The following is a 116,188-nucleotide window of genomic DNA, read 5'->3' on the forward strand; positions in this document are numbered from 1 at the left end:
CTCTTACTTGAGCTATTACTTCCTTAGGTCCTATATTAATATTCCTAACTGCCTCATTATAACCGCTAGTCTAGGCTCCAGCTAGCTGTTCTTTATATTTATTATAAATAACTATTTAGCCCTAAGCTATACTATACTATTAATAATCCGCCCTAGCTTAACTAGCGTCTTATACCTCTCCTAATCCCCTATAAATAGTAAATTAAGTAGCTTCTATGCTTTAACGACCTAGTTCTAGAGCGCCTGCGTGAACTCCTAAACTATAATACGCTTACTATTATGGAATAGCAACTTGCTGTCCTCGGCCTAACGTACTAATAGCTGCCCACTTATCCATATTTGCTACCCTTTCCCTAGCGCTATCTATTTAATAATAGTGCTAACGACTGTATGCGCGCCTATGCATATCTAAACGGCATATTGATCCTAGAACGTAATTACTGCTTTAATCCTAACCTCATCCTAATCCCGGGGCTAGTCCTTAAACGCAGCCTCTAAGAAGAAGAGCTAGGACTACTATAAAATGGCGGCTAGTATTCCTATATATAAGTGCGGCTTGGTATACCTAAGTGGATAGGACTAGATCCCTAACGCTATATAGAAGTAGAGCAGTAAGTTTAAATAGATATACCTACCTACCTATATCTTAATTAAAGCTACTATAAATAAGAAGATAGCCTAGTTAAGCGTGTTGTTGTCCTTCTGGGAATATATACCCTTATCCCCTACGTTATTATTAGCCCTATCCTTACTATTCTAGTCCTTATAGCTATAGTTATAGCTACTTATAATGCTGCTCCTCTCCAGCTTATCTACTATATTATATAGCAAGCTCTACTATTTATCTATAAAGTAGATAGCCTATTGCTCTAATGCCTTATCCCTTCTAATATAGTGCGCTTACTAGTAGAAGCCTAAATATTAATATCTAATAGTCTAGTATTTAGCTATTAATGCCTCCTTACCCTTTAGACTAAATAGCATCCCACTAGGAGTAGTACTAATAATACTAATAAGCTATTAGAGCGTCTTAGTTAGCATGCTGTCTAATTGCTAGCTGCACGGATCCACCTTACGATTAAAGCTCTCCCTAAGACGCAGCAATATCAGCCCTTCTTGCGCGCCATCTTCGTCTTGCTCCCAGCCTCATCCCGCCGTAGTGCTCTTCTTCACCTATATCTACTTAGCTACTTTAAATATATCTAGTAGATCTTAAGACCTAAAGTAATTAACCTAGTACACCCTCTTTACCTATAATAAGTCCCAGTCTATATCTTCTTTTAGATCCCCTCTTCAAAGTCGCTTAGCATCCTCAGCATCCAGCTTAGCTATATACTGGGCTACTATTAGCTCTATGGCATCCTTCTCTGAGTTGTTTGCTGAGTCTGGCCACGCCTCAGCCTTATTGCTGCGGACGATCTAGTATTAAGCGTATTTCCTGCGTATCTACGTCTATAATTGCACCTTTATTAATTTAAGTGGTCTAGCTATATACTAAGCCTCCCTCTAATAGTATATAATATTATCTCTTACCATTATGAGATATTAATATATAGAGTAACTATAACCCTATAAAATATTAAGCTATTTAATAGCTAAGCTGCTATCTATAGGGAGAGCATTAACCTTTAGATTAACTAAGTCTATCCTACTATAGTAGTTCTTAATATCTCTAAGAACCTCTCCTTTTAACTAATACTTATAGCGGAAGTGTGACTTAATGCTGCTGCTGGGCTAAATAGCTGCTTTATATTTATAATAAATAAGCATTTAATGCTCCTTATTAATCTTAATAAAGCTATTTATAGTTAGTTAATACTACTTATAATCTTATAATAATAAATAAGCTATAGATTATCTTTCTTCTTATCTTTTACTACTAAATTACCCCTTTTCTATAGATTAGCCTAATATAACCCTAAGCTTAAGTCTCCACTTAGGGTTAAATACTACCTAATTATAGCTCTATCCTAAGTCTAACTAATTCTGCTCTAACGCCTAGACTACCTTTTGCTATTTATATGGCCGATTTTACTAGAATCGCCTGTAAATAATACCTAGGCTATCCAAAAAGACCTAAATCTTAGCGTCTAAGCTGCTATAAAGATCTATTTAGTCCCCTATTCAATACTTAGTGCGTAAATAAAGGGAACCCTACTATAATGCGATATAATGCCTAACTTATGGAATTTGACTGCACTAGAAGAAGAGAAGCTAGTTAAATATATTCTCAACCTAGATTCCTAATTATTTCCTCCCTACATTAGTAGTATAGAAGATATAGCTAATTAACTACTTACTAACTATAACGTACCCCCTATTGGGAAGCGTTAGGCCTTAAAGTTTATTAAGTAATAACTATAGCTCTAGACGCGCTTTTTTTATAAGTATAACTATAAGAGGGCCCAATATAAAGACCTAGACGTAATAAATATATAGTTTTAGCTTATAGTAAATATAATTATAAAATATAGCATTATAGACTTAGATATCTATAACTTTAATAAGACTAGGTTTATAATAGGCTAGATTGCATCCAGAATAGTTATAATAAGCGCTAAGAGGCGTTTAAATATAAAAATAATATAGCCTAGCAATTATAAATAGGTTATAGTTATTTAGGCTATTAGTTTATTAGGCTATAGCGTTCCACTATATATCATTATTTTAGGGCAATATTACCTCTCCACCTAGTATATAGAAATAGGTCTCCCATATAACTAGGTTATTATAACGTCTAAAAACGGATAGATAATAAATAAAAGAGGCCTAAATTAGCTCTAGCACTTTAATTAGTATATAAAACTATATATAAGTAGTAGATATTGCCTCCTTATTATTAATAGGTATAAAAGTCACTATACTACTAACTTTAAGATATATTATAAGGAAAATAATATTATTATACTTTATATACTAGCTTATTCCTCTTACTTACTTTAGCCCTTAGACGTTAGGTATTTTAGACTACTAAAGAAGGTATATAGTTAATAAATTAAGGATAAGATATATTAGGGTAATACCTATATTATAAAGGAAGACTTCTTCCCTATATTTTATAAGGCTTTTATATAAGCCCTTATAGTTAAAAACATCTAGGGAGGTTTTAGAGGGGCTAGGCTTATCCCTCTTAGTATAGAAAGTATGCTATTAAAGCTTAATATTAAGTTATACACTCTAACACCTCTAGGGTCCCTCCTAATAATACCCCCCACGTGGACTTCTTAGATGCTAAATAACCTAATAGAAGCATCTTCTTAGTCTGAACTTATTAAGAGGAGAATCTCCCGCTATTAAAATAGCTTACTAACTTCAATTATTAAAGCTATAGAGCATCTATTAAAGGGGGCATATAGATTTATATACTAGATTGCTTTATTAAGGTCTAAGGTCTAAATCCTTTAAGAGGAGAATAACCTACTTAGTAGACGTTAGAGGGCTAAGAAAATACACCTTAGATAAGGAGGAAGTCTTACTATAGCTAAGGTAGAGGATCTTTAATTGTAGAGAGAGGCTATAGCTCAGATTGAGGAGGAAACGCGCTAGAGTAGTAGTTGCTAACTGAGGATGGAGATGGGCTAATAGTAATATAGCGTCTATAGGAACACTAGTTATAATGTATAAATATATTAATTCGCTAAAGAAATATCTAAAGAAGAGGACCTCAATTAGTTTTAATTTAATTAACTTTATAGGTATTATATATCTATTATAAATATGCTGTAGTTGTAGTTAGGTGGCTAGCTTGCTTATCCGGCCAGCTCGCTTATCAACCACGTTATATATATTCTATATAGATTACTTCTTTTCTATCTCCTATAACTAATAGAGCTATTAATAGTTATATTTTTATAAGTAAGAGATTATAGAGGCTATATTAGTTATCTAATTATTTATAAGTCCTAGGATAAGCTCTCTAATAACTATAATCTAAAAGCCCCCTAGGGCTTCTTTATAAATTACTTTATAATAAGTCCTAAAATAGGCTTAATAACTATAATCTAAAAGCCCCCTAGGGCTTCTTTATAAATTACTTTATAATAAGTCCTAGGATAGGCTTAATAACTATAATCTAAAAGCCCCCTAGGGCTTCTTTATAAGTCACTTTATAATAAGTCCTAGGATAGGCTTAATAACTATAATCTAAAAGCCCCCTAGGGCTTACTTAATATTTAATAATATAATAGACTTAAGGATTAATAAGCCCCTAGGGGCTTTTCTATTCTAAATAAAGCTTTTTAATCTACCTACCTATCTACCTACTTATCTACTCCTATATTCTTTTCTACTATAGATACCTAAAGTAAATAAAATAATATCTATAACTATAACTTTATAACCTAGCTTATTCCTAATACTAAACCTCCTTTTCCTTCCTAGCCGCCTAAACCTCCTTTTCCTTCCTAGCCGCCTAAACCTCCTTTTCCTAGCCTAAACCTCTTTTTCCTAGCCCTAACCTAAATAGACTTATAATAATATCTCTATAGTTTAAAATATATTAACTATAATTTATAACTAGTAATTGACTTCTTATTTAACGCTATTTAAGAGTTATATACTTAAATAGCGTCTATTTAGTACTACTCCTATAAGGCTAATAGAGCTTCTATAAGCTACTATTACCTATACGCGCTCTTTGTAAGCGTATAGGCTATAGTTAAATTCTCACTTAATGCTACTAACGTGCCCTTATACCTAACTTAATACTATCTTAGTAGGTACTCTGGAGACTTAAGGTCAACCCAGCCTAGATTTGGCTCAGACTGTTTCCAGCCCAATCGATCACGCACAAGCTGTGAATACGTCTTGACGTCTTGTACTGGGTAACTGAGAAAGGGAATCTCCTGCAAACACATAGTCAGTTTGATCCTAATAGCTGGAGGCTGATAGTATCTTACTTCCTGACGGTGAACGCCACTGCACATAAACATAATGTGTACTGTGCGGCATCCCGTTGGCAATGAGTATTGACCAGCTCCGTGGTAAAGACTCCCCAACATCACAAAGGCCTCACCAACCTTCAGCTCAGCATTCTCAACACCACGACTTCCGTCCAAACCAAAGTCAGGCTTCTCGTCACCCCATAGATGTGAGCCAGGGACGATACGAGTCGCACCATTTGCCTCAAACGTGTCGCATCCGGGAACAAACAGACCTAGTAGCATGTCGCGTCCCTTAGCGTAACAGTCTGATTTTCTGTGACGGGCATGATGGTTTTTATCGTCTCGATGCAACTTTTGGGCATTTGATCCAGGCTGAGAGGACATTGTGATGGAGATCGAGAGAAGAGGATTGGACTTCTGCAATGTCGGCTCGTCGCCATACCAAATGGTAGTTTCAAGGCCAATGAAATGATCGGCCAGTTCCTTCACCGAGGTCCCACGTCAGCGTTTTCTTCTTATAGGAACAAGATGGGAGATATCTCACCTGATAAAGAGAGTCAGAGAAAAACGTTTCGCGAACAGTTTTGCTTCGCCCGACTAGTCTCGTGCATATCGCGGTCCCTCCGTTCAGGGCTCCCACGGTGCTGCCGGATTCTGCAAAGGACGCATCAAGATATGGCTGAACCTCCTTGTTTGCCTTGTCGACTGATGTAGGATCGGTAAAATCGTGTATGATGACGCAACCGTCAAGTTCAATGGCTTCAATAAAGGCATTTAGCCCAGCCTCCCGACTGATGCGTTGGACCATTCCGAATGCTCTATCAGATGTCTCTGAACCCTTGCCCAGTATGTTTTTCTTTTCCTTAGAATTTTCGATCCTCTCCGGATTGCCGTTGCTTCATTTACAGCATCAGTTCGTGTCTTCGGGAAGATACCGGCCACGCAAAAGCTTTATGGCCCGGAATAGATCGCCGATCTTTCAGCAAGCAAGTCAAGCAAGATTATCATTCACGGAAAAGTGCCTTCAAATGGGGCAAGATAAGCCGGAAAGGATTGCCGCCATCTTGGCCGATAGTAGAGAGCGGGTACAAGGATCTTAAAGAGGGGTACCTTCATCGGCTATGATGCTCGGTTGTAGGCACCGAAGCAAGATGATAAGATAACAATGGACGTCATAGGTACGTGCGAAGATGAATTTTTGCTTAGATAACGTACATGTTTACGCAAATAACTCATGGTGCACATTCTTTTCAGACTGGGATTTTGCGATGGAAAGGCATATGGAGGCTCCGTCTTTCCCGGATCGGGGCTTGACATGAGGCACAGCCGGGGTGACCAGCCGAGCCAGATGTGCATTAGCTCTCAGCTGATGGGACCACTTGTGACACATAAAAGAAGCCAGTGTTCTCTCATCCATTTGTCCGACCCTATGCCAAAACATTCGTCACTGGGAGCGTTCCAAATGGATTGGTGAATCTGAACAGCACACCCAAAACTTTTTGATCAAATATGGGGGATACACCAGATATCAACTACTTGTCACATGGGCTTGCGAGAGTTTCCATTACAACAGTCAACAAACAGAATCTCTTCTCAGAAGCTATTCAAAAACTCGGCGCCGGCTATCAAGAGGCTGATCTCATACTTCTGAACCTTCGATCTTGGGCGCCAGACGTCGCAGCCCGTTTCTCTCGGCGCACGCCAGACGTCATCGTAGAGACGCCATTTCGACTCATTTACACTGCACCCTTCAGTTTCTCTCCTCAGGACAGTTCCTTCGTTAAGAATTATTTGGCCGTCAGCTATAGCTGGCATAATTCGGAATGGCCTGGGACTCCCTCATGTGTTCCCGAACCCAATGGAGTCTGGCCCATCGGCCAACGCTTTGCTGAGGGAATTCTAGCCGAGCGCAACGATGAAAAAGAGGGCATCTGGATGGACCAAATATGCATCAACCAACACAATGATGCAGAGAAGCAGCGTGCTATTGCCTGTATGGATGTTATCTATAAGAGTTGTCGAAAACTAGTCGTTCTTTTGGAAGATGTTGAGTTGACGGATGAAGAGGCTGCCGTATGCAAGAAGTATGACAGCTACGATTCGCCGTACATTCTCAGCCAGAGACACCCCGACAAAATGGAGATTCCACCGCTCAAATCATTGTCCGACAAAGTTTCAGCCGCTCGGTGGTGGCAGCGAGCATGGTGCTTTCATGAGTTCGTTGTTGGGGAGCCATGGAGCGAAAGAAGACACCAGCGGGCACATAATACTGTATTCATTGTCGGTTTGGATCAAGGAAGGACTGTCACTGTTGGGTGGATGGCGTTACACACGATTCTTGTCATGGTCACCACTCAACTTGGTCACAAGACTCCCCAAAGCAAGCACATCAATCCGATCCTCTCTGGGTTTTCAAATCGCACATCACCCCTCCTCGATGATTGCGATCCACCAGTTCAAAAAAGCAAATCAAGCTTCATGGCACGATTTAATACCGTTTCCCAAACCGGCTGTTCAATGCCCGGTGACAGGCTCTCGGTGTTCATCAACCTCACTGGTGTTGGGCTTGCATACTTTCGAGAACAAGAGCCAACCGTGGATGAGGTGTACTATCTTGCCACACTGCTGTCTTTGGCCGCTGGGGAAAAGATCTCATTGTCGTTCGCCAACGCGGAACCTCTTATGGTTAACGACAAACAGTCGTGGCTGATGCGACCCATCACAGAAGCGGACACAACATTGGGCAAGTTTCGACTTGGCGGTGTAAAAGGCATACGACGTGTTTCGGTTGAAAAGGTGGACGTCGACATGGTTATTCTCAACCTCCCTTTCACAGGTTGTACTGAGGAGGAAATCCAAGCAACCCACGACATTTTCCCAGAGCTCATTCGGAGCACACAGCCTCCGTTGAAACACAACTTGATTAAATTGCCAGCATTCAGAGCCGACGCAGATATGGAGAGACCTCGACGGCAATTCTTGGCCGCAGTCGTGGCCGGTGGTTCTCGATTAGCTCATCGCCTCTGGTTACAGCTGGATACCCAGGTCGTCAAGTGGGCGTACAATACTGGCATATTCTCGGATTTTACACCAAACAAGAACCTTGAGCCAACGGCAGCTAGATTTCTGAACGCATTGGATAGAAGAAATGAAGCCGGATATGTCGAAAACGTGGCACTCAGCGACAAGGACGCATTGTTATTTATCACATGGATCACCGACCCGCGGTCAATCTACTGGATCTCCTCGCTGGTTGCCCGCATCCAATGCACTGAGGACGGTCAATGCGCCCTTTTGACCGGTTTCTCGTTGACAAATCATTTTGCAGCACGGGGTAGCGACATCGGTATGAAAGTTGCAATACCAGTGGATCTTCTAGAAGAGAATTGTGCTTGGACAAGAGCATGGATTCTGGCGCCATTTGACAGCAAAAAAAAAGATGCAGGCTGGATCATCGTAGCGAAGGCTTTACTGCTGGGTGAACCTGGTCTACGTGAAGAGATCAGCAAAAGCAGAGACAGCGAGCACCTTGATTCTACAGTAGCATTACTCAAGGGTCAGACGATTGTAGGCTCGATATGATTACTTCCCTCTTACATGTAGGCAGGGACATTTATGGTGCCCCAAATGTAGCCTAGTATCTACAATCTTCTGTTCTTTCCAGTTCTGATTGAATCTATTCAAGTCTGTCTGATACTTCCTGGTCTTAGAAATCTGCCGACTACCTAGTCACACCTTCGGTTTTGTCTGGGGAAATCTCCAAAGATACCGTTGGTCTCCGGAAACATCTTCCATATGGGAAGTTATTATAGCTCATCAACGTCTCTAGGCTTTTCCAGCAGAGCGAAACCAATGCATGTATTTCTCGGCTGCATCTTGCATGCTCTTTGTACCAGCTTCAATGGTTGTGGTAATAGGACGACCGCGGGTCTTTTCCTGCGAACTGGCGTAGTGATTGTTGATACCCTTGTTGATGTTGATCTTCGTCACTCCGGCATTGATACAACGTGTGAAAATCTCCTCTGTGAAAGGGTCACAGCCATGAAGGATCAGACGGACTCGGTCTCCTACAGTTGCGTTGACCGTCTCCAGTCGATCATACTCGAGCTTGATCCCCCTCGGTCCATACTCCCCATGCACGTTTCCAAACGCGGGGGCCAACATTTTGATGCCAGTAGCAACAAATTCTTCGGCTTGCTCAGGGGTTGTCAGGACACCCTCAAGGTCGATCGTCTCAGCAACTCCATCCTCTCCGCCTTCGATTCTGCCTGGCTCTGCTTCCGTTGCAATGCCTCGCTCATGGCAATAATTCACAAGCTCTCTTGTAAGAGCAAGGTTCTCCTCTTTTTCGTAATGGCTCATGTCGACCATGATGCTGTCGAAACCATCTGGAATATCCGCTGCACGACGCACAAGCTCTGGTGACTGGGCGTGGTCGAGATGCAGTGACGCAGGTACAGATGCGGAATGGCAAAGATCAGCCGCAGCGCGGACAAGTGCGTCTCCTGCGTATTGAATTGCCCACGGAAACAGCTGCACAACTACGGGCGAGGATGTTGCTTCGGCAGCACGGATGGAGGCTACAACCGCCTCGAGGTTGTAGCAACAGAATCCAGCGACGGCATATCCTCTTTGCTGCGCAGCATCGAGGATCTGCAGAGTGCGGTTCTGTGATAGAGGAGGTCTCGGCATTTTTTTTTCGAAATCTAAGCTAGATCTGGACTGGTGGATGAGGGAGGCTGCAATGCGCAAAGAGTGAAGAGTGTGTGAGATTGGTGAGGTTGTTTAGGGAATCAATGCTGGATGGGTAATATGCCGGAGGCGATTTGAGTCGGGGCCATCACCGATGGTGGCTTCTGGCAGCGCGGGGAGATATCCGCGATGCGGGCCTGAAAACCTCGGAATGGAGGAATCCGCACCGAGCCGACCCCAATACAACACGAAAGAACAAGATCCGGTTGGAACATCGAGCGGATGTGGATCCATCCGCTTTTCCGCTTTTGCTTCTCCGGCATCGGGGGTCGTGAGATCGTTCCCCGAGATGCCGCGCCCACAAGGTCACCCGAAGAGAGGGGGTCGGCTAAGTCTATGGATAAATCGTGAATATGACGAACAGCTGCCGCTTCCCCGACAGTCTTCGCGTATCTGCAAAGCATCGCCCACCAGAATTTCGTTCATCAAGTATTCTGTCTAAATTACTGATGAGCTATCATTGACAGTATCAACCTTGATCTCGACTTACCGCTCCTCAATTCAACAACCATGGGATCAACACTACCGCCCGTCGCTTTCATCGGCCTCGGTGCTATGGGCTTTGGCATGGCCACGAATCTGATTCGTCTCGGATACCCGGTTACGGGTTTTGACGTCTACAAGCCGACTCTCGACCGGTTCAAGGAGGCCGGGGGCCAAGTCGCAACAAGTCCCGCAGAGGCAGTTGCGGGAAAACAAAGCTGTGTATGCATGGTTGCAACTGCCGAGCAAGCTCAAGGGGTACTGTTTGATGGCGACAATGCCGCTGTGCCGGCTCTACCTCAGGGTGCCGCTCTGCTGTTATGCTCGACGGTGCCATGTGGCTACGTTCAAAGCCTCGAACAGATGCTTATCAGCAAGGGCAGAGGCGACATCGCGCTGATCGACTGTCCTGTCTCTGGTGGCGCTGGGCGAGCAGCCGACGGTACTCTTTCAATAATGGCAGGTGGTGCTGACGCCTCTATTCAGAAGAGCCTTTCCCTTTTGCAAGCCATGTCGGATCCTGCCAAGTTGTACGTGGTTAAGGGGGGCATTGGGGCAGGAAGCAACATGAAGATGTGCCATCAAGTTCTTGCTGCCAATCAGATTCTCTCTGCCAGCGAGGCGTTGGGATTTGCAAGTCACCTGGGTCTTGATCTGGCAAAGACTAGCCAGGCAATTCTTAAATCAGAAGGGTGGAGTTGGATGTTTGAAAACCGTCTGCCCCGGCTCCTCCACCCTGAATTCCAGCCTGTTGCCAGCGCTGTTACGATCATCCTCAAGGACACCAGCATCATCACTTCAGAGGCCAGAAGAGCACGTTTTCCAGCCTCGATGACGACAGCAGCTGAACAAGTCTATTTCAGCAGTCTCTCCAGAGGGTTTGGGACCGACGACGATAGTAGTTTGCTTCGACTGTACATCCAAGGAAAGAACAGTATTGGGCCCGTGAAGCCACTGGTTGAAACGGACGAAGCAAAGATCAACCTGGTAGTAAACCTCCTTAGGGGAATCCACGTTTGCGCTGCCGCCGAGGCGATCGCGTTTGCGCATCACGTTGGGTTGGACTTGGACCAGGTGCTCGAGTTGTGCTTGAATGCCGCTGGCGGAAGCAGTATGCTTTCAAGCTTTGGCAGGATCTTTGTGGACGCTTCTAGGGATGGACGGGCATCATCCGGGTGGACCGCACACGACAACGAAACTACTCTTCAGACTCTTGCCCAGGAACTACGAAGTTCCATAAACGAGGGACAAAGGCTTAAACTGCCCCTGTTCCTGGGCACTCAAGCATACAACCTTGTGGAAGGGGTGCTTCATGCTGCAAAGGAAGACACGCATCGCTTGGCAATTGGATCTATTATTTCTAGCTGGGCAGCATAAGAAAGAAACATCGAAAACATAGGATACTTAATTCCAGCACCAGCTGAAACCTTATCCGCATCGGCACTAATGTTCGACATGTTTACCGGTGATTTAAACTAACCTTGGAACCTGGAAGCCACTTCAGGGCAAGTCTTTGTCGACATCCTCTCTCAAAATCGATCGGATCATTTAAACAAAGGAACCTCGTTTCTACCCTCCACGGGTCACTAATCTAGGCCGGCATAACTACCACCAGCGCGGATAAGCAGCCCGTTTGGCACTAGCCGCCGAGTAATAGCTTGCTGGCGAGTCAAACGCTCGCCAAATGGTCAAATGTTTTCTTCGCTAGGTTAGGGTGTAGTACATGAGGTCGTAAGTTTCTCAAGGTCCGAAATACAAGCTACCACATTATTCCATCAAGACCAACATTTGCCGACCTAGACCGATTCTCCTATAACTACTTGGAATTCCCCCTTACTCTCATGATCCTCGTCACAGTTCCTTTCCTCCGCCGACAGCCACCTATCTAGCTGAACTCCCTTACACGAGCATATTGTTATTATATTGCCAGCCTTTCTCAAAATGCGCACTCTGCCAGTCTTTGCTGCTTTTCTAGCAACCGGCACGGCTCAGCTGTTCAACACCTTTGATCTGCAACAAATCCCGGCCTCTACCATTCAAACTGTTCCTGTGGGCGTTGGAAATCAAACCATTGCACCGTCTAAGCGAGACGTAAGGAGCAATCTCGTTGTGCGCGATTGCTCCCCTCTTCCACCTGGGAGCGGCCCCGTCCCTTCTATCGATACAGACCAAGCCTTCCTAGCTGATCCTGACTTCTCCAACGCGGCCAATGCTGCTCTTACTCCCTCTGGGTGGTATCAGACGTTCAAGAATCTCCAAGCTGCAACCTCGGCTTCAGCGTATCAGGGATATAACACCTATGCGACATACGACCCAGCGCGATGTGCATCCGAATGCATGAAGATGAGCGGATGCTCCGCTTTCAACATCTTCTTTGAAAGAGACCCAAGTCTCGATCCTGCATCCCGCTGCCCAAACCCTCCCAGTACCACTGTCATCAAGTGCAGCTTCTGGGGCGTTGGAATTGGGCCATCTACTGCTACAAACAACGGCCAAACTCGAAACGACTTCCATGTTGTCATTGCTGGATCCAATGGCTACCAACTCACGGCTCCCGAATATCCTGTTGCTGGCTACACCTCAACCTTCACTGACGCGGCTACCATCAACGCCCCCTCGACCTGCAACAGCTACATCACGTACAAGGCTCACACAGACGGAGCTTATGACCCCTCTCTATGTGCAGCCGATTGTGCTAGTCAGAAGCAGGAGACCAACCCATTTAATGGCTTGACTTGCCATTTCTTCACCAGCTACTTATTGTTGAAGAATGGTGTCACCCAAGCTCAAATCTGCGCACTCTACTCGCGCACGTGGGACAAGACATATGCTACTAACACAGGATACACCTCTGGATCTGATATCTACTCAATTCAATACGCCTATGCGTACTCTTACACCAACGATCCTGGAACTCCTACTTGCCCTCAGGGCAGCTCCGGGCCGTCTTCAAGCACGACTGCCTCGTACAGCGGTGGCATATTATCAACCACCGTAGCCGCATCCGGCGTGGGCACTGCGAACACTGCCACTTCGAAGGCCACCACCCTCTCCACCTCTGTCAAGCCCGTTTCAACCAGCACAAGCTCAATGGGGGGTTCCTCCGCTGCCTCCTTTTTGACGAGCTGCCCGAATCCACTCAGCTATATCGTTGGATACAGTGGCGGTCTCTATGCTGTCTGCGTTGATACCGACTTTCAGATTTCAAGTCCTCAAATCTTCTATGGATACCAGTCCAACCGCGACTGTGTCACCCAGTGTGAGAAGACATCTGGCTGTACGAAGGCTGTTTTCAGACCATCTACCCAGACCTGTTATCTCAAGGGCAGTCCTGGTATCCCCGCTTCAAACTGGGCTGTTAACTCCGGTTTCCAGACGCTTGTAAAAGTGGCCGATGGTACTTCTCTTACTCAGTGTCTGGCACCGACTTATACCATTCCTTTCGGTCGCACTACTTACACGGTGTGCCCCGGTAGTGACTTTACAAACAACCCAGCCACAGACATCTGGTACGGCGTTTGGAGTGAGGCGGCCTGTGTAGTTTTCTGTCGACTGCGACCTGGGTGCGCCAAAGTCGTGTACAACTCTGCAACCCAAACCTGCTATAACAAGGGAAATCCTTCATTGGCCAGCGCTGGGTGGCACGTAAACACCCAGTTCCGTGCCATTTACATTTCTTGAGGTTGTTGAATGGGTGGATATGAAGGACCGGTGTTTCCGGATGTATGTATGCCAACCTGACGATGCACGGCACACAGCTGAGCTCGGTCTTGAAATTTCGTTAGAAGCGGGAATTTACTTTTTTATTTACTGATGGACAGCTTTCTACTTAAACCAAATTCACACTGCCCCATCCGCGACGTGCAAGATGAGAATATCGATTAGATGTCCGTCGAGAAAGCAATGCTCAAAAGGTTAGTCCCTCGCTCCGTTTGATCACTGCTGCCAGTGTTTCTCCGTTGCTCGAGACTACAGGCTATTGAGGTTCATCGCCGAGGGTCTTTCTCTCACGTCGGACGTCCAAGACGTCGGAGCGAGGATGGCCCTCGTTTGGCAGCATGATAGCCCGGTCAAGCGTGTACGGAAGGCCCCGGTGGCGACCACGAATCATCATTGCACAGATCACCAGCTTGCTGAATGTCGTGAACTCCCCGCTGAGTGATGTCATTACCGTAGGGTGTCCCAAGGACAACCCAACGTTGCCACTACAGGTTAAGTGAGCGATACAGAACAGATCATAAGGGAATGTGTTACTTGCTATGCGCTGACGACCTCGAAAAAGACGGGAAACACGGAGAATGCCTGGAATCGTTAGATCGAGCCTCATCGAGAGATGCTGGGACGAGCACACTTACGGGTTCATTCAGATCCATGATTCTCTGGGATTCAGCTATACAGATACAGAAGGTTCCGAGAAAAATGTACCATAGATCAAAGCTGAGCTGGTTTCGTACGTGGGTCATGACATATGACGCGCCATCAGTCTCATCGAGGTGGCTTTCGGAACCGTAGACGCCAAGAGTTCTCTCTTCATAAGTGTTGGAGGCGCGAATGCTGATGGCTATCGGGAAGATGGCGATGTACATCATGCAGAGCAAGCTGAACTGCACGGCAGGGTTGACCAGAGACAGGTTCAAAGTCGAGGTGCCGGTGTGCCTCGCAGACGCAGCTTGGAAGAGAGCTGAGAGGATCCGAGGACCCATCGCGAGATCATTGACTGCTGGATTGTCAAGATCCAGAACAATAATCAGTAGAACGTCAATAAAGTTTAGCACGAAGACGATGCCAAACAAGATCCATGTTGGCCGGCTGGGGAAAAGAAGAGTGTAGCATCTTCTAGGGTGGTCAAGAAGAAACTGGAGGTGTTCTTTGGTGGTCGACTTCTGTTCACCACCTTCGAGATGGTCCAAATGATGAAGCGGAGGAGCACGGGATAACATGTGTTGCCGGCAAAAGCAAGAAACGTCATGACTAGCATGGGCCAAGTAGCATCCTTAAAGGTCGCCATCGAGTCCGGGGTGAGAGTGAAGCCAAGGTTGTCGACCATGGTCTGGGCAGAGTAGAAAGCCCACCAAGTCCGGCCTTGGCCATTCTCCGCTAGCCATGTAGTATACTTGGATGGGGCGTGTAAGATCCAGGGCAACAGGCATACGACCCCGAAAAGATGAAGCCCAAAAAAGTAAACTGCCGTTAAATCAGCCAAATCTGTGTGAAAATCGGTGGGGGTTATGCAGGCGTGTACTAGAAACAATCTTGAGAAGAAGTTTCAAACTTCTGTACTCTATACCACCGAGGATCTCCCGATCACGCTCAGTTAGATGAAAGAACTGGGAGTTGCGTCCAATGGTGACCTGGCGCGATAATTGAGGGAGATCTGAGGTTCGCGGCCGAGTTGATAGGTCAGAACGACGCGACTCGCGTTCGGAAGATTTGGTACGTCCGAGGACGAGGACGGATGAGGCAACTTTCTCCATTGAACGTGCAGCACGCATTGCCGGGCCTTCGAGGTGAGTGTTGTGCGGCCTGCGTCGAGATAAGCCTGTGGCTGACGACATAACGGGGCGAATGATGTCTGTTTGGGGTTTAGCAGTGGCAATCTCATGGTCCGATATCCTGTGCATGGCACCGGCTCACCATCATCGTTGTCCGTATTGTTGCCGATTTCAATCATAGACTGGCCTGCGAAAGCTGGCTTCAGCTACAGTGCAAGTAGTGCAATCAAGATTCTTACGTACCATCATCACGGTCTCGGGGACCAGGAACGTGCAGAACTGTCCCATCAGATTGGCTGTGTCGAGGTTGAGGTAGATTATCGTGAAAAGTGATCGTGGTCGATCTAGCTGGAAGATGGTTGGTTGCTGGCTCGGACGCCTCGTGCTTGGCTTCTGACTCGGTGATGCCAGTTTGCTCGTCCCCGGGAGCATCACTGCGTCGTGGAGCAGCACCATCGTCGTCTTCGGGTGGGCTGCTGGCCTCCAAGTCGTCGGGGTTTCTTGGCTCAGCGGTGGCTATGACCTGGTGTGAGTTGAAAGAATGAGGCGACCCTGATTCGTAAACGCAACTTACCAATATCCTTCAAGCGCTGTTGAAACCAGTAGAGGCGGACGACGACAACCATCATGTTCACAAACATGAGATTGGTGATCATCGGGATCACGTAAATGTAAACCTGCTGGTAGGTTTTCATGTTCTTGACGTCCACGCTTTGGAGTGCCCCAAATCATCACGTCAGCGCCCAACTCGTTTACTGCAAACTGGAGCCACAACATTGCCACTGGGGAAACTTACGTATTGAGTCCAGACTCAGTTGAGCCGCTACAGCCAAAGAACAAGGTATCAATTGCGGACAGGTTACCGTAAGGATACAGAACGACAAAAGCGAGCAGGCTGCAAAAGAGAATCCATATGTCTATGGGGACGGACCTGTCAGGTGGAGGTCCCCGTGGAGTTCAATTGGGGGTTGAGAGCTCTTACAGTGGAGGGTTATGAAGTTCAGCTTTGGTTTCCACATTGCTGCGAACATCCCCGAGGGTCGAGAAAACTTGGATCGTTGATTACGTAAACAAGGTCCAAAGTGACAGGTGGTGCTGAAAAAGTGACGAAGTCCTTATTTGAGGGCAGATGTCAAACGGTTGTTGAGAGGAGGAAGATTTTGACCCTTGAAATCTCGAGGGGACGCCGGGTTAAGAATAGGAGGCGAAGTCGAAGTGCTTTAGGCCGAAATGGGTTTGCGCTGAGGGATTAATCAGACAGACATACGTAGGCATTGAGCCGGGCCAGCCAACAATGGCTAACTGCAGGCATGCGTGCCAAGGTCGATTCCGTCGAGTAAAAATCAAGAGTCGTACTCCGCCATCACGAGACGCGTTGAATGCTTGGCAAATGGGACGTATCCGTACTGTTTATGCATAGAAGTGCGAGTAATGCAGCAGACGAATGAGCGCGTGAGGTGGGGTGGGATAGACGTTTAGGTACCTATCCAAGGTACCCAAGGTGTACCTTATAGATATTACATTCTACCTAGGTACCTAGGTGCCTACGTTAGGTAGGTAGGTAAGGTATCTTAGGTGCCTCCTTTTTCTTGTCTTTCGGAATGCGCGACTATGCAATTAATTACCGGCTTGAAGATGTTACTCTAAGCACCACCAAGAAGACGCTATGAATGGCGCCTATTCATCGGCTGCCGTCAGGTAACCAAAGTACATCCAATTCCCTGCATAAATGATAGAAGCCTGCGCTTGCCAGGGTTGCGGCTCCGGTTGAGCGCACCAACACCAGCCAGGCAGGCAGGCAGGCAACCTTTCTTTCTTTCGACAACACGTCAGCTCAGGCAAGTCAGTGGCATCGAATATTGCTCTGCCTTGTTTGAAAACGCATGCACTTGATAATCAAGCAAACTGTTCGCCCATAGTCTTGCAAGTCGACCGACTAAGTGTAAAAGGCCTCTGGTGTCCGTCGCCATGCTCCTGTTCGTTCTGCACATCACTATTGCTTTTGCCATTTTCGCCTCTTTTTTTACCTCTGCCATGGCGTCTCTTTGGCCCTACGACTGCCCAACACACGTCGATGCCTTCGTCCCGGGCTATTGGTCGCCCGACGACGAGAAGCCTGACCCACGACAGCCCCCGCTTCATTCAATGCAGCAAATCCACAATGTTATGATCAACTGCGCAGACGTCAAGAGTCTTAAGCTGCGCGTCACTATCCTTGGCTGCTCGGGCGAGCCAGATCGATTCAACTTTCCCTTCAAGTTTCCTGGGGGATCACACTATCCATCAAAGCTCGAGGTTCTTCACCTCGATGGCTACGAATTCGACGAGCGGGTCTGGACGCGGGTGCAGCCACCCAATGAGCTTTTCCCCTATTATCCTGACAGTTGGCTTCCGGATGGTATCGAGGACTATGTGCGTTGGTACTTTTCTGACCGGGCAACTAAATACTACGAATGGCGCTATCTCCCGGATGAGCAAAAGAACAAAACGAACCTCGACCTTTGGATTGACGCCATGGACTTCTCCAGTATCCGGGAACTGGGTCTCCGAGACATTCGAGGCGGTGAGGTAGCCGTGATACGGTTACCACCGTTGCTGGAGTCTCTGAAAACACTCAGTATCCGAGATCATTTGGCGCGCGACTTCATTCTTGCTCTTCCTCCGAACTCGTTGGAGCATCTAACATGGGTCTCTGGCTGCCACTGCACAGCCGGCGAATCAACATTAGACGCTGTCCTCTATCATGGAAAGTCGCTACTCAGTCTCGAGCGACGGGAGCCTGAGAGCTCCTATAATCGACGTGCAGTTATGAGCGCTGGACAGCTTGCATCTCTTGGGGACAAGGCGCCGAACTTGCAAAATCTGACAATCGACCTCAATCGAAATGGTGCCTGGCCCATGGAGGAACTCGAGGCCATTGCCACGCACTTTCCAAATCTGACCAAGTTGACCGTCTACTTGGAGCTGGCTAGCGAACAACGGCGGCAACTGGAATCGGCCAAGTTATTACCAGACTACTCGACGGCAAACGATGAGATAATGTCGAACGATTTGGACAACATGGCACGGCCTTTACTGAACAAGACGGCAGGGGCCGAACTATTCCAATTTCTTCGCCAGAAGAAGGTTGGGAAGGAACTGACTGAGGTAAGATTCTTCGCAGGAGACTGGGAGAGATTTGATGACGGCCCATTGTCCGAGCCTAGCTGGCTTGAGAATAGGAATGAATGGGTAACATGCAAAGTTCTTGACGGTTGGATAGAAGGGAGTTCCGAGAGGCAGTTCGTATGCGATGGCACAGATACGACAGTCATTTTTAGCGAACGAGCCTGGATTGATTCAGAATTCCTGTATTCTCAGCCTGAAGTTGTCAAGGTCAGTCGAGCCCGGTATGCGTCTGACATTGATGAGGAGGAAGAGGAACAGCTACGACAACTGCAGAGAGAAATAGAAATGTAACCGGCCTGGGTGTACTGGTGCCTAGTTTGAACTGTTAAGATTGACGTTGATTTTACATCAATAATCAGATGAACACACCACAGAACATTTGACAATACCACCTCACGCGAAGACGTCGGACTGGTTCCACCGCGGCTTCAAGGAACCCCGCTGAAGACGCGATGCCGATGAACCGGGCCGCTTTCCCCACACCGCCAAGGCCGCCCAATTATCAATGCCACGGGCGACACGTGGTGAAGGTCACCTCGCAAATCCGTAAGATTCTTGTCGACTCTAATTCGTTCCTGTGGTGTAATCTCCGTGCCTGGCAAACATTCGCTTGTCCCAACCATCGGGAATCTCAAAATGAGGGGTCGTCCACTGTGACTATTGCAATGAACCCCTGGAGACTGTCGTCATTGAACACAAGTTGGCTCACTTTCCGCATTCCCAGTGTCCAATCATCGATCAAATGATTACCCACGAGCTTGAGCTTGCTCATCTGCAAAACCCACGTTGCCGGCGTGCATACCAAGTCGGACAGACTGGAAGGCCCGGAAGTACATCCCGGCTGAAATTGTGGAAATTCCCGTGGTGTCGGGATACTCATAAAGTGAAAGCATCCAACGCAAAGCATCAATCGCTGGCACTCGGCTTGAGAGACCACAGCTGCCTCCTTTGCATTGTCTTTGGCGTCACCCTCTCCAGCTCGTCAACATGCTTCAGTCCACGGTCAGCCTTCTGGCCCTCGCCTCTGCGGCGTCGGCTGCCTTCACGGGCAACATGAACTACCTGTCTCCTTCCAAGCATCATGCGTCGCTGGGTATTTCTATCCGCAAAGTGGCCAAGCGCACCTACGCCAACTCTCACTGGGATCCGGCAAAGCTTAACTTCACGCATGGTGTGGCTTCCGGGGACCCTCTCGACGATAGCGTCATTCTCTGGACTCGCGCCGCCCCGAATATGGATAATGATAAGAGCAATGTCACCGTATCCGGTTACGTCCCTCTCTACGACCACAGCACCGAGGGCTATGTGCAGAAGAGCGACTCACCGGTCTGTGTCGACTGGAAGATTGCCACCACCGACACGTTTGGTTCTGTCGTGGACTCAGGCACTGCTTACACGAGCTCAGACGTGGACTTCACTATCAAGGTCGAAGCAAAGAAACTGGCCCCGTATACTGTTTATTGTGAGTTTTCTCACTGTCCTGCCCCTGCCAGGTACGTGCTGATTCCGCAAAGACTACCAATTCGCCATCTGCAACTCAAACAATACATCTCCTATCGGGCGCACAAAGACCATCCCATCGAAGGATGCCAAAGTCGACACCCCCGTGAGGATTGCAGTCTACTCGTGTAGCAACTTTCGTAAGTTGTCCTCGTTGAAGTCTCAGTCAGTGTGTCTAAATGAGTTGCAGCTTTTGGTTTCTTCAACGCCTATGGCAATCCCGTGAGAAAAGAGTCTGTCGACTACGTGGTTCATTTGGGTGATTACATTTATGAATATGCAGAAGGCGAGTACGGCTATGGCTATTCACTTGATCGCATCCCGCTTCCCGACCGCCAGATCTATACGTGAGTATTTGGGTCTCATAGAGCGTCAGGCGTGTGCTAACCCGGGTCAGCCTGTACGACTACCGCAAGCGTCTCGCCACTTACAGGACCGACTTGGACTTGCTGGCTAGTCATCAGCAATTTCCCTGGATCCCAGTGTGGGACGACCACGGTCAGTGTGATTGTTCAGTCATTCCATTGTCATGACGTTTTACTCACTCTATACAGAGGTCTCGGATAACACGTGGCGCGACGGTGCTTCAGAACTCAACAACACCGAAGACTCCTTCATCATGGACGGAGGTGTCTCAGTTGACCAGCGAAAAATGAACGCTGTTCGTGCTTACTTTGAGTGGAGTATGCCTCTCTTGATTCGCCGTCTCCTAGACGCAGTTACTAACAGTATGAAGTGCCCATCCGCCAGGTTGACATGGACGACAACCTCCGGATCTGGAGAGACTTCAGTTTTGGCAGTCTCTTCGACCTGATCATGCTTGACACCCGTCAGTACGACCGCGCCGTAAGTTCAATTCTGGAGTGTTTGTGCTTTCAAATTGGAGATCTTGACAGTGACTCCAGATCACGGATGTTTACTGGAATACCAACTACGTGAATTCCATCAAGAACGAAGCCAGCCGGTCCTTGATGGGACCTCGCCAGGAGGCCTGGTTCTACAAGACCCTCCAGGACAGCTCTACCCGAGGTGCTCAGTGGCGTGTCATTGGCAATCAGATCATCTTCAGCCGGATGAACGAGAGCCTCTCTTTCGGTGCCGAGAACCCATTCAATACCGATCAGTGGGACGGATACCAGGCGAACCGCAATCGCACGTTTCAGGTCTTGTACGAGAAGAATGTCAGCAACAACATCTTTCTTGCCGGCGACTCGCACGCATCTTGGGTATCAGATCTTGTCTGGCTTGGCGAGCATGATTACGACCAGAACACCGGATCTGGCTCGGTCGGTGTTGAGTTCGCAGGCTCTGCAGTCAGTTCTCCCTGCCCAGCTGGCCAAAACATTTCGCTCGCAAACGCAAATGTCGGATCCGCCTGGTTGACGGCAGCCAATCGCGAGCTTCAATGGCAAGATCTCTACTACCGAGGATACTACGAGCTTAGCATTGACTACAATGCCGTGAACGCTTCTTTCTTCGGTATTCCCACAACCAGAATCAAGCAAGGACACGAGATCTCGCTCGCCAACTTCACCGTCGTGGCGGGTGAGAACAAACTTCATCGACAGAACGGTACCGCCGCGGTCGGTGGTATCACGGAGAGTGGTAGCTTGAAGAACGGCAGGGTGGTGCAAACTAATCTTACGCACGACACAACTACCGGGGAATATCTGAAGTACAACGCGCCCTAAACCATAACAATCATGGATAGATCGTCCATTTGAATGCGGTAATAATAATATAATTGATTATCACAACATGTTGTGCGTCTGAAATTGACGCCCGTCCTACAATAACCCAGCATGGCGAACTACATGAACAGTAATGAAACCTTGCGTTTACCTCTCAACCTCTGGATGTCCGATTCCCGATATCTTCGGGATGTTCTTTCCCGGCTGGTGAAGATAACAACTGCCGAGCCCGGCCCTGGTCACCTTCCTGCAGTGGCATGGTCAATGGTAAGGTAAATTCTGATTGGCCCGGGCGAACCCTCCTGGATGATCGACCGACTTATCTATGGATGTTTTCTGCAGTATTTACATGGGTTGAACGCAACAGAGATAGAGAACGTCATTGATGATTTGTTATCAACGCGGGGTCGCTTTATAAAGTCTTGAACTATGTGCATCTGCATTGAAGTTTGACTGTCCTTGAGAACCTCTACACTTCCTTCATGACAACTTGGGTATGCGAAGACATGGAAACTCATGAAAAGAACGACATCGAAACACGGTCCTCCCCTCGGGATAGCCAACCGGAGACCATAGTCGGTGAAGTCAAAGATGTCTCGAACGCCGATGCCGCTCTTGACTTCCTACGGCGTTGCGGTGAGGTAAAGCTTATGACGGCGGCGGATGAACGGAGCTTAAAGCGAAAGATCGACTGGAGAATCGTACCTCTCATGTTCGGATGCTACATTTTACAATACCTTGACAAGACTTTGATCAACTACGCGAATGTCATGGGCTTGCAAGAGGACACAAGCATCACCGGAGACCAGTACTCCCAGCTTGCCATGATCTTCTACGTCAGTTATTTGGCTTTTGAGTTCCCCCATGCCTGGGGAATGCAGAGATTTCCCACAGCAAAATACATCGGCGTCATGGTTTGCCTCTGGGGAACCGTACTTGCCGTCACATCAGCTTGCCACAACTGGGCCGGCCTCGTCGTGACCAGGGTTCTGCTGGGGGTATTCGAAAGCGCCGTTGCACCTTCGTTGATTGTCATTACGACCATGGTAAGAGACCATTATTGCCCAGTTACTTTTCATGTACTTACTTCTGTAGTGGTACAAACGTCAGGAACAACCGCCCCGGATGGGGATTTGGTATCTCGGAACAGGCGGCGGCGTTATCGTTGGCTCTCTCATCTCCTTTGGCTTCCAACATTATGGCGGTTCCGGGTTCACATCTTGGCAGATCATGTTTCTCATCTGTGGTCTGGTGACTGTCGCCGTCGGCATCACGGTGATCGTTGTTCTTCCGGACAACCCCATGAGCGCCAAGTTTCTGTCTGCCGAAGAAAAGGTTTGGGCTATCGAGAGGCTGCGTGCCAACCAAACAGGAGTCGAGAACAAGCACTTCAAATGGCCACAATTCATTGAGTGTTTCACCGACCCACAAACGTACCTGCTGGCACTCATCACAATCAGCTCCAACGTTCCAAACGGCGCGGTCTCTTCGTTTCAAGCAACCATCATCAAGGGATTCGGATACACATCGAAAGAGACAGCGTTGTTGTCGATTCCCTCGGGCGCTGTAAGCATTGTCTCAATCTTAGCAGCAACGAATGTAGCCGGGAGGTTCAATCAGCGTGCCATTAACATTATATGCCTTCTGATTCCCGGGGTCATTGGTGCCGCGCTTATGGCTTTCTTACCGGACGACAATAAGGCAGGCAAACTTATCGGCAACTACATGACGAACTGCATCGGCGCATCTTTACCGCTGCTGTACTCTCTAGTCGGAGCAAACTACGCAGGACATACCAAAAAGGTCAGCTACATACTAAAACATACTTTTTGCAATCACTGACCGATTATCACAGGTGACTATGAACGCCACTCTTCTGATCTGCTTCTGTTTGGGAAATATCATCGGGCCATTGACTTTCACGGCAGAGTCTGCGCCTGACTATATTCCTGCAAAAACTGCGATCATTGTCACTTGTGGCCTTGCAATGATCTTCACTCTTATCCTGCGGTTTTACTACATTTGGGAAAATAAGCGTCGCGACAGGCTTGTCCAAACTGGAGAACTCGGACATCTGCAGGATGTTGAGTTTAGCGACATGACAGACCGAGTGAACAAAGAGTTTAGATACACGCTGTAGCTTGCCGGATAAATGGGCACACACAAAATGAGAACCATGTAGTTCATTTTATATTGTGGTGGATTTGAAGACCTAGGTACTTAGCCGACTTTAGCCCTTAATTAGATGAAATGGAGCATGTGGATTAGGAATCTCATGTTCAAAATCCCAGAGTATGCTCAACAGGTGATGAGAATGGTTTCTAGCTCTCATGCCTTGAGCATATCGGTTGCGAAAAATGCGAAGTACCATCCGCGGCCTCCGCCACCCCTGCATACCGTGCTGTGAAACATTTCCGATGTGCTCAGTATTGACCCCGGAGCCCCGGAACTTGGCCCTGGGCATTTCGAAGCTGCGTGGACTTTTGGGGTGGACCGGTGCAGCCCTATGGTAACTATTTTTAGGGTGATCTCAATCTTGCCTCCCGTGCCGATATCCGTGATGGCTTAAACTTAGCGGGTCATGGAACTCCGATCGTCTTTTGAGTTGCGTGGCACTGGCAGTTCCGCTAGTACGTACGGGCCGGGCGCCTGGTCATGATTAAAAGTATTTGATTTCATCTCCTCCCGCGGACGCTGTCCCCTTCACACAGAAGTTCGTGATCACTTGTCGTCTGGCATTCGAGATGTAAGGCTTCCTGTCGTCCTCGCCAACCACTTACTTTCAGCACACAAGTGCAGTGTTCCAAGTGCCGTCTTTCGTTTTTTGTGACAGCTTTCACTTTTTTTTTTCACTCTTTCCTGGCCAAATACCGGGCGTCCCCACGCCGAAGCTCTGTCTCCTGCTGCCTCCTCGACTCGAAGACCAATTCTTATGCGATGGATACCGACATAATGACTGCCCACGATGCAGAAGTCGACACCTCAAACACTCAGGATACTGCGGACAGTACAATAAGGACCCTCGAAAAGCCATCCGAGGTTGCAAGCAATAACACACTTCTTCCCCCGAGCTCCCCCATCTACTCTACCGAGCAGGTGATTCTGGTCAAGCGCCGTGGCCAATGGGTGCCACCGAAGGCGTCAAGGCTTCGAAACAGCCTCCTGAGTACAATGGGCCTTCTTGAGCTTGCCAACGCGGGGGACTTTGCCGCTAATGTCTGGAATGAGATCCCCGTGCCTGTATATGCCATTGTTTTCATGGCACTTGGCGGCACATTGGCTTTGGTGGTTTCAATTCTGGCCTTGAAAGATACCTTGTTGAGTTGGGAAAACGTCTGCTTTCTTCGAAGAGAAAGGTCGGAGCTGAAGGCAGAAAGATCGAGACGTTTGATAATGGGTGAGTCGACGCTGGACGTTGATGTTCTCCTCGACAGCAACTTCAGAGAGCTTGGGAGCGAAGTAGCCAATCGTTTCGGACTCGACATTTGCAGCGGGTTTGGCGCCTTCTTGATCAGCATCGGGACGTTCATGGCCATCGGAGGTGCCAATCGACAGGTCTGGTTTGCCAGTAACATACTGTCAGGTTATCTTGGCAATGCCCCAATCGCACTCTACGGCCTCATCAGTTCCATTTGGTCCGCCTTTATTTTCCGAAGAGCCTCACAACATCGACACCTTGCTGCTCGGAGTAGCAGACTTCAGGGTAGCCATGCCAAAGCACTTGTCGGAAGACGAACCAGAAACGTCCATATCTTCACGTCGGTCAGCGCCGTAAGCAGCATTATCGGCGGCGCGGCGTCTCTGGTTACTGCAACAAGATGGGAGGGGTACATTGTTCTTATTCCTGTCATTCTTTCCTCCATGTTCTACAACGCATGGCTCCGTCGTCATGTGGCTTATGACAGGCCCAGTATCGGCCGGTCTATGAATCTCAACGAAAACACGGTTATTCAACAGCTCGAACTGGCTGCAGTCACCTGGGAGGAAATCAGAGGACAGTCCTCACCACTTTCCAAGCTGGTTATTGATACGGCGTCTCTCAGTGCCGTCATCAATTACTTCGTGGTAAATGACCTACTGGAAGATTTGTGTGTCCGTCTCATGCAAAACAAGGCTCTGGTCGTCGCTCTCATTGATCAAGAATCTACGGAAGTAGCACTTGACATGAAGCGCTTACTCGCAATCCCAAAAGAAACCCATTCGATTATCTTCGACGCAGCAAACGACATCGTTAGAAAGAGAGGGCCTTTGCACTTTCAATATCGTCAACGATATCTCGCCGAGGTTCTTGGTACGATGTTACGTCTATCTCCGAAATCTACCTAGAACATTCGAGACTTGCTGCTCAGCAACGTTCCGTGGCTACATGGCCAGGGAATGCCATTGTCCATCTTTCGGGGCTGACACTGGCAAGCCTTTGAAAATTTCTTTTAATACAATATAATGTTTAATCTTTTACACACGTAACGATAGCTAGCGCTCGTAGCTTACATAACTTTTGTAGCATGAAACCCCCGTGAATCTCGACATACTGAAACGACCGTGTACATGCACCGATTCCACTTATCTGAGCCAGACCAAATCGATTGAACACTTGATACCGTGGACCCAAACTTTCGAAGGGCAGATAACCCAGACCACTTCGACCCCTTTCCCTCTCCATTCCATTACCTGGTTCCCTTTTCTTCCGGCGGTGCAACAACGACAGTGGCGGGCACATCGAAGCTTTCCGTATCCTTCGTCTTCTGCTTTCTCTTGAACAGGCCCCCAATACCAGAGAAAACCTTCCCAAGAAACCTGTAGACGAGCACAAAGGGCTTGCCCACGAACTTGGCAACCTTCTCGAACCAAATATCGGGGAATATCCGCACGACAACTCCCCAAGGAATTGACATGAAGGCAATGACGATGCATATGGCCCACTGATTCCCGTTGAGGCCCCTTTCCTTGATTTCGAAGACACGGCCACCCACGAACACAATGCCGACCTGGAGGCCGACCATCAAGAGGTTGATAAAGATGAAGAACTGGTTGCGGTGCACTCCTTCAAGGACGTTGAACTTGTTGTCCAGCCTGCGATTGTTGAATTCGTTGAAAATTTGCATCCATACGAAGGTGTTGAAGATGATAGTATCCAGCTGAAGCATTTCATCCTCGCTGTTTCTGTTGTAGTTGAGAATCTCGGGGCCCGCGAAGTAGAGCACAATCGTGATGACCAGTTGGAAAATAGCTTGGCCAATAATCATCTTCCACATCTGGAAACACGTTGTCAGTCAAAAGTTGACCGGATGCAAACGTTAGTTACTTACGTTGATGGTGATCAGAGGAGCACTCTTGGGTTGAGGTGGTCGGTCCAAGATTTTTTCGGTGGGAGGATCGGTGGCAAGTGCAAGAGCTGCAAAAGTGTCCATAATCAGGTTCACCCAAAGCAGCTGGACGGCCTTCAACACCGGCTCCATGTGGCTACTGTACATAGCGGTGATAAATGCCAACATGACTGCGGTGATGTTGACTGTGATTTGGAACTGTGGAAGTGATAAAAGTCAGCTAAATCCCTTGTGATGTCGGTCAGGTCTGGCGTGAAAAAACATACCTGGAGGAACTTCTGTACGGCGTCGTTCACTGCGCGACCCCATTTCAGCGCCGTTACGATCGAGGTGAAGTTATCATCCATCAAGACGATAGCAGACGCTTCTTTGGCGACTTCTGTTCCAGAAATGCCCATGGAGAAGCCAACATCTGCTGCCTTCAGCGCTGGGGCGTCATTGGTACCATCGCCGGTGACTGCTACCGTCTCACCCAGAGCTTTTAATCTGGTCACTAGAATTCGCTTATCTTCCGGTGACGAGCGAGCCAGAACCTGTAGCTTGGGTAGAAGAGCGTTCATGTCCGGCTCGGAAAGCTTGCGGAAAACCGGCCCTTCCATGATCACTCCTTCACCACCAGTGTAGATGCCGCACTCCGTGGCGATTGCCTGCGCCGTGATGACGTTATCGCCGGTGACCATACGAACCGTCACCCCAGCATGTTGAGCCTTGCGAACTGCGTCGGGAACACCGGGTCGAACAGGGTCCTGGATACCGACAATGCCGAGGAAGGTAAGGTTGGAAAGTGACACCAGAGAATCCAGCTTGACGTGACCATCTTCAGACGGCATGCCAGCAGGCGGCCATTGTGCATAGTCCTTGTACACAAGTCCGATTGTTCGTAGCGACCGGCTGGCATATTGGTTGATGGTTGTGTCTAGAGCTTGACGCTGGGTCGAGTCCAGGGCTTCCTCGTCCAAAGTCTCCAAGTTTACCTGCGTCGAACAGTAACCAAGTAAGATTTCAGAGGCACCTTTGACCAGCAGACGATAACCTCTGGTGGGATCCCGAAGCTCGATGACAGCAGCCATGCACTTCCTGCTGGAGTCAAATGGCAACATCTGAACGACTTGCTCATTGGCGCGGGCCTCGGCGAGTGATTGTAAGCCGAGATGGTCTTTGGCGAGAGAAAGCAGGGCGGTTTCCGTCTTGGACCCAATGAAAGTCGCTTGGCCGTCTTCTTCACCTTCAAAGGCGGTAGAATTGATAGCCACAGACTGGACCACAAGTTTCTTGGTTGCTTCAGGGATATTGGCGGCCCATGTTGCTACAGGAACAGCGTTGGGTGTTTTCTCATTCTCGGATTGTGAAAGAGCTGTGAAGCTTGTGTTTGCGAATGTGCCGGCCACGACGGTCATCTTATTCGTTGTCTAAGATCAGATTAGCGACGAGAATAGATGCTTCCAATTAAATGTCCGAGAACTGACCAGTGTGCCTGTCTTGTCAGAGCAAATGGTCGTAGCATTACCCATCGTCTCACAAGCACGCAGTACGCGGACCAGGTTGTTCTCCTTCAACAACTTCGTGGTAGCAAACGCCAGTGCAAGAGTCACTGCTAGCGGCAGTCCCTCAGGTACCGCCACGGCAATGATAGCAATAGCAACGACAAGCAGGTCCATAAAAGTCGACGCCTTGTCGGCCGGGGGTCGGGGATCATTCGGGAGATCCGCAACGAAACGGAAAAGCAGAATGAAGAACATGAGAGCAGATGCGCCGCCACCAAGCTTGGCGATGGCAACCGCCAGGCCTTCGAGTTTCTTTTGTAAAGGAGTGGCTTCAACATCGTACCGTACAGACATCATGATCTTGCCGAAGCTGCTGTGAACTCCTACGGACGTACAAACGTAGGTGCCGATACCTGAGATTCGTTAGTTGAATGGTCCACGTGGCCCGGTGACACTCACTTACCCTCTAGAACTTTGGAGCCAGAAATGATAAACGGATCGAGGTCATCCAAGTTGTTGTGCTTTGTATTCAGCAGTTTCATGACTTGGTCGCCCCCAGTCTTCTTGAGGACGTCGGATTCGCCTGTAGCCGAAGATTCATCGCATTTAACGTCTTGACCTTCAATCAGGATGCCGTCCGTGGGTACCATGTCGCCAGGCTCAAGATGTAGAACTTCCCCCACGAGGATTTCGTTGACATTGATCATAACAGATCTTCCGGAGCGAATAACCTTGACTAGGCGGTCGTCCTTCTTGGTGTTCAAACGAACAAACGCCTTCTCTTTCTGCCAGTTGTTATGGGAGCCGACGACGACGACGATGATGACAGCGGCGCAAATAGCGACGCCTTCGACCCTGGTTTCCGTAAGTACTCGTGAGGAAGGGAATTCAAACACAAGGTCAAGATCCTGGAGACTCTTACCAATCGACAGAAGCGGGTGCTCCAGCAGGTCTCTCCACGCCAAGTGTTTCGTACAGACCGAGAGCGAGAGAAATGATACCAGCGACGGTCAAGAGAATGATGACCTTTTCGCTCAGCTCAACATACATGAGCTGCCAGATAGACTTGCCCTTCTTCGGGGGAAGGACATTGCGACCGTAGACGCGCGTGCGATCAGCGAAGGGTGACGATGACGAAGAGACATGCCTCTCGGGTGGTGTCGATGGCTTGGAATCTAGTGAAGAGTCCACGGCTTCGTTGAAAGTAATTGTCGATTTCACACCCGTCTCATCGACGCTAAGACCGCTGCATACATCAGTTTGGATGCCTCGGGCGATGCCATGGAGACCTCCAAGGGCCCGGAACGCTGAAAGGGACTTCGGGTTGAGCAGCTTGTTGAGCTGACCAGGAGAGAAAGCAAATGGGTTGTTGTCGACGCGAAAATCATGCTCAGTGCCAGGGTCCGGGTGCAGAGCGGAGTTTGGATCCTCGAGAACAAAGCTGGGTGCTGCACTGGGAGCAGCCGTAGTGCCGGATGGAGTCAAGAAAGGATTGGTTCCATCGGGGAGAATGGTATCGGCGTCGCTAACCGCCCGTGACCGAGAGTCCGGCTGTGTGGGGTTGGGGCTGAGGAAGCTATCAGCCATCATGAACTGCTAGAGTCATGTATGTACGGGGTGGTGAAAATGAGAAAGTGTTGTCGAGCTGGAGCAAGACGTGCCGAAGAAGCGGCGGCCAAGCAATATGAATACTTCTGCGCGTCTGCAGAGGGCAGCTTTCTCCGGGCTCCCTCCTGCAAGCTTGACTGGACTTGGACCATAACAGCATCATGTCCTCATCTGAAAGAAGAGACATGGCTCTCCACTTCTCAACAGAGCGGCAAAAGAAAAAGATCAAAGGGCCCGGCCGGTTTAGCACTGCCACAATTCAACGTACGGGTACAATATATTGACGGAATGATAATCTTGGATGCGATCTGATAAGCTCGGATGTCGAGGAATGGGCCCGGCGAACTCTCGACAAGCTTAAACAAGCAGGCATCTTGCGGTGTGTGTGGAGTGAAGCCCCGCCGGTAACAGTCTAGGTCAGCCTCAGAAACCAACGGACAGCACATGATGCAGCCTTGGCGGTTTAAGAGAGGAATCCAAGGAGGTCTTGATGAAGATCATGAGCGGCGGGATGTGGACGAGCCCAGTGAAGGGGAAGGTGGACGCGACGGAAAAGAAAGATGAACCGGAGATGAGCTAAATTTCTAAGCACTGACAAGGGCGGACGAGGGATTTTCGAGCAAAGATTAAGCGAGATGATGGAAGGATCAGACGAGTTTCTCTGGAGGGGGAAAGTTTAGCCGTCTGACAGACATCACAAATTCGGTTCGGATGGCGAGGGATTTCCTTCTCCTCGAAAACCAGCGACAGGCCAAGAGTCAGACAAAAAGAGGGGGCTGGAATTCTATTCGGCAGACGTGAAGAAAAAATCTTCGACAACGCTGTGTTGGCGGCTCATTAGGAGCTTCAAATGGAAGGTCAGACGGAGCACGTGTGCGGTTGATACGACCTCGCCAGATCTTTCCCTGTCACCATCCCTTCGCGAAATCCTGCTCGCAATCACATCAAGCGGGGGGCAGTCCCACCCGGTTCACCGTGTTTCCAGCCTCTCGCCGCCGCCATCGGCGTTTGCGCAATGGATGGCCAGCGGACGTGAACTCCTCCTCTCCCTCCCGCGCGGGATCGCCCCCGCGCTTTGACTCGGGGCGTGTAGCAGGACTGTAAAACCTCGTGGCCTTTGTTTCTTGGTTTCTTGGCCGCCGACAACTGTTCCTGGCTGCATTCTCTAAAGCAAGTGCTCACAGTCTACCTGATGACGCCACCTTCTCTCAGTTAACACATCATGACAAGATCAGCCGAAGACCTCTTACATACACAGCCTAGCCAAGAGCTTCATCAGGCAGACTGTCGAGCCGAACAATGATTGTCGATAGGCACGAGACCGGTCACGTCGAGCCGGAAGCCCCTCTCTCGCCGATCACACTGTTTCCTGCAAAGCCAAGCACTCCGTGACCGCGTTGAATCAGGGCCAGGTAGCATTTGTACTTTCATCAGCTTTGTGAGCGAAATGGCGCACGTCTACGGAGTATCGGCCTGTCCATTTGATGCTACTCTGCACTCGGAAACTGTTCTTTCCGCGGTACTTCATGCCCTGTAAAAATGCCGGCAGTTAGTGCGGCGAGGTTGCGTTAAGCACCTGGAGGAACAGTCGTAAGAAGTTCATCTAGCCCGGCAATGGGCGCTAAAGACACGAACGACTCGGAAAATCTAGCATTTGGCATCGCCATCAACTTTGACGACTTTTGATAGATATTCGGTCGTGTTTTTATTTTATTTTTCCCTCCTTTCCTCGCCATGAAAGTGACGGGACGAAAATCAACTAGTCGGTAAGGATATTGACTGGGCCATCAATTGTCTTGCCAGCCCCTGCCGTTGATCCACGGAGTTCTCTTGGCACGCGTAGGTTTTCCTCTGCTCAACGTCTCTTAACTTAAGAATTCCAGACGATGTGCTGGGTGATCTAGATGATGAGCACCATCAAACTCACACATTTGGAAGAATCGAAGTTGAAGTCAGAAGCACGATAAGTTTCAGCTATCACAAGGTGTCTAATCTCCAGGCTTCAACTGATGAAGCTAGTTCTTCTGCTCCCGTAAGCCAATGTTGTTGAGAGGAGATGACTTCACAGCATCATAATGATGAAGTCCGTACATCGACTCTTCCGAGGTTTCGATCTCTCTCTTTCCTCGGGCATAAACCTCCGCATCGTAGGAGTCAATCGCAGCAGCCATGCTCTTGGCACCCTGCTGCACCGCCACCAAAGCATTCACCAAATTACCCGCATCCTGCAAAGCATTGTTCAAGCCCTGTCCTCGAACTTGCGTGGATTATTGATTAGCATAAGTCGGGGTTGTCTAAATGGTCGACATAAACCTACACGGACACATCGGATGCGCAGCGTCCCCAGCCAAAGTAATTCTACCGCCAAAGTTGTTCCAGGGGACGATACTGGTCCACTCCGCGTACTGTAATGCGAACAACTCTTTAGCAACTGTACTCTTGCGAACACGGACAACATAATATTACCTTATCTCTTGGAATATAAGTATCATCCGGGACCCAAAGCGCCGCGGATCGGTATGGTTCGCAATATGAGCCCGCAAGCTTTTTGAAAAGCTTCATTCGGCCTTCGTTTGTTTCGGGGGGCTCCTCGTCGGTCCACAGAGAAAGGGCTACTTGGAACTCCCAAGTTTTGGGGTCTTTGGGATCAGGTACATCGGCCACTTAATTCCGTTGTTGCATGTGAGTATTGTGAACGGCAATTTCCAAGTTGCGATACATACGAGCTAAAAAGAATAATGTTTCTTGGTCTGGATGAACAGACATCTGTTTCCTTCTTAGTGTCTTGATGTCTACTTGCATGAAATGACAGCTGACTTACATTTGCAATGGGATGGATTCGTTTGCGAAGGTACATTGCTTGTTCTGCGGAATAGCGACATCCGATGTTCTATGAATGTATCAGGACAAGTGATGAGGTGCGGGAAATCCGTGTGAGACTACCGTTGAGACCAAAGGAACTCGTTTCAAAGTTCTTGCTTCGCCTTCGACCAGGTGGTTCCTCACGACGCTTTTGGCTGCGACTAGTCAGGCCAAGGCCTCTTCTGAGGAAATCCGGACTTGGAAAACTTACCTCCATCAGCTCCAATGACGATATCGGCCGTGATACTTTCGCCATGCTGGAAGGCAAGTACAACTTCTCCTTGGTGAATTTTGACTTCCAGAAGTTCGTGTCCGAAGTTCACGTTAAGCTCTTGTCGAAAAAGGTTTCGAAGCTTCTGGCGAACGACTCGTCTCGCGTCATCGACCGGAGCTGCAAACAGAAGCTCTCCAGTCTTGCCGTCAGAAATCGGCAAGCTCTGCGCTTGTTCTTGGGATGGCTCCTGCCAAGGATTCGTATATGCCAGAAATAAGTCGCGAAACAAGTGAGCCGGGAGGCACTGCTCGACATTGCGGCGAGACCAATGGAGGGCCATAGTCCAAGTTCTTGGGTTGTTGTCATATGTGTCTTGCGACATTCCCTCAAATACAGACACCCGGATGTTGGCCTAAGAGAAGTGTTACGTTTTAACTATAGTATAGAAGGGTTTGACGCACCTTTTTCAGTCCTTGCGCAATGAGCAGGCCAGTTGCGCCTGAGCTCGTTAGCACATGTCCAGTAGTCGCATGTCGTGAAATTGAGAGATGGCATACCTGCTCCAATGATAGCAACATGGAGGGTTTCGGAAGTCATTTTGAATAGAGGTAGAAGTTCCGGATCTAGAAGTTAGAAGATAATGGCAAATGGAAGTTGTGGCAGTGGTTCATGAATACATGTATTGTCCAAAGGCTGGCAGCTAAGGACGGGTTAAGTATTTGAATCTTTCCTGTCACATACTCCCATAATTGATATCAGCAGGCTATGCCAGGCGAGCTCGCGTCTTCGCGACTATAGGAAAGCCACGAGAAGGTCGAATGAGTTCGTGCTTCGGTGGCCGCTCAAGTTGCCAAGATTCTTAGCTCTTCCGATGTCCACTTGGAAGCTGTTGACGAGCACTGGGAATGGGTCAAAGTGCATCATTCTTTGTTCGGCGCGGCGAACTTATGATGTCCGAGACCGCTAGGTCAGTGAGCGACGATATGTCGTCGTATCCGTCCCGGCGTTGATGTGGGAGCCGATCCGTGTGGGAAACGCAAAGACGCGAAACAGTCCGGAAACTCCGCAGCTTCCGTTAATGACGGCCTTGGGGGGCATTATCAACGACTTTACCGCAGTCCCTCAGTGATCCCGTATTCAGTCTCAGAGTTCCGAGCTGTATACATAGCCAAGTCCCCACGTGGTCGAACGCTCAGGAGTCAGGAGAACAACTTGGTGTTAAGGGCAAACTGTCGTCAGGCCCTTCAACGGGACTCGTACATGGAATTATGGATGTTCAGGTTTGAATTTGGTTTGCTGTATGCCCCGATACAATATCATTAAATGAGGGTAACTATATGTGCTCTTCTTCCATCTCGATCAAATCTGCAAGGGTCCCCGGGTGTCTTGTCCATATCGTCTTCGACCGAGTCGATTCACGTGCTTGTTATCTCCTGTTGCACCTCTGTTTGCTTTAGAATCCCATGCTCTCTATGGATAATAGCTTCTTCGCTACAATTTCGAGACTCCCCCGTAGTTTGAGTATCAGAGGTTTCTCTTCCACCAGCTGAAGAGATTACGGTTCGGTTTCCCGGAAGTCTTTTCGACAGATTGGTCAACGGATGAGAATTTATTTCTCCGGTCCCGCTGTTCCCATAACTTCCGAGAGGATATTTCGTCTTACACGACGAAGATCCCAGCAGTGATGGAAAGTATCTTTTGAAAAAGACCTTCAAGGCGGAAGAGCAGCCACAGAAGATGGCGATATAAAGTTCCAAAGCGTACCAGTTCAGGGAATCGGCAAGTTGTTGGTATAGCTCAGGCTCGTTCGCAAGTCGACGGACGTAGTAAAATCGCACGCATCCGGCTGTGAAAGATGTAGCAGTCAGCTCATTGACCATATGTTGTTTCGAAGGCGTCATACTTAGCACCTACCTACAACAGATATTATGCCCAATCCGAATACTGCCGACACCGCCCACTTCTGTCTCTGTGTGTTTTGTTAGCTTTCGAATTTCCTGTGAAGACGGACTCCCACTTGCCTTGGGCAGTTGCAAATTCCAGACCATTGGGATTGGGCATATCCAAAGGCAAATATCGGTGACTATTACGATAACACCCGAAGCATCCCAAAATGCTTGTTGTGTAGACTGGCTCATGCATCGCTGCATGTATACTACGCGGTCTCCTTTTGATGTCCAGAAGACATTGGGCGGGCTGCACTCAACCATTGACATGACAAAATGAGCAATACCAAGGCCAATGACTACCAATAGCAGTCCGTGGACAGTCCATCGCATCCTTGGTCGGTTGTCGAGACGCAAGTAGAACAGAAGCAATGCGACTTTTACCAACAACATAGCCACGGAGTAAAACAATCTAGAGACCCAGTATGCCTACAATTATCTTTGTCAGTCTCATGGTAAAGTTTGATATCAACGCCGAAGAGAAGATCAGCGTGGTGCGCCTTACCAGCAGCATAGGCTCCCATGCTTGTAGGGGAATGTCTACTTCTGATCCCAACACAGTCAGCATCTGGGCTGGGGCTCCCAAGACGTGCATGATCGACTTACTGATTCGTCCAACACCATAGGTCACCGCTATCATTACGCTGATTGATAGGCCTAGAGTGGCGATCTTCAAATGTCAATAAGTTGGCCTTCCTACATTGCCATTTCGACATTGTGGTTAATCTTACTGCGCCAGCAATCATCATGACTGATTGGGGGTATATCAGCTATCTCGCTTGGTGAGTTTGGAATGAACTGAAACATACTGTCGTCAATTCCAACGGCCTTTGTGATGACAAGTCTTGTCCATATTCGCATACCCATGATGATGATAGTGAAAACGATGAAAGCTGCGTTGACACCAAGGGCTCTGCTTTGCACACTGTTGAATGTCATGGCTGAAGTATCCCGAGGGCCTACTGAACTGATAAACTTGCTTCAACAACAGTCACCTTCGAGACTTAAGCGACTTACTTTGAGAATTCGCATATACGTCGTACAAGTAGATATATTGACGAGACTGATACGGGATCTTGCTCGTTTTCATAACGCAGCTTCGGAGACTTGAGTGCGCCATGCTCATCCCGCTTGGACAGTACCAAGGATGCATTGCAACATATCAAGCAGCCGAACCATCTAAGACTTGAAGGATCATACGCACAAGACCCCGCTTCACACACTGTCGGGTAGTCTTCGCCTGCAGAAAGGGGCATTCACGAGTCATACCAAACACCCATCACGCCAAGCTTATGTTGTGTGCCCATAGACAAACGACCAACCATTTCTGTCCTTCGTATTATGCTTTGTAGCGTCAATTGCTTCGAGAAACATGAGTTATGTTCGCATTGGAAGCTTCCCAGGAGTTTCTACTGGTGATATCATTCTACCATAGGATTCGCTCGCCAGAATTCGCCACAAGCATCTGCAGCTCGTGAATTTGAGTGCTATTCCTCCCACCTATTACGCTAGAGCCCGAAACTTCCAACCATCTTGGCCATCAAGGCACCAAGTTCGCATCCTGGCAGCTTAGCCTTCAAGATGTCGTTACCATTTTTATTTTTCACTTGGTGTCTTCCGCCGTCATTGCTGGTATCCATTGGTGCGAAGGGCACGACCACGATGTACTCCCCCTGTGGTAAGATTCCCTGTTACGGGAAGGACACCGTAATATAGGAAGCACGAAAGATCCAGTAAACAAGCATGGCCCAAAAGCGGACCGACTCAATCATCGGATACGTTCCCGGCATGTTAGGTTCAACATCCTTGATGGCTGGTTGATTGAGCCAACAGTTCTAAGACAACCGTGTGGATATAGAACAAACTCATCGACAGCATGGGCTCCTTTCCTTGGCTAGTCGGCATGCCAGAAGTAGAAGGGTCAACACCGTGGGAACATTGCTCGTGTAGGCGCGGTCAAGGCGCACGGAATGAACAGATTCAGGGTTTACGATCTCCACTCACCACAAGTCCTCTTCCTTGTTTGTCCTTAGCACAACCCATGACAAGAGGCCCCCATGAGTGATGCCACGGCTGGGTGCCTTGAGAGGCCTACGGTGACCGTATTGAGTAAAGAACCGCGCGTGTGCGATTGAAGGTAGTTGCCTGGGCTCTGAGTGGGCTCGAAAATACTTTACTTGTGCAAGAGCAAGATGTGTGTAGTGATTTACTGGCTCAGACGTGAGCCTCTGTGTTGAAGAGCATCGGTAGTGTCACGACACCCTCAACAACGCGAACGCCTTTACATGCCTAATGGTGAGAGAGGACCACAAAATGCGAATGGGTAAATGTAACTGATCTGATTGGACTTGGTACATTACTTTCGCACAGTTTCCTTATGTGATTCATGGCAAGCCCGCGGACGACTCTGCAAAACCATTTGACCAGGCCGATCCTTCCATTCACGACCTGACAGTCGCCAGCAAGTAACCCTGATTATCGATGCGCGTCTTCAAGTTATGAAAATGGAGACCAAAAGGTCCAACAAACCATCTGGCTTCGGATTTGGCGTGACCTTAGAAGCGGAGACATTCACGGCCCCTTTGTATCTCGGAGTCTCTTGAGAGTCCGAGAGCAGCCTCCCAAGGCGGCGCTAGCAGTATCAACCATAAATTCACCTGAGGCATTTTTAGAACACAAATTTGGAAGAAACGTCTTTTGTGGCTCGTCCTAGCAAGATACGGCTGATACTTCGTGGAGAATTATTGCGTCTCGTGGTAATATGATCACGTCCACTCCCGGGGGAAAGCCGGTCGGAACTCCGGCAAGCCGGGACGCGGCTCCGTGAGCGCGGCCCCACCCCCGGATACCTCCACCTGTTCCTGGTCATGTGACCATTCTTTATCTAATTGGATCATTGGGTCTTCTCAATGGGGTTGGCGACCCACAGCTGCAGTGGCCAGCCGTGTGCACCTGCCAAACACTTGGAAGCGCTTTCTCCTTCCTTGTTTGGTTCCTGCCACCGATCTTTCACGGCGGCCAGTCCGTCACCAAACTCGACTTCCATCCTCAACGTCAACCTCAGCCTTCCATTCGCCTCAAGCCACCTTCGTGCCATACCATGACAGCAGCTCACGATGTCAACATTCAACGGACTCGTCGAAGAGTTTCCTGACATAAGAAGTAAGTCCTGGTCCAAAACGGAGCCGAGATCACGGGAGCACCTGGTTCTTTGCCGAGAGCTTCGCATCCCTCAACCGTGTTCAATTAGACGCGCTTTCAATGGCCGATGCTGATGGAGTCTCAGTCGATTTCTTCCGGAAACACGCCGATCGGCGTCCACCACTCGCCTGTTTTCTGAGCCATGTTCACAGCGACCACCTTGCAGGGCTTGAGAGCCTGCGATCGCCTTTCGTCTACTGCTCTGCGGCCACACGGGAGATGCTGCTCCGTCTCGAGCGGTACCCTTGTCGAATCAATTACGCCAAAGGCATCCTCGAGGCCCGTATACAGACATACAAGCACCTCAAGAATCTCCTCAAGCCGCTACCCCTGGACACGCCTACTACCCTCGAGTTTGCGCCCGGAAGCTACATCCAGGTCACTTTGTTCGACGCGAACCACTGTCCTGGTTCTGTCATGTTTCTGATTGAGGACTCGCATCATGCCATTCTCTATACAGGAGACATCCGAAGCGAACCTTGGTTCGTGAATGCCCTCGCTAGAAATCCTGCAGTCGTTGAGTACACCTGTGGCATCAAGAAGCTCGACAAGATATACCTTGACACATCTTTCATTCAAAACATACCCTTTCAGACAAAGGCCGATGGGATCGCCGAACTTCTGCGCAAGGTTGCGATGTACCCGGATGACACTGTCTTTCACATCCAGGCATGGACCTACGGTTATGAGCAGGTCTGGATCGCACTATCGAAGGCCCTAAGGTCCAGAATTCATGTCGACGACTACAAGATGCGGATGTTCTCGTCTTTGACCGGCAAGGCCTCAAACGATCGCTTCAGCTCGTCGATACACCTATGTCCGGAAGCTCCTGCGTTGGCCGGCTATGTCTGCGGCAACACGCCCCATCCAGGTTGTTTGACACGGGATGAGCACGTTCGACTCCACAGCTGCGAAAGAGGTAACCTTTGCTCTGTGGTGCGTAACTCCAAAGTCGTTTTCATCCAACCTGTCATTGCCAATTTTACCAATGGCGCCGAGATGGCAGAAGTCGGCATCGGTGGGGGTGGGGACGACTTAGAACGGGACGCTGTGCTCGATACCTTGTCTATTACCGACGTCGATGCCATCTTGGCGTTGGTCGAGGAACAGACGGAGCTTTCGCAGGATTCAAGAACCAGGCTACAGACACTTCTGGAAATCGGCGCGAAGACCGGGCGAAACATGTCCTTGGACCTCGGCATCTCGTCCTTTGGTGACAAGAACGAAGCTGCCATCGTTGACGCTTTCCGATCGATAGGGCAGAAAAGGCAGATTGAGCTTGGCGATAATCTCCCTAACGCGATACAGGGTTCCACCCAGGAATTACCGGCGAAAATCACGTTTCCATACTCCAGGCATTCGTCGTATCAAGAGCTTTGCGATCTGGTCCAAATCTTCCGGCCTCAAGATATCTGGCCGTGCACTGTCAATCCTGCCGACTGGATCAGAGACAACATCACTGTCCGGTCACTGTTTGGCGCCTTCTGCTCCGGTGATGTGTTCGAACACGATCTCGTGATGGAGAACCGCGCCGACCGATGTGTCAGGACACTCGAACGGCAGCTATCTCAAAACCTTGACAGCAATCAGCTTTCTAGGGGTGACACGGAAGCCGTAGCCCAGCATTATTCCGAAGAGACCCAATCAACTGGACCCGAGACAGCTGCTGCAGAGGTCGAAAAGCAGGCGGCTGGTGTTGATACCGGTTCTGAGACAAGGCACTCTTTGGACGGAGGAGTTCAGGTTGTCCAGGAAGCGACAATTCAGGGCATAACCATGAAGCCGCTGCCTTCATCTCGTAAGATATCGCGCGTCCGAGCAGACGCGTATCGCTGTATGGCGAGAAACCTGATCGGCGGTGACTGGACTCCGATCGGTCTCTTGTCCACCTTGGATCATCATACAGTACTCGATGGCGACCTCGGAGGAATCTGAGGATCGCTCCGGTTTTACGTATGGCTGCCCCACGTCCAGTCGTCAGTAGATGGCATATGCGGCAAACGAGAGCAGGAGACTTTGATTATCATTGATGGTCGGCTCAGCTGACTTGATGAGCTCTCAGACTATGGATGGTTCGCAGCGCTGCTGCGTTCCAGCCCTACATCCGAAGGTACATATTTCCACCTCCCTAGCACAGAAGGGATTACTCGTCTACTGTGGACGTAACGCCCCTGCCTCCGAGATACCCCATTTTCCATGGATGTACTGACGCAAACTCTTCCCCCAGAACGCGAGCGGCACAGCGATGCCACCCACAACAAGTAGAATTGCGCCCAGTTCGAAGGTGGCCCCAAGATAACCCTGTGACTTCAGCCAAGGGCTTACGGCATAGCTCGTCGCGAAACTCAACATGTACCCCGCCCCGCCGACGATGATCATGGCCGGTGCAGCCCAACGAGGGAAGGCCTCTGTGACCCAGAGCGTCGATGCGATGCCGTACGCGGCGGCGCTGAAGGCATTGAAAAGATATGAAACAAATATCCAAATGAAATTCCACTTGTACTGTACAGTGAGGCCGTACAGGAACACACTTCCTGCGCCTGTCAGCACGGCGGGAAGGAAGGCGATGAGGTAGTGCTCAGCATCTCGAACACCACCGTTACGGAGTGTGAGGCGGCGAGCGACGCGAGAAGTCAGGATGGTCGACACGGGCCAAGCCAAGAACGATCCAATGGACGAAACCGGGTTGACCAAAGAGATGACGCGCTCCGGAAGGTTGTACGGTGGCTGCGACATTACCACGGCATACGTCTCGCCAATGAAGATCATCGCCCCAAAGTTGAGGGCGTTCAAGATGGCTACCCAGAACACAAGGGGGTTGACAGCGCAGAGCATCGTCTGTAGATAGCAATTCCACATCTCTCTGAACCCGGCGCCGCCCTTGCGGACTCCCCATGATCGAACCATGGTTGACCACATCGTCTCGAGGACAGGCACGGCCGTGACTTCGGCGATGGCCGCAGCTTTGCCCCCTGGGACGTGCTCCCAATCGTCATACATCTGGATCTTTTCGGAACCTCCCTGGACCAGAACATGGCCATCAAAGGCCACAGCTGGGCGGATGAAGTAGGTCTCCGGGAAGAAGAAGAAGACGCAGACGAGCAGACCCAGACAGGGGACCACCCAGGCCGTGTAGAATGCTCTCCATCCTGAGTCCCCCAGGTATGTTACGGCGGGTAATGAGGCAAGACCCCCGCCACAGCCCACACTCCAGAAGAATCCCAGTGCATTTGGTCGTTCGTCGATGAAGGTGAGGTCAATCACCATGAGCATGGCCTGCGAAGAGTCAGTACTGGTTGATGTGAATGCTCATCCGATAACATACGGCACTCAAGCTTAAGCCAGCCGAAAAGCCTTGCATACTCAATGCTCCTAGTAGCTGATAGAAACCCGCAGCGTTGGCTGCCAGGACTGTGGCGACGGTCAGGCAGACCGAGGCGAGCAGAAAGACTGGCCGCCTTCCCACTGCCACCGACAACGGAATCCAAAAGAAAGCACCCAGACCCAAGAAAATAGTGCTCGGCGTCGAGACGAGAATGCTCAGGGGGTATTTGTCGGGCTGCTGTCATGATGTCAGTCCGGATGTCCACCGCGTTGTCTGTTTGAAAGACTTACACCTGCGTTGAACTCCGCAGCGAGCGAGCGGTATAGCAGGCTGGCGGCCTGCGTCTCCATCATAGAAACAACCGAGTACAGCGTGATGACGGTTAATGCGACGATTCGCTTTCGCAAAGACCAGGTCAATGGGTCATTGGGCGAGTTGCTAGGCATGGGAAGCTTCAACGTCTTTCCATCGGAGGTGATGAGAAAGATGCTGCCCGCGAGGTCGGCTGACACGGGGCGTTCGGCGGAGCGATTCATCGTGGTGGTTGCTAATAAGACGGAATGAAGGCAGTAAAGAGAGGACAACTAGAGAGCGGATGTGTTGATTGCGACACAAATAACAGCAACAACAACGAATTCAGATTACGACGGCCGGTGTGCTGCCAGAACAACTACCTGAAAGCCCCATGGCAAGGCAAGGTGTGGATGTGGTAGCGGGAAACAACTACCCTTTTGAATAGACTCGAAGGTTTCGTTGACATGTGTTGAAAATGCAAAGCCCATGTCTTTGGGTTGCGGTCAGCGGGAAGTTCGGTCTCGCCTGCGACAATCAATGAACGATTTGGGAATCGTCACAAAGTCTATTCGAATGAATACAACGGTGCCAAGAAGAGCAGACATAAGGTAAAAGTAAGGCTGGTTCTTACTCCACGCCGCCATCTGAAACCAGCGCCATGGCCCCTGGATGAGGCTATTCGTCTTTCGGGAATGACCCTGACGTCCGTAGAGAGTGAAAGTACACGAGAGCGACGGTGTAGAAGAGGATGGCAACTGATCCCGGTCGCAGGGACCTGGTACGGGGGAAGCCCCTTCGTTGCAATAAACACTTCTATTGAACCAGACGACCAGGGGAAAAAAAAGAGTTTGTGCCTGAATTGCTCCAAAGAAAGTCCCCTGGTCGCAAACTGATTGCTATAAGGATCGTGCCTGAAGTTTAAAACTCATAGACAGCAAGTTAAGACCGTTGTCCCCTGTTTGGACGACTACCGACTCGCCCAATTCGTTTCAAGCGGAAGCTTATTGACAGCAGTTGCGACCACGGTGGATCGCGGTCTGCTGCTTGAAGTGTTAGTCTCTTGTTATTGCTACGTTGTTAGTATTATTGTGATATCCCAATGTTTCGCGCAAGGGGCATTATGACGTCCAGGCTTGACCCAAGTCCCTCCCCAGGGCCCATGGACATCTCGGAAATGGCAGACGAGATCGGCGTGGGTCTGCCTGTCGGCAGCAGCCGTGCCTGTCGGCGGTTGCAGCATTTGATGTTTCGGTTGAGTTGACCGTTTAACAGTCGTTCTGCAGCGAAGGGGTTTGAAGCCATCAAAGAAGAAGGCAAACGCGGAATATGAGATGGTTCTGCTCAGAGGCTCGCGACTTGTATCCCAAGTAGTCGGTGATAAGATGCGTCCGAGAGCTGCGGTCTCATGCGCTGCGTGCACTGATGCACGTGTACAACACCACCATCAAACCTGGCTCTCCATTCAAGGTTCAGTCTTTATTCGTCAGCTTTTCCGGTACCCACGAGATGTGTTGCGTTGCGGAATGACCCAAAAACCTTCAGTTTGTCCATCGGCCGAGTCTGGAGATGCAGCGGGTTTCAGAGCATCTCGTTCGTCGCTTGTCCGTCGTGTTTTGGTGAAAGCTGCGGGTAGGGTGGCATCGAATGGTGAACGGTTGTCGCACATAGCAGACACGCATTCTGCTCGGAACATGCAACCCATTTGTACGTCCTCACTGGGATTGATCGATCGGTCAGATTCAAGCAGCACGTCGCCGTTGATTCGTTCACCCATCAGCCCGGAAACTTGCACGGCCAGGCCCGGATGAATCAACCCACATTCCTGAGCAGAGGGCAGATTCTCCGGAAAAGCCCCCGCATTGGCCGACAGGAGCTCCGGGGGAGACGGAGCCAGAAGCCTGCAGTCCCCCTTTTGGGGGGGGGGCAGCTTGGCCGCGGAGTGTTTACGCGGGATGCTTGGATTGGGGAAGCTGGGGGAGTATTACCCCAAGAACTCCAAGCCACGAACAGGTGGTGTGTGTTGCCGCACGAAACACTGGCAATGAAACCAGGAGCTGAAGGCAAAATGAGTCCGCGATTAGATACCGAGAAGACTCAAAGGAGCGTCTTATGCCGGATATTTATGTGTTTCTGTCTGGAAACAAACACGCCATTCTCAATTGAGGGAGTCATTCGCACACAGAGACAAGTCCGCGGCCAGTTGGGAGTCAACTCATCGTAGGTATCATTGCGTATCAGTATGGTGTTCTCGTCTACGTTTGTGTGCTCTGTGGGGATTGGTACAGCTCGCGGTTTACGCCATCAAATCATCCGCATCCACGACGGGACTCACGCGTCGTCATCTTCGTCAATTATTGCTTATGACTGGCTACGCACTCCATCTCATTCTCAGCTGTCTTTCAGCTACATTGCAGAGTTTGCGCTTGGTAGCTCTGTCCGTCATGTAGCTGTTCGGGTCCGTCTCAGCCGTTGAGGCACCAGTAATGTTCGCATCCGAAAACGCCTGCAGCAACTAAACTCAATGTCTGTGGCTAGTAAGTAGTAGCAATATTAATGCTCAATTATCAATGCTATGTAAATCGTTGTAAGGGAGGACCAAAATGTTTCACTGATTCGTCTCTCTTGCTGTCACATGCAGGCGACTTCAGCATCCTGGGCGCGATTCAGATTCATGAGTCTGTTCACCACGTTCGAACTACGGCGCAATGCGTCCCGAAGTTCAGGGCCTAGATTGACACGGCACGGTGCATTGGCATGGGCAAGGAGCAAAATCCTGGGAAAGATCGGCGAGATTCCGAACATTAACCTGTGGGAGGCGGCATGGGAAACAGAATTGCCCTCCAGAGAGAAGAAGCCAAAGCCGCCGAAAGGTGGTGTCCCGTCCCGTCGCGACCCAAGTTTCCCTCACCAGCGGATTGTCGCCCAGCTTTTTCCAGCGCAAACTTGGGGGCCACAAAGCTCAGTCCCATCGTCGATGCAGCAAACACAATGAGGACTGGAGGCTAGTCCCGATGAGAGAAGGGGGGGTCAGACAGGGATGTCTTTGTGGGCGCAGGAAGAAACGGCCTCTCTGGCCGAAGTGAGCTTCTCCAGTGTTCTGGACTCTGACCAGTCCGCGTACGCAGCGAGAGTCGAGCATATTAGCCGCGGCAACACGGCGCGGGTGTGCGGCCCGGCGGGCAGCCCTCACGGAGGTCTGATGGGTCACTCCTCGAGGACATTGTGCCCGCAATGGCCGCGTCGTACCCCGGTCTTGGTGACTTTTTCATCCGGCGATTTGGCGATGGTGCAATGAGAAGCAATCTATCTCGTGGCAGACGGAGTCGACGGACCCTCTTGCTCCCCAGGAAAAGCCATGGGCTCTTAGCCAGAACCAGAACGGCCGGGCCAAGCTGTCGGCCCTGAGTCCGTAACTGCGGCCATGCTGACACCAGGGCCCAGGCTGGGGGATGGGAATCATGGGATACGATGCCGGGAGAATTGTGGGCACATCTTCCGGCGTCGATGATAAAGGCTTCGTGATGCCCCAAAGTACACACGCATTGGGTAGCTCGCTCTGGTTGGAAAGGGTTCTGCTCTCGTCAATTCCAGTCACGAGGTCACCAACCGTTCCGTTCTTTTTTCTCTTCACTACTCAGCAACTCACATCTCCTCGGAGGCTGCTCGACGACCTTTCTTCTTCTCGGTGTCTTGCGTCCGCCGCTATTACTTGCCCTGTTTGGGATGGTCACGAGGTGCCATTTCTCACTCAATTTGGAACCGACACCGCTGTCAAGAGAAATCTCCCGCGAGACTGCGTTTGGCTAGACCTGTTCCTGTACCGCCGTGGTTTTTGTCCGGATCTTCTTTTGTTGACTGGCTGGCTGGACTGGCTTTTCCACCACTTGGGAATCACTAACGTTGAAGAATCCGTTCGTTGTGGTGTGTTTGCGCCATCACGAGACGTGTCGCAACATATAAGAAGAGGCTTGTCAAAGACGGGGGTTTCGTGTTCGGTCGCCTACTCGGATGGGATCGGTTGGGTTGATTTCTCAGCTCAGCAATTGCCAGGGATTCGATTCGAGGAGCACTTGATCCGGCACTATACCGTCAACGTTAACACCACCGCCATCTCCATCACCGAGATTACCATTCACATCGGCAGCTCGCGGCTGGAAGGCAACAGTACATCGGTATTTGCGATTGTTGGCTGACCGCTGCACCAAATCGACAGTTCCAGTCTTGTGACAAGGAGGACTTCCACAAAAGTGAGACGAGCAAAGAGTCAGCACGTGGGGGATCACTTCTCGACACGGCCTGCTGTGCAACACTCGGCAAAACCTCGCCGTGTGATGTGTGCATATTCTTAGACTCGATAACCCAGGATTCAGCTCACCTTCAACCTCACTTGGATCTTATTCTCTGGGCAACACGGCAGCTCGGATGATCTTGGCCCGCTGGGCCGCTGGCCCCACCGAGGCGCCCCCCGCAGATGGGGAGGAGGGCGGAAAAGGAGGAGGACATGGAGGAAGAGGAGAAGATGGAGGGGGAGGTGTTGTTGGAGTTGGAGATACCGGGATCACAGCGACCCTGACCGAGACTCCAATCAGTAGCAAGCCGAGCTCCGGCAGCACGACACCAGCTCCCGCTGCACCATCCTCCTCCTCCGCACCATCTTCCGTCAAATCACCCAGGCCCAAGTCGAGTCTGGGGAAGAAGGGTCGCAGGGGTGGTGGTTCATCTGGTTCTATCTCTGGCCTTGGTGTTGTTTCTGGTGTTAATTCACCAGGCACAAAAGCGACATCCCGCAGAACATCTGCCAGGATTCTTAAGACCACCCCGCCGTCATCTGCCGCCGTGTCCCGGGCTACCTCCGTCTCCCCTACTACCGTCCCCGTCTTAACATCGTCCATATCCCCTTCTCCCGTCCTTGGATCTGCGGCCACCACAGCTGCAGCATCCGCCGCCACGACGCGCTCGTCGACTGCAACTCCGGCCGGCGCATCTGTTGCTGCTGCTGCTGCTGCTGCTGCGAGTCGCAAAGTCTTTCCCAAGAGCATGGAGCCTCCCGTCGTCTCCTTTTACGGCACCGAGCCGATCCCGCTGCCCTCGCGCTTTGCCGGCGTCAAAAAGCGGCTAATCGCCGGCCACGAAGCCGCCGTCGAGGCTTCCTGGCGCCGTCTCCTCGAAGCCCTCAAGACCGAGATTGCCGACATTCAGGCCCGCGGCTCCGAGCTCATCCCGTCCATCAATTTCACCGACATCAACGACCCCGTCCGCGTCGAGGCATTCGCCCACCGCTTGCGCAGATATGGCGTCGCCGTCATCCGCGGCGTTGTGTCTCCCTTCGACGCCCAGAGCTGGGTTCAGGAGACGCACGAGTATCTAGACAAGAACCGCGAGTTCAAGCCGCCGGCGCTCCACGATCCGACTTGCATCGACCTTTTCTGGACACCAGTCCAAGTCCGCGCCCGCGCCCACCCCAACATGCTGCGAGCGCAAAAGTTCGCCATGTCATTTTGGGAATCAACCGACGACCTGCACATTACACGCGCCCCCGTGAGCTACGCCGATCGTCTACGCATTCACAACGACAAGCTGGGCGCAGTCGGCCAGCAGAATGGCAATTCCGCTGCCGATTCGCTGAGCGCCAGCGCCTCGTCAACCGTCATTGCTCAGATCGACAGTGGCAGTCTCGAGCGTTGGGAGCCCGACGGCTACGGACGCGGCGGCACCTACGAAGCCGTGTTCCGCGGCGATTGGGAATCGTACGACCCTTGGGATCCGGCCGGTCGCGTGGGTGCCACGACGGACTTGTACAACGGCGCCGGCGCATGCAGCGTGTTCCGCATGTTCCAGGGCATTCTGGCTCTCACAAAAGTCGAGCAAGGCATGGTGCGCGTGCTGCCATCCCCGAAGCTCGTCGCTGCATACTTCCTCCTGCGGCCCTTCTTCTCGCCAAAACGCGGTCCTCCGGAACAGCCGGACGGCGGTAAGGCGGATCAATGGGCCGCGTATCTTGACGCGTCCAACTGGACTCTCGACCCGGAACCCAACACCATCATTCACGGCGCGGTCCCCGGCCACGCGCAGCGTATCACCGAGAGATGGCATCCGCATCTGCATCTCCGTAGGAGTCTGGTGTCTCTGCCGAGCATGCAAGCGGGCGACTATGTTATTTGGCACTGCGACCAAGCCTATTCCATCATCACCGGGGGCACGAGACTTGGTGTCCCTCCATCACTGCAAAACGAGTCCAACGAGCTGTCGCTGCTGACTTACACTCCCGTGTGCCCGTTGACACAGACCAACGCTCTCTTCCTCGCCCGCCAGCGCAAAGCCTTCCAGACTGGCCAGCCGGGACCGGACTTTGATACCCTCTTTGCGCTGGGCAGCGAGGCCTCGCATCAGGACCGTCCCGGTGCCAAGGAGGTCGAGGAGTACGGTGGGGTCGATGGCCTGCGAGCCATGGGTCTCGCGCCATACGACGTCGAGCCCGCCGGCGCATCGCCGAAGCGGGAGCTGAACGGAGACGCAATGGACATTGACGATGAGGAAGGCATGCGGAACAAGTCAAAGACGGAGGCCGAGCAGGAGCTCTTGCGGCTGGCCAACATCATCCTCTTCCCCAACCGGTATGACTTTTACATACCGATGAACGGCACCAAGGGTAGCGGCGACCGCACGCCTCGTGCACAGGGTCAAGGCGTGCCCAAGACGACAGTTAATGGTGCAAGGAGCTGACGGCGTTGGTTGAAGGGGCGGTGGCGGCGGGGTGACAGCCGGCGATTGGAGTCGTCGGGCAGAGGCGAGGAGGACGACGAGCCGGAGACCGTTGTTGAGACCGTGACATCCAAGGGAAAGGCAAAGGCGGCCATCACGGTCACGGTCACCGCGACGGATCCCTAGATTGCATTTTTCTTACCATGATACCCTGCAATCTGGCATTCCGCCGGTCGGAGAGGAGAAGGATGTGAGGAGTAGTTGGAAGAGTATTTGAGGCCGCCCCTTCAACGTGACGCAGGAAAGCAAGCAAACGTATTAGTGGATGGAGATTTGATGTTACGAGACCAGATCTGTCGAGGATAGATCGCGATTAGATGCAGTGGAAACCGAGCAAGATCGGCGGTAGACTATCAGACATGATGCATTGATGGAACTTGGCAGGGTCCGCTCTTGGGCCCTCATGCTTTTTGATTTTACCTATTTCGATTTTGTTTGCAATTGGGGTTGGTTGAAAGCATCAGACGAGATGGATGGCACTGTCATGATGAGCGGCCGGGAGGTTGCCGGCTCACCGTTAGACGGGACCGGGACATGTTCCCGGTTTACCACTTGAATTTCCAGAAACCAGACGGGCTTCACCGGGCCTGTTCATCCGTCGTGTCTACCACCCGGCATCGCATTTTTGGTTGCGATTTGATTCCGGCCCTTCGGTTGCTTAACAAGCCCTTGAGAGACCGAGGCAAGATAGATAGACCTGCATATAGCTTTCACTTCTCTCGTTGCATTTCAAGCGCTGTCCAGTTTTCCGTGTGTCAAATCTCGGCCTCACCATCACGGAGCCCGCGCGGGAACACACCGCAACCCCAAGTACCCACGCGCGCACCGCGTCTCCGTGTCGTCTCCCGGTTTTCATTTGTTCTCAATCGGCGTTCCGAGCTGTCATTATCTTCCCTTCAGCCGATTGACCGGTCATGGCTCGAAAGATCAAAAGCCCCCTCTCGGTCTGGGTCCTATCTGGGCCTCTAGCGTTCCCGGCATGACCCATAACGCGACTGAAAGTACGTAATAAAACACACGCCAAAAAAGAGGGTTCATGTTCGTGCCGCCGTGATAGCAATTCCCCGGATGGCAGGGTCCTTGGTGCCTGAAACCACTCCACTGTCATCTGATTTCTATCGTTCTGGAATCGGTCTGGTTGGTCTTCATTGGCAGAGACACCGAGATATTCAACGGCGGCTTCTCTAGCTTCAACACCAAATGTCTTGGCCTCACGAAGCAGCGCGGTAAAGGTAGAGACGCCCTATGCAGCATGCGGCCAGCGAGTCAGTCCCGACATTCCCGCCGAACCGTGACTGGGAACGCCGCCAAACCGTACTGGGTTGGGCTTGTCGGGGTTCTACCCGCTTTCTGTGCAGCCTCCCTGCAGACGTTGGAAATGCCACCGCGAATCATCCCGTCCCTGGACACTTTCACCTTTCGCCGTCTTCAGAGGTTGCTTCGAATCCAGGGACGCAGTGGACTGCTGTCAGCAATCTGCCGCTGCTGATGTGCTTGTGCCCAGCAGCATGCAACGCTACACACCTCTTTCGGCGTGGCCGCCGGCACACCACGCGGTCAATTATCGGTAGTGTGGCGTGGCAGCTAGAATTGCTCGAGTTTCGCCTCCCGTCTTATGTCTCCAACTGTCCAACATGTCTCCAAGCAAAAGGCCAAGGACCAAACGACATCCGTCGGATAATGACTGGTTTCTCCAGTCAGCGAATCCGACGTCGGATGGTCTTGACCCCATCGCCAAGCCGTTAAGAGTTCGACGGCGGCCACGGTCTAAAGGCTTGACTTGAGAACCGAGGCTTTCTGCCGACGACGATTGGACAATTTAGAGCTGAGAGGTGAGAACGAAATGCTTGTCTGCGTGGGACCTCCAATCGAACACGACTGGATTTCCAATGAAACTCCTCCATCGGAGACTTTGCCTCCCCTTGTCTCTCGGATCAGTGGCTATCATCGGCAGTCAATCGTTCGTCATCGTCTTACACCAATGCTTGAGGTGATTCTGTTCCCTCACCTCACGCCTTACGCCTCATCAGTATCTTGACGGTGGAACCATTCCGCCTCGAAACGTGGGAGGGGACGGGGGGCCAGTCTATGAATCCTCGGGGTCACCAGAGTCACGGATCACAGCTTCCTGCGTACGAACGAACGCCTCCAAGGAACTCTTAGAGGTCTTCGCTCCGTTATCGTCGGTATCGACCGCTCTGACGTTGCCCCGACAAGGATTACCCCCCGCGCCCACCATTGATCGGCCCCAGCCAGCTGCCACCCATTCCCCGGCGCTTTGCTTATCTCTGGCGGGGCCCCTATTAGATGGGTCCTCTCTCGACGGTTGGTCTTGTCTATCATGACCCGAGTAAGTTACATACTGCGTTGTGGTAGTTGATTTCCCTCTCTGTCTCTCACATCCCAGAAACCGGCACGGGGAGACGTCAGATGAAGGTTGGAGTTACCAGCCGGGGGTGAGGGCAAATGGATGGATGGATCCCGCGGACGAGAACGTAGCGTCGGGCCAGGGGCAATGGCACTCCACGAACACTCCCGGCATCTCTGATAGAAATAGATGCCCGTCTCGCACCTCCAGTTCCGAGTTTGGCTGTTCTCGCCTTCTATCCTAAACGGTCTGATCGGCGTCGTGAGCAGTAGTTGCCGACCCTGCAGCAGAGTCCGAAAACACTATTCTCACTACACTCGTTCTCTGAGAATCGGACTTGACATCAAACCTCAGACACCACCCATTGCCAGCATCCATAGCCGCCATCATCACCATGGCCGCCGGCATGGAAGAAAAGACTGTCGGCCTCTCCCGCGCCGACAGCATCAACAGCAACAAACTCGGCCAGGTCGAGTCCGGCAACAATGCTGCCGTCGCACAGCAATACGGCGAGACCATTCGTGGTCTGAGCCCTCGTCACGTCCAGCTCATGGCCATCGGAGGTTCAATCGGTACTGGTCTCTGGGTATGTTTCCATGAATAAGACGTCTTCAAGAAAAGCTTGCTAAACTCAACAGGTCGGTATCGGCGGCGTCCTCTCAAAGGCCGGCCCTCTCTCCCTCGTTCTCGGATACACCTTCTGGGGTCTCCTCTTCATCTGGCCCCTCAACCTGTCCGTCGCCGAGATGTGCGCCTACCTGCCCATCCGCGGCTCCATCTTCGAACTCGCCTCTCGCTTTGTTGACCCTGCTCTCGGTTTCGCCATGGGATGGACTTACTTCTTCGCCGGTCTCATGTTAGTGTGTACAGAATACAGCGCCGTCGCGACTGTCATTCAATATTGGAACGCCGACATCAACCCAGCTGCCTGGATTGCCGTTGCCATGGTTTCATGCGTGGCCGTCAACTTGATCGCCGTCAAGTACTACGGAGAATCAGAGTTCATCATGGCGTCGACCAAGGTCGTCCTCCTCATCGGTCTCTGCTTCATCACTCTCGTCACCATGTCCGGCGGCAACCCCTTGAACGATGCCTACGGCTTCCGCAACTGGGGCGACGGCAACTACATCCACTCCTACTTCGCCCCCGGCGCGACAGGACGATTCTTGGGATGGTGGAAGGTCGTCATCTACGCTGCTTTCACCATTGCTGGCCCCGACATGATCGCCCTGGCCGCTGGCGAGATCCAGAACCCCCGCCGCACCATTCCTCGCGTCGCCAAGCTCATCTTCTACCGTCTCGTCGGCTTCTACGTCGTCGGTGTTCTGTGCGTCGGCATCATCTGCAGCTCCCGTGACCCCGGCCTGTTGGGTGCTATTGAGAACGGCGAGCCCGGTGCTGGTGCTTCCCCCTGGGTTGTCGGCATCAAGAACCTCCACATCAAGGCTCTTCCGGACATTATCAACGCCTTCATTCTGCTCTCCGGATGGTATGTTCGCCTGCACTTACGATACGTTCTCATAAAACTAACAACCCCCTAGGTCTTGCGGCAACGCTTACCTCTACTCCTGCTCCCGCACGCTGTACGGTCTTGCCCGCGATGGCCAGGCCCCCAAGTTCCTCCAGAAGTGCACCAAGGCCGGTGTCCCGATCTACTGCGTCCTCACCGTCACCGCCATCTCCTGCATCACCTTCCTCGTCTCTTCCAACGCCGCCGTCGATGTCTTCTTCTGGTTCGTCGACCTGACCACCACCGCCTTGATCATGACCTACACCTTCATGCTCATCACGTACATGGGATTCTACCGCGCCCGCGTCGCCCAGAACTTCCCTCCCTCCACGCTGCCCTACATCGCGCCTCTCACCCCTTACTTCCCCGGTCTGGCGCTTTTCTTGGGCTTTGTTGCCTTGATCTTTGTCGGCTTTGACAACTTCTACCCCTTCAGTGTTCGCGGTTTCATCACCTCTTACTTTGGATTCATCTTCGGCATCTTCACATACGTCATCTGGAAGGTCCTGAAGAGAACTCGCTTCGTCCAGCCCAAGGAGGCCGACCTCCTCAGCGGAAAGGCCGAGGTTGATGCCGAGTGCCGTCACTGGGAGGAGGGCGGTATCGAAGAGGTGGAGAGGGCGAGATTGGCCCAAATGGGTGTCGTCCGTAGAACCTGGGAGAAAATGTGGTAAACAGACCATGTCGTAATGCTAGATACCCGATTATTGTTTCAATGACAAAAGCTTTCTGTCATCGAAGACTTCCCCGCGATTTGACTCCATCTTTCTTCTGCTTTCCATCGTGACTTGCAAGCATAATGATGTCTCTGATTCCAAGGAGCCGCTTCACACCCGCATCTTCCCCAGGCCAAGACCCCAGCACGACGAACGGAGACATGTCCGTGTTACGAGATGCCCCATCGTGGCGCTTCATTTTGTGGTGTTCCCCAACTCCAATTACGTAAATTCGTTTTCCCCGCATCCGCTTGCACTGGCGAGTTTGCGGGGACCAGCCTCCAACTCGCGGTCTAGACGTGACCTCATTTCGTTACGTGATCCCTTGAGTTCAGTCCTCCGGCTTCCGGCAACGAGCCGCTGAAACAACAAGCGGCCGGCCCGGTTCTCGTCGTGTACCGAACATCGGCGATGACCAGCCCCAGAGATGCGCTCCACGAGATATTCGACATCCAGACAAAAAGCCTGCCACCAGTGCGCCGCCGCCAAGGCCAAGTGCGATCGGAAGCAAGGGACATGTACGCGGTGTGAACAGCGAAGCCTGTCATGCACGTATGCCCAACCGCAGCTGTCGCCTCAACCGGAAGTGAACTCTTCGGCTGGGACGAGTGACGCGGGGACGAGAGAGAGAGTGACGAACCATCTGCCATCTCCGGAGCACGAAGCATCGAACGGGCCCGTCTATCTAGAAGCCGGCCTGGAAGCCCCTGACGCCGCAGCCAGTCATCATCTCCCGGAGCCGGCGAAGACGACCCCGGCCCGGACCGGGGTCGAACTGGATTTCTCCAACCTGGACCTCATCTGCCCCATCAACCCCGACGACATCGCCAACCGATGGCTGAACAATTTCGTTCCCCTGCCGGGCCAGGCCGTCAAGAATTACCCCCCTAATATCTCTGCATTCATTCATCGAATCCTGCAATCGTACGCAAACCGCTCGATCCGCGGCCAGAGGCTTCCTCCTTTTATCCACTGGTCGCAGCTGGCATTACCATCAAGCCTGCCCTTGTCGACATGCTTGTGCGTCATTCGAATTTGCGACAAGCCACTTCAAGGCAGCGAGGATGTCGTCGCGGAGGTCCTGCAACGAGAGATGGCGAAGCTCTATGAACGACAGGCGACCTTCGACGGCATGGTCCTGTTGTCGGCATACCAGGCCTATCTTGTCTACGCAATGGTGATCTTTTTTCGACTAGGTCGTGAGTACTATCCGTTCCTTCGCCAAGCCATGATCAACTCGCAAGAGCTGGCATGCGAGGCGGCGCGAAGGGGACTCGTGTGCGACGCTGAACAGAAGGGGGCTCGGCCGAGCTGGGAAGCCTGGATAGTTGCGGAAACGAAGCGACGGACAATATTCACGATGTGCATGTTTGATAGCGCTTTACTGACACATGATGGTCTTGCCTCTCACCTTGCCACTGAACTCCGCGGCTTACTCGCTCCCTGCAGCAAGTCCTTGTGGGAAGCCACGGACCGCCGTGACTGGGAGATCAAGTACAACACGCATTTGGCAGCTTGGGGTGACGGCGGTCTTCGCATTGAAGAGCTGTGGCCAATACCGAAAGACTTTGGGGTGACAGAAGTCGAGGAAAGACGGGCGCGGGTTGACTTGTGGTTGGAGGATCTTGATGAGTACGGAACTATGATGTATGCAGTGACAAGCTGCACTCATGGGGGCTGAAGTAGGAAGCGACATATGAACGTTCCCGGGTCTCTGCGGCCGACGGTATTGACCTGAAGACCAATCACGGGCTATCTTGTCCACGTCTTCACAGACTGATCACGTATAACTTAAGCTTCCAGGATATATGATGTCTGATTTTATTCCCAAACACCATTGCCCATCTTCTGCGCAAGTTCCCCATAAGAGGCTTCATCCAAATTTGGTCAATGATAGAGAAGCCAAGTGAGAGCGTCTTCGGGATAGTGTTGAGTCGAGTGTCCGCACCATGAGCGGCTTCAATGCCGTCTTCTATGAGTCTCTTATATTTCACAGATCCATCTACTCCTTAAAAGAGTCGTCACGACGTCTAGACTGAGAACAGCGAAGCGCTTCCTTGAGGATGCGAGACCATCACGTCGACCAGCTTAAGAGCCATATTGCCTACGAAGACGAAATATTTCAAGAGGTCTCTCACAAGAAGAAGAAACAGATATGACTGCTATCGAATGCACTCAGATGATGTCCGGCACTGTTAGTCCCGTGAACATTGGCCACACCGGCCGCGCCTTCCCTGATTTCCGGAGGTGCTGACCTCAACTCCGGTAATTGTGGGGCTCAACTCCGAATCTCTCGGGGACAGGACTCCGAATGACAACCATTTAACAACAAAGACGCCTATAAAGACGAATCAATGTGACATTGAGTGCACCAACTTCCAAGCCTTGGAGTATGTTACTTGGACCATTGGATATACTCGATCTTTCATTTGTCAATCATTTTGGAACATATTACTATGGCTCTGAATAATAGCCGGAGCCCAACATCAACTGGCGGCACTACAATGGAGCCTGCGTCTCCCCAACCATGCAAACCGTTCAGCATATTCGACAAACGACAAAAGCGGCTGATAGTTGCACTTGTGTCAACAGCAGCAACCTGTAAGCCGATGTTTCTAGTTTCTCACATTGACACACCGTGCTAAATATGCCTAGTTTCCGGTTTTGCCTCTAACATTTACTTCCCATCTCTATCCACCATTGCGGAAGACCTCAATGTCTCGGTTGAACTCGTAAACCTCACAGTAACAGCATATCTCATCTTCCAAGGCCTAGCTCCTAGCCTCTGGGGACCGATATCCGATGGCAAAGGTCGGAGGGTAGCGTACATCGGCACGTTCCTCGTGTTTCTGGGGGCATGCGTCGGCCTCGCCGAAGTCAGGACCTTTGCAGGCTTGATCGTTCTGAGATGTCTCCAGAGCACGGGCAGCGCAAGCACTATAGCCATCGGGTCTGGAGTGATTGGCGACATTACGACCAGGGAGGAACGAGGCGGGTATATGGGGGTTTTCCAGGCTGGCCTGCTTGTGCCTGTCGCCATTGGGCCGGTGATCGGAGGCGCCCTGGCGGGGTCGCTGGGCTGGAGAAGCATTTTCTGGTTTCTCACGATATACGGCGGAGTGTTTTTCCTCTTCATGGTTCTTTTGCTGCCGGAGACGCTAAGGTCTGTTGTCGGGAACGGCTCGAGACGACCGTCGGCGCTCTTGCAGAGATATCCGCTTGTTCTTTACATGCGCACGACACGGGTGCATCCGAACGTCGAAGAGACAACGGAGGAAGTAGGAAATCGCAAAAAGGTCGACCTGACGGCGCCTGTGCGGATTCTTTTCAGCAAAACGGCCGCGCCCATCACCGTCTTCCTCGCTACATACTACGCCGTGTGGCAAATGAGCATCACAGTCATGTCGACGCTATTCAAATGCCAGTACGGGCTTTCCGATACCCAGGTCGGCCTGACGTATATGGCCAACGGGGCGGGTTCCATCATGGGCACGCTCGTGACGGGGAAGATGTTGGACATGGATTACCAGCGTGTGAAGGTCAAGCTGGAGAGTCAGCTCCGCGGCGACAACTCGGACTTTCCGATCGAGAAGGCGCGTCTTCGGCTGGTTCCAATCCTGGGACTCTTACAATGCATATCGATTGCTGTGTTTGGGTGGACGATACAGTTTCCGGAAAAGGTTCATATTGCGGTTCCGATAGTGACGACGTTCGTGACGGGATGGTCGGCAATCGGGACTCAGTCTTTGGTCATGACCTACCTGGTGGACATCTTCCCCGACAAGAGCGCGGCGGCGAGTGCGAGTCTGAACCTGGCGCGATGCTTGTTCGCGGCCGGCGGCACAAGTTTCGTGATGCCGATGGTCAACGGGATCGGGGTTGGATGGGCCTTCACGGTGTGTGTTGCTGCGCAGGTGGTCGCCGGTGTTGGAGCTGGGGTCCAATGGAAGTTTGCTGCAGCTTGGAGGCAGATGGAAGCAAGTAGAAACAGCCGGTTGTAGGCTGTTTTGAACGAAACTGCGAGACATCGTGAGCTAGGCAGGCCAATGCCAAAGAACCATTCTGTTGGTGTAAGATAAGACAGGAATAGATAAAAGCTTTGTTTTTGATTTCCAGAGGCATATGAGACGGGTGGAATAGATGAGGTCTGGTGAACCAAAATAAGATACCTTGACGAGTAAAAAAGAAGCCTGAGAGGTGCTCACGTACCTATGTACCAACGCCCAAGTTGGTATCTATATGCATTGAGGCGTTCTTTCCGGATGAGGCAGAGATAGCTTCATAGACCCGTCACCTCAGTGACATACCTTAGGTATGCCTTCACCTGTTTGCTTCAATCCAAGGCATGAGCACCTCATATCTCAACAGCCTTGCCCTATCTAAGGTGCTTACCTGAGGCAAGGCAGGTACGAGAAGGAAAGGCCTCACTCTCTCCTTCCTTCCTTGAACCTCAACTCTCTTCCTGCCTCTTTCCGTGCGTGGCTCCCGCTCCTGCCTAGGTTGTAACCTGGAGTTCCCGAGTTCCCCTCGACAGAGTTTTCTGCCGCCTTCCACCTCGTGACCTTGACGACCTTGACGACCTCGCGCCCCTCCACCTTCTCTCCCTCCTCGGCCACAACTTGGACGACGCCATATTCCTCCCACCAAACTCAAACTCCATCCCCGAACTTCCCTCCGCCAAACCTTTTCACCGACTAAACGAGGTGGTCAGTCACTTCTGCCAAGGTCGCATCACCTCGCCCAAAAATAATTCGACGCCGCTCCTTCCCCTCTCTACCTTTCTCTTCTTCCCGTCCTCCCACTGTTGCCTCGGAAAAGCTCAGTATCCAGCCTCCCGCCGTCAACATCGCCAAGATCCAAGATGGTTTCGCTAGCTTTCAACTTGAAGTTCACGTACTGGGCTGCCCCCAAGCATGTCCCTCAGCATGTCGCCGCTCTGTGGGACCTCTTTTCCCTCGACAAGAACAAGGCGCAGTTGACCGACTGGACTCTGTCTATTCCCCAGGTCTATAACGCTGCCAACGGAACCGGCTCAGACCAGATCAAGTTGGTGACTTTCGCAGTAAGCTTGAGCAGCGAGCTCCCCTCGGTACTCGCCCTAGCCGTTTTCTCGGAAGCTAACTCTCCCATCAGGTCAGGTTCACCCACAAGACAGTCACCTACGACGACGTGAAGCAGGCCAGGACCGTCTTCGAGAACGCCTGCAAGACCTGCGCCGCCATCGTTTGGAACTTGCCGTCTTCGCATGAATCCCTTCCGGGTCTTCTCCGCTTCGATCACATCTTGCGATGCATCTTCGCTCTGCAGAACAACCCTACCAGCACCTCTGGCTTCTGGGGTGAGTGGGGGCTGATCTCGGTCTACCACCGATGCACATCGCCCGATGATGGCAGTCCTCTGGCCATGCTTGACAAGTTCATGGAGTACCAAGAGGTCTGTTTCTCAAAACCGTCTTGACTAGGTACCGAATGCTGACGGGAAACAGCGCATGCCCAAGCGAAACAACAAGATCGAGGCCGGGCCCTCCAAGAACGGACTCGGAAAAATCAAGACCTTGACTGCCGACGCTGGCAAGAACTACAAGCTCGTCAAGAAGGATTCTTCTCGTCTGATCCGCAGCCAATCCGCAGTTGATGCCCAGGGCTTCAACAGCACCGTCCACGCAGCTGTCCAGCGCCACTGCGATGTTCTGGATTGCATGGAGGCCACCGATGCCGCCAACGGCAGACTCGCCATGCTACTCGGAGAGCTTGCCAACATGACTGCCTCATTCATGGCGATTGCCAAGGATACACCCAAACGCCCCACGCCGTGGTGGAAGATTTTCAGCAGCGGAGACCACCTCGACAAGGCAAGCCGCTCGATGACCAAGCTCCATGGTCGTGCAAGCGCGTTGGAGACCAAGGCGAAACTCCTCCATGCCTTGTTCACCGACCGTAAGGCCCCCCCTCCCCCCTCGCCCGACGTGATCAGGTTGCTGTATCAGACTGGACGCTGACATGAGGAATAGTTGACAGCGCTGTCAAGCAGCACGGGACCTGTTCTCGTCGCCTCGTCCTCAACAGCCACCTTCAGGCTCAGTGGCGCAAGCTTGTCGACATTCTTGAGCAGCCCGACGCGGATCAGTCTCAATTGGACAGTCTTTTTGGCGCCAACATCCAAGCCATGGCAAACGTCAACAGGCGTGAGGACGAGTTGCTGCAGTCGATGCGGACGTTCAAGAAAGGCGAGCGTGCCTTGTGTACGGAGGAGAGGTGGTTCGTGAAGCTAGCCTCCCAGCTCGATGGCGAGGTTCGAAAGTTGTCGCGAGACTACGTCGAGGCGGCGAACAAGTTCAAGCAGGCAGAGATGCGCGTCTCCGGGTCTAAGAAGGCGACGAAGGGCAAGGACATGGAGTGCGACAACGAGAGTGACTGCAGCGACGAGACGTTGTGCGAGAAGAAGCAGTAGATTCTGGTTGGGAAGTCGAGACTTGCTGAGATACAGGGGACCTAGGACTCGTCGGGAGAAGGATCATCCAAGTTGATGTGTGGTATTTGCTGAGAAGACCAGTTCGTAATCAAGAACTCTTGCCATAACCGATCCACATCTTAGCCTGGCTTCGACATTGATTGTCGTCTGCGGTCGAGTTAGTGAGGTGTGCGGCGGTGCTAAGAAGTGCGAATAGCTTCACATGAGATACCGGGAATCAATCTAGGCGTGGGGCCCATGGAATGGTCCGTGGGAGAGAGCAAAAATAGCAAGCTGCGGTACCTTGGGACAGTGCACACGCTCGGTGCACATGGCGTCTGGTGCGTCTGTGGAAGACTGTCACCGAAGGTGGTCAACGACTTCGTCCCATGGCTATTGTTCACATCCCGTCGTCTACTCAATGGTCAAGTCGCGCAAAGGGCGGCGATGCATTACCTACATCATCAAGGAGAAACACGAGGCAATGGCGACGGCGGAGGTCATGCGCGACGCTTGTGCTGCAGGGCTTCCAGGCGGAGGCGGACCGGTGCCGCTGGAGAAGAGTGCAGACAGTGGAGGACTTTGTTGTTGAGGGTTGGAGAGGGGCGCCTGTCCGGGGAAGTAAAAGACAGCAGGAGCGCCAGCAACCGGGAATCGGGCGCCAAACGTCGCGTGTGCTGGGCGATGCGCCGTACCCGACGAGATAGAGATAGCAGCGAGTTGTGGCGACACTTGTGCGATCATGTGCTGGCGGAAACCAGAGACAAGATGATGATGCTCTATCATGACTGCCCTTGGAGACACGAGGGACCTACCTTGTTTGGTTTCCTTGGCCGTCAGAAGGAATCCCCGGGGATTTCCAGGAGAAAACATCGATCAAAGAGTGTGATTGAAGAAAGAGAAAAAGAGGGAGGTGTCGAGCCGCCAGTTCCGAGCCGTTCCCCCTCATCTCCGATGTCGAGATTCGTTCTTGTATCAGCAGATAGATGCATCATGTCGGGGGCTGAAACATGGAAAACAACAAGAACCCAGCACATTGGGAATGGAGATCTGAAGACTCGCAGAACAGGAAGCAAATAATCAATCTCGAGGGACTGGGCGGGAGGAAAGGAAGGGGCGCGATATCTGACCGTCCATCCGCCCTGCCCGTTTGAGATCCAATTTCTCCCGCCCCTGCGTTTTCGGGGTCACTGATAAGGTCCAGTCCATCCCAAAGACGGACGCCATTTGTTTTTAAAATCATGGGCGAAACGCGTGAAAAATCAAGAAAGATATCGAGATCCGGGCTAGGAAGATAGAAAGAATAGACAGACGCGACGCGACGGTCGTAGCTGCCCTTTTCAGGCCGGGCATCATCTAGACCTCTTCCCATCCATCGTTTTCTTCCCCTCTTGCGCTCCTTCCTGCTCCTGCTCTCTTTCTCTCTCTCCGACACACTACCACAATTTCTCCGTTCCATTTCCTTCTTTTTTCCCATTACTACCCAGGTATTAAGTGAGCTACAAGAGGCACAGCAAAGGCAATTAGTCCAATTCTCCCATCCAGCCAGCCCTTGTTGTTGTTTTCATTTTGTGCGTGTGTTCCGACACCGCTTCTCCAGACTCTCGCGCCGCGCCCCCCCTTGTGACCGACTTGTGACCCAACCTCGACCTGACTGACCCTCCTCCTCCTCTCCCCTCGCGAAAACCACGTCACCTCCCCGTCTTGTTTCTTCTCAACAACACCTCGCAATCCCCCGGATCTTCGTCGCAAAACTTCGTTCGTTGCTCTCGCAGAAAAATAACTCTTCGCTACAGCTCCAGAAGCTCTCTCCCCGTCTCCCGCACCTACTTTTCATCAACCGGTAAGCCCGCCAAGTCCGCGCATCTGGCCCAGCCCATCGCGCCATCCACCACCACCACGCTCGCCCCTCCTCTCCTCTCCTCTCTCTCTCGTCTTTTCGCCCGTCGCGCACCTCCACCCATCATTTTCCCTCGATCGCATATTTTCCATCGCGGTCGCGTCGCTATCGTCTTTCGATCCCCGTAACTAACAAAACCCCGCGACAGCGACAAAAAATCCGCAAAAATGGCCCGCGAAGGAACCCGCTCGCAGACCGGCAACTCCAAGCCGCGCGTCTTCCCCGTCGTCGACACCGCTCCCGTCCGCAAGACCAGCACCACCACCACCACCGGCGCGAAGCCCAAGAAGACGGCCACCAGCACCGCTGCCACCAAGGGCGCGAAGCCCGTCGGCGTCACCAAGAAGAAGGCCACCAACGCCAAGAAGGAGCCCACCGCGGCCACCAAGGTACGTTGACGAATGCTTCATGATGAATGTTGCGCGCTGCGCATGTTGAGAGATGCGATATTCGCCGGGCCGATTTTGCCAAATTTTGGACAACTTCTCCTGGCGGCGCGTCTCTTGCGAACGGGCGCCTCGCGACATCATGCCCTGGTTAATCTTTTGCTTCGCACAAGACTGACATTTCTCCCAGGCCAAGTCGGTAGCCAAGAAGGTCTCTACCAAGGTCACCGGCGCTGCCAAGGCTGGCAAGAAGGTACGCTCTCTTCTTCTTCCTCTTCACTTTCTTCCGATCTCGACCGTCTAACAACTCGTAGGAGACCAAGCCCAAGACCGCCAAGGCAAAGGCCACCGCCCTCGAGCCCGTCGCCTCCTAAATCCGTCCAACCTCTTTCTTTTTTTTTCTTCAACACGATGCTCCTCCGCGGGACCTGGTGACGCGCCTGGGGGTTCCAGGACCCCAGACACACGTCGCGACGTCGCGTCCCGGGTGGCGGACGGTTTGCGCCTTTACCTCCTCCTTACTTACTCCTTACCAAGTGTCTTTTCTTTGATGAGATACCACCTTTTTCCAGTTGAGCGTGCGGGTCAGGGAATTTTGTTGCTGCGGTATGACGGCTTCTTATCGGGTTCTCAGGGTTCTTGGGCTTGTTCCGACTGGGCTCATTTGTTCTTTCTTCCCATTTGCGTTTGGACTTTCAGGGAAACATGGCTGTGTTGTCGGGCGGACCGGGTGTATTTACGCGATCGAGACCTTGGAAGAAGGGGTGTCTAATACTGAATCGGTCATGAACTGCATATGCCGCTCGCCTTTTCTCGTGACATATACAGATAGAGCTTCCCTCGATGTGTTCCTGTTGTTGGAGGTGACAGACCCGGATCAACCCGTGCTTTCATGATCCAAAGACTCTTCAACTCCGTTCCGCAGGGAAATGGCATGGCGAATCATGACGTGCTAGGTTCAAAAATGATTAAGTATATTGCAGAGTATTGTTGACATGAACGAAAGTGGTATCTTTCTATGCATACCCACGGGTTTGCGGTGATGAGCCCCGTAGTCCGCCCCCCTTTTCCCCCCCGTGACCTGGTCATTTCGAACACCAAAAAAACAGTTGGAACGACCAAATAGCAAATGCAAAATGCCTCGAACCAAACCAGTTGCGCCGCATCATCATCAAAAAGCACACCACCACAGTCAGATGGGGAAGTGCAGCTTCTGCTCCGCCCACGGAATGTTGTACCAGTTCTCCCAGTTCTTGCCGACGCGCGGCCCCTCCTTGATGAGCTGCATCTCTCGCACTCCGCAGAACATGCCGTTGCGTCCCGTCCGGTCCACCATCTTCCACCCCTCCCTGCGCTGGTAGATTTCCTCCTGGAAACGCTGGCCCTCGACGACTTCGCGGTGCGGGTTCGGCGTGGGGAAGCGGGAGAAGTGCGTGATGATGCCCTGCGGCAGCGCGAAGAGACGCTCCCAGTGGCGGACGAAGCGCTCGAGGTACTGCGTCCGCTTCCTGTACGCCACGCGCACGTAGGGGTTGACGAAGACGCCCGTATCCATCTCCCCGGCCCGGTCTGCGACCGTCGACACGTCCGCCAGGAACAAGCAGCATTCGCAGGCGTCGTAGTAGATCTCGGGCTCGTATCGGAAACGCACCGGCGCCGTCACGTTGTGGGGATGGTCCGGGTTGATGACGTGGTGCGCCACAGCCTGCCAGTCCTTGGTTGGCAGCTGCTTGTCCATGTTCTGGATCCATTTGGCTTGCATAGCCACCATTCCGGCCCAGCAACTCTTGACGGGAACCGCGTCCGTCTGCGAAACCATGGCCTTGCGAGAGATGCCCTTGCCCGAGTTGGTGAAGTAGGGGAAGATGGGGATGCCGTTGGAGTAACCCTCGGCGTCTCGCTGGGCGTACAGGTCGTACATGGTGAAGACGTTCCAGTCAAAGTCGACGGAGCAAGCTGAGAGGTAGTGGGTGCGGCCATCGTCGCCCGCGTTGGTGCTGAAGAGCAAGTGGGCGGCGTCAACCGGAGCGAACATGGCGTCGTTGAGAAACAAGATCTTGTCGTACTTGACCACTCCGACTTCGGGGTCGAATTGGTCGATCGGGTAGAGCGCCCGGTTTCGCATCTCGGCCAGGTATGCCAACCGCTTGAGACGTTGGGATCCATCGGGCATAGTAATGTGAGGGAAGACGTTGTAGTCGACGTGATCCTCGACGACGATGCTATGCTTGCAGGGCACGTTCTTCTTGAACTCGGCCAACGCGGCAGCGCCCTCCTCTCCGCTGTCGTTTTCGTATATGCTCAGAAATGCATTGTCCTCCCCAATCATGTGAATCACATCCAGCACGTTCTGCGCCCACTCCCCACCTGCGATTTTCCCTTCGGGGTCGTACAGACTGACGGCGATGAAGACCTTCTCGTTCTGCAGGTTCGCACAGCCAGACAGGCTGTCGGAGACCAGGCATCGTCTCCGTAGGTCCTTGTAGTGCTTCGGGTGGCGGGTGTAGGAGGGGAAGAATATCGGTGTGGCGATGAAGACCAGGAGAATAAACATGACGGTATACCGAAATAGCAGTCTCGGAAGGGAGCGCGGTTGACGACGGATGGCCCTCAGCACGGCTCGGGGCCTCCCCCTCAGCCATGCAAAGAGGGAACCTTTCCTCCTCCCCCGCGCCGGCGGCGGTGACCCGGGCAGTAAAGGCTCTTTGTGTTCGGCATCGAGGTCGATGGCTTCGATGGAGGAGGACCGACGTCCATCGTCGCTGGACGGGGCCATGGGTTCGGTCGTCGTCGGACTGGCTGTCGACGGAGCCGGTCAGAGGTCGTCAGAGATTTCGTCGGTAGTTCTCGGTGTAGCAGGGTCACTGCAAAGGGTCGACAGGTCAATCCGCGTCCCGTGTCCCAAGGCAAAGGGTCGAGGTCGAGGACGTACGAGGGTCGGTTGAGGTCGTGAGGATGTCTGCGCCCTTGGGAAGAGACGTTTTCAGCTTTTAGGAAAAGCGTGAGGGGTCGAGGGCGGCGGCGCGGCGCATGTGGCTTGTCTCGAAGACGTGTCGCAGGAATGCGAGGTCGGATGGCGATGCAGGACGGGCTCGACGTGCCAGACTCGATTCGGGAGAGGATCGGGGGTTGGCCAATGGCGCAGACGGAGGAGGGTGGAGGGATTATAATGATACAGAAAAGAATACCGACATGCTCATTACAAACAATAAGTCTCGTCAGGAAAGGAGGACGCAAAGGAACGGGTGACAGCAAGCTGAGAATTGGGCGAAGAGAATGGCGACAGGCCGCCAAGACAAGAAGGGAAAGGACGATAAAGTTTGGGGCAACCAGCAGATGGAGCCGCCGTGGATCACGGCACAGCGGTGCACCAGCCCAGTCCGCCTAGCGACCTTGCGCCTGCCCCCAAACACCAACACCACGGGCACACACCGCAGCTGCCACGAAAGGAGTCAATTCCCTGGCCCGCGACCTCAATTCATACTGCAAGGAGTCAAGCCTCACTCATCATCCATGGATGTGCTGTCGCTTGCTTCTTCCTTTTTCAATGCTGCCTGCGCAATCAACCAACCAGACGGGTCGAATGGCTGTTTCCTGAGCTGCCACTTCCCGGCAACACTGCAGTCCCTGCTACCTTACTGCGTAGTATTAGCACCGAGGAGTCAAGGAGTCCAGGATGAGGGATTGACATTTCAAATGGCAGGCTGCGGCAGCTGTGGGGCCATTGAAAAACACCAAATCTCAAGCCAAACACGCCGGACTCCTGTACACAGTGTAGGCGTCTTTGTCGCGTTTCTCAGGCACTCAGCAAGCAATACTCTCTATGTCATAAGGTAAAATGATATAAATGAAGTCAGCTGTCAGCAATTCAGACAATGTGACCCCTTCCTCGCTAAGCGGTCGGTGCCGTTGACCTGCAGGAGACGCCCGGCTGGGAAGCGTCACTCAAGTCGGGCGTTGCAGCTGCTGAGGCACGCACTTCAGCTCTCTCAGATGCAGTCAGGGGAAGCGGGACAGCCCTCTACTTAGCGCCTTGGCCAAGAGTCGCTAAAAATGATGATCGGAGGAGGAATTCCAGCCTGGGCGACCATTCCCAAATTGCGTTAGCCAACTGCACTACCGACGCGAGACCGCTCCACTTCTTTCTCCATGGATCTCTCACAGCATCTCTAACTCAACTAAACAGTTCGTGAAGACTTCAAGTTCAACTGTTTCTCAACTCAGAGGATGGACCAATATCTCATGCAAGACACGCACTGCCTTTTTTTCAATCAAAGCAAGTAAGGGTCCGGAATCTTTTAACGTATGTTAATCTTCTTCTTCTTTTCTATGTAGAAGAAGAAGGACATCATTCTCTGGCTGCCTCACTCGCCCTTCTATTCGCTACTAATCAGCTCCCTACTTAACCATTAAATATACCGGGATGTAATCCTTCCTATTGATTGCATGTTCCCTTCGTAACTGCCAACTACCATGTCTTCTTCTATCTTGTCTCCACCTCGCTGGCCGTTTTAGAATACCTACTGAGCCAGGAAGGGGGCCGGGTTCTGCGGACCCCGCGCCTTTACCGCTAGATATATTCCGCATCCATATTGGGATACGATGTTGCGCCACAGCCGTTCCAAGAACCCAACACCCTACTTGCGCGCAAATACCACGCACGACCTTGGTCAATCAGTCCGCAGTCACTCACGATAGAACCAGTACACGATGCATAAGTAGGCTAGAGTGACGGACAACGACGATGCAACAGGCTGTAGACGTCAGTTGAGACGACGAGAGCACCCGAAAGAGAAACATCAGGATCACCAAACTTTAGGCAACAGCTTAAAGCTGCAGCAACTATCCAGGTCAAGGGTGCAAATCGCCACTGAAATTTCCTCCGCACCCCAGCCTTTAGCATGGCACTCGTACGCTACGGTACGAAAAGGTATGGTGCCTTTGTTGTGTATGAATCCACCAATGGGCGGGCTTCACCTCTAGCCACGAGACTTGATAACCTTTGCTCATTGGCTTAAAGTCGTGTCCGCTTCGTTCACGACGGACAACGGATCGTAAAGTATCTACCTGGGTTCGGCGCATTGCAGTACCCATTGATTCCGATAAGCGAGCGTTTAACTGATTTGAGATTCATACGTCTAAGTAACTGTTGTTTCTCTGTTGACAAACCAGGCGCCATCTCCTCAGAACACAAGGCCTAAAATGAAGCGGCAATAAGGCTTTGGGGTGAGCTTTTCAGCAGGTTTCCTCCCAGGCTACTATGTGGAAGCACTATTGTTGAACATATATTCTTCTGGGTCAGAGCACAAGGAGGCGGTATCACAATGGCTTTGCAATGAACGCGGCTTAGTAACAGATGTCTTACTGCGTTTCAACGTTTCATTGATGGGCTATTAATCTTTAGCGAGGAACTTTGAAGCAAAACTCCCTCTTTCTACAAATCACTCCATTGCCCTGACGTCTGGTAGCCTGGAGAGGAAGTCAGCAAGGTGGCTTTAGCAGAAACATATGCGTCAAGCTTCGCATCTGCAAAAGTCAAATGGGACTCGCCGAAGGCGGTTGATAAAGTGTGCTTGGTGGTTTGATGAAATCTCGACTTGCTCTCTGACACTTCTCATCATCAATCAGCAGTCAGCTTCTTCAGTTCACAGCACAATCGACCATACTAGACAAGTATTGGAAGAACTCACTTCGCAGTCTCGCGGCCGCGGAATCCACGGTGTTCCTCTCGAAATACTTTTCATCATCGCCGACCAGCTGCCCATTCCATATCGAATCGCTCTGGCTTTGACCAGCAAAGAGCTTTTCACCTCACTTTGCCCCAGTCGCCAATTCACCAGGTTAGAGGATCAGGAGAGAGTCGAAACACTACTTTTACTGGAAAAGGATACGACGAACTATTCCTTGTGTTTTGGATGTGTGCGGTTGTTTCCCTTCAAGTCCAACACCACCAGCGATGGGCCAAACCAACTACACTCATCTTGCGATTCACAGGTCGAAGTCTCCCGGGAGTTCCGGAAACCAAACACAGTGTTCTGGAGGCGCCAATTTAACCCCCGCTGGAGTCATATGCATTTTACATGGACTGAAGACCTGAGCGTTGTCGTATGGCGACCGGCAGCTTTGGGACTCGGGGAGAACAACATGCCACAAATCACCTTCTTCGAGGCACGCCTCATTATGAAGGAATATTTTCTCGGAATTGACCGTGGAATTAAGCTTCAGAAACTCGAAAACGAGTTCTTATTCACCAGAAGCCTGCCCTCGATCGTGGATGAGACTATTGAACACCACTTCCCCATCGAACGTCATGTTATGAACCAACGATACTCGTTGAGGCCACGACGAGACACCCAGCAAGAATATCGCGCAATCTCCAACATCATACCGTCTGCGCCTACTAGGGGTTCCTGGCTCTTCAAGCATAAGACAGCCGCTCGGATCATTGATGACGAACTCTTTCTTTGTCGCAGTCATCGAGTTTCTGCACCACCATGCTCCTTGGATGCTTTCTTCAAAATCGCGGACAGTTTGGAACTCCCGGTTTGTCGGCATATTCTGGCCGCATCACAAATGCCCCGTTCCGGGATTTGGCCGCAACAGAATTGCTGCATTCCGCAATTGCACAACTTAAGAATGGCATCTCACGAATCTCGATTCGACTCGGGCCCGGATAAGAGTATCATTTCATGCGAAAGGTGCTTTACAGACTACAGCATTGCCATTCAAAGAGGAGGGCCACAGGAAGAATGGAGTCTCGAGCTCATAACTTACCACAACCTTGGGAGCTGTCGAACACCGGATGACCCCAAGTGGGCGAAAATGGTGGACTGTAGTTCCTATTCCTTTTCTTATAGGTACACGACTGAAGACAACCGTCCAGGCAAAGTACGAGAAGCTTGGCTGAAACATGAAAACACGACTGATAGAAGCTGCGATGCCTTCCAACCGGAGTGGAGTAAGCCTTTTCACGAAATGGTCAAGAGCCAATACACTTGCTTTGAAAAAGGAGATCCTGCTTCTTTCAAGGCCAGGAGAGATATTTTGAGATTGTCGTATGCTGAAAAACGATATAGCTAGGCCCGGTTCTGCTCCCTACCATGAGGGCTGGATAATTGAAAGATATTTATTCAATGGATCATGGCTACCCCACGTTTACTCATCAGGCCACTTCAAGTCTCGCTTGCTACATCATGTTGTCAACTTCTTGACTTTCAACTCAATCGCAGATAAGGCATCTAAGCCATCATTCTCCACCTTGAGTTTCATCGCCGCCTTCTTATACTTGTTATCCGCCAGAATCTGTTCGACACCTCGTCTGACCTGTTCGATGGAGGGCGTTTGCGTCCCCAAGCTAAGTCCAACCCCAGCATGTACGGCTCGCATCGTGACTTCAATCTTCTCTTCATTCTGGCCAGCAAGCAGGACAGGAACTCCGTTGCTAACAGCATGAGTAAGAGTTCCATAACCAGCGTTGGAAACGAACACGTCGGCGAACTCCAGCATGGTGTCGTATGGAAAGTAATCGACGACCCGGGCGTTTGATGGAATGGTGACTTCCGGGGGCAGCTCAGCACCACGAGCACCCAAAGTTGCCACGACGAGAATGTCAGGTCGGTCGGAGAAGGCGTTAAGTGTTGGAATAATGAGTTCAGACCAGAAAGGATTGAGAGTTCCCTGTGACACGAAGATGACATGGCGGTAATGCTCGTGCCTGTTCTCAACTTCTGACCACCAAAGAGGATATTGGATGGTAAAATTGCGAGGCTTTCGGGGGAGGACGCCGACAAATTCGAGACAGGATGGCAGATCAGATAGTTGGTAGTCCAAGCTTGGTGAGCACAACTGGAGCGTATGGTCATGCGCCGCGTAAAACGATCTGAACATCCTGCCATCTGGAATGCTCGTACACCCACACCTGCTCCATGAGTCCTGCCACGCATCTACCATCAACTTCAGCGGGCCGCTCTCGGCAAGATCATAGAGGGCCTTGTTCCGTTCCCGTCCGGAATCCGTCGTATCTGGAGGCAGGCCGAGCGATATCGGTCCGGTATCTTGGCTCTCGACCAGCACGGGCGAAACCCCAAAGCCAATTGACTTGGGGAGAGTTTCGAGACCAGCCGGCAGAGGCCGCCCGTACTTGAAAGCCCAAAAGGAAGCATTGAAAACATCCTCCAGAAGAATGATCTGTCGACCCGGATGACGAGCCTGCAACATCACCAAGGCATTCTCAGTGCTTTGAGTACGTGTCGGCTGCATGTCCAAGAAGATAGCCTTGTACTGAGCGGCCAAACGCTCAGGGCCTTGAGGCCGCTCAGAGGCCTCGCGAAAAGCTTCGAAAACCGAGTCGGTGATTGGATTGTCAACAAAAAGATACTCGGCGCCAGCCTCGTTGATCTGGCTCTCGTAGACCGATGGGGCCATGAAGACTACCTCATATCCGCGTTTAACCAAGTGCGATGCAATAGTGATCAGGGGATTGGTATGTCCCTCGCCTGGAAAGGCAGTCATGAAAAGAAGAGGTTTGAGCTTGGCCGCTTCATCGTTCTGGATGGCAGTGGCGGGCATCGTGTCCTTCGATGGGGGAGAATTGGCCTAACGACGAAGCAACCAGGCAGGAATTTTGGGAAGGCTTTGGAGATAAGCGTCTCCGAGACAGAACATGACCCCTCAGTTCCCATGTAAGCACTAAAAGAATGTTGCATTCATCTCAGAAGTGGCCATGGTCCGATGCGAAAATTGGTTGGCGATGGTACGTTGATGTGGTGGGTTATTGCGGGTCACCACGTGTTCGCCAATAGTACCAATTGCGATTTCGTCACCTTCCATTTTTTCTCTGGGGGAGCCTGATCTTTAGAATCATATCTCGGGTTGTTATCTGGCTGGCAATTATTGTTCGTGTTATTGTACGAGAGAAACAGGTTTTACCCAGTTTAGATTTGTTGCTTGTAAACAAGAATCATCCTCGACTTGCGACATCCCTCGAGGTCGACGTCTCCATGCAACTTTACAGTTTTGAGCACTTAGTTTAGGAACTGACAATGTCAGCCTTTCTTTTCTCTTTCATTTTTCGACACTTGCAAAGTAGCTGAGCAGTCTGAGAGTCCCAGAATTCCCTCGGAGGCTCCGGAGTCTATCACATGATGGGCTTTACTTTTACGCAGTATATATACGTGTAAGTGTACTGCATGCCGGATGTTGACGCTAGATGTATTCCTAGAATTTGAATCTGAGAAGTGCGCGACCGGAGCCTAGAAATTATCAGGCACGATACTACCATCAGAATGGATTATGGGACGCGATCGTCGACGGAGATGTAGCCTCCCGTGATAATGTCGGTCAGATGTTGCACGTTTCGCTGAACGATAAGCGCAAAGCACCGAGCCTGAGTTGTGTGACAAGCAACCTACTACGTACGGGTCGTAAGATCCCTGCGCTCCAGTAGAAATCGAGGAATCTGGACTTTAGCACGGTAAGCAAATGGTTCAACACCCAAGTTTTAGACAACGTTCACAAGACGAAGGCTACCAACGTACGGGCTTGTTTTTCTTTACTTATTCTTCAGACAAAAATAAGATTCAAGTTATTTCTCTAGAATAGATAGATTCCGATTTCTCATTATTCAGTCTGTGAAAGTAATGTCAGTTTCATTGCTTCACATCACTATTCAACCAGTCTTAGACCAAATGCCTCCAGCATTGTCAAGCTTTAAAATACGAATAGTTGAACTTAACAGCTTGGTATTAGAATTGACATAGCCTCTGCAAAGAGAATTCCAACCTATTCCTCTGCTCCAATGGCTCAGCCTCTCTCAAAGCGATACGGGCCATCGACGGACAAGGAACTTCACTACATGATGAACGCAAGCAATGCAAGATAGTCTTGCTCTGAGAGAAGAAGCATATGCTAAGTGCATTGTGCTAAATGAAATGAGACGGATACTGCGCGTGTAACTTCATGCTCTGGGCTTCAATATAGAAAATGCAACCACTCCGAGTTGTGCGACTCTGCCCTTATTTCTTCCGGTGGACGACCTACGCCACTGGGAGAAGCTGAGACAAGCGAAACAAGATAATGGATGGCCATGTTCGAAAGCGCCATCTTGAAGGTCTGAAAGAAGAAGGTCATCAACTGACGAGGGGGTTTGGACTGAAGGGTGCTGTCTGTGATTTAGCAAACATGCACAATTAGCAAAGATGAAAGGCTCAGAACATTGAGATTGTGATCCACTCCGTTGAATCAAAAGAACGAACTAAACCTTAAGGCACTGTGCCGAGTCGGTGGGTCGTCCAAGTTGAATAAGGTTTACCTTCGAATGTTTAATTCCATGGGCTACGAGCAACTACAGGTTCTCAGAAGATTATCGGCAACAACCATAGCTCCGCATTGCAATTTGTATACGTGTAGTGGAAAGAGCCAATACTTTGCGCGGAATCTGAAATGATTATTTACTGACCAAAGTCAATATAAACTGGCCTCGCTCTGGAGGAGTTAAGGTTAAGTACTAAGTCGACGTTGAATGAAGTCCGACTAAGGATTTTGGAGAAACTGCATATACAATAAAAACGTCTTGGCAACATGTCCGGTCGTTCCGAACACGAGTCTGCCTTGAGAAAATGTGACGCTTCGACTGGAAAAATAAGGAGCCTCAATCAAACATTCCATAAACAAACAGCTTAAATTCGGGTTTTGGAACGCTGCAGGGATTCGCAAAAGCCTATTGTCGGCAATTCAAGCCTTTTGACCCCGCTTCGTTCGCACTCGGGGTTCACTTGCGATTCCGATTGGAAGTATCTTCAATTTAAGTTTACCAAGTTTAAGATGTTCAGCGGCCAGCCCGCAGCCAACGTGGTGGCGTGCCAGCACGAGGAGGTAGGTGTTCTGCACGTAATCCTGGTGACTCGGGCAAGGAATGGATGAAAGAAATGAGAGGGAGACGCGGGATTCAGGAAGCTTAGGTCCGTTGTAACACCCAGCGGCAAGAATTCCCGCTGGCGCGCGTAATACAGACTAACTCTAAGACGGCAGTCGAAGGTCCTTGGTTGTGAGACATGAGACAAAGACTGCCCAACGTGAGATGAGGGGTCGGTGAGCTTCGATGACAGCAAGAGCACCGAAGATCCAGTCCACGACATTTCCCACAGAGATCTAACCACTTACAAGACAGGCATAACGTCCTTAGCCCGGGTCTTCCTGCTGTGTGTACTGCGCCTCGTCTTTGCCCGACGATCTGGGAGGATGGGGACATGCAGTCATACCATCCACCTCATCTCTACAGTTAGTGCTTAGTGCTCGTCTTCCACCCGCATCCAAATCAGGAAGATGCTGCTCAATCTTGTACCGTTTCCACTGTACCTGAAGTATCCACAAGGATTCCCTTTTGTCTCAACCCAGGGACCGCACTGCACCCCGAAGGTCTGGGGAGGTGTTCATCCACACTCTTGAGTCCCTACATATTTGTCTTACGTCCCCCAACTTATCGCCCTCCCTTTCCTCTCGGCAATCAAGATGTTGTCGTTTGCTTCACTCGTTTGTTTCCTGACTTTACTCGCGCATGTCTGTGCTTGGGGTCCACGTCATTCCAAACATGGTCCCCCGGGACACTATGGCGGGCGGCACAAACATGGCGCGAGCTTCACGCCAGACCATGTCCTACGGGTAACATACCAGAACGTTTCCATAGGTTGTCAAACCCGAATGTCGGTTGTTATCAATGGCACCTTGCACGGTCCCACGTTGAGACTCAGGCCGGGAAGAAGGAGTTGGATCAGGGTCTATAACGACATGAAAGAGCACAACACCACGATTCATTGGCACGGCCTCAGCATGCGAATGGCACCATTTTCTGATGGCACACCTGCAGCAAGTCAATGGCCCATCGCACCCGAGAACTTCTTCGATTACGAAGTCTACCCCCTACGATCGGAAAGTGGTACCTATTTCTACCATTCACATGTCGGCTTCCAGGCGATGACAGCTGCGGGCCCTTTGATCATCGAAGACCGGGCAGAACCTCCTTACGCTTACGATGAAGAAAGAATCATTCTTTTATCCGACTACTTCAACAAGACAGACGCCCAAATCGAGAAAGGCTTGATTTCGACACCGTTTACGTGGTCTGGTGAGACGAATGCTGTTCTCATAAACGGTGTTGGGGTATCCATCGACGAGACAGCAGGGAAAGGAAACTGCAAGCTTCCAGTCATCGACGTCGAGCCCGGAAAAACGTACCGAATGCGCTTCATTGGCGGGACTGCCCTCTCATTGGTCCAGATGGGCATTGTTGACCACGACAACTTCACCATCATTTTGGCGGATGGATCGTACACCAAACCACATACCGAGAAGTTCATGCAGCTGTCTTCGGGTCAACGTTTTGACGCTATTTTTACCACCAAGAGCGAGCAAGAGTTGATCGGAACAACTGATTATCTTATTCAGCTTGAGACCAAGGATCGGCCAAAAGTCTACCAAGGCTACGGAGTTCTTCGATACTCGAAAACCAAAGTGCAGATCAGCAAGGCACCAGCAACACCACCATTGTCGCTCTCCAACAAAACGTATGAGTGGGCCGAATACGCATTAGAGCCGCTCAAACCCAACAACTTTCCAAAGGCAAGCGAAGTGACGCGCCGCATCCATATCGATAACCGGCAGCTTGCAACGCAAACAACGATCTGGCAAATCAATGGTTTGCAATGGAACGAAACATCCTCACCATACCCTGGGGATAAACCTTACCTGATCAATATCTTTGAGAATGGTCCTTCTGCGATGCCCAATTACACCGCCGCGCTCAATAATAAGGGCTGGGACCCAACAACGTTGACTTGGCCCGCAAAGCTGGGCGAGGTAAGTGCCAACTCAAGACATAAGTTTTACAAGTTGCTTACATATTCAAGGTTCTTGAAATCATTTTGGAAAACACTGGCTCTCTTGTTAACGCCAATGGCGGCGTCGACTTCCACCCTTGGCATGCCCATGGTGGACACTTTTGGGACATTGGAAGCGGTAATGGGACGTACAATGCCACCGAAAACGAAGAGAAGTTGAAGAACTACAATCCCGTGCGCAGGGATACGACAAATCTTTATCGGTACGGCGAGAAGACAACATCAGGGTCTAATGCTGGCTGGAGAGCATGGCGGTTGCGCGTGGAAGATGCCGGTGTTTGGATGGTATGCCTTCCTCAACGATGACTATCTGAGGCCGAACATTACTGACATTTCCCAGATTCACTGTCACATTTTGCAACACATGGTGATGGGCATGCAGACTGTCTGGGTGATGGGAGATTACCAAGACATCACGGGCATTCCTTTTGTGGATGCGGCTGGATACCTGGAATACAACGGGAACGCCACGGGCAACGCCACCTACGCCCCAACTGTAATACACTTCTTTGACGAGGACGAGGAGAAATAATCCTACAAGACGTCCATAGACTAAATCGATATCCGGGGTATGGGCGACGCGGTCCCAAGGACCCCAAGAGTACAACGCAATAATCAGTCGTGGACCCGCAGCAAGGATCCTGTTTCTTTGATTGTTGAATCAGATGCGAGCGGTTGTGCACGTTTCTGGGGGGGGACTCGTCGCTGGGGTCTGTTATCCAAACGCTGACTCGCGATTGAAAACCAAATGAACTACCACGTTGTACATAAAAGACCATTTCGTGATGCTTGGCACTGTCATCCGAAAATATCTTCCGCACCGTAGTTTCTCTATTCTGCCGGCATCATGTGGCTGTCAGGTCTGCTGGTGGACTGCGCATCTAGTGCTGGAGGCATACTATCATTCCTCCTTGTTTCCGTAAGTTACCAGGCCCATGTCGTGAATGTTTACTGACGCTTGTCAGGTCTTGCTGTATGGCGCTGGCCGCGCGATCTACAACGTCTATTTTCATCCTTTGAGCCAATATCCAGGTCCTCGACTGTGGGCGATAAGTCGCCTTCCATGGAATCTTGTCAACCTCAAGGGCAGTTTAGCCTTCCGGATCCAGGAATTGCACGAGAAGTATGGACCAGTTGTGAGGATTGCGCCTGACGAGCTCTCTTTCACCAGCTCTGCCGCATGGAAGAAGATCTATGGTCAACGGTCACCGGAATTCTCCAAATGTTTCGACGGTCGTGGCATTGCTGGCCCCGGGGCAACCAATCCGGCAGTACGCAACGGCGGAATTGTCACCGCCGACCAGGAGCCCCATGCTCGGCTTAGAAAAGCAGTGTTGCCGGCTTTCAGTGAGCGGGCACTCCGCGAGCAAGAGGAAATCCTGCAACTGTACGCAAGCAAGCTTGTAGAGAAACTTCGATCATCCAGCGAAAGCGGCACACCTCAAGACATGGTAAAATGGTTCAGCCTTACTGCGTTTGATGTCATTAGTGACCTGGCATTTGGGCAAGCTGCAGGATGCTTGGACGATGCATCTCAGCCATGGTTGCAAGTCATTGGAACACGAGCCCAGGGTATTGTCAGGTATCAATTCGCCATTTACTACGGCCTCGAGAAGTGGCTAGAATGGCTCGCTCCTAAGGCCCAAAAGTTGGCCTTGAAGAAGCACGGAGAGCTCACCGCCGCCAAAGTCAAGCGGAGGCTTCAGCAGACTGAGAACAAGAAGGATTTCATGAGTTACATCTTGGAGAACCCTCAAGCTGATTTGAGCAACGCCGATCTGGTCAGAATGGCTTCCGCTTTCATCGTTGCCGGGAGTGGTACTGCGGCTACTGCCTTGTCTGGTATCACGTATTTCTTGTGCAAAAGCCCGGACAAATATGCCAAGTTGACGGAAGAAATCAGAGGCGCGTTCTCCACAGAAGAAGAAATCACGATGACTTCGACTGGAGAATTACGATACCTCAAAGCAACGATTGAGGAAGGATTGAGAATCTATCCCCCAAGCCCGAGCGCACTCCCGCGATTCGTGCCGGGTGCCGGCGAGGATATCGATGGCAAATGGGTGCCTGGTGGGGTGAGCTCATTCCTTCTTGCGTCGTCATGAAGTTGACGTCAAATACTAACGGCGTCGTTCTCATAGACTGCAGTTGGGGTTCACCAACTTTCCGCGTCTCGCTCAAAACACAATTGGACAAACCCAAATGACTTCATCCCTGAACGATGGATGGATGAGTCAAGTTTCGACAGTGATGACAGATCTGCAAGTCAACCTTTCTCATTTGGACCGAGAAATTGCATTGGAAAAAGGTGAGTATTTCGAAATCACTAAAGTCAGCTTTGCTAATTCAAGTCTCCAGCATGGCTTACGCTGAGTTGCGCATTGTCCTGGCGAAGCTGTTGTGGAACTTCGATCTTGAGCTCGTCGACAGTTCAGAAGATTGGGTGCGCCAGCAAAAGATATACCTCATCTGGCAAAAGGTGCCGTTGATGGCGAAGTGCCGCCCGAGGCTTTGAGAGATCGCTTGTGTCATAGCCATTTGCGCAGCTATTCACCAAAAGGCTATCTTGTTCTTGTAAAGAAACGATTCAATCTAGACCAGAGAATAAGAAACTGTATCGTTGGCGTTGTGGACACATTTATATCGATTTGGGTTCTAGCTCTATGTACGTGTATGCTTACAAGCAGAGCTCAATCATCATCCGTCACGGATGAAGTCTTTGTCTTTGTCCAATCTGTCAACCTTACATGACGTATGGTTGATAAACGGTTCCATTTCTAACAGCTGCATTGTACAGCTTTTTGTTAGACCTGTACAGATAGACCTTCAATCCCATGGCGCTTGCGCAGGCGATCAGGCCCATGACCATCATCATGATAAAAGCAAGCCGATATCGCGGCTCGTCTGAGTCGACAAAGAAGTAAGGTGCAATTAGATTGCCGATCTGGCCGAGGACGTTGACAAGTGCAACAGATATGGCGCGTTTTTCAGGCGTTCGTCCCATCGTGTTCGACGTCCAAGTACTGATGAGTGGGTTGGCGAAGTACATGCCGCCTACGTAGATGAATGAAGCCCCATACCGAGCACTGCGGTTCTCGGTGGCCAGGCAGATGACATAACCAATGCAGCCAAATGCGATTGGTCCAGCAAAATGATACCCTCGCTCTTTAGTCTTGTCGGAGTGCCAGGCGTTGACCAGAGATCCCGCGGCGGCGAAGATATAAGGCGGAGCTGTCAAGACAAGCGTAATGGTGTTGTTGTATCCAAATCCCCGTACGATGGATGGAAAGAAATTGGAGAAGCCATAAGCGGCTGAGATACCAATGTTCATCCCGACCAGTAGCCACATCTTGTAGTCGAAGACGCTCATTTTCAAACCTTGCCAGACTCCTGCCTTTGCCTCCGCAGTGGACACTCGATCAGCCAGAATGCGGGCAGCAGCGACCTTGCGCATGTCCTCAGTCATGGACCATCGGGCACTTCCTGTGGTAGAGTCGGGATAGTCGGGCAAGAGAAAGAGGGCAATCATCGCCAGACCCGCCCCCGTAGAAGCGAGAACAATGAAGAGCCACTGCCAGCCAGCCAGTCCATAGGACCCTTCGAGTGTTCCGAAAACAGCTGCTGCTATCAGGCCAGCTGTACAGAAAGCCAAAGTCTGACCCGTGTACAGTAAAGCACAACGCAGGGCCATTTCTTTGCGAGTGTACCAACAAGACATGACATAGATTGCCTACCAATCACAAGGTTAGCTAGGATGGCAGTTGAGATGAAAGAGGATCTTACGCCTGGGAATAGAGGAGCCTCCACGACACCTGGAATCATTTTGTGATTAATATGAAAGGTTCGTTGTCATAGAGTAGGGTGGTAAGACTTACCTAGAAAGAATCTCACGGCGATGAGACCTTCGTAGTTTTTCACTCCACAAGTAGCGGCTGAGACACCAGACCAGACCAGAGCCATGCAGCACAGGTACAAACTTGGCCGGACCTTTCCAATAATCATGTTGGATGGAATCTGGCCAAGAACGTATCTGAAAATCCATTAGGAGACTTTTATGGATTGAAAGCAAGGAGACAAGCTTACCCAACGCTCAGGATCGACACAGCGGTACCGAATTGGTAGCCTTCCAAATTGAGGTCTTCATCCAGACTACTCAAACGAGCTTGTCTAGGTGGACGGGCTCTGTTAGTGACCAAAACACAGAACAGTCAAGTTCGTGCTATGAAGAGGTGAAGCTTACGCGATAGAGGCACGATCTAGGTAGTTGAAGAGATAGAGAACCCACAAACAGGGCATCAGGGTCACATCCAAGCGCCTGACAACCTGTTTCTCAAGCTCTCTCCAATTAGGAATACCCAGAGCGTCAATTTGCTCATCTGCAGAAGGTAGAGTTTCACCTTTGCCATCACCGTCGTTGGCTTCAATAATCGAAGGCTCTTTGTGGACCTGTTCAGCCGCCTTTGTAGGAGTATTGGCTGTGCCGTGGACACCACCATCATTCTGGGAAGACTTCTCTTCAGCAACCATGGCTTATGGTGTATCAGCCAAAAGATATGAGATTCGAAAGAATTGTAGTGGAGGGGAAGTATTTCGAAGAGAAAAGGTGTCACAAGTGAAGAATATAGGAGAAACGGATGCTCTTATACTTTCAGCGTCGGCGATGACAGTCTTTGATTAGGTTACTACCATTATCTGCGTTTCTTCAGACTCCATTCTCATCGTTTCCTAGACGTTTCCCCGTGTTCCCCGCCTCCCAGGCCTCCTTTTCCCCAGACCCGCCTCCGGACCCCATTTCCTCCACCGACCGGCCTTAGCCGAGATTGGTCTCAACTCCATTCACTGCATGTTGTTTGTGGAGTTTCCTTTACGGAGTAGAGAAGGTGCAAACGACAAAGTGGAACATGTCCAAGTTGAATTCGCGAGGGGGTGTTAAGGGAGCTGATTTGGCAGAGTTTTCCGCTGGCGGACGTCTCTCAACGGCAAAGTATCCATAGATAAGCCATCGAGAACGCTCGGCGGCCTCGGCACACGTCTTTAAGAGCTGCCGAGAACACAGACTGGGCTGATGTCGCAAGACGGCAGCCGGCCCGGACTCCTTGGCCGTGATTTGGTCGGGAAAGCTCGGACGAGGGAAGCAGAGTTGACAAGGTGTTTCGGCAAAGGAAATCGAATGAGAAAGGGTTGAGAAGACATGTCGTGGAGTAAGTCAAACATCCCCGTATGACGAGTTGAGAAGCGCGGCGGGCCAAGATGGCGGGCCAAGATTACCAAGACACCAAGACTTCTTGGTGCTCGGGAGTTGCCCGAACTATGGAAGAGTGAATTGAGATCTGGCTCGATGTCGAACTTGGCGTTTAAGCTTTGAATGCGCCCAGCAGAGCCGCCTTGGAAAGTTTCAAGGATCAAACCCTTCTCTCCACAAGCCGCCTAGCATATCTCATTTTCATCGACGCCTGTCGGGAGCTATTTCAAAGAGCCGAAGGCTTCATTATTCCGGAGAATCTACGACCTTCCTTCCAAGCAGGTTAGCGGGTGTAAACTAATCATCACCTCATATTTAATTGTAGGATTGACCTGTGACACCCGATAAGTGTTTTCGATGCGGCTGATTGGCCGGACTACGCATCTCCAGGCGTACTGGTCACGGAGGCAATCAGCCTTCTGATATGACTCCCCACTCCCTGAGTATAGCGAGATGTGGACCAGATTCAGAGAAATAAGCGTTATTGCATTGTACTGCGCGGCGACTTACGACTGCGAATTCTGATATAACTTTGCACACGAGACATGATCCACAGACTAAAGATTCACCGATCGTATCCTGCCTTTTTCTCTTCCGAGTAGACTTGAGGTCGTGCCGGCTGTAGATACATTCTTGACTAAAAAGAATGAGGCTGGTAGCGGACGTACGCCGCTTGGTCCTGTTAATCAAGCTTGAACCCTGGGGATGGATTAGACCCCATTTATGGCAGCTTGGCTGGCCTGGCGTTCTAGCCTTTTGGCCATTGTTGCTAGATTCCTCGAGGCTGGCGCTAAAAATCACGGGCCCTCGAGATACCCCTTCAACATCCGAAAGTCTTATTCTTCGAACCTGCTCTCTCAACTTTGAGCAAGATTGTGGCTGGTTCTTTTGCCTTCTTTTGGAAGCTTTGACTGATTATCAGTCTAATTTGCACTCGATTCCCGGGTTGTGTTTTGGCGTTTGAGCGGCTGACGTGAACATTCCACTCACCGCAATTAAAGGTGCAGAGGAATGAACTAGGCGCAAACATGGCAACAGGCAACATTGAACAGAAGGACAACACGCCTCGTGACAACGTGGTAAGTATGTAAGCTTCTAGGCTGATAGCTTTGTCGGGGCTTGAGCACATGCAAATGCAAAAGATCAACCAAATTGCAGCCTGACGAGTCAACCTGCGTTAGGACAGGCTGCAATTTAGCGCCGTTGGAGCTTATCTTACCTTGAGCTCTTTGGATTGGCGATGGAGAACGTTGCCAACGATTCTGAGCAACTTGTTATCAGCGCACTGAACTTATTTGATACGTCTTGCTATCGGTGCATAGTAATGCGGGTTTCCTGGAAACCATTAGGAGACTTATGGGTAAAGTACCAAAGGGGTACTCTGCAGGTTCAAACACTCAATGTCCAAAACCCGGACTCACTCACTGAACAGTAACTGAATGTGCAACGGAGATACTAGACAGAATGCCAAAGTCTTTTCATTCAGCCGCAACGATCCCGTGATGCATAGCCGGCCGGGGTTCAATGAAATTGGCCGCTGCGGTTGACGCTAGAACCCAGAACGTTTTCAACCTTCTTTTGTCTTACAGCCGTACAATGCTCCGAGGCGCTTCCAGGCTTTTGTCATGAAACTATTGCTCAGACTTTGCACCTGGAACCGAGGATTCCTCCAATCTAGTGGCTGCACCAGAGCATCCTACGTCATCCAATAGCTCGTAACTAAATCCACCTATGTGTTTAGCTGAACTTTGACTTATACAACAGGCTGCAGCCACAAAATGCCAACATGTTCCCAACACACTCTGCTAGCGAGTGTGGATGGAATGGTGCGGGGTACTGAGTGAACTAAACTCAGCCTCGGCGTGCAAGGGCGCCCAGAATAACTTTGTCTTATGTCTCTCTCTCCGACGTGTTTACAGTGTAAGGCTTAAGCTGAGAAAGCTAAAAGGACCAGCCCGACCTCAAATGCCGACATCCAGACATGACGAGCTGACATCCTCACTGATCCAAGCATCTGGACATTCATATCTTTTGCCCTGACGATCATCTTCCTTGCCCTTATCTGCGGCCGATTCAAGATGGTCAGACTTTGGAACATCGTTGCTCTTGGACTCGCTGCTCTAGCGACAGCGTCGCCGCTCTCTTCGGATGTGCCTGTTGTGGACAGCCGTTCTGATTCACCCAAAGAGTCTGTCAAGGGCAACTGTTCACCAGCCTGTGGCAAGTATAACTTTGTCTTCACGTAAGTTTACCATAAGTACGAGCGAGAGCAGTGGTGGTCGGTGCTAATTTTCTACACCGTAGCGGTTTACCATGGAATCACCCGGCAGTTGCAGCAAGCGGGTTTACACCCCAGCAAGTAGAAGCCGGTATCCGAGCAGATATGGCAGCCATCGTGAAGGCTGGTTATAACATCAAGGGTCTGTGACTTCTCTGGGTGATATATGAGTTGGTGACTAACACTCTCTCAGCTGTCCTTCTTGGGCCCGAGGACGGACTGGACTTCGTCTCCAGTGAGTTGAAGGGGACGAACTGGAGAGGAGTTGGTGTTGGTTTTGGCATCCGAGGAAACCCCTCCCCTGTCATCACACGCCGTCTGATGGGTACGTGATTCCTGCGGTCGCTATTGGTGTTGCTGTGACTGACTCTTCATGAAGATATCATTCAACTGTACCGAGATGAAGAGCCTCGTTCTCGTATTCTCTTCAATTACTCGCCTGTAACATCACTTTGGGCCATCCAGCAGTACTTTCCACTTCCGACCAACTGCACCGATTCTCCTGGCAAAAACCTGGCAAGTGCTTATCTTCTGTGACGATACGATGACTCTAACATGCTTCCAGGGAATTGCGATCCGCTGCAAAGCATGCAATCCTCCGGTTTAGACGAAATACAGCACCGAGGACGGTGACTGGGAAATTAGGGCTACGTTAGATGCAGATAATCTTGAAATGATGTATATATACGCATGATATGAGTTTTTTGGGGGTCTTTTCCCTCGTACCTGCGGCATTCGTCATTGACCTCATCTCTTTCTTATTCTTTTGCTCTTTTCGTCGTTGGCTTTCACCGGTGTCTAGGTGATATGGAGTATTAGAATAACTGAAGGACCCTGAGGGCAGATGCACGTGTGAAATGAAAACTTTAAAGGGATCGGTCGTTGCTTGTGTCGTTCCTCTCAGCCGAGTGACAAAATTTCGACCTTGATGCCAAAAGACATGCTGCACAAAGCCCACGAAATCGAAATTTTTGAGTCTTACCTTCAGTCACAACTTATTTCATCTCATCGGTTCTACTTATCTCGACTACTATTTCAAACACTACCATGACTTCAATCAACGTCGAAGATTCTCACACAAAAGCCCAGATACGGGCAGAAGATATTATCCAGCCACCGCGTCCATCAGGCGGATTTCAGAAAGCCCCCCGAGAGATTCTTTTCATGATTTCGGAACTGCTGCCGATCTACTCGAAAGTCATTTCATCGCTATCTTGCAAATTCTTCTTCTGCTCGCTCTTCCCAGCTGGCAACATTCCTCGACTCGTCATGCCAGATATTGAGACATTTCTCTTGCTCATAGAGAGGGACAGCTTAGACCAGTTTGCATGCCTGAATTGCGTCAAACTTCGTCAGTTTGATCCGACCAACACCCAAGACTGGCGATCCCAGACTCATTCTCTATGCGGTCCTGCTTTCGTGGTGGCCATCTTTCGACCCCCGGTTACCGACCCTGGCGTGGATAGAACGCGCCGCGGTGAATACAGACGAACGCACAAGTCAAACCCATTTCTCTGGCGACCTCACCCATTTTCCTGCCACCCAAAGATCCCAGTCGCGGACCATAAATGGCCGGAGATCACTTTCCCTCATGCGCATCTGGTCATGAAACGACACTTCCAGGGAGTCCCTCACGGTCTTTCCATCGAGACACTCCACAAACATTACGCATTTGAGAGATATATTTCACTCAAGGGAAACATTCATCCAGACCACTTTCCCATCGAACGGCACCTGGAAACTCACTCTCCGCAAGGCAAACGATATTTTCTCCGGCCGCTTTCCGAGTTGTCACGAAGTCAGAGCAGCTCGAGCAGCACTCTGAGGACATCCAAAGCATCCGCGACACCGTGGAGATTTACACACGATTACTCAGCCAGAATCATAGACGAGAGACTTTTCATCCGTCGCTCACATAGCGTTGCGGGCCCCCGATGCTCGTTGGCAATGTTTTTGAAACTTATAGAGAGCCTTGAACTTCCCGTCTGTCGACATATACGGGCCTGCTCTACTCGACCTAAGAGGCTGAGCTGGTTAGAAGTGTACTGGACTGATTTACTCCCCCATCTTGTTTCCTTGTCACAAGTCAAGAATAAGAACCGTGTATATGCGTACGCCGACGACGGGGAGGGGTCCTGTGACACCTGTCACACCGACTACAACATAGTCACCCGAAATGGCCAGACAGATCATTGGAATTTCAGTCTAATCACCTACCACGATCTTGGTGGCTGCCAGTCTCACGATGAACCTGCTTGGCAATCCTTGACGAAGTTGCAGAAGCACTCAGGCTATCGTTTCAACAATTCTTGGAGAGATCCACCAGCCGCAGCAGAAAACCTGATAAGAAAGTGGCACTCTGCCGACAAACAAATTCTTAGAGAGGTTCAATCTCAAAAACGCCACTAGCGAGGGCATTTTTATTGGACATTTCAACTCAAGCTCCTAGTCTATCAAAGCGCCGGACGAGCTGGACCATATCTGTATTTTTATGTCTCGGGAACTCGAAAGTTCACTCAAAGGACCAACCCACTGTTCGTGGGTCAAACTAAAGCTCTGAAAACTCATTTAATCCACAGTTCCTTTGCCTTTCTGGTGCAGTACACTGCGCAGTCAAATATCGTTGATCATTCTAAAAGGATGTAGATCGGATAGGCCAATGTCACAAGCTATTCATCTGAGGCATCAAGTCCGCGATGTCTTCGCCTTCCATTAGTGCTTCACTTGAGCCCTTCTCAAGATCCGATCTGATTCCTTCTATCTTGGTCGCTGGCTGTCTGGAGGAGCTCACCCTCGTGGCAGCCTGCTTCTGCCGTCCGGCTTTCTGGAGACGGAAACAACCCAGTCTTTCTGTTTTATCTTGTCCGTTCTCTCATTCACGTGGGGGGTGGGGGGTGGGCCAGTCAGAAAAGGGTTGAACTAAGCTGAGTCGAAGTGAAAGCTGGGTCGCGTGTACACCACTCCACGGGTATTACTCCTGGTCGTATACTTCAGGGGTAACAACGGATATAACAGCAGCAAGGATAGGCATAGAGATAGCGAGAGGAAGTTGCAAGGGAAAAGTAACCGTGGAGGACTGTATGTTTCTTCGGGCTTCGCGCGCGAACTGTCGACATCACAAGATTAGAACCTTATCGAGTCGAACCCAGCCACACTCGACTCCCCTCCATCGTTGCTTGACAATGCCATCATGAGTGCTGCCATAGTGTCTTTGCGGGATTGCTCGCCCAAGTACAGCTCCATTTAGATCCGCAACATAGCTGAGCAGATTCCGAGGGCAGACAAAGCAGCGCCTGTCGTAGGTAGTTGGGTTGGCCATATGGCGCTTGAGGTAATTACGGAAGAAAAGAGGCGCAAAGGTTTCCTTGTTTGGTGAAGGTTCTTGTGATCCATGCGAATACTGCCATCGTCGAAAGTAGCTTCAGCTTTGGTGGATCTCTTCGTACCTTGGGCGCAGGCCGCATATAGGACGACGCTGGGCTGGGGCAGGAGCAAAGGGGAAATAAGAAGACTGGAGGAAAGTTTGCGTTCAGAACTTGAGGTGACAGAGGCAGGTGTCACCGCCTAGTCGCCCGATTAAATAGGTAGGCAAGCACGAAACAGGCCGCAGAAGTCCTCCTGCTGCTGCGGAACTATTTCTAGACACTTCAAACTTGTCAACTGAAAGGAGCACTCGGCACATAAGAAACGGTTCGTCAAATCCTCGTTTGATAGGGTAAGAGCACAGTTGCATCTTGATCCTTCTCTAGGTAATCTCGTGAATTGACGATTACCAAGCAAAACACCTTCCCATCTAATGTCGGGTATGATTTTGAAACATTTACAAATACGCATCAATCAACCCCCATACTCAAGCCTCACAAGCCTCCCCAGTATCCTGCGTGGTCCCCAACTTATCATCACACGCAATATCAAACCGACTCCTCGCCAGCGCATCCGACTTGGCAATACAACAGATCTATTCACGTACATCATCAGTCACTTGCTCCCCGTCACATCACACCAGAAGAATCAACTCACCCCCTTTCCAAGAGGCTTCCCGCCGGCGCCAGAGCAAATCCCGCCATCCTCGATCACCTTGTTCCCCACATCTCGGCAGAGGAAGGTCGACTTCTGGCACATGGCCACGGTGAAAAAGAGAGCGAGCGCGGTAAACGTGAGCTTCATTTTCGTATTGAAATATCAAGTGTGATGTGAGAAGTAAGAACGTATTAGAGCTCAATGATGGCGATCAACGCTTGGAAGGAAAGAAAAATGATCAACCGATACTTAAGACGAACGAACCCCAACACAACCAGCGCCGGTTCGTCCGTTTTATACACCTCGACCAAAAACCTGAGAAAAGCCAAGCAGAGACAAGCAGTTACCCGTGTCACACAGAGCTCAGAACTCGGCGGTCGGGTCGATGGAGCAACCCGGCACGACGTGCCCAAAGACGAGTCAGTCTCCCCCAGGCGAGCCACCCCGTCGGGACGTCTCAGACGTCTGAACATGAGACTTCTGAAACAATGACAACGGCGTTGGCGACGAACATGTCCCTGCCGCGACGTGCTTCTCTGCCGCAAGGCCAGCCATGATAGGGCGGCCTCGCGTCCAAAAGCCCCAGCCTCAGCGCCTCAGCTCGTTCCAGACCGTTGGCGCGCTCGTAATGCCCTTGAAATAAAGTTTGCTCCATGTCGATAGTCGCCGATCTAAACATCAAAAGTATCCGGATGATCCAAGTCGTCCGTCGTTGTTCACATACTATGCCGCCAGGGACAGTCTCGAAGAAGGGTCCAGTGACAAGAAGATGTATGAGCTACGAAACTAGCTCACGAAGACACACTGTTTATCCCGAATCCCATCCGTAAGTCCTCTCTATCAGGACTATGCAATTCCCAATGGATATCATCGTGCGGCCCCAGTGCAATCCATACCCGTACATCTATGACTGACCATAACCATTGTATACATAAGCCGACGAAACATCGACTCCAATCATGCCTCGTCGCGTCTTTGGTTGTTGTCTCTGCGACAAACTCACTTGCCGTACTGTATCGTCCGGCAAGTCTTCGCTCAAAATGACTAGGCGAAATAGCTCTTCCACAGCACACCCTCCAGGTCCTCTAGCTGTTCTGAAGTAAAATACTGCAAACGAGTTAGCCCTTGCTGCTTTGGAAGGTCACCTGCACAACATACCTTCTGGTCTACGCTCCAACTGTCCTGCCTCGTCTTCTTGAAGTCGGACAGAATGGCTTTCGTCGCCTTTCCGACTACGCCAGGGTCGCTGGCTGCGCGGGTCGCAAGGATCTGGAGAACTTCGGGCATCCATGACGGAGGCGGGGTGGCGTACGGGAACGCCTCGATGAGGGCACCCAAGCCAAGGACAGCAGCGTGGCGGCGGACGATCTGCTTCGTCGTGTCGACAGGCGTCTCGGTGCCCGGAAGCTTTCGCTTGGGCATGGGGTTGAGTCGAAGCTCGTCCTCGTATCTCTTCTTCAAGACTTGAATGGTGGGGTCGCGAATACGCTTCGGCGAGCACCTGATCATGCCGGCCAGGGTGGCAGATGCGCAAGAGCGAACCTCGAGCTGAGGATCCGCCAACATGTCGCTCACAGCGTTGAACAAGACGTCCCGCTGCTTCTTCTCGATGAGAAACAGGCGACGGAAGTAAATCACTTGCATGTTGACCATAGACCGCAGACGTTGGTGCCAGCTCGTGGCGGTTTTGCCAATTCGCACCAAGGCATCGATGAATGCACCGTCCTCACCAACACGGAAGGGGATGTTGGGCAAGTGGCGGTAGACGTGATAGGCAAGACGCATCAACTCAGGGTCCTCTTTGACATCCATCATGTGAAGGAGCTGCTCCATAAACGGCTCCGGGAAGAATGGCATCAGCTGCGTGCACTCCTGAGAGGATAGCGTGCTGTCTAGCCAAGTGAGTACGGTCTTTGACCCAGATGTGTAAGATGACGGCGTTTGCTGGCCCGGAGTGCGTTCGTGACGCCACTTCTCGAGACGGCCAAAGGTGTCAAGGATGGTCGCGGAGAAGGCCTCAGTAGGTTGGTATGGGCGAATGCCCAAAGACGAGGCTTCTTGGTTCGCTTTCAACAGAGCGTCGACACTCTCGAAGGACTCGTGGTATCTCGTGCGGTAAATAGTAGCGATGACCCTGCCCATAGCCTCTCTTACTGTCTTATACGGATGATCGATGTGGGCAAGGAAGTCCTCCAAGATCGGCTTTTCATGGCGGTAATGCCAACCGGCATCGGTGATGATAAACTCCAGCACCTGCACCTTGCTCGATTCCTTGAAGGCAGCGTTGGACGACATGTCGAGCCTGAAGGCGCTGAGGTTGTTGACGAGTTCGTGTGAGCGACGAGGATCCTTCGGGTCGACGGTAAGGTGCAGACAAGACACCCAATATTGGAGGTTCTCAGGGGTGAGATCCTCGTTGAGAACCTTCAGCATCAGGGGTGCAGCGAAGCCCCAGACCTTGTTGCGGAAGTCAGGCGGATCATCGCTGGAGCCAGCCATCAGTGCTGCCAGAATCTCTGACGTCGCTCGGTGTTGATGCTTGTCACTGCCGTCGCCATACACCTCCATGGTGAGCTCCTTGACATCGTCTAGTGTGATGGCCGTTCCTCCATAGTGCATCAAGTCGAACACGTGCATCAGCATATAGACGTTGCCCATGCGAAACCTATCAGCGTTTGCATCGCGCGGTTCTTGCTTGAGGTAGTCGAAACAGGTCTTCAACCACTCGCGAGTGAGCATCTTGCCGATTTGCTCCCGAACAGCGGCTTCTCGTTCATCGTAATCGGTGAAAGCCATGGGCTTTGCGCGCGACGCGAGGAACTTTTTGCCCCAGACCAACCAACCTGGATGATCTGAGTCGACCATATACTCCGCATTTTCTGGGGTGGCAAACGCATCTAGGTATTTGTCGGTGAATGCCTTGTCGCCTTTCGTTACCTCGATCGTCAACTTGTTTCGGTCCTTCTCCTTCTCAGTCAGGTAGTTGCGGTAGTCATGGTCGTAAGCGGCTCGCATCTCCACTGCCTCGAAAACCGAAGTGAATGCGGACATGTAACTAGCACGGAGGCCTGGGTGGCTGTCGTTTGTACCTTGCGTAACGAGGGTGATGAATTCGGGGGGCGCCAGGGTGTCGAACCGCAGGCACAAGTTGGTTGAAAAGATGACGCAACGAGACGCGATCTTCCAGTGCGCCTCCTTGGCGATCTGGGTCAACTCCAACCCCAAGGCGGCCTTTTTCTTTTCGACACGTTCACGACGCTGAACAATGAAGTTGTGGCGGCTGTCAATGGCATGGGAACAGTCGTCTGACGGGCGGATCTGTTCCACGAGGTCCTGATTGACGATGATCATGCGCTCAAAGGGCTTACCAAAATCCAGAAGGGGGAACAGCGCCGTAGCTCCGAGCTGCTGGATGCTAGGCTTGTCGATCGTACCCGCCTTCAGGTAGAGCCGCATGGCCTCGGGAGCGAACCTCCAGTCCTTGAGGATAGTCTTGAGCAAGGTGGTGAAGAAGAGGGTGTACATGGCACCCTTGATTCGATCGTGGTCCACTTGGTCGAGAGCGACACGAAGCCGATCAATGAGGACGGGGATAACCAGGGGCCTTCCCCCGATTAGCGCCTTCAGCGAAGAATCCAATGCACTCTGAGCAACCCGACGAACATCAGCGTACGACGACACCGCCGACTGTGCCAGGTTCAACAAAAGCCGCTTATCCAGCTCGCTCTTCTGTCTCGCAGATGCGTTGTGCTTTACGCGTAGTAACTGATACGCGTCCGCTCGCTTGATTAACAGGGGACGCGGATAAACCTTGCGCAGACCGCTGATCTTGAAGGCGGAGATGTCCGACTTGTACAGACGGAGATGTCTCTCGAGAGGGTGGGCGGACCGCTCGATGCCAACGTCGGTGATCCATGTGCGGTAGGCGGCGTAGAGCGCGGTGAAGCAGGAGACATCGTCTTCCTGATTCCCGTTGAGGAAGTCGTGAGTCCTGCAGAGTAACTGGCCGACATCCTCTCTCAGCTCATGCAGCTTGTGATAAGCCGGGTCTTCCGTGGTGAGGAGGTAGCCAGCATCGTACCGGTACTGGGGTCGTGTCTCCTCATCCTCGGCAGCTTCAGCGAGAGGGTTGTCGTCGTCCATAGGAGTGTCGCCGTCCCCATCCTCCCCAGGTCTGTCGTTGCTCGGGCTCTCTCCGGATGCGCGATGGGGGTCGAACAGAGTGGCAACGCCGGAGATTACTAGCCGGATCTGCTGCAGAAGTCTTGAGACCTCGTCGGACCACTCCTTGTTCTTTCCCTTACGACTGACTGGCGGCTTCTCACTCATCAGGGAGTCCAACTTGTCCGCAGCAGCTTTGGTTTGCGAGTCGAAGAGTTCCACCGCGAACTGCACCTCGCCTGCCGATGGACGGTGCCACTTGATCGTCAGATCGGCTGGGGAAGTGGTCTTGCCCCAATCCTTGACGTCGAGGCCTCGCTTGATCACATCCGGCTCATACAGGGCGCTGTCTATGGGGTAAGTGTGCGTCAAGTTGAGTAGCAAGTGGTGGATGTAGTTGGAGATGTGAATGGTGGGAAGTCCGCGACACTTTTCTTGCATGTATTTCGCAATGTCATGGAGCTCAGTCTGGTATTTCAAGACCTCGTTGCCGACATGTACGACGGTCATGCCGAGCATGCTCACATGCCACACGAGCGCACGGTCTCTTGGAAGGTAGTCTGTACCACTGCTTCTGTCTGATGCGGCGTGGTTGTAGTCAATCTCGTTGCGGATGTTCACAATGAGCATTGGGATGAAGACTTTGAGCGTCTTTTCCGGGTTCACCTTGCACAGAGCGTTGAGAATCCAGGCCATCGCATCTCTTGCCTGGTGAACAACATGTGTTGAGACGAATGATGAAAGCTTCTCGAGCGCAGTGTCAAACAACTCCGGAGAGAGTGATGCAAAAAGAGGAGACAGCGCCGCGGGCAGGGCGTTGATGACATTGTCCTCCGGTGTTCCTCCCCTAATGTGGGACGCGTCTGGGAGATTCTCCAGCAGCGTGAAAACCTTGCCGAGAAGAGCGATGACGAACTCCCCAAGGCCCGCGGTCGACGATCTCAGGATGTTCGCCTCGTCTTCGTCGGTGATTTCGGTCTCGTAATCGAGCTTGATATCCTGGCCCTCGCGCTCCATGCGCTCCATTTCGCCTTGGACCCACTGCATGGCCAAAGTAGTGTCGTGAACCGAATCCCCGTCTTTGACCAGAGGAACCATGGGAATGCTGTAGGCGACACTCTGGAAGAAGTTAAGGGTGTACTGTGTCTTGCCCAGATCGTTGGCATCGATACCAGGGAGGGCCAGAGCCAGCAGAGCGGTGATATGGCACCTGAAACCCTTGGTCTTGGACATGACGTTTGCAATCATCTGCAACCCGTTCAGACTTGACGTTGTACGGTGAACCTCGACCAGGCCCTGCAAACTGGGGTAGAAGCGCTGCAGAGCACCCGGCAAAATGAGATTGGGCTCCAGGTAGGCCAGGCCCTGGAGAGAGGCGTAGTAGTAGTGGGCAACCCTGTTGCTCTTGGAGAACAGACCCATGTAAGTGACCTCTTTGAGCGCAGTGACGAAACGCTGCTTGAGAGCAGGGGTGATCTTGCGGTCCTCCGGTGTATCGAGCTCGCCGCTCTTCTCCCTATTCCAGCGGGAGACAAAAATGTCAGTCAGATACACGGTGAATTGGCCCAGGAAGGTCGTCCAAGAACCGGCGTTGGACGGGTGGTAGAAGGTGTCGATGGCCTCAAGAAGTCCCTCGAGACTGGACAGGATGGAGCTCTCCTGCTCGAGGCACTTGGGCGACAGGGAGTAGACGATCCAGCGCGCGATCATGTAGGCCGTAGGATACTTCTTCTTATCTTTCTCCAAGTACAGACCCAAGCCGGAGGAATAGTCCAGCGTCGAGTATGGCGAGTTGGACTGGCCCACGGGGATTTCGGTCAGGCGCAAAACGGCCGTGAAGATCCATTCGGACTGCTCCTGAGTGAAGATGCCATGGGCGTCAAAAGGGGTGTGTGACGACTGCAGAAAGTCCCTCGCCATGCGGGAGTAAAGGTCGATAAAGAAGATGTCGAAACTCTTAGACCGGGCGATTAATGACCACAGATGGAACAGTGTCGGCATGAACGATTGCGGCTGGGAGCAGGGGACGTTCTCGGGGGCCGAGTCCGTGGGTAGCAGAGCGTTGATGGTACCGACGACGATGTAGGCATTCGACACGTCCGACGTACTGAAGTAGGGCAAGAACTCGTCGAGCATCTCCTTCCGGTCTTTCGGGTCGAAGTATGTTTGGGCGTGGAGACAAAGCTTCCACAGCTGCTTATGCGATCGACGGCGATTCGTCTGGTGGGATGCCACTTCAGAGGGCAAAACGAGGGCCTTGATCTCACGCCATAAAGGACGCCAGTCGAGCAGCAAGTCATCGACAGGCTTGAGGTAGTGGTATTTCCTGCAAGGCAGCATCGTTAGCGATCAGGGACCGAGGCGGGTAAAATTGACGCCAAGCAAGCGCGGCAGCAAGGTACGAAAAGAGGCAGACGAAGGAGCAGGAAAGCAACTCGCAATGGCAACAGAGAGAGGCGTACCTAGTGAGCACAACGACCATGCGCAGAAAACGGTCTGCGGTACTGGGATCCAGGCCAGGAGCCAAGCACAGGTGGTAGTAGAGCTTGGCCAAGGTGGCGCGGAGCTCTCTGGTCATCTCAAACTTCAGATTCAGCCATCCCTGAAGCTCTCTGGTCCAATGCAGAGCGCCTGGGCTGAAGTCTTCGGCCTTGATGGCGATGTAGAGGTGTTTGAGGATACCTGCGAGAGCAGCATCGCGTTGTGACTCCTCCTCGACGGGAAAGGGGAGGTGGTTGAAGTAGCTGAAGGTACGGGGGCGGTAGCGCTTCTTGTCATCCTCGTCCGCCTTTGTGTATGGGGGACCGGGGGAGTTGGATCGGGAGATGGTATCGACGGAGGCGAAATGGCTCGAGAGGAAGTGGGCTGTGGATGCGGCCGAGAGGACGGCAGCATGGTTTGAGGGCAGCGACCCCGGAGTGTCGTCCATGATGTGTGAAGGTATGCGGGCGACGAGGCCGCGGTATTTCTCGCAACGGGCGAGAGCAGCGGAGGGGTGAAGGAGGAGGACCGAGCGGAGGGGTAGCGATCGAAATTCAAGATCGAGGTCGGCGGTCGCGTGGTCGTGCGGTCAGGGTCAGGGTCGCACAGGTGCAGGATCGATCGAGCTCCCGCTCCCACGCCGGCTGCGATGGTTCTCGACGACGGGCGGCCGGGAGGGTGGAGGGAGGATTCAGATGCCGTCGGTCGCGGGGCGTCTGTTGATCCGGAGGCGATTGATGACGTGAATGGAAGACGGAGCAGGGCTGTATGGTATTCGTAGATGATGATGTCTTCTCGGATGATGGTGATACTGCTGCTGCTGACGACACGATTCAAAGGAAATAGAAATCGCCAATGAATACACGTAAAGCAGTGTGTCGGGTCTTGCGTCTGACCTCGCAATGGGTACAGAAAACAGGACGGCGGCGGGGGATGCAGCAGAGAGAAAAGAAAAGATGTTGTTGGATGCGGCTTTGATCAAATACCAGCCGGTCGGGGCGGACAAGACACTGGACACTGAGGTGGAAGGACACACACACGCACACCCGACACCTCAGGGCCAGGCGGAGAGGAGAGTGATGATGCAGCAGAAAGCAGCCTGGGCTTCACCTTTGCTGGGAAGGGCTGGCTGGAAAAGGGTACTTTTAATGAGCTTTGCAAGATGTACATTTCCACATAAAGTAGGTGCGACAATACATGTTTTCCAAGTCTTCCATGGAGCAGGCGCTAAGCTTGACCTCTTCTTGGCTGCTGTGGACAGCTAGCTAGGGGATTGCTTACAGCGAGTGAGAGGTGTGAGGTGTCATACGCATGCTCGGCAGCCTTGCCTGGAGCGCCCCCTAAGCAGAAGGAAGGAAGGTCCCCTCCACGTCCGGTGTCGTGCCTGCCTCCCCTCAATTGCCCCACTTTCCCGCCTGCCGGCTCGATATTTTAGTGGCTGCTTCCAACACCTCTGGTCCTCAAATGGCAGCTGCACCACCAGAGCTCCTTCTCCTTCCGCACCATTCAGCCGCCATGAACGGACTTGTATCTTCTCACCCATTTGAAGCCTGAGAGTACTTAAGACCCCACCTCACCTACAGATGCAGCCTTCATCACATTCGTCTTGACCAGTAGAAGCCATCACCAACAGAAAGCAAACACCATGAAGCTCCCATCACCAACAAGTCAGCATCATTTCGTTTGTCAGTCCGGGTTTTCACTCAGCGTCTTTAGGAGCACACGGTGTTTCCTCCGCCACAGAATCATCGATGAGAAAACAAGACACTGCGCCAAATGACCTATTTGTTGACCTCCCACAACATCAGCGATGCAGCTGCTTCAACGTCTGCATCTGCATCCCGAGCTCGTTCCAACGTCCCGTGATCGCCAGAATACACGTCGTATTGTTTCCCCTCCCCTCCCACGTTGCGACCAGGGCCAACCACCCGGCCGCCACGAGGCCACACATAACCGCCCCCATCTTCCAACACGTCCCAACGCTGCGGCTACCTGCATTTCCAGTCGTATTTCCATCTAAAGACCTTCCCCTTCCGATTCTCAAACACTATCAAGGTAATGCTTCACCCAACCTGCCTCAGAGTCTGCTCACTCCCTCGAGAATCCGCTGATTAGTCACTTTTGACCGGACCACCCTCGGACCACGGGCGGGGAACCGGCCGAACACTCCCGGCAGCACCTCCCGTCACCTGCACTGGACCCGACAAGGACAAGGGTGTGGCCAGTGCTTTTCTCAATTCTTTCCCTTTCAGCTCGCCGAAGGCGGAAGCCAAAACGACGCAATCATCCGCATCACCAGTCTCGGAATTCCCCCCTCGTTCTCTTGAACCATCACAGCCAAGCCGTGTTTCAAGTGTCACCGTCGACGGCCACCTGAGTGATGGCCGCGTTTTCTCTCTCTGCCTGTTTCTGATGTTTCTGATCTGTGCTGCCCCAACATCGAAGCCAGGCCTGGAAACTTCCATCCAAGAGTGATCCCTCACTTGACACCTCCGAGAAGGATTCCTACGTTCCTGTCAGGTCGCCCCAAAAGTCGCAGGGTCCAGAAAAGGGGTCCCCCACGTCCGGTACTTTATCGTCCTTGACGACAAGTGCCGGCCTGTCTCCAAATTTTAAGCAGTGACAGCATGCATCATCGCCCTCGGCCGCTGCTTACAGGTACATCATTACGTTTGCTCTGTTTTCAGATACTGCAATTCATGTGATGGGAATCTCCTGTGGGTTTGCGCTTAATTGGAAACCGCATCCATCTCAAACTTAGGATGACTTGGACATCGTCACGTCAGAATGCTAGCATCCTAAAATCTATGCTAGAACAATATTCAACTACTCTCTCATCACCATGCTTACTCTCACCAGATTCATACTTTACCAGTCAAGCATCGCGAAAAGCGTTGCATCTGAGCCCCGATCACTCGGCGCCGAGCCCGCAGCGCCACGCCGCGCCGTACCCGGGTTCAATCGGGCCTGCCGTTGAAAGTTTTTCTCGACACCTCACCAGGCATTTCCGTCTATTTCCATGCCATGGATGCCATTAATCCCAATCATTGCGCAACGTACAAAGCCCAGACCACGTCGTATCTTTAATAAATAGCACATAATCATACGAGCTGCCTGCTGCGTCTCCCGAATACCAGCTTGCTGGCGTGACCCCCAACTTGGCACCACAAAATCCATCAGCTGACTTATCCATCCCAACCCACGTCAAATACAGGGCACATCCCGAAACAGGTCCAGCTGCAGTGACGTCGATAACCTCACCACCACGACATTTTTCCAACAGTGGAAGCAAGCTGAGATTCCATCTCACTCTCCTCGGCGCAAACTCAGAAGCCACATCACACTCGTTCAATGCACAACTCATCAACATGGCTGCCATAGACGAAGAAGCAAGTGAGTGTTGCAGAATTCCTGTCATCTCACCATCCACCAACTAACTAACTGTCTCAGACCTGTCAAAAACATCAACCCGGTCGGTAGACCAAGGCCATCAATCAGACGACCCTCCCCAAAATGCCCTCATGGCAACCCTCTCTCGAACGCGGAGCCGCACCAACACTCTTCTCGAAAAGGTCTCCCTCCGCGAGCGCATCCACCATTTCACCTTCGCATGGTACACCCTAACGTGAGTCCGCCCCGACCCGGTGCTTCCGCTCCGGCCCTAGGCCCAGCCCCGCTCCGGCTCCGGCTAACCCCACTTCAGGATGTCCACGGGCGGAATTGCCCTCCTCCTCGCCGAAACACCACACCGCTTCCGCGGTCTCGACACCATCGGCCTGATCGTCTTCCTCCTCGACATCGTCCTCATCTTCCTCATCACTCTCACCCTCTGCCTCCGCTTCTCATTCTTCCGCAAGGCACCCGCCAAAGCAATCACCCACCCGTCGGAGTCCCTTTTCATACCGACCTTCTTCCTCTCTCTCGCCGCCGCCCTCTCCAACATCCAGCACTACGGCGTTCCGCAATGTGGGCCCTGGCTAATCGTCACCCTTCGAGTCTGTTTCTGGATCTATCTCATCGTCACCTTCTTCGCCTCCGTGGGCATGTACCACCTCCTCTTCACCGGCCGCCGACGACTCTCCCTCGACAGCATGACCCCAGCCTGGATCCTCCCCATCTTCCCCGTAATGCTCACAGGCACTCTGGCCGGCTTCATGTGCCGCTCTCAACCACCAGACCAGGCAGCAGCCATGCTCGGCGCCGGCCTCGCCGCCCAGGGCCTCGGGTTTCTAGTCTCGGCATTCATGTACGCGACGTACCTCTCCCGCCTGATGACCATCGGCCTCCCCGTCCAACGACCGGGCATGTTCATCGCCGTCGGTCCACCAAGCTTCACCGCTGCGGCTCTGGTCTCCATGGCCGCCGACGTGCCCCGATTGATCGCCTCCGAAGGCTCCCTCGTCTCCGACTCCCTGCGATCGGCAGCGTACCTCACCGACATGGAGAACCCGGGCACAGTCGCCTTTGCCGTCCGCGCCATGGCTCTCTTCAGCGCGGTGTTTCTCTGGGGCCTGTCGTTTTGGTTCTTCTCGTCCGCGTGCCTGTCTACGCTGTTTGGCATGCCGGATCACTCGTTCCATCTCAGCTGGTGGAGTTTCGTGTTCCCCAACGTCGGATTCACCATCGCCACTATCCGAATCGGGGAGGCGTTCGGGAGCGAGGGACTCTTGTGGCTGGCCACCGTTTTCACGATTTTGCTGGTTGCTGTTTGGCTCTTCGTCGGGTTCTGCTGCGCGCGGGCGGTGGTCCGGAGAAAGCTCGTCTGGCCTGGCCGCGACGAGGACAGCGATTAAAAGTTTGACATCTCAGAATTCCCGGTTCCAACTGCATTCTGGACCTTACTGGTCCGCAACCTTAATCAAGACGGCAAAATAGGCGTCGTCGACTTCGTTTTAATCGTTAGACATTAGACTTTAGACAGAATACCCCGCCTATGGGCACAATAGAGGACGAACTTGAAACGTGGAAATAGGAATTGGACTTGGTTGATTTGTATCACGGTGATGGGCTTCGATCTAGGTAAAAGAAACTTAACTTCCAACGCGTGAATACGTACAAGAACGCTCTCTTCATCACAAGAATCGGAAGCCAGAAAGAATGGCGAGATGACCTGAACATGATGCCCAAGACGCCACTCTCGTAGACTCGATCCAGTTCACTCTTTGGGACCATTTTGGCCTGTTCTAATGTACAATCTGGTTGTGCTGTAGTTGATCCCAAAGTTGCGGTTGGGCTCAAAGCGCTGCTACCAACATTCAAGCCAGATATTCCTCGCCATAGGTTCATTTCCGTTTACAGGCTTACCAGCCGGCGTGAGAATGGGCACAGTGCCGTACGTATTGTGCACATCGAGATTTATACGTCTGAGTACACGTTGCTGTTTAGGAGGTCTTCGAGCTTGGCTTCTCACATTTTCCTTGGACCTCGAGTCACAATAAACTCGGCAGTCACATCGAGGATGCCACTTCTCGCCAGTATATCGATAAGAATGTTGCCCTCCTCGCAATGCAAGTGTAGCCTCAGCCGTAACTTGCTGCAATTGTCTCCAGGCGGTCCAGGCGGTCATACAGGCGGAAGAAACATCGTAGGTGAGATCACAGTATAAGAAACCCTGACCTGCCAGCGGCATCTGTGTTTCGACCGGCGCAATGAATCTTCCGTCGACCAATGCGGCACCTCTTGCAAAGGAGTGGCTCGCGGGTGTTCTCGAGAGCTCCTTGTCGTTGCCTACATGCAGCAAACGTCTTGTCTATAGAAGATGCTGGCTTTCACCCACCGTTGCAAGCTTCCTCCAAGAGACCATGAGAAAACTATGCAGGTCCTTCGCGATGTTGACTTCTTGAGCTTCATAAAGAAGAGTAAAGCTATGTTTCCTGGAAACCTTGGGTGATACGGCTGGCCTTGCGGACTTTTCCATCAGCATGCCATCAGATTCAACTGGATCAGATGCCCCGATTCAGCACATAGCCATCAGCAACGTCAAGGGGCCTAGAACCTCTCAATAGTTGCAAAAGCCATTCCTGACGCCGAGTTTCTCATCAGATGCAACAGTTGCCCCAAAATTGTGTTACTAGATATGATTACTGTGGCCCTGGACTACAACTCAGCGCACAATACTTGTCCATCCCGATCACTCACTGAACTTTAGTTAGATAAGTGAGAGGTTTGAGACGCTCCTTGAACCTTTGAGTTTAAATCGAGTACCTCCCCGTGCACTTGGGAAAGCAGAAAGGACGGAAATTGTTCCTTCATTCCGTTTATGTACCCTCTGAGCGGAATGTCAACCAACTAAGTAGGTAATGAGTACGAAAGACAGATTATCATAGGGTGTTTGCAGTACAGATGTCAGAGGAGGGACAAGGTGGTGGAACTGTTGATGCCGTTGAGAACGACCTGTTTGTGATAATACTGGTCTTGTCCACTCTCAGCATAAGTGGTTCGACCTAAACGCGCTGGAAATACGTATTGCTTTTGACTTAGGTCTTTACGAATGTGATTGGCATCAGAGTAGCTGTCGTTCACATCTTGATCTGGCACTACCAGTATCCAGAGGTCTTGACAAGTCGAGGAATACCTATCCCAGCGACGAGCCCAGATGTCCATGCTACTATGATGAAAGCCAATGACAACAAACGAGTAGTCTCGTAATGACTTACAGCCTACGCGATTAAGACGTGACTTTGGCTCTGACGGCACGGGAAGACGATGTGTTGTCAGATATCTATCATGCTAATCCCTACGACAAAATCAAGGCCTTATTGAAACCAGTGCAGATGAGAATATGCGCCGATGCTAAACATGCTTGCCTCCTAGCTGCCAACTGCGAGCGACGTGTCAATTCATCGTGCCGTCCATCTATCATGTCTCGAGTCCGCGTTGGGGCCTCGTCCCATCACTGGAACCTCGTCATGATGAGGGCGATGATTAAGCACCCATCCAGACGTTCCTCGAAATCTCCAGCAAACAAACTTCACTCATCAGAAATTGCCCACATGGCATGACTTCTAGCTTTTCTTGGCATGAATATGACAGAGAACACATCTGCCAGCAATGCGTGACATCATCCATCATGCCTCGACCGCATAGCTTCAGGGTCCCGAGCTCATGTTTTGAGTTTTCTTTCGACCCTCGATGCCAAGGCAACAAGAAAGGGTCCACGCATCTTCCAGACTTTCCGGTGTTGTCACTCAAAAGTTGCCATCCCATATCATCTAGACGTCAATCTCTGATAGCTAATCATGGGACCGAACTCCCGTCCCAACAAAACTCTATTCAACCACATCTCTCGTCCATGACCAGGGTATCTCACGCAGGCGGCAGGAAGGAAGCAAACAAGGCTCCCTGAATCAGAGCATACATGACCGAAAAAGTCACAACCTTGCCCCCGAGGCCCCTCTTCTCGTCGTCCAAAAGGCACCCGGCAACCCACCAGTACCACACGGCGTTTCCCGACGCGATCCTCGTGATAATCTGCACATGGTACGTGGTGATCGCCAAGACGGCAAGCAGGACTTGGGACGCAGCGAGCGACAGCACCACAATCTCCCTCGTCGACATGGCGCCATCATCCCTCCGAGCACCCTTCCCGCCGTGCTTCTCCGCCGTCGCCGCCGTCGGACTCCGCCCCAACCCCGAAGGCCTCTTGAGCACATCCAACCCCGACACGATCAGCAAAGCCAACACCGGAGAGGCCAAGGCAAAAAGCGGAATGTTGCCTGGCGTCCAATAGCGGAGGAACCCAACGCCCCTAGACTCGGTGATTAGCAAACCTTTCACCGACAAAAAAGCACGCCCACCCGTAAATCTCCGCAAGTACCGAACGAGTACCTCGAAATGTAACCACGAGTGACGAAATAGGGCTGAGAAAACATACCAGTAGTGGTCCTGGACGAAAGAGTAAACACCGGGCACGGTCCGCCCGCACCACACGCGCGCTTCGGATGCGCCGGAGCAGTACCGCAACCAGGCGAGGTACTGCGGGACGACGGACCCCATCGCCACGAGGACGCCCGCGACGCCAGGCGCCAACAGAGCCGCGACGGAGTCCTTGACGCCAACGACGGTGATAGGGCTGGCGAGCAGGTTGTGCAGGACGATCAGACACTCGGCCGCGAAGGGGATGCCATTCAGGAGTCCGTTCGAGCGGACGGCTGTCGCGAGGCCGAAGACGGCGCCCGCAGAAATTTGGGCCGCGGACCAGGGAAGCGAGCCTCTCGTTTTCTCCGAGGCCGAGATGAGAATGAGGTAGCCGGTGAAGGTCAGGAATGCGAAGGAGCTTTCTGCGTAGGGCGCCGACAGGAAGAGGCCCGCCGGAGAGATGATGTGAAGCAGAGCCGAGAGGAACGCCAGTGATTTTCGGTGGAAGAGGCGTAACGTCAGATGGTGCAGCATCAGCACGGCGAGGAGATGGGCCGTGTGTGCCATGACGATGCCGAAGGCCGCTTCCAGCGAGCCGAAGCCATCATCTTCGAAGCCCAGAAAGCGTGCACCTCTGGCGAGAGCCGACGCGGCAGAGGGCAGGACAGCATTGAATGCCCATTCCTGCTCGAAAAGGTAGCCTCGTCGGGCTGATTGGGTGAAGTAGATGGCGTCCCAGCGTGTAAGGCGGGTTACTAGCGATAGGTCGGACTCGTTGCGCCGGAGCATCAGGGTCGTCGAGGTGTCGTACGAGGGCGCTATGGCGCTACCGAGGGCAATGGCCAGCAGAAGCCCTTTCCAGGCCAGAAAGGCCGTGATCAGGGTCTGTCGTGGGTGGGAGGCATGGCGGGCGAGCATGGCTTGGTGTGGATGACGTCGGACGAGGCCGTTGGCGATGGCGATGGGCGGGAAGGTATGCCGAGACCCAGACGGTCGGTGAATCGGTGAAGTATGTCACCGGCGGACGAACCCACTGGAAAGATCTCCACCAAAACTGACAAGGAGAGGGAAAAGTTTGACTGTTGGTGCCGCCGTCTTGGTGGATGGACCCTGAGCTCAGTGTGGTGTCACTCACTGCCGCTGCAAGCTGTGAGGTTATCGGAGTTGAATTGAGTGAGGTGGGAGCCGCGCCAGGACAAGCGGCGCCACCTGGCCAATGGAGAGCTTGGCGCACGGAGCAATTCAGGACCGTGGGCCGTTTTTTCTTTTTCTTTTCTTTTTTTGCCAGTGTCTGCCGAGCCGGAGTTCGGGGTCGGTTCCAAACCAGGCCGGCGGGTCTCGCTCGATCTGATGGACCTTTGAGATATTTTTCCAACTTTTTTCTCTCCCTTTCTCAGCCCTCTTTTTTTCTAGAAGCGTTCCAAGCGTCCGTTTCGGTGGAAAGAGCCGCGGATTGTGGATTCCACATGGGACGGTGAGGGAAGCCTTGTGGGCCAGCCGGGGGGTCACCATTTGCAGGCGCCGGGATGCTAATTAGCGGTCGACACGGGCAGGGCGCTCAGTGGACGAACGCCCCTGGTGAACCCCTCTCGATTCCAGCCTCCAGCATTGAGCAGATCCTCCTTCAACCTCCTGGCCCATCTCATTCTTCATCTCCCGCACAGCCGTGATCGCGATAGAGACTCACGGCCGGTGAGCTGTGGCGAAGTCTGACCAGAAGGCCACTCAGGCCCACTGAACAGGGCTCGATGGCCCATGTCCACGGTCCAGGGCTGAGGAACGGGGGGTCTCGAGGGGCTGTTACAGGAGGTCATCCCCTGAATTTGGTGCCCCGGATGCCCCTGAAGATGAGAATCACGTTCCATTCCAGCGATGAGGAGTGAGAATGCTGGTAAGGGGAATCTCATTAGAGATGTGCAAGCCAGCACAAAACACAGCCCCTCAATCTCCATCTGGGGCTGTGAGAGGGGCATGGACGAGGCTGAAATTGTGATGAGAGGTACTTGCGATATACCTGCGTCATGGTTGTCAAAAGTAAGCACAAGCTATTCGTGTCTTTTAAGAAGACCGTTATCAAATCTTATCCCATGATCCAGTGAGATGGCATGCCACCAACAAGCCCCCAATGGAGGGACAGTCTACCTCAGACTACTTGCCCTAGGGATGCAGGTGAGCCACCAACTTTACCAAGAGGGTCTACTCCCGGTAGATCCGCTGCAGTTGGTGGGATGGAGACGGGTGAGTGGATGAATCAGAGCAGCGTATTCCAGATGCCTTCCGTCCTGTCATTTAGGAGACCCCGACGGGTAGATGCCATGTGCAGGTACGATTGGCAAAAATGATGGCTGAGAAGTGATGAGAGGCGCATGAGACGGGAGTGAGTGAGTGTGTGATGAGTGAGATGATCCGAGAGGTGAGGTGCAGTCCAGGTCGCGACTTCCGCCCCGTGAGGTGACTTTCCCTGTCGAGAAAGGAAAGTCGGCCCCGATGTTGCCCGCAACGCGCAACGGCATCGGGACGGAAAGAAGCACCTGCCGGACTTCGCAGCTTTCACCGACCAGCAGGCAGGAGCTCCCCTCTCCCGGCATGCCTTCCATGTGCAGCTCACCTTTCCCATCGACATCCAAAGTCTGCAAGTGGAGAACGAGAAAGATCTTCCTGCTGCAACTTCCATAGGTTGACATCGGAAGGCACATTCCGAGATATGCAGCTACCTACCTAGGTACTGAAGTACGCCCTTTGTACGACGGCGGCATGAGCTCAGGCTCAAGCTTACATCCTCACATCCTCAACATCGACACAGCCGAGGCGTTCACGGCCATCCGGCTGCTCCCAGCTGGAAACAAACTTGGCTGCAACAAATCATTTTGTTTCACATGGCCCTCCTTGCCCCGCGCTCCGTACGGGTACAGCTCGCAAGCCTGAACACTGAATCGACGAACCCTTCTCCGTCCGAATTCTGCTTCTCGCCGCTGCCCTACGGGCGACGAGAGCACACTTGCTTCGCGGAGGACCTTACTTCGTCGCAACGTCTTCCTCCCAAGTGGAGGCTCTGAGACGACCAAGAGACGTGACCAGTCTCCGTTTAAGCTTCACGCCCGAGGAAGACCCTTCGCCGACGGGGAACGTCACCAGACAACCATCGGCCCCTCGTGGATGTGTCTGTTCGGCATCCGTGGCATCCTTCGGATTGGCTGATTCGTCTTGACTTTTTGCTACGACGATGCCCAAGCACACAGCGAGGAACATTACGGGTGCAGACGATCACTTCCGGGTACTGATCCCCGAATTCCGCAAATGAGGACATTTCCATTCACAAGTCACGGCCGCCGCCAGAATTCCATCACCATTATTACTGTCCGCTGGCGACGATCAGGTCTTTTTGCGCTGCCTGGGAGCCAACACAACATGATGACTCGATGGTCTCTCAGCCCGTCAGCCTGTATCACCATCCCTTCATAAACTAGCGGCTGATCCAGTGACCTGAGTGACGGCATCGGTCAGAATTGCTGATCCATCCGCAGCATTTGCAACACCTGACGAAGAGGGCCATACAAGATGAATACCAAAGGACTGCCTGGGCTGCGCGTTTTCAGTTCCTTGTCCAGCCATGCAATCAGGATTCAATCACTGCCTGAGCTAACGGCACTACGATCACCATGAATATCACCACTCTTTCGTCTTCAACCTGACCTCCCGCCACCCTTCACCTTGGCACTCGCTGGCTGACAGCTGCCTTCCAAGCCTATGTTGGAGATCAGAGACAGTGTATCTCTTTCGACTTCACCGCCGTTGCGTATCTGTTCCTGTCTCAGAATATCCCACCCCTATTCGACGATCGGGGCGCAGGTGTCGATGTCGCATTGCAGCAGCGCAACCAACGAGTGAACCCTTGGGCTGGAAGCATGTCGCCAATCTCGGAGAGCCGAGTGCGAGACTGCGCGTATTCGCCGTGTGGTCTTTTTTTCTTTTCTTTTTCTCCGCTGTCAACATGCGCCCAATCAGTCTTTCAATCACCATACTCAATTGGTGCAACTCTGGCAAGACAAACTCTGAGGCTTTCGTCTCATTCAACTGAATCACACTTTGAGTACAAGTCTAGCTGGCGTTTATTTCCGCCGTTGGTAGGCATTAAAGAACATCCCGCTCTCCACGTCACAACCCTAGCTGCACAGGCCGACTTCGATTACTCAGATCATAACTCTGTAGTTGGTCTGGCTTGTTGGTGTCATTGGCTAGGGCTTTCCATTGGGCATCGCAACTGTTATCCTCTTCAAGACGATTGGCGTCTAATTACTGCGTCCATCTCATCACCGCACAAGTCACTGCAGCCCGAAACAAGCGCTGGAAAGAAGAGACAGTCAACTTCCACATGTCACCGAGCTGACTGCTGCGAAGAACAGCGGATCCGACTGCGACGTGTCACGCTTAGCAGAGTCTTAGGGCCATTTTGAGCTTGCCAATCGTCCTCAGATGCGGACGCTTATCAACGGACGGTCTGATCTAGGGCAGATGTCGGTTCGAGACGTCTCACCCAGCAAGCATGACTGATCTGATGGCGCCCGTCGCCCGCAGAAGTCGCTCAACACCGTCGAGATAAAAGTGGTGTTGGCGGTGCTACCAAACCATCTCACGCCTCGGGCAAGCCCAAGCCACAGCCACAACTGCTAATACAGCAACCAACAGAAGCTATCGTCAGCCATGCATGCCACATTGCGCTGGGTCGGTTCTATGGGAGAGCTACCAGCTCACACTGCATGAAAGAAAACCCAGGGTCCGCAAGAAGGCATAGTCCCGCTCAACACAACATCGGGTTAAGGGTTTACAAGACTCTGGCAGTTGCTCTTGGGACGCCCAGTAAGTGGCATCTGCGCTCTGGAACGTGAACTCATGCGCGATCTTTGGACTGGCTGGCAGTGGCTTGCACTTGTTCCCTGTCTCTGAGGCTACAAGGGGGCCCCGAGCTACCCGCCGTCCAATCCGAGTACGAATCGGTCACACCTCTGGAAACCACGCGAGCTGCAGCCTGAGTGTCTGTTTGGCTAGTGCCCGATCGCGGGTGGCACGCTTGGCTCCAGCGGCCAGGGCTCGGAAACGGCAGACTACAGAGAAGGAATCCAGCGATCCGGATCGCGGTCTGAGCATCTGACTGACGTCCGGCCGTCTCGAATCCTTGGGTGGTCTGGTCTGGCATATCAGGGTTGCGAGAGCAGCCTGACGTGTCGCATTAACGACCATCAGGAACGAGAAACGAACGAAGAGAGGACGACGGCGGATTTGAATTAGAGAACCGGCGCGTCGTTTACATCGAAGCCGCGGCGGCGGATCGCAAGGCCTTCCCTTGCTCGCAAGCTTGCCGGCCAATGCTCGACCTCGGTAGCCTCACTCGGGATATCCCTCCCGCGTGGACGGCTAGAGACAAACGCGCGGTACCCTTCCTCAGTGAGTGTGAAAGCTGAATATAGCAGCTCGGGTCCATGGTCATTCCCAGCCCTGCGGACGAGAAAACAGGACGATCTGGAGATTGAGAGCCCGCCATCGATTCGCCGGGCACCTCCCTCTCGGCAGCCGTGTTTTACTGGGGCAACAGAATTGAGGTTCGAATCGTCGCGGGGTTCGATGGAGGGCCGGGACCACCACCAGCGGCGACAACCATTTCGCGTCGCCTCAAACCGTCAAAAGGTTGATGTTGTATGGATGGAGCCTTTGGTTGAGCCCAACTGCACGATTACACACCCACCAGATAGCAGGTCGCGACGAGACCTGCAGGGCGTAGCGTAGAGTAGCATGGACTTGGGACCAGAGTCCAGACTTTGCTCAAGTGGACGGAGACAAGGACGAGGTCAAAAAAGGTTGGGCGATGCGTGCGAGCGAGCGAACGAGTCTCGTCGACTCACCCCGGTCCGTCTGATCTGGGGTCTCGCAGTTCGCCGACGAGCCGAGAAGGAGACGAAGTGGAGGCAAACCACGGTACCCAGTCGATGACATTCTGTTTTTCAGTTTGAGGTGCGAGGTAAGTTGTGTATGCCGTGGGCGGTTGACATAGCACAAGTTGAGAAACACAAAACAACACAACACAGCACACAACGAACAACAGTGCGGCTAGACGGGATCCCGATGGCGAGGAATCAAACGGCCAGGCCAGACGGGGCCGGAGCAAGGCAAGACAAGACAAGTCAAGACAAGACAATACACACAATGCAAAGGAACTGGACAAGACGAGAGGGCCAAAATAATGTGCTTTAGTTGCCTCGAAGTAAGACTTTGGCGGACGCTACGGGGTTCGCGCTACTGCGTGCTAGAGCGTGGTCATGTCAATCAAGAGAATATCAGGAGTGCCACCTCATCTCAGTAGTCTGGACAAGTTTAGAAGTCAGTCGGCTCCATTCCTGCTCTGAGCCTCTCTCTCTCTGCATGATGCATCACGATGGTGGTGCCTGTGAATGTCGAATGTCGAATGTCAAATGTCATTTCGACGGTCCTTCCCCTTGGTTTCCAATTCCGATTTCGAGGTGCCCTTGTGAGTGAGGATACGTACCTCGGCTCCGCTGCCCAGCATGTCATCGGTACGTACCGCCTGGATCCGCTCCTTGCCGCTGTACACCGCAGGTACCGACTTCAAATTGGCAGGCGCCATCACAGGACGGCAGCATAGCACAGCACAATATTAGCTCACGATGGCAGTCGCTCACCTGCACCTGCACCTGCACCTGCACCTCAATCCACTGCACTGGCGGGAGTTCGCCCCTAAAAAGAAGCAGCACCGGTGGCACCGCGCCGCTCTTTCCCCTCCAGAGTCCACCACCAGCACCAGCACCTGCCCAGGCCCAGGCCCCCAGCACCTGCGCCTGCCACTTCAAAACCCCATTGCCAGGGAAGGAGGTGCCTGCCTTGCTTGCTCTTCCCCTCTTCGCTCCTACCCCCACTGGCACTTGTCGTCCTCCTCCTCCATCGTCGTCACTTCCCTTTTAGAGAGAGGTACCTGGTCTGTCGCCTATCGTCCACCAAATATTACGTACCGCCCTCCCACTTCCTCTCGAATTTCCCTTTCTCTTGAATTCTCTCCCTCACATCTTCATTGCCTCTGTCCACCTCGAATTCTTTCTCCATCTCTCTTCTTTGGCAGACTGGTTCGCCCTGATCCTGCCCCAGAGGTAGCACACTTTCTTCACCTTCGCTTCATCTCAAATCCTCCCGTCCCCTCCAAGAACAAGAAGAAACAAAACAAGTACTACAACGCCACGCGTACAGACGGGTCCCAGCCAGCTTGCTTGCTGTACGTACCGAACGGCGACCACTGCTCCCCTCCAAAATCGCCAAAAAGCCAGGGAATCCCTCTCACACGGACGGCACAAAAACTTCAGATTCGCTTTCCCTACTGCCACGGATTCTCTTGTGGTACAGACACCATCCCTGAATACTCGATCGCGTTGGCTGCCGGGACACTGCGCTGCCAGAGAAAATACCAGAAAAGAAAAAAGAGAGGGGACCCTCCATCATCCTTTCCCTTCCGGCTCCGTCCCTCCATCAGCTCAAGCTCAACTGGGCTGGACGCACACCAAACAAAACGACTGAAGCTTCCTTCTTGTGACTTCACATCGACCACACACCACACCCAGCAAATACCCACGCAGTATACATACTCGAGAGGGGGTACTCACTTGCCAGGACGCCGTCTCCCACATAAGGTACCTGACGGCCCCGAGCATCCAACAGTGCCCGATCGGACGCATCTTCCACGGCCCCGGCACCCTTTCTTTTGCCATTCTTCCTCACTTACATCTATCTGGACCCTGGCGGCCACCTTTCCCTCACAACTTTTCCACTCTACAACATCAACTTCTTCAACCCGCCTGAGGCCAGACTCACCTGCGTTCTACATAACGATACTCGACGACAACTCCGAATACACACACTTCAGTTACTCACCCATCGCTCGTTGCACCCTCGAACATCGCCTCACTCGTTGCGGTGAAGCATCCCTTCCCGACCTCGCCATCTAGCCCGACCAGCCATCTCCATCTGCCACGCCGCTGCTGCATATCGACCAACACCGCTTCTTGTCCCCGGTTCCGCCAGCATCTATTCTCCCGGGCTTCCATCCTATTGGACCCAACCCGCTGTTCCATCGCTTCCCAGTAAGTAAGCCGGCTTTTTACAACATTCTTCATTCTCGTCACCTCAGCTCAGCCCATCCCACGGCCTCGGACGCCCAATTACTGGGTCCTGGGGCCACTGATCGCTTACGAGTCAAGCCTGTCAAGTCCATCAAGCCTCCCTCCCCCCGTCTAATCCCAATTTAAAGCATAGCTCGCGCTGAGCCGCAACGTAGAAGGAGTTCTCGGTTCTCTGGGCTGACCACTAGACCAGTACTTGTAGCTCGCTCATTTCCTGCCAAACCCCCTAGGATATTCGTCTCACCATCCCCTTTTTCTTCACCTCTCTTTGTTCTCTGCCGCCTTTGGTTACGCCTCTGCCGCAACCGTTCACTCTGTCGTCCTGTCGACCATTTTTTGTTTGAACCACGACGATCCGTCAGACGTCAGGCATACCCATCGACGGTGTGCACCTGCGGTATTTAACCACCTTGACGCGAAGCGGGATCGACCCAGGCTCCGGCAGAAGCGAGCTGCATCACCCCTCCTGACCAACCTCGAAGTGGAGAGCTCGCCCGATTCATACGGATACGACTTCCGGACCGGCATCCCTACACCCTCAAAAAGCGTACACCAGCCTGCGCCGCCCGGCTGCTGCAACGCTGCAATTCAACGGGGGAAAACGCGGGGAGCATACTAAAGCTGCAGCGTTCTTGAATATCGCGATTCGAACCACCTGCGTTTCGATTGCGTCCATGACTTTGTCACCAATCACCATCACCTCGAGCTAGCATTCATCATGTTTCTCCATTCGGGCGCCAGCCTGCATGGGCACGAATACTCCAAGAAACCCACAAACGCCCCTCAACCAGCAAGAAGACGGATCTTGCTTCGATCGTCATTAGGAGCTTCGGCTCTGCCTCGCTCTTCGACTTCTACCGACGAGTCCTCCGATATCCTCTCGCCGCGGGTCAATCGTCGCCTTTCTCTTCAAGCTCCTTCACCGGCACCACGACCGAGCGTCCGTCGAAATCGACCTGTGTCGGAGCTTCTTCCGCGGAAGGATCTCTCCGTTCGCTTCGAGGAGGAGCCTACCGTCGTCGCTGATGAATCGACACTCAGCATCGACGGCGTCAGTGAAGATGAAGGTAGCTTGGTATCAGAGATCAGCGACAGCAGCACAGTAAAGCGATCGAAGAGGTCGAGACGAGCTGCGAGACAAGGCACCAATTTCCTTCTGGCATACCCTCCACCGAAGCTTCGCACAAAGCAGCGTCGCTTTGTCCAGATACGGCCACGACTTCTGCTACAACTTCAACAACTCTCCAACGGCAAGCGACCGATGCCCGCCATTGACGTGCTTCCTGCAAGCATGGTTGCTGGCACAGTCATCTTCCCCCGTCTTGCGCGACAGTTTCCCAAGATGTTCCGGGTAAAGGGCCAGCTGGGCATGAACGGCCTCATTCTGGCAAGGAGCGAGGACTATAACACGCCAGGGGACGACTCGGATGGCGACGAAAAGGATCTTGACAAGCGCGACCTCGTCGCTGTCATCACACCACTCAAGGAGCGCAGGGAAGGCGAGCGGAGGGAATCCGCCGACCAGGCTGAGATTGTGCTCAGCGATGGTTCTGTGTGGACTGCCATTCCTACCAGCAACGGCTCTTACGACTTCGTGCACGTTGACGAGGCCGGTCGAACCGTCACAGCAAGGTGGGCAAAGAGACCCGCGAGGCCGCTTTCCACTGCGACCTGCACAGCAGCGGCGACGCCTACCGCGCCGACAGACTACAAGTTTACTTTCAGCATTCTTGACCCCGAGTTGCGAAGGCATCCCGTCATGGCGACGCTGACACCCGCCAACCTCGAAATTCTCGACAGCTATACGACTGTCACGCAATCAGCTGGTCGCTATCCCCCGACCCGCCCCTTTAGCACAGACATGAGTGGCGACAACGAGCCGTCACAATCGCCGCAGTCCGTTCTCTCCAGCACGGAGCGAGAGACACATCCCATCGACGATGCGACGAGGGTTCTCATCACCGTCACCTCGGTCTGGGTGTCGCTCCGTCACGGACAAGGCTGGGCCGCTTCGACCACGTCACCAGCCGCTTGCACGACCCGACCCGCCCATTCTCGCACGATGAGCAACGCTAGTGACCGTGCGCGAGTATCAACCTTTCCCGTCTCGTCCACTGAGTTAAGGGAGTTGAACCGACCGCCTCTGGCGCAGAAGCAAGTTATGGCCCAGTTGGCGCCGGTGATGCCGAAGAGGACGTTCTCATCGGGAGCGGCTTTCATGCATCGTCGACAGACCAAGCTGGGAGGGGAGCAAGTCACCGCCGACAACGCGGCTGAGACCGACGACCTCGACGGCGTCAAGGAAAACATTGAACCTATCATTATGAAACGGAGTTTTGTCAGGAAGATTCGCGACTGGGGACATCGCATCAGTCAACGCAAGGCGGTTATGGCATAAATCATGGGATGGGGATCATGGGAAAAATCACAGGAACAGGCGTTAAGACGCATCGTCACATAAGAAACCAGAGCTGGTTGTCATCCAGCGTACCATTTGTATCTGTATCATTATCACCTTCTAGGCATACATACCCGTTCAAATTTGATACCAACCCGTGCTTTGACACGGCAACAATCTCAACGTTCACACATCCCAATCTGCTCCCCGTGACGCGGTGAAACCAAGACCGAGTGAGCACATGTATGACGCTAACCAAGCCGCCAACCGTCGACTTCGATTAACCTGAAGCAGAAGATCGGCGAGCCCGTCTGGGTTCGCGCAGTAGGGCTGCGAGTGGGGTCTTATTGTCCCTACGGGATTTCGTTGGTCGCTCCGGATGCGGCGAGCCGGACTGGTGATGGGCGCGGATGCGGGGGCCCCGGCGTGTCCACCCTGGCGGGCGATCCTGATCGGCGGGCCCGCTCTCAGGCTTCTTTCTACCGGGGAAGCGGGAAGCCGGGTGGGGCTTGGCGGACGAACCGAGTGCGAGGTGCAAGTGCGAGAGATGGCTTTTTTTCCCAACCCGAATCTCAACGGTGTTGCGTCTTTTGGGCATCTGGAGTTATTCCTATGGCTTCTCCTAATGGCGTCAATTTCGTGACGGATGAGAGACGCCACGACCTCGAGAAGGATACCTGCATTCGGTCTCGTTCTACATTGTTGCTGGGTGACGGGTGAAGCTCTATTGAGGACAACTTTCTTTTTCTTTTCTCCCCCTCGCATATGTACTTTTGAGTCCACTGTGCTGCATGACTGGGGTTCTGGCACAGAAAAAAGAAAACATGCTGTCAGATTCGCGAGCCGCCAGTCCGCAGCTTCTGGTACGTGAAAAGCAACGAGTGAATCAGGGGGTTCCGTCGCGTGACTGGCGCCCGCGATTCACCGTATCATCCAGGAAAACGAAAGATGTAAGACGGCGAGTTGCCGTGGCTACCTTTGACAAATCACAGCTTTTTTGGTTACTTTTCGCAAGATTGGGTCGTTTACCTTATACCCGAGGTGCCGAGCAACGATCAAATTTCAATCAACCGCCTCGCTGACATCCCAAGACAGGGGTTCAAAATGGGTGAATGCAGCTTCTGCTGTTTCAGAGTGGTGCTGCCGTCCAGACGCAGGGACTATTCACGGGGCATCGACGACAGGCCGGTGCGTCGAGTGAGCTTCCCGACTGGGAGAGTGAGGCCGTATCGTCTGGCCCCGGAGCCGGAGTGGAGATACGGCGAGTACGGGAGGGCGATGGGGACCGGGACGTCGGCGTCTTTGCAGGAGGGGTTCGGGGGCGGGATGGGCGTGCCGGTGATGAACCGGGATGGGTTTGTTGATCGGCACTCGGGGTTCGCGACTTGGGATCGGGTGTGGTGATCTTCTGGGGAGTTTGATGTTAGTTGGTTTTGCGGACCGCTGTGTTTGGAACTTGGGCTTCGTCTTTTCAGTACTCGGCAATTTTCTATTCTGATCGTGGGAGAGGCCTCAGCCATTCAGTCCCGGCTGGAGGCGTCCTGGAGTTGGATCTGTAGGCAAGCTCCTCTTCAAGCACATGCAATGAGCTCAGTCCGAACTAATAAAGCATCAGCATTGTCGTCCAGTTCAATCGTTCAGCGACTAAGAAAACGCCCTCTTCCAACCTAGACGATAACGGAATATATGGACGGGCCTACTACATCCGACCCAGGGCTGAATGAGACAAGTCCCCCGAATCACGTTAGCTAGGGATTATACACCCGCCCTTCGTCCATCCTATCCCTTTGAAAATGCCACGCATCTTTAAACTCCATACCCGTCATTCCCAAAAAGTCCTTCACACGACCGACTCCCAGCATCTCTATTCCACCCACCGACACAAACCACAAACCAAAATGGCCATCTCGTCTCTCATCGTCAAGCTCTCCCCGTTCATCGCCTCCGTCGTGGTGCTATGGGTCATCGTCTTCGGCATACGACACGGCGCCACCTGGGGCTCCATACGAGAGGGAGTCAGCATCGGCTCGTTCGGCCACCACCATCAGGAAGCCCCTGTTGACGGGGGCGACGCGAGTCTACTCGAGCATGCTTCGAAGCCTGGCAACTTGCCCCGCCGGCGACTATAACGGACTCTCACTCTGTGACTGGGCGACGTGCAAGAGGTCTTACCGACGCCGTGGGATACTCGGAGACCATCAGGGATCGTGCATGGAATAGAAGGGTAGTCTGTCGTCTTGGGCGAGTTACAGGCTGCTATGGCTTGGGAAGGGACTCAACTCGGGATGCTAGATATCCGGAAAAGACTGCGGCAACTGTCCTCAAGACGACGATCGATACAGGATGCGGCTAGATGAATCGGGTACATGACGGGCCGCAAAACAAGGCAGATCGTGATACACAGACACGAGATGCTTCGGTTTTTCGTAATGCAGTCTACTCGGAGACTGCTGAGAGGGGTATACTACGAGACCCGCGGGCAAGACAGGCGAAAATACGACGTTCATACACATGCAGAAACCGCTACGCCGACAACACCTTTGCGACGAGGACGATTCTTGGAGGTTCTGATGGACTGAGCAAGTACTAGGATGGAGAATAATCATGCAGGCGATGGTCGTCAACGAATTGGCAATGTTTATGATAGTTTGAGTTGGACAATGATGAGAAGGAGGATGCTAATTATAAGCATACTAGGCCATTACAATGAATGGAAACTTCATATAAGAACATGTAGTGTTCTTCCTGAGGCCAATTTAAATCGAGAAACTCGTCGTCATTGCATTAGTTGTTTCTCACATGGTGGTTCACCTCCAGTTTCCTGTTTCAACACATCGCTACTTCTTCCCAAAGTAGTTCATCAACGTATTCGCCTGCCCCGGCTTCTCCTTTGCTTTCTTCGGCGACTCCCTCTCGACCTTCTTCCCAACCTCCAGAACTGCCATCAGCTCTTCAAACTCTGCCTTCGGAACGATGCCCCCACTCGCTTCTTTGTGGCCCCTCGCGAACGAAGTCCCCAGCCTCTCCCTCAACGTCTCATTCTCAGCCTTTGCGGCCGCATCGTTCAGCACTTCGATGATGTTGACAGGCGGATCGTTCGACCGCGCACATCGCGGTATGCGACACGAGAAGTTGACCATGTCGGGAAGATACCCCTCGTTCGCAACCAGGACGACCTCCAACTTTGAGGAGTTGAGGTGGCCCGCCCAGCGAGTGGCTATGACGGGATGGACCTGAGCCTGTGAATTGATCCGGAAGACGGCTATCCGCCCGTCGGAGGAGAACTTGGGCGGTGTGTGGGTGCAGCGTTCCACCTCCGCATTCACCTCCGCTCTCGCCGCCAGCAGCGTCTTGTTGTCAAGAAGGTGCTTGGGAGAGTTGGCTGCAAGCAGAGCGTCCCACGCTCCCGGGACATCATATGATGGTGTTCTCCTCGGGGCGTTGATGAGCGAGACGGCATCATTAATCGCCTTTTTGGTATACGTTTTGAAGGTTGCTTTCATGCCGGGGAATGGCGGCTCCCACTTGAGAGTGTTGCCGAGGTCGCCGTGAGTTCCCATGGCGCAGAGCCAGTCGCAAGCCGCTTCAACACCATCGTGTAGTTCTCTGCAGATGAGATAAGTGAGAAGTGAGCTGGTGGCTACCGGGGGCGAGTTGCAGGCCGTGACGTGAAGTGAGTCCTTTGGGTGGTCGTTCTCGAGGGCGTGATGATGGTCTATGACTATCCCCCGGTGAGGTCCATCTATGAGGGGCGGCGAGTCACGAGATCCTTGGTCCAAGACGAAGATATATGACGGATTACTCGATGACATGGCTTGACGCGCAGAGGTGTCGTGGATCGTGGTGCCTTTCGGGGGGTGGTATGATGAGATAAGGGAAGAATCCAGGCCGAGGAGGTTGAGGGTGCGGTGCAAGATCGCGCCGGATGTTAAACCGTCTGCGTCCTTGTCCGGGACGATGAGAGTTGGTTTGCCGGCGGCGACGCTGCATTGTGTCAGAACATGAGTGCGATAAATCGTCAAGTCGGGGATGGGTAAGGGTCGTTCACCATTCGCGTATGAAAGACCTAGCCGCGTCCATCTTTTCCTGTGGCGCCGGCCACACAATGGTTCCATCTTTATCTCGTACCGATGGGGTGAGATGATATTCAGGAACTGCTGGGCGAGGTTTCTTGGTGTCCCGAGACCCTGCCTTGAGGCTTGCAGCTGTCGCGCTCCGCTTCATAGCCAGGTACCGCACGGGATAGGAATGACGGGGGATCACTGATTGTTTGAGCCTTCCCAAACGACGTGCGAATGATATTTCTGATACTGCTCTATTGATCATGTCTGTCGATGGCCTAGCCTGGCGACAAAAAGT

General features: G+C 52.1%; 26 protein-coding genes across 26 annotated transcripts; 15 read left to right on the forward strand and 11 right to left on the reverse strand.

The window, feature by feature from the left end:
* Positions 1-8,708: 8,708 nt before the first annotated feature.
* Positions 8,709-9,575, reverse strand: CkaCkLH20_11536 (fructose-bisphosphate aldolase; the record flags this gene model as incomplete). The annotated part of the gene is made up of 1 exon (XM_038894250.1): positions 8,709-9,575. One exon carries the CDS (start codon positions 9,573-9,575, stop codon positions 8,709-8,711), a length of 867 nt encoding a protein of 288 aa, XP_038740325.1.
* Positions 9,576-10,145: 570 nt separating this feature from the next.
* On the forward strand, positions 10,146-11,495 carry CkaCkLH20_11537 (uncharacterized protein; the record flags this gene model as incomplete). Its single annotated transcript, XM_038894251.1, has 1 exon — positions 10,146-11,495. One exon carries the CDS (start codon positions 10,146-10,148, stop codon positions 11,493-11,495), a length of 1,350 nt encoding a protein of 449 aa, XP_038740326.1.
* A 564-nt stretch (positions 11,496-12,059) lies between these two features.
* CkaCkLH20_11538 (uncharacterized protein) lies at positions 12,060-13,799 on the forward strand (the record flags this gene model as incomplete). Its single annotated transcript, XM_038894252.1, has 1 exon — positions 12,060-13,799. One exon carries the CDS (start codon positions 12,060-12,062, stop codon positions 13,797-13,799), a length of 1,740 nt encoding a protein of 579 aa, XP_038740327.1.
* A 576-nt stretch (positions 13,800-14,375) lies between these two features.
* On the reverse strand, positions 14,376-16,629 carry CkaCkLH20_11539 (trk family potassium uptake protein; the record flags this gene model as incomplete). The annotated part of the gene is made up of 9 exons (XM_038894253.1): positions 14,376-14,420; positions 14,474-14,974; positions 15,013-15,302; positions 15,361-15,690; positions 15,753-15,797; positions 15,854-16,126; positions 16,185-16,321; positions 16,407-16,527; positions 16,593-16,629. The coding sequence occupies 9 exons, from the start codon at positions 16,627-16,629 to the stop codon at positions 14,376-14,378; spliced, it is 1,779 nt and encodes a 592-aa protein (XP_038740328.1).
* Positions 16,630-17,578: 949 nt separating this feature from the next.
* CkaCkLH20_11540 (PhoD-like phosphatase) lies at positions 17,579-21,969 on the forward strand (the record flags this gene model as incomplete). The annotated part of the gene is made up of 8 exons (XM_038894254.1): positions 17,579-18,757; positions 19,757-20,240; positions 20,293-20,418; positions 20,469-20,625; positions 20,676-20,776; positions 20,833-20,961; positions 21,015-21,124; positions 21,184-21,969. The coding sequence occupies 8 exons, from the start codon at positions 17,579-17,581 to the stop codon at positions 21,967-21,969; spliced, it is 3,072 nt and encodes a 1,023-aa protein (XP_038740329.1).
* A 482-nt stretch (positions 21,970-22,451) lies between these two features.
* CkaCkLH20_11541 (uncharacterized protein) lies at positions 22,452-24,109 on the forward strand (the record flags this gene model as incomplete). The annotated part of the gene is made up of 4 exons (XM_038894255.1): positions 22,452-23,015; positions 23,065-23,535; positions 23,590-23,772; positions 23,825-24,109. 4 exons carry the CDS (start codon positions 22,452-22,454, stop codon positions 24,107-24,109), a joined length of 1,503 nt encoding a protein of 500 aa, XP_038740330.1.
* A 797-nt stretch (positions 24,110-24,906) lies between these two features.
* CkaCkLH20_11542 (uncharacterized protein) lies at positions 24,907-26,295 on the forward strand (the record flags this gene model as incomplete). Its single annotated transcript, XM_038894256.1, has 1 exon — positions 24,907-26,295. One exon carries the CDS (start codon positions 24,907-24,909, stop codon positions 26,293-26,295), a length of 1,389 nt encoding a protein of 462 aa, XP_038740331.1.
* A 341-nt stretch (positions 26,296-26,636) lies between these two features.
* On the reverse strand, positions 26,637-30,370 carry CkaCkLH20_11543 (calcium-translocating P-type ATPase; the record flags this gene model as incomplete). Its single annotated transcript, XM_038894257.1, has 6 exons — positions 26,637-27,224; positions 27,279-27,494; positions 27,563-28,705; positions 28,763-29,193; positions 29,244-29,635; positions 29,703-30,370. The coding sequence occupies 6 exons, from the start codon at positions 30,368-30,370 to the stop codon at positions 26,637-26,639; spliced, it is 3,438 nt and encodes a 1,145-aa protein (XP_038740332.1).
* Positions 30,371-32,403: 2,033 nt separating this feature from the next.
* CkaCkLH20_11544 (uncharacterized protein) lies at positions 32,404-34,061 on the reverse strand (the record flags this gene model as incomplete). Its single annotated transcript, XM_038894258.1, has 9 exons — positions 32,404-32,645; positions 32,706-32,793; positions 32,855-33,051; positions 33,112-33,154; positions 33,210-33,278; positions 33,332-33,405; positions 33,462-33,876; positions 33,926-33,963; positions 34,022-34,061. 9 exons carry the CDS (start codon positions 34,059-34,061, stop codon positions 32,404-32,406), a joined length of 1,206 nt encoding a protein of 401 aa, XP_038740333.1.
* Positions 34,062-38,526: 4,465 nt separating this feature from the next.
* Positions 38,527-40,546, forward strand: CkaCkLH20_11545 (DNA repair protein; the record flags this gene model as incomplete). The annotated part of the gene is made up of 2 exons (XM_038894259.1): positions 38,527-38,572; positions 38,697-40,546. The coding sequence occupies 2 exons, from the start codon at positions 38,527-38,529 to the stop codon at positions 40,544-40,546; spliced, it is 1,896 nt and encodes a 631-aa protein (XP_038740334.1).
* Positions 40,547-40,762: 216 nt separating this feature from the next.
* On the reverse strand, positions 40,763-42,472 carry CkaCkLH20_11546 (major facilitator superfamily transporter; the record flags this gene model as incomplete). Its single annotated transcript, XM_038894260.1, has 3 exons — positions 40,763-41,887; positions 41,937-42,173; positions 42,227-42,472. The coding sequence occupies 3 exons, from the start codon at positions 42,470-42,472 to the stop codon at positions 40,763-40,765; spliced, it is 1,608 nt and encodes a 535-aa protein (XP_038740335.1).
* Positions 42,473-46,652: 4,180 nt separating this feature from the next.
* CkaCkLH20_11547 (uncharacterized protein) lies at positions 46,653-49,118 on the forward strand (the record flags this gene model as incomplete). The annotated part of the gene is made up of 2 exons (XM_038894261.1): positions 46,653-48,932; positions 48,969-49,118. The coding sequence occupies 2 exons, from the start codon at positions 46,653-46,655 to the stop codon at positions 49,116-49,118; spliced, it is 2,430 nt and encodes an 809-aa protein (XP_038740336.1).
* Positions 49,119-51,754: 2,636 nt separating this feature from the next.
* Positions 51,755-57,587, forward strand: CkaCkLH20_11548 (lysine-specific permease; the record flags this gene model as incomplete). The annotated part of the gene is made up of 7 exons (XM_038894262.1): positions 51,755-51,946; positions 51,999-52,849; positions 52,902-53,540; positions 53,922-54,060; positions 54,122-55,233; positions 56,129-56,187; positions 56,242-57,587. 7 exons carry the CDS (start codon positions 51,755-51,757, stop codon positions 57,585-57,587), a joined length of 4,338 nt encoding a protein of 1,445 aa, XP_038740337.1.
* An 860-nt stretch (positions 57,588-58,447) lies between these two features.
* On the forward strand, positions 58,448-60,036 carry CkaCkLH20_11549 (uncharacterized protein; the record flags this gene model as incomplete). The annotated part of the gene is made up of 4 exons (XM_038894263.1): positions 58,448-58,648; positions 58,720-59,019; positions 59,072-59,522; positions 59,597-60,036. 4 exons carry the CDS (start codon positions 58,448-58,450, stop codon positions 60,034-60,036), a joined length of 1,392 nt encoding a protein of 463 aa, XP_038740338.1.
* Positions 60,037-62,103: 2,067 nt separating this feature from the next.
* Positions 62,104-62,696, forward strand: CkaCkLH20_11550 (uncharacterized protein; the record flags this gene model as incomplete). The annotated part of the gene is made up of 3 exons (XM_038894264.1): positions 62,104-62,325; positions 62,513-62,575; positions 62,637-62,696. The coding sequence occupies 3 exons, from the start codon at positions 62,104-62,106 to the stop codon at positions 62,694-62,696; spliced, it is 345 nt and encodes a 114-aa protein (XP_038740339.1).
* Positions 62,697-63,514: 818 nt separating this feature from the next.
* On the reverse strand, positions 63,515-65,098 carry CkaCkLH20_11551 (uncharacterized protein; the record flags this gene model as incomplete). Its single annotated transcript, XM_038894265.1, has 1 exon — positions 63,515-65,098. One exon carries the CDS (start codon positions 65,096-65,098, stop codon positions 63,515-63,517), a length of 1,584 nt encoding a protein of 527 aa, XP_038740340.1.
* Positions 65,099-69,513: 4,415 nt separating this feature from the next.
* Positions 69,514-70,890, reverse strand: CkaCkLH20_11552 (udp-glucuronosyl udp-glucosyltransferase; the record flags this gene model as incomplete). The annotated part of the gene is made up of 1 exon (XM_038894266.1): positions 69,514-70,890. One exon carries the CDS (start codon positions 70,888-70,890, stop codon positions 69,514-69,516), a length of 1,377 nt encoding a protein of 458 aa, XP_038740341.1.
* A 3,216-nt stretch (positions 70,891-74,106) lies between these two features.
* CkaCkLH20_11553 (uncharacterized protein) lies at positions 74,107-77,730 on the forward strand (the record flags this gene model as incomplete). Its single annotated transcript, XM_038894267.1, has 6 exons — positions 74,107-75,174; positions 75,225-75,500; positions 75,556-75,711; positions 76,181-77,290; positions 77,357-77,523; positions 77,574-77,730. The coding sequence occupies 6 exons, from the start codon at positions 74,107-74,109 to the stop codon at positions 77,728-77,730; spliced, it is 2,934 nt and encodes a 977-aa protein (XP_038740342.1).
* A 228-nt stretch (positions 77,731-77,958) lies between these two features.
* On the reverse strand, positions 77,959-79,742 carry CkaCkLH20_11554 (major facilitator superfamily transporter; the record flags this gene model as incomplete). The annotated part of the gene is made up of 5 exons (XM_038894268.1): positions 77,959-78,945; positions 78,999-79,027; positions 79,091-79,245; positions 79,299-79,397; positions 79,456-79,742. 5 exons carry the CDS (start codon positions 79,740-79,742, stop codon positions 77,959-77,961), a joined length of 1,557 nt encoding a protein of 518 aa, XP_038740343.1.
* Positions 79,743-82,535: 2,793 nt separating this feature from the next.
* On the forward strand, positions 82,536-83,272 carry CkaCkLH20_11555 (uncharacterized protein; the record flags this gene model as incomplete). Its single annotated transcript, XM_038894269.1, has 4 exons — positions 82,536-82,699; positions 82,762-82,877; positions 82,929-83,060; positions 83,115-83,272. 4 exons carry the CDS (start codon positions 82,536-82,538, stop codon positions 83,270-83,272), a joined length of 570 nt encoding a protein of 189 aa, XP_038740344.1.
* Positions 83,273-87,799: 4,527 nt separating this feature from the next.
* On the reverse strand, positions 87,800-93,845 carry CkaCkLH20_11556 (proteasome activator subunit; the record flags this gene model as incomplete). Its single annotated transcript, XM_038894270.1, has 3 exons — positions 87,800-87,862; positions 87,914-93,242; positions 93,379-93,845. 3 exons carry the CDS (start codon positions 93,843-93,845, stop codon positions 87,800-87,802), a joined length of 5,859 nt encoding a protein of 1,952 aa, XP_038740345.1.
* A 2,845-nt stretch (positions 93,846-96,690) lies between these two features.
* On the forward strand, positions 96,691-98,190 carry CkaCkLH20_11557 (C4-dicarboxylate transporter/malic acid transporter; the record flags this gene model as incomplete). The annotated part of the gene is made up of 3 exons (XM_038894271.1): positions 96,691-96,790; positions 96,848-97,022; positions 97,101-98,190. The coding sequence occupies 3 exons, from the start codon at positions 96,691-96,693 to the stop codon at positions 98,188-98,190; spliced, it is 1,365 nt and encodes a 454-aa protein (XP_038740346.1).
* Positions 98,191-100,702: 2,512 nt separating this feature from the next.
* CkaCkLH20_11558 (mannosyltransferase) lies at positions 100,703-102,172 on the reverse strand (the record flags this gene model as incomplete). Its single annotated transcript, XM_038894272.1, has 2 exons — positions 100,703-101,144; positions 101,271-102,172. The coding sequence occupies 2 exons, from the start codon at positions 102,170-102,172 to the stop codon at positions 100,703-100,705; spliced, it is 1,344 nt and encodes a 447-aa protein (XP_038740347.1).
* Positions 102,173-110,149: 7,977 nt separating this feature from the next.
* On the forward strand, positions 110,150-111,829 carry CkaCkLH20_11559 (uncharacterized protein; the record flags this gene model as incomplete). Its single annotated transcript, XM_038894273.1, has 1 exon — positions 110,150-111,829. One exon carries the CDS (start codon positions 110,150-110,152, stop codon positions 111,827-111,829), a length of 1,680 nt encoding a protein of 559 aa, XP_038740348.1.
* A 1,898-nt stretch (positions 111,830-113,727) lies between these two features.
* CkaCkLH20_11560 (uncharacterized protein) lies at positions 113,728-113,958 on the forward strand (the record flags this gene model as incomplete). The annotated part of the gene is made up of 1 exon (XM_038894274.1): positions 113,728-113,958. One exon carries the CDS (start codon positions 113,728-113,730, stop codon positions 113,956-113,958), a length of 231 nt encoding a protein of 76 aa, XP_038740349.1.
* A 708-nt stretch (positions 113,959-114,666) lies between these two features.
* On the reverse strand, positions 114,667-115,909 carry CkaCkLH20_11561 (single-stranded-dna-specific exonuclease; the record flags this gene model as incomplete). Its single annotated transcript, XM_038894275.1, has 2 exons — positions 114,667-115,813; positions 115,878-115,909. 2 exons carry the CDS (start codon positions 115,907-115,909, stop codon positions 114,667-114,669), a joined length of 1,179 nt encoding a protein of 392 aa, XP_038740350.1.
* Positions 115,910-116,188: the final 279 nt, after the last annotated feature.

Source organism: Colletotrichum karsti, assembly GCF_011947395.1.
Source record: "Colletotrichum karsti strain CkLH20 chromosome Unknown Scaffold49, whole genome shotgun sequence".
NCBI lineage: Eukaryota > Fungi > Ascomycota > Sordariomycetes > Glomerellales > Glomerellaceae > Colletotrichum > Colletotrichum karsti.